Source organism: Lycorma delicatula, chromosome 5, assembly GCF_047948215.1.
Source record: "Lycorma delicatula isolate Av1 chromosome 5, ASM4794821v1, whole genome shotgun sequence".
NCBI classification, from domain to species: Eukaryota; Metazoa; Arthropoda; class Insecta; order Hemiptera; family Fulgoridae; genus Lycorma; species Lycorma delicatula.
This window is the reverse complement of record NC_134459.1, coordinates 170,126,900-170,271,078: the sequence shown is the minus strand read 5'-3', so window position 1 is coordinate 170,271,078 and position 144,179 is coordinate 170,126,900. Positions and strand designations below refer to the sequence as shown.

The following is a 144,179-nucleotide window of genomic DNA, read 5'->3' as shown; positions in this document are numbered from 1 at the left end:
TTTTGGGAAAATTTAGTACTTTTTAACCGGATCCGAATTTTCGGACGAAAATCGCAAATATTTCGAAAACGGTCGGTCCTAGCGCTCTGAAAAATTTTGTCGACCCCCCCCCCCCTCATAATAACACTATTCGCTCCCAGTGGGGCCATCGGATGATAATATTTTCAAGTGCCTCCGGGGCGCCGTTCGGAAATTCGGGAGGGGGTACGATGGGGTGCCACCGTAATATCTCGGCAACCGCTCTCCGATTTTCACGATTCAAACGGCGTATGTATCAGAAGGTGGTCAAGCGCTAATTGTTTAACGCATCGGGTATACTCTTGATCGACCGGATCTTGGTTATCCAGAAATTAAATCGTTTAGTCCTATGTTTTGATTGCACTCATCCACCGTAAAACGTACAGATACGATCTTTCGCTGAATAAGCTCAAACCTGTGCGCTAGCGCAGCTGTAAAGTATAACTTATGAAGACTAAAAAGTGGAAAATAAAAAATATATAAAAGAAAGTTTTTAAAACAGCACTCAAATTAAACGCACTAAAATGTAAAAAATAGTTTTAGGACTGTATTTCAGAATGGATTTGACAAGCTTTGATGGTAATATGCAAGATTATGTGAAAATGGGTAGCACCCAACTCTTTAGGCCATTAATCACGCATATGAAAAAATTGGCAAAAACTTCAAATTTTTAATTTGAAGCTGTGACTTTCACATATTCTTACATATCACCATCAAAGCTTATTGTCAAATCCATTCTGAGATACCGTCCTAAAATTAGTTTTTACCTTTTTTAGTGCGTTTAATTTAAGAGTGGTGTTTTAAAAATGTCTTACATATTTTTTATTTATGTGATTGTTTTTCTATATATAAAATAATGAACTATAAACATAAAATCACTAGCGGAAAATCCTGATTCGTTAGTATCAATTTCTAGACTTAAATTTCTAATTTAACTTTTGTTATATCAATTTTCATCATTCAAAAAAAAAGATATTTTTATACAAGAGGTAATCAATTTTAGCAAATACCAAATAATCCAATTCCTAGACGTCGCCCGCCAGCTTTGAGGATAAGCTGTAAGATTACCATCTAGCGGAAGCGTGCCGTAGGCACGCCCTGCAGCTAGTAGAAACTTAAATAGAAATTGAAGAACTTCCAAGTTTTCTTCAAACGTAATGTAACTCATTATCACTTGTAAGATTGAGACAATAGTTCAGTTCAATAGATTACTAACGAAAATAAAAATTTTAACCGCTTCCTTGTACGAAGTAAAGGAAGAACTGTAATCGCGAATAATTTCGGTTTTCATATTTCAACGGAAATATCCATTTTGACCAACCCTAAATCCATTTTGACTAATTTCGGCATGACGTTTGTACGTATGTCGCATAGCTCAAAAACGATTAGCCGTAGGATGTTGATGTCGATGATGTAGGATGTTGACTATAATTACTCAAAAATTAAGTTTAAAGAAATATATACAAATCATTAGTGAATTACAAGAACCTTAAATAATTTCATAGAAAAATGAAATTGAGCCTACCTCGATCGCAATGATCTGTTTTCGGTGTAAACCCCGCACTTATAAACCACCGTGGAATAACATTTCAAATATTTTAAGGATCATTATACATCATTTTAAAAGGCATTAAAAAACATTTTCGACGTAAAAATCATCAGATTACGACAGCTCTAGTCAAAATGGCTGTCATTTAATGTTTTTTTACAGGTAATTTCAAAAGTGGTACACATTACCTCTTAAATATTGATCGATAGTAAAACACTAAAAAAATGAAATTTAGCGTATGCTTCTAGTTTAAACGATCTATTTTTTGATATAAAATCACTACTAAAGTGTACTGCAGGCAAATTTTGAGAATATCAATGAAAAAGTTTAAATAGTTACCATTTTCGTTAGGATTAACGTTGAAGTTTTTCAGTCATTTTTTTTTTTTTGTTTTTCTAGTTCTCTAAAATTATGTTCACAATCCTATATTTTCTATTAAATTGTTCCCAAGGGAACACCGGATGATTAGGATGTGATCGTCTCGAATAAAAAAAATCTTTTCGAGGTAGGAGCCTTTAACAAATTTCATTTTTTAAATTTATTTAAGGGTTTCAATTACTTTGTTAACACTGTGTATTTATTTATATGATGACATTCAAACTTTTTTTTTTATTTATATGAAAAACGTATTTTTTAATAAGTATGAATTAAAAAAGTGAACTTTCACTGTCTACAAGTCAATATTATTTTCAAATGCCACAGAAGAAGATTAAGTAGTAAAACTGGTTAAATACCGTTAGTACATTAAATAAACATAAAATATTGAAAGTAGTCGACAGAATGTGTAATAACAAAGTAAAACGTGATTTCCTATAGTAAGGTGAATAAACACAGTTGTCTAGTTACGTAGGTGTCCTGATAATGATGAGCTAACAACGGCCAAGGGCAACGGTGAACATCTTCATGATGTAATAATTTCTCTTTCATGCATCAAGTTCATTGTCGGAATTACATGTTTTGAATCACTTTGCAGTCGAACGATTAATATGAAAACACTGTATAATATTAAACCCTGTTAATTAAGAGATAAACATCTTTGCACGCATTGTTTAATAGGATGTACGCATATTTTTAAAATTTTCTAGTTAAATACAAAACTTATTTTTTAACAAAAAAAAAACCGGTGATTTTTACTTTTCCGGCTGTAACAACTAAGAGAAAGTATATAGATCGGTCCAAAATTTAGACATCGGATTTTTTGTGAATGTCGACGTTTCACGATTTCCTGGATTCACATAAAAAGCCATAGAAATTTCCGTAAGATAAATGTGTTACGTACGTGACGCTGGCGATAAGACATACGTCTGTATTTTGATTAATATCTTCGAATTGGCTGAATATAAATTTATCGAAAATAACTCAAAAAATCCTAAACATGGGGCATTGATGGAATTAAATTTTGGAAAAAAATGGCTAGTTTCACCATTTTTATTTTTGTCTTTTTGTATATGATCGTAAAAAATTGTGCTTAGTTTAATGAAAGTACTATTAAGTTATTTAAAACAAAAAAAATTTCATTCGATCGTATTTAGGGGTGGGATATATTCGACATATATTTCGAAAACTTGTTGACCAAAATAGTTGAAATTTGACTCAAATATTTTTTATCCCAGCTTTGGCTTGATTTTCGATTCAAACAGAAAAGGGGGCATCACGGTACCCGTATTTCTTTTCCTTCCCAGGAAATAATTATACAGAGAGTCCCAAATTAAATAGATGTTTTCTAAACTTAAGGGTGAAAGGCCAAACTGATTCAAGACATCAAAATAAACAAAAAGGTTCACGTGGACAATTGCCCTGCCTTGCTTCTTTTACTGTCTGTCCACAATTTTCTCTTTTTCCAATAAAAATTAAAATATTAAAAACGTATAGAAATATTTTAATGAAATTTGGTGTATATACCCAACAAAATCTTTTACAAAATAAATAAGTATGATAATTTTACCTCCGGAAATTAATAATTTCTTAAAACTCTGGTGTATAAATTTAAAAATACAAAACTAAAGAATAAGTATTACCACATCATTATATCAATTTTAAAATTGAATAATACGATTTTACAAATAAATTTAAACAGTTTTCTTTTATTTTTTTGTGCTTTTGATGAGCGGAAACCGCTTTGGCGTTATCATCGGCCGGAATAAAATGTTTTAAAAGAAAACAAATAGTTAAAAAAAAATACTGCCTTAAAAACTAACGACTAATATCACAGCTGAAAAATTTATTTTTAAAAACACTTAAAACTAAAATTAAAAACGTAAAATATAAAATTAAAAAAAAGCTTAAAAATAAAAATGTAAAATTTAACAAAATAAAGAGTTTTAAAAAATCCAAGAAGGGTGTAAAATCCGGATAAGGGAAAGACTACAAAATTCAGATAAAAAAATTATCCTAGTTAAAAACTAAAATATTAAAAAGCTAAAACTTAATAACATAAAATATCACTAAAAAACTTAAAACTAATATCACTAAAAAATAAATTACTACTATCACAGATAAAAAACTAATAACTACATAAAATCAACTATGTATATGTATAAAAAAAAAATTGAAATAAATATAACGAACTCCGAGAGGAGTGTAAAACGCTCCTTCTCGGATAATAAAATAAAATAAAATTTAAAATCAAACACAACAGTAAATAAAAAAAAAAACGTAACACTATTAAAAAGCGTGTAACATATTAATAGTTCTAAGAAATAGAAACACCCAGTCTAAGATTACTTTATCGTTGCTCAGGATTTTACTAATGTTTCTGGGCAATTTAAATTTACGACGCAATGCTGCATAACAAATGCAATCCACAAGGATGTGGCGCACAGTCAAGCGGCAGTTGCATCGTACGCATGTTGGTGTATCCACTTTTGACATTAGACATCCGTGTGTGACCCTAGTATGGCCTAACCGCAATCGACAAAGAACTACTTCCTCTCGACGGAGTTTTCTAAAAGACGACTTCCACGGCAACACAGTGGTTTCTATGTATCTAAGTTTATTATCCACTGTGGCTATCCAGTCACCTTGCCGCTTCATTTGAAGAGCGTGTTTTACACAACCGCTAAAATCGGATGTAGTAACACGATTGGTAAAGGAAGGTTGACTACATGCGTCCCTTAGCAGCAGAAACTCACTTGTGTGTTCCGACGGTTTAATTCGGCGATTGCTTATAGATTTCGACGACCAACGGATGTCTAGAGTAAAAATCTTCTAAAGCTTGGAGTGCACTACATGAATCGCTACAAATAAGGATATGATGATATTTTTTTTGTTAACGATATTTAAAGCCTTATTGATGGCGTACAGTTTTGCAGTAAATATACTTGTAACCTTAGGTAGACCAAAAATATAGATTCTGCTATTAACAATAAATGCACATCCAACGGTATCATTCTGTTTCGATTCATCTGTGTATACTATTTCGTCTGGGTTTATTCTGGAAAGGATATCGTGAAAATTTTGCTGAAAGACGGTAAGTGGTGTTGATTGTTTCTTGTATATGGTGAGATCAAAAATAAAATTTATAACGCTAATTCTTTACGGTGGATACAGATAGGGATACGTTGGAAAAATAGCAAGAATGTCTACGTTTAAAAACTGTAGTAACCGCCGAATACGTACACCCATAGGTACAGTGGATCGTGGATGGTCCTCATATTTTTGTAAATTAGGATTCGCAAGAACTGCGGTAAAAGCCGGGTGATTCGGTTGCCCTTTAAGGCGGGCAAAGTAAGATGCTGATAGTTGGTCACGTCTATCCCAAAGTGACGGTTCACCGCCTCAACAAGTATGTAGTGACAGGGCTTGACCTAAAAGCCCCGGTAACAAGACGGAGAGAAGCGTGATGTACAGCATCTAACATTTTCAGCGCAGTATTACGCGCTCAAGAGTAGGCGATACAACCGTAATCTAAGCGGGAACGAACTAAAGAGTAATAAAATTCCAACATACATGACCTATCTGCTCCCCGTTTGGTGTTGCTAAGAACTCGCCGCAACCACTCCACAAATTGCAAATATTCAATTTAAACGGGACTGAGATTTTTACAGCAACAGCAGGAATGTGGCTGGCTAGAGGTAGCCTTGTAGCCGACACCTCATTCCGCATGAGAATTACAACACCACCACTCTCTCTACTATCTACAAGACAAACGTATCTCTCACAAGTATAACCTCTGAAAGTTACAGCATCTTGCTGTAATAGATGGGTTTCTTGGAAGCACATTATTAATATTTCATGTGAACGCATCAACACTGTAACATCTTCAATGCGGAACCGAAGACCTCTTACGTTCCACTGAATAATGTTCGTAAGAATAAATTTATAAATTCAGAAAAAGTATATAAAAATTAGTTGTATGTGATTCGGTTTTTCTTTTTTGAATTTTTGATTTTAAAGAACTCCGATGGCCTGGGGTCCGGTGGTTCTTCAACCATATCCTCCGTTATACGGGCTGATGGAGGAGGAGATTTAGCAGAATGGGATACCGCAGATGACATCCCAGAGGGGGCGATTACGTGGGTTCCCTTAATAGGGAATTTATTAGATTGCTTACCGCCAGCTGTGACTACTCCTGCCCGTACTGGCAAAACTTTGGGAACAGGAACTTTCATAGGGATCCCGCTGTTGGATTCACTAACTGCAACGAAAGACTTTTTGTTCATCTTTGTCAGTTGTGAAATAGTGGCTGTTAGTGATGCAACTTGATCAGATAACATCTGAACAAGTTTTTTTAGTACATTGCAGAAACCGCACGGCTGATTATTTAAATTTGTAGGAACTTGTTTCGATTAGCGGTAGCAAGAGATACGTCGGGTTTAATCAGGTTCCTTGAGTTTCCTGCGTGCCGCCGGAAAATTTTGAGAATTGCCTTTTCTTCCTTAAAAGTTGGGCAATCTCGAGAGCGAGCAGTGTGCGAACCGCTGCAATTAGCACATTTTTCATCTTCTTCGTAGTTAGCATCATTGTGACCTTCCTTAGCACATCTACCACAGACCTTTGTTTTTGAGCAAGATGTTATATGTTATAATGTGACCATACCCTTGGCATTTAAAACATCATCGAGGGTTGGGAATGAAAGGTCGTACTCGAACTGAAAGATAACCAATTTTTATTTTTTCCGGTGGAACTGGAAGGTAGTATAAGAGGAGTTGGTTCTTCCATTCCGCTCTGCCTTTTCACTATACGCTTCACTTCAACATCTTGGGCACAGAGGTCATCAGCTATTTCACTGACAGCAGAGCGCACGCGTACTGAAGCTAGTGCAAAATACAACTGTGTTCGCCCTGGTGCCCAGAGGACATCGTTCGAGACTCACTATGTAGAGCCATTCACCCATCGGCATGATAGTTCCCACCTTGGGTTACGGTTGCGTTTCAAGAGATGTCGTAACACCACTGAGTGTAAATGTAAGAAATCAGTGTAGGATGTTGTATAGTTATGTAAGGGTATACGTTGTAATCTGTCTAGTGTTCTTGGTGTAGTATATATGTATAGTGTAAAGTGTTCTGCAGCTCGGTGTGTAGTGGGAAGAAAAGCTGCAGAGGCTAGGCCCGTGGGGATGGCAACCCCCAAAGTCTTAAAGAATAAGACTTCCCGTCGGGGATACTTATATTTTAAAAAGTTCATAAAGAACTCTGAAGAGCCCAAAAAAATACTTGTTTATTTTACTTATTGATAAATGGCATACCAACGCTTAATGTAATATCTAAATGCAGTTTAATTATAATAAAGTATGTATATAATATGAAATATCATTTAAAGGATAACTATCATATGGAAAGCAAACTTATTCCTTGCGATTTATGTTTCAAGTAACTGAAAATGCTTCCAGTTATTAGCAAAGCAGAAAGGGCGAAAAATAACAGAAAGATACAACATATGGAAATTGATCATTCAAGTCCAGTGTTGGTGAAGAGCTGAGAATAGTAGAAATTCAAAACCTGCCACCATAAATTAATGACAACAGGTTCTGTATTGGATTTGCCATGTTCTAGTCGACCATCAACTACATGGTCTTAAGAAAATTTTACCCAATTACGCACTGTATTTAAAAGAAGTTGTACAAAATCCATCTATCAGGCACCCAGAGAAAGCAGGGTAACACACTATACCATTCATACTGTTTTTTTAAAACAGTAAATCTCTTTTTAAAAGATTTGTATTTTCATCTCTAAAATCCTCATTACGTCCAGCAACTCTTTCCTAAGGACTGCAACCCCTCTGGAAAGAGTATATGGAATCTTCAGAAATCATGTTAGGATGGAAGGAAGATTATCTTAATCTGTTTAACTGATGAGGCAATTTTCCATGTCAGTGGTTTTGATAATAGCCAGGAGTAATGCTATCCAGTTGCTATTTGGAGTAATGCTGATCCAGGTGCTACTATTAAAAAAATGCAGTCACATCCAAAAATATCAGTGTGGTGTAGAATGGCTTCCAGAGATTAGGTGGGTTACGGAACGCTGAATAGTAAACACTAATTGAAGATGCTTCTGAACTTTGTGTTGCTTATTATTACTCCACGTGATAACACTGCAGAGCACAAATCTTTGCATGTTGGTGCACCTCCACACTTTGTTCTTGTTGTTCGTGACATACAGTTTTCAGGAAGATGGATAGGCTGTCGTGGATCAACAGAATGGCTGGTTAGAAGCCCTGACCTGACACCTTGTGACTTTTTCTTGTGGGGTTGAGCCAAAGAAGAAGTTTACAAGATTCCTTGATAAAGACAAGAGCACTTGATAAACTTGAGGAAAGAATTCATGATGTTTTGAACGCAGCATCTCAGGATTTCTTAAGAAAAGTTGTGGATAATATATCAAAATGTTTACAGAAGTTTATTGACAACGCTGGTGCTTAATTTGAATTCTAAGGGGGAATATAATATTTGCAACTGTAATAAGTTTCCTAGAGCTTCCATGGTAAAATACATGTTAAATTTATATACATACCGCTTAATATGGAACTGAAAATAGGTAACAGACATCCTGTGAAGTACATATAATCTATCCAAAAAGTACAAAGGTATAATCTACCTCAAAAGTTCTTTTAGATTTTGGGTTTCTAGAATTTATTTATGGTATTCGTGCAATTTGAATTACTTAAAAATTTAACTTGTCTGACATTTACAATCTTACAATAATATATTTTTTAAATTATTGTTAATATTACTATAATTTTTTAAAATTAATTCTGTTTCGAGTGTTTATAAACAAATTTATGAACTGGTTAACAGAATTTTTAGATTACAATAGATAGTAAGCTCTCGTTCAAGATGTAGTGAGATAACCAGGATATAAGTCTCACGACTGGTTACGTTTTAATTTATATGCTCAACAGAAAAGCATTAAAAGATTTTAAAGAAATATTTCAGATTGAATTAAAAATCTAAAGTGAAAATATAAAAAAACAAATTAAGATTAGACAATGGTATTGTACTTTTAGCTGAAAATAATATAAGTTAGAATAAGTAATGAACAACGGTGTGATTTTATTAATAGAAGAGAAATATAATTTGAAAATAATTAACAATAAAACAAATTTAATGAAGTGTGACAAGTTAGGTAACAGCAAGTTAATATTAAGGCGAGAGAATATCATGCACTAAAGAATGTTTTTGATTAACCAACAAAATTTCAAAGAATAGACCTTAATAGGAAGATAATAAAAGTACTTAAGCAAAATTAGTTCCTTATCCAGGAAAAGAATTTTTTTAAATCAAACATAAACTTATTATTATTAAAAATGTTAATATCTATGGTGTACTAAAAATAGAAAAAAAATTTTTAATTTTGTACAAAGAACTAATGTAAAAGTTTTTAAAACTTTATCTGCATCTGTACTTGCTTTCATTCAGTGTTAAGCATTTTCAATGATTGACTTTGGTATCACTATTATGATTCACATCACTCAAATTAGATATGGCACATGTGTTTGAATAGGGTTTTTATTTGTTATTTATGATATCTTCAAGGCTGTGAATGATTTAAATTGACTTTTTTCATTAAATTTTTTTTTGTGTATTTTGGTTAGGTATGTAAATTTGTGTTCTTTATTGTATATATTTAGGATTTTCATATTACTGTTGTTTTTGCATGTTTCAATTACATGGTTTGCAAATATGAATTCAATGGTGAAAAGGAATTCTTTTATGTGTTTTTTGAATAACTGTAAAATATGCATCTTGTTTCTTCTACAGAACTTATTTTAATTGGGGCAGCCAAGTTTATACATTCCAAATAAATCAAATTTGATCGTTTTTGTGAATGATAGTCTGACATAACATAGTTTGTTTTATTTATGGTTTCAAATGCAATGTTGTACCTTATTTTTTTTTCCATTATGATTATTAATGTTAATGTTTTAATGCAATGAATTTTTTGTTATAGCTTGTTTTATTCCATTTTTTTTTTAATTTAGTTTTGTTGAATTAATATTTTAGATAATATACATTAATTAGATGAACTCAAAAGTAATCCCATCACAACCTAAAATATTTAAATGAACGAATGGTACAATTTATAACAGCTGGGCCTTATGATGAAAACACTGAATGTGTCACTTGTGTAGGGTTGGTAGGATTGTAGGGTGGAGTATTACAGTGGGATGACTAATACGAGTAAATATGTAACACTAAATGAAGAAGGCAATGGAAATCATTTCATTCCTCACTTCTCCTGGTATGAGTATGCTATTTTTAAGGGTGAGTAGCATTTCGTTTGGTTATGTCCACCGACATACAAATAGATAAACATATGACAATAACATTGTAAAACAATAACTTAAATATAGTACGTAATAACAAATATTAGTTTTAGTTCTATAAATAGTAGATCTGGCTTATTTTGTACCAAATTTAATCGATTAAGTTTTAAAACTAAATTAAATTAATAAAGTAAAAACTAAAATGAAGAAGAAATTATCTTTAGTTATTGTTTGTTTGTTAATTATTGTTTGAGGGATGGTTTAGCCGTTGCCAGAAATAATATTACTCTAGCCAAAATCCCATGATTTTTTATTTTTACTTGTTTTTTACGATGATTATTTAATAGAAGTCTCAGGAAAGCACGATACTGTAAAATCGAACGATTTAAAAGTAACAGTAAAGTGAAGTATCTAACGCGTAGTCAATTAAAGACAAATCCACCGGGTTGGTCTAGTGGTGAACGCGTCTTCCTAAATCAACTGATTTGGAAGTCGAGAGATGCAGCGTTCAAGTCCTACGAAAGTCAGTTATTTTTAAACGGATTTGAATACTAGATACCGGTGTTCTTGGGTGGTTGGGTTTAAATTAACCACACATCTCAGGAATGGTTGAACTGAGACTGTAGAAGACTACACTTCATTTACATTCATATACATCCTCATTCATCCTCTGAAGTATTATCTGAACGGTAATTACCGGAGGCTAAACAGGAAAATGAAAGTCAATTAAAGATAAACTAAAATTGATGAGGTGACGTCATGAGTTATGGAAAGATTACGTTTTGGAAGCTTGGTAAGGAAACATCCCCGCCACCAATCCAACCTAAAAAAAAATAAATAAAACAATATCATCATTTAGAAATGAATAATTTTATGATAAACCGTTATAAATACATCATTTCGCCTAATAGCAAAACAACCTCGCTACAAAGAAATTACATAAAAATAGTAAAATACATTTTTTAATCGTAACGGTGTCACAGCCAAAAGGTCGGGTTAAAATTGGACCTCATTTTTCTCGATCGAAGATTAAAACTTATTTTAAACACTTAGTGAATAATTTGGAAGGGTCAAACCCTAGGTAAAGTTTCATTAAGGACTTTCAAATTGTAATGACATAGTTGATTAAAGATCCATCCACCTGGAAGTATAAACAAAATAGAACAAATAACGAGTAAAATTTACACCAGTAAAATTACTATTCATTAAAATTACCTTAAAATTAAATGTTATATTACAAAATGTTAATTGTTAAATAAAGTAGTCGATTCAGCTGAATATTTAAATTTATCACCAAATAAAGAATTACGAATATTTTAAAAAGATCATAAGTGGATGATGTGTTATTAAACTTCGATTAATTTAAATTTACAAAATCTAAACAGAAATTTCGATCTGGTTTTGTTCTAAACTCGATTTTGTTCATCACGGGTGTTTCTCGGAATCGTATATACACGAATTAGGTCGACGATTAGTTTTTCGTCTCTTTTTAAATTATTTTTTCCCTTTAAAATAACATAATGGAACAACTAGAGCGCTAAGTGTAAGTAAATACTGCAATACACAAATATAAATACATTTAAATAAATAATATACACTATGATAAACGTATTGAAATATGGTTGCGTATTTAACTATTAATGGTATTTTACAGGGGGTAATCAAACACAACCGACTTTCCAATTATAGGTTAATCGAAGTTAAACAGTATTATCAATATGAAATAAAATCTATGTAAAATATTTCTTTGTAATTTGTAACATATATCAGTTACATGGTAAATATATTAACGAAATGAATCTGGAGATTGAATCTATAGTTAATATTATCTTTACGCAATCAGCTCCAGACAAATGTAGTGTTTATATGTGGCCATATTTCGTAATGTCTGTACCGTTCAAAAAATATATGCAATCTTCAGAAAATGTACAAACCATTACGTTACGTAATATTGTTGTTCATTACTTTTATTGAAATATGAATAATAGTAAATAACATTTTAAATAATACAAAACGAATATTAAATTATACTTAACTAATATTTTGATACCCTCAGTGTAATACCAATAACAATTCTACTTAAGATGTAATTTATTTGAAAATTGCAAGTAACAGATTATCTAAAAAATATAAACACCTATAAAGAACATTGTTTACTTTGCATCATTTTACAAACCTAATTATGAGTCTACAATTTATTTTTAAACTGTCTTCTAGTACAATAAATAACGGATTCTAGTATAATTATTTTACATGGTTTTATGTAACTTCAAGATTGTTCTTTTTTTTAACGAAAAATGTGGATTTCACTCCTCGCAAAATAATCACAGGGAAGTCTCAATGGCAGTAGATAATTTCTAAGTTATTTAACCCGTGTATTTGACAACCAAAACTCAGTTGGGATGAAATCTCACCGTCGATCAGTCCATGAAAGGGTCAAACCCTAATAATCCAACGACTTGATAAAGTTTCATTAAGGACTTTCAAATTGTAATGACATAGTTGATTAAATCCAGCTGAAAGTATAAACAAAATAGAACAAAAATAATCTTATTAATGAAATTTTTTTCAAAAGCAGTTGGAATTTTACAATATATGATTTTATTTTTATTTATAACCGGATATATCTCCATGAATTTAATGTGGTATAAAAACCTTTTTTGGATATTTTCCGTTAGTAGACAGTATCATTGTAACTTTAAGCGCTTCTTTTAGATAGAATTCTCTTAAAATTAGGCTTCATACAAAGTTTTTTTTTTTCAGTCATTTGACTGGTTTGATGCAGCTCTCCAAGATTCTAGATAAGGAATCTTATCTTAATATTGATAAGGAATCAATGTAAAAGTCAACTCGAGTTATTCACTCTTTTTTTCTTAATTTTTGTTAACAATATATTTTTAGAATTATTTTACACGTCTTACAATGGTTTTTACTGACTTTTCCAAGAAAAGTACTTTATTACTTTTGACTGCGCGGTGGGATTGAGGGGGGAGGTGAAATCGAATTTTTTCTTATTTACATTTACAATAATATGTAAGTACCTACAAATTTTGGTAAATGTAGAATTCACTGAGCTGGTGTGAATGTATATATATATATATATATTAAAATAAATGTAATTTATTTAAGTTTATTTTCCTCTTGATTGGATATAATTAAATATATTAACAAGACATATTTTACTTAAAAATATGATCTTTATTAATCTCCTGGATCCCCCCCCCCCTTCTGGAGTCGGATCTGCAACTAAACAAAAAACTCGGCTCTGAGGGGTACCATACCCTCTCGCTACCTCGTCGGGAACAAAGTTCCCTCCAGATAGGACTCGGTCTTTATGACTTGCCTCTAATGGGAAACCCTCGAAAGGATCCCAACCGGGACTAGGTCTTATTTACCCCCCCCCCCCATCCCACTAACGGTACTGTAAAGGAATCCCCACCCGATCATCGTAAGCGAGAGGCCGAGGCCTTCACCCCCTCCCGGACGTGGCTGTCCCTCAGAGATACCACGATGATCCTACGAAGCAGCCGTTCCAGATGCCGATGGAGCCATCTTACATACCCGATCCCCGGGCACATGACCAAGTGTCTCGCAGGATAAGCACATAGAGTCCTGTTGGCAGTCCTTGCGAAAATGGCCAGCCTTACTACATGCAAAATAGTGGCCGCTTCTGTCTGCGCCAGAACAGAACTTGGTCCTGTGGCCTAGATTCCAACATCTGAAACAAAGGTCGTCGGATGTACGCCGTACCACTCGACAGGCCACCACCCAATCCGAACTCGCCTATTAGAAATTAGGTTGTCCATAAGGATTGGCGGTACTGCCAGTGTAACCACCTGAGTGGAGCCGTAAGCCGGCCGTATTGACAGGATGTCAATAGTGACCGACTCACCTATCGTCTTGCGAAGCTCCCGAAGAAACCTGCCCTGTGACGTGAGGGCATCCACGTCCTTAACCAGGTCCTGAGCTCTTCTGCCGTCCCTAACAGCCAGGACCGTAATAGTACCCTCCAGCTTTTCGGCAATATCCTTGCTGAGTTGGTCCGCCTCGCCAATGTCGGCCCGAACCCGTAGGTGGAGGTCCTCCCATTGGCCCTGCTGGACGGAGAGGACTTCAGTTTCCCTCGGTGAAACTGCCCCTTTCAGCGAGCGGAGAAGATCTGCACTCTCTTGGGTTACCAGCTATAAAATGAACTATACAAACTTATAAATTAAATTCACTACCTTTCACTTAGAATATTCTAAGTTTCTTCAGATGACAATGCACATTCATACACACATCATTCAGATTTCTCTTACTTATTAAGAAATTAACGGATCTACCCATCTTAGATAACAATGTTTTGTCCCCACCCTTATTGCAATACATCCTCCTACTCACACATGTTTGGTCCGCCCGCACACACAATTGGTCACCACAATCACAACTGAAGCATGATTCACAAGTCCGTAATTTTGGATACGTGCGTATTGGAAGGAAGTACTTCAATTCTGATCTGAACCGCTGAAAGAAAATAGAGAGTCAGCAGTTCTCGATGTTTACTGGTGAAGCCCATGATATTTGATCTAGTATAATGTCCTTTACGTCATCAATAATCCCCAAACCAAAAAAAGAATCCAGACTCCATGCCTTTACTAAGCTGGTTGAGGGCTTTTTACAACATTTGAGCTGTGTAAATGACAATAATAATAACAATATATATATAAAAATATTTTATTATTATTATAATAGAGGAGGAAACATGTGTTATGCACCATCGGAGAACTGATAAAAAACGTAACCTCTGTTCGAAAAAATCCAACCCGGAACCGCTTTACTTCGAGCTGGTGTCCCTAGATTTGCCTTTTCGTGCACCTGCCGCTTACCTTTTTCTTCCTTTTAAGAACTGATTCTACGAAACTCAATCTTTTACCAATTATTCTCGCTGGCGAACATCTCCACCAGAGTTTCTGGCGTTATATCATCAATATCAGCTTGCAACCGATTTCTGACTTCAGGGTATTGAATTTTTTTTTATTTTTCTAATCCAGAATATTTTGGACTCAGATGATCACAAAATGACCAGAGATACATTTTTTTCTTATTCAGTACTTTCCTTCTACTATACGCGACAGTAATTGAGACAAGTAATATATGATAAAAGTAATAATTTTGCCCGTTCATGGCTTCATATGCATCTTAATAATGCCGACCCGAATCTCTGTCACCTTAATTTTATAATACATATTGTTCATAGATCGGATGATTTGCGCTTTTGATCAAGGAATTTTATATGCGTGTTATAACTTTTGATCCATTTTTTTCGCAATTCGTCTATTTTTAACAGGTTTCTAAAAATGTCTACCGATTATTAGAGGTAATGTTTTCTTCAGAACATACTTTTATTGATTTAAGAATTTAGGTACATTTCTCGTTGGTATTTAATTACAGTTTTAAAAATTAACGATTCGATTGTACGTAATGAGCATCCGTCCACGTTTGCATCTATATTTTTATTTGCGTGTAAAACATATATAATATAAATAATTTCGTTTGTTTATTTTTTCAATTGTCAACAAAATACGTAACTGTGATCAATTTGTAATCTTATTTCAATAATACATTACTCAACAAATAGAATAATGATCCGACCGAATATAGTCCACAAGTGTTTCGACCCAGACCTTCTATTCTCTTTTACAGTAGTTTTATCATTTGTATTGTGTTTTGAGAAAAGTGAAATTCTTTTAACTGAGTTATTTTTTCTTTCTCTTTTTTTCTATGCAAAAGAGTAATGGCAACAGGCGTATTAGTAACGGATTTACATATTATTGTTCGTGTTTGCGTTTGTCCTATACTAAAACATTTGCATCGGTGTCTATCTAACCGTAGCTACTATATATTGAACGAACATAATATTTTCGATAACAGTTTCAAATAATTCTCCTCTACATCACGACATGCTCTGCTCGGTAAGTAAAAATTACTATATCATTTATTTATGTCAAGTACAAAAATTACTAAACTTTAATTATTAATTAAAGGGGGAGATTCACAAACACACCCGTATGTAATTTTTTAACGTATGTTCAAGCCTTATTCTTCATAAAATAAATAGATTTGGAAGACAATTGTTTTTTTATTTTGGAGAGAAAGTTTCTCTAATGGTCCCATCTAAATTTTACTTTTCCGGTAATAGCAATATATGCTGCAACAGCAAAAACGGAGAAGTATATAGATCGGTAAAAAAAATCTAAAAAAATTAGTCTTAAAACTTTTGTGTCTTAAGGAGACGTTAAAAAAATTTTAATAAAAAGAATAGATTTAAATAAATTGTAAATCATCTGCTAAAAATTTTTTATTCCATGTTCGCAATTCCAAAATAATTATTTCTGTCGAATGTTTTTGTCTATGTATGTATGTTGGCCTGTATTTATAATCTTATAACTGTTGACCCCGTTGACAAATTTTATTCAAATTTCGTAGACACCTTCTGGGGGAAAGAATATATTAAATGTTTGCAAAGATTGGAAAAAGGGATGGGAGTGTTTTGGCCGAAATAAAATTTCAAATGTTTATTACTGGAGCACTTAAGCAAAAATATTCTGTTAAAAAACTTGAAGTTTTTTGCCAAGATCACAAATTACCAAAAGTTTTTATTTAATATCCACTCCCCTCTCGAAAAAATTACTGTATATTTCATTTTTTTAGCTGTATCTCCTTAGAAAAGAAATTAACGGGAGGTTTTTTTGCATCTATATTTTCTACATCAATAGGCATTCAAACCACTATAAAACTTTTCTGCCCACACTCCAATGGTCAGTGGTTAAAATTAAAAAAATAAATAAATAAATAAAATTAAATTCCATCTCGTAAGTTACATATTGTGTTAAAATGTAAAAATCGTAATTTTTGGTAGCCCTTATTCGACTATTTCTTTATGAAAAAAAAAGAAGAAATAAGCCATAAATTTTCGCCTCCTTCCTAGAAAATTATAACTTTATTTAGAATTACGGCTGTATTAGTATTTTTTAAACAATTTTATAAAGATCTTTTTACTTCCTTGTACGAAGTAAAGGAAGTATTGCGATCGTGAAAGATTTCTATTTCCAGATTTCAATGAAAATATTCATTTTGACTATCCCTGAATCCATTTTCACTAGTTTCGGCGTGACATCTGTACGTACGTACGTATCTCGCGTAACTCAAAAACGATTAGTCGTAGACAGTTGAAATTTTGGGTTTAGGACTGTTGTAACACCTAGTTGTGCAACTCCCCTTTTGATTGCAATTGACTGAACCAAATGTGTCCAACCAAATAATACCAAAATAATAAAAAAAATGGATTTTGAATTTTTTTCTTAAATGCAGTAATAAATACTGACCGAGTGATTTTCAACGATATATCATAAGTGGTACTTATTTTCATTGGTTCCAGAGTTATAGCCAAATAAACTATTAATTAATGAAATATTTGGATCTTCCAAGGGAAAGGCACGTCGGTTCAAACCCGATTTCATCTCCTTTTTTTTAACTTTCAATTTAAATATAAAATATATTGATTAATTAAATATAAATAAAAATATTTAATTTAAATATATTGATTTATTAATCATTTTTTAACCTCTAATTATAAAAAACGTTTTACAATAAATAATAACAATACAAAAATAATAAAATATCAGAAGTTTATGAAATAAAATTTAAAAAAAATGTGTACATGTAATTTAATATGCGTACAAGGAAGTAATGTGGTGTCCACATCAGATTTTTTAAAAATCTTTTTTCATCACTTAGGGATGAAAACTACTTAACTACAAATTAATTTTACCCGAATGCTTTTCGCGAGTTTGGGAGTCCCCAAAATGAAAAAAGATATTTTCGCAATTTCGAATTATTAATATTCAAAACGTATTTTGTTAAAGAATAAAGCCACTAAAATAACTTAATACTCCTTCCCTTGATAGGGGGAGCTCCCAAATTTTTAAATGAATTGCGCAATTCATTGCCGGCTTTTTTCTAGGTAACTTAAGCGAAAAGTTTTTTAAATTAAAAATTTGATATGTTCATATCTGTATATGTAGATTTTTTATGTTCGTTTAAGCCTTACTCTTTATCAAAATACAGATTTCGATGATACTTTATTTTGATTTTAAATACTTCTGGTGGTCCTACTGAAAATTTTTGTCACGTAATTAAGATGAAAACTTTTTAAAATAAAAAATTACATTTTCTATGCAAAAGATGTGAAGATATTTTTCATTTTTTGTTATTAAAATTTTGTTTATTACCTGATTTTCACAATAAAATCGGTAGGAAAACTTAAGAAAATAATAATTCATAGTCTTTCATTCCAGAGATCGTTCGTTCGCGCTTGTTAGCAGTATATGACGTTTTATTTCCATTCTTTTTGTTATTTGTATCAAAATACCGTAGAAAAATATTATACATTCCTACATTCCAGTGAGGCTTATTTCCCAATTGATAGCTGTAATTTTACATCGTTTCTCCTCATTTTTATGGAAATACAAATTTTTCACCTTTGCTTTTATCGAGAATGTATTATTTTATACGGAAACATTTTTTATAAGCCTATCCAAATTATAATGGAATGGATAGATATGCTATTTTACCCATAAAAAAAGAACTGCCACAGTATTTAATACCGGATGGATCAAGGAAAGTCGTGTTAAATCCTTGATCAGAGCGGCATCACAGAATACGAAATTAATTATAAAATAAGAAATATGTACGATTAAATTTCATATTTAAAATATAAACACAAGAAATAACGTTACGATATATACATGAAGTAAATAATAACAACTACGAAATAATTCCCAATTCAGATGGCATACAATGATTATTTCATCACTTATACTTATGTAAAACTGAACGAGTTGCAGAGAATACAGTTTATTTTTAAATTATCATTTAAAATTGACGGTTAGTGATATAGTTTTTCTGTAAAAGAAAACCTTCTAATTATTTTAAATAAGATGGAGAGAGGATTTATTAAAAGATTCGATAAAAAAATAACAGAAGCATAATAATATGCTTTTTCATAGGCCGTACTATTGTGTTGTATTATACAAAACAATTCTGTTGTCTGTTTCAATAGAGATGAATACTATTATTTTTTTTTTTTTTTAAATGAGCGACTTTTAAAAAAAATTGCAAATTATTAAATAAAAACAAGGTTAAGTAGATATTTTTAATTCCCTAAATATAGTCTACGTATTTCATATTTATGGACGTACAAAGATCTGACAAGTCAACTTTTATATCGTGAAAACTCGTTTTAAATTTGTGAGCGACCCTTAACAGATGATTTTATACTTCAGACGGGAATATTTGGATCTTAGGGGAAGGCACATCGGTTCGAATCAGACCATCTCTTTTTTTTATAATTTAAATATATTGATAAACCTCTCATTGTAAAAAACGTTTTACAGTGAATAATAGTTTAATAATAACAATATATATATATATATATATATATATATATATATATATATATATATATGAAAAGTAATGACAAGCCCAAAAAAACTTGATTCAACAAATAGAAGAAACCTGAGAAACCCAGCACAAAAGATAGGGGCTTCATATCTATTTTGAAAAAACTGAACTAATGGCCATAGATTCTCTGGTAATAGAGCGCATTACTGTAAACAATCAGAAAATTAAAATAGTAAAACAATTTAATATCATGGGGAAATAATAACTTATAATTTAAATGAAAAAGTGACATGGCAAAACAGAACAAATAAAATGATTAAATCCCAAAAATTAACTTGGTCAACATATAACAAAAAATGCCTTTCGACTAAAACAAAACTTAAACATTATAAAACTGTAGTTCAGCCAGAAGTCACCTACGGAAGCGGGACCCTTTTCAAAATCACTCAGAAAAACCGAATCGATAAAATTCTGAAAATAGAGAGGAGAATTGTCAGAACGTGTATCGATAAAAAACACCAAAAAGAAGGCCGATGGTGGATTGTGCCAAATGTGGTGTATCAAGAAATAGAGCCTGTTACTGATACTATGCGGAAAAAAAGAATCTCTTTCTTTGGTCATCTCATAAGGACACTGGAAACAAGACTGTCAAGAAATATCATTGAAAAGCTCTGGCTCCAAAAACTAGAAGTAGGATGGGTCAAAGAAATTAGAGAAGATATGGAAGAATTGGGAATTTCCCTGACTGACCTACAGAATAAAACTGGAAAAATTACAAAGCTAAAAGACAAAAACATTAGATTTAAACAAAAGACAGACAAATGACAAAGTAAACGAAGAGGGTGTTTACGGATGAAGAAAAGAAAGCAAGATCTGAACGGATGAAGAAATACTGGGCAGCTCGGAAGAGTAAAATAACACGCTTTTCTCAGAAAAGATCCAACTGAAATTGACTTAAGTGGTCCCATGTTGGCCGTAAAAGCATAATAATAATATATGAAAAAATATCATAAGTTTTTAATGCAATAAAATTTTATGTACTTTTCATTTTTTTTTAAAAATGTGTAAATTAATTTAATAGGCATACAAGGAAGTCACGTGTAGTCTACATCAGATTTTCTTTGCAGTTGTCTTTTCTGTCTCTATTGTAACTGAATGATTTGTTGCATCAAGTTTTGTGATGCAAGCTATTATCACATAAATGCATACTAAAACTGAATGATGAGCCTAGATAGAAGAATTTTGCTACGAAATTATAGTAATTAATTTTTCTTTTTTTACAGGTGGTACTGTTGACTATGTTAGCTGTAGTATCAGCTGCAGTGACAAAACAGGAAAATGAACAAGAAGAGCCTTTATTCACGCCATTGAAGCTGCAATATGTTGCTCCCAAAGCATTTTTAACGAGTGCAGGTTTAGCAAGACCACCACCGCAGATTTTACCGGTTGGAACACCACAGTTAATATCAGGAACACAAATACAACAACGTGCAACATCTGATTCCAGTATAGTTCCATTAACCGTATTTACTGTTCCGTCTGCAGAAGAAAGTTTTTCAGGACAAGAAAGATCTAATCGTTTACCACCACCGAATAATCTTCTACCAGAACTTCAGTTTGCCGATCCGAGAACTCATGGAATTATGCCGTTGTATCCAAACTCACAAATTTCACCTTTATTAAACGCAGCGTATCATCCGGGTTATATTTTAATGGCCATGCCTCCATCATCTTATACCGCATTAACGTATTACAGCGACCCAAAAAATAATCAGCAAGAAGCAAATCCTGAAAAACGATCAGATTCTACACAATCTGTTAATGAAGAAGAAGTTTCAAAATCTAAAATAGTACCAAGATCAAATTCAGACACCGTTCCGGAATCTGATTCTTCATCCGATTTTGCAGACACAAGAAGTAACAAGATATTTAAGATGTCGTATAAAGATAATCACGTAAACTATTCTTACTGAGAAAATAATACATTTGATCTGTTTTATCTCTAATTAAAATAATTGCATCATTAAACAGTATTTTTTTAATTTTTCTACACTTCCTTATAAATTATGTAAAATATAAAAATAATATTTTTATATTGAAGTTAATTAAAATTAACTTTATAAGTAAAATAATGCAATTAAAATATAATCCGCTTATTAAATTATTTTCAAACCAATTTCAGCTGCAGTTGTGTCATCTCTAAGTAGAAATATCTAGAATTTGCTTTAAAAAACATTTATAAGATCTATTATGAATTCATTACAAAATTTATATAACTCAATCAACCTAGAATAAAAATATAAATAAGTTAAGTACTGTAATTACTGCTGTAAAAATGCTAACTCAGATAACATGTCACACGAAATACATTAATGATTACCTTAAGTACTATCACTACAGTGATAGATGACATTTAATCATACGGTGGTATTTAAATGTGCACTTTTTAAAAAGTGTAACATGTACATACTTTTAAAAACTCTTTAATTATACATACTCAACAAAGTTCTTTATCTTAAGCGTAAATTATTTTTCCTCTTTATTGTTAATAATCATACTAATAAACAAAGCTATTAACAGATTCATAGCCAGTCACAAATTATTTCTTATTTCTAGACCTAATTTTCAAACTTAGTACCGACATTATTTTACAATCTCTCCTCAGTAGTAAATATTTAAAATGTTATGCAGTAATTGCAAATCAGCAGAAGCTAAGGTCCTGCAGAAATACATTTACCTTTTCCTATAAGATTGTATATCTCCACACACCAACTCTGAGTATATTGTTCTTTTACGATCTTAGTCCCTGTTTTCAGGTGGTTCTTACATTTTTGGAGGAAAAGTAATTCTTGTTACAGCATATATTTAAGTTGGTTAACCCAAAACCAAACTGCAGGTAATACGGATGCTCACTATCAAGAGGAAACTTGTTCTTTTCTTCGGGGTGGATTATTTGTCTTGTCCACCCATTACATCCAGTAATAGATTACCTTTTCTCACTGACCACCTGTTTTCTTTCATACATTATTGCTAATTTTCACTTCTGTGGCAGCAGGTGAGGTCCTGCTTAGTCCATTTAATTAAGCCCAGAGCATCTTTGTTTAGATTTGGCGAGGGAACTGGGATTAGAACCGGTTGAACTGAAATTGGAGGGCTTCTCCTTTCTAGGTTACTCCGCCTAGTCGGATTAGCTCAGACAGCTTTAAGATCACACTGTCTTAATAATATTTTATAAACTATGGGGCAGTGATTCCATGAATTGCGGCTCATAGGGCCTTGTTAAATAAACTTGAAAACTTTCCGCATAAGCGGTAGAACTCACCACGGATTAAACAATCCGGTTGTCCTTCATCAATTTTTACTTAAACACTAGAAATGTAATTTTCATTAAAGAAGAAGGATTTTGAAGACTCTTTTTCTGTCTGCGGACAAGAAATGTCTAAAGAGCCAAGCTACTAATGAGTAAAGCCATGCTTTTAAAACACGTACTATTTTGATTACTTATTATAGACGAGGGAAAAGAATTCTTCAAAGGATAAAAATATTTTTCAACAAGGCAGAATAAAAGAGCTCTGTTTAAAATTGTTTTGCTTGTTTTTAATTACAGTTTTTAAACTGCATTTAAAGGGACCCCCACAAACTTGCACATCAAACTAGAGGGATGTAAAAATCCATTATAATAAAAACAACAAACCAATAACTGAGATAAATTAATAATAATATAAAGTGCAATTGAGATAGACATAGAAAAGTTTACCCATAAGTACAATTGGAAATTCACTAAAATTCTGACAGATTTAAGTAATTTAAAATGTTCAGACATCATTTTCAATATTGCAAATAATGTGTCCTACTGTGAATTGCTTATACAATGCCGCATTTTGTATCAGTCAGAATAATTATAAAATGCTCCATTATCGGCAGTTTACGAGCAAAAAATTGTAGCTTAAATACATAATATGACATACCCATGTGTTAACCTGGCATAGCCAAAAAAAAACTTCTTGATGATTATCTCATATTGACGTTGACCACATTAATAGACTCGCTTAAATAGGGTGCAGTTTGTTCCCCATAACTGTCAGTCATGGGAGAAACCCATGCAAAGCCATGGGTTTCAATGAAGTGCTGATAGTCAATGTTTTTACATATTGCTGTTGTTGGAGAATAGTTCTCAAAAAAAATTCAAATACTGGATTGTTTATTCATCTTAAAAAAATGCAACAGGACATCAGCAACTCGTAAACAACTATAATGGGACAGACCAACTTATAATTATGAAAAAAAATTTATTTTACTTATGTACAAGACTACATCATATGATAATTATAAAATAAAAATGAATTCAGTTTTTTTAAATAATTACAGAAAATTATTACTGTCCAGGAAATATAATGAGCAGAAATTATAATTAATACATCATTTAGAATAAGATATGTTGCACTAAATATTTATGTGGATAAATAGAAACTGTGACGGAATGATTTATTTGTAATTAAATGCACAATGATGAAAAAAATTGGCATCATGAGTTGCGCATGGGTCCGCCTTATTTATTATTTACTTTTCCTTACTAACATTAGTCGAAGAATTAAGTCTTAACTCACTCAACACCATACAACTATTTCAACTACTATTAGTTGGTGATCCCATGCCTTTTTCTTTTTCTGTTTAACCTCTGGAACCACTTCAGAGGAGTGTAAATGCAGCCTTTTACAGTCTCACATCGACCATTCCTAAAAAGTATGGTTAATTGAAACCCAACCACCAAAGAACGCTGGTACCCATGATCCAGTATTCAAACTGCCATGTAAAAGCAACTGCCTTTACTAGGATTTGAACCTTAGAACTCTCGATTTCAAAATCATCTGATTTGCAATAACAAGTTAAACACTAGACCAGCCCGGTGGTTCCATGTTCAGATGGAATTAAAATATCCTATTAAAAAATAATTTAGTTTAAGAAATTAGGGATTGCTAATTCTATAATTTTAGAATTTGAAGAGAGATACAAATAAACAGAAAAAAAAGATGGAAACACAGATGTAATCAGTAGAGGTAATGAATTGTAATTCGTACTTATCTAGCAACTTTAAAACAAATCATTTTCACCCATATCTGAAGAATCACACCGAAATTCTTGGTAATCTTTTTTATAGAAATTGATTACTCCTAAAATGAGCTTATACCAAAACTATTTTTAGACTACAATTTAATATTCAACCCAATTAGTATATTTTAATACCAATTTCAAAACATGTATCTCAAATGTACCATTGGATTATGTTGATTTGTTAAAACACTTTTTTTTATTCCCAAAAATTTTAAGTAATTTTTGAAATACACCCTCAAATGGGGTTCTTGAAAAATATTGATAACAGCTTAAGATGGATTTTTTCCAACCCATAAGTGGATTTTTTTTTAAGTATTCAGATGGTTGAATTACAAATATTACTTTTGGCTTTTAGTCTTTGTTCCCTAAGCATGACATTAGATAGCTTTAGTTAATGATGTCACCAGTACTGTAAATGTATTATATTGAAATACATGCTTAAAGGTAGTATATTCCCTTTAGCTAATTATGATGTGCCATTAGCTTCCAATGATGTGTCACAAGCTACAATGTTGTAGCTTGTGACACATCATTTAAAAAAATTAAGTTTTCAACCCTTGAAAATTAAAAAAATTTAAGGGTGAAATTTTGTGTTGGTAATTTAAAACATAATTTTCAGTTTTAATCCACAGATTATGATTATTTCAAATGGTTTAACAATTAATATCACATAATTTTATAGCTGTTTTTGTTGAAATTTAAAATAATACTACCCCAAATGGTTTTTCACACCTACTGAGCGAACGGGCGGGCGGATTTTAATTTTCTTTTCACCAAAATTCATTATTTTTTTCAAGTTGTCAATTAATATAATTAAATGTTACCATTGCCGTTTAAGATTTTTGAGTTGGGATAGATGTAGCGGCTCCCTCTATGAATCATGAAACCTTGCCGTTGCTGAGGGAGCTTGAGTGCTAAGTTATGCAGAGTAGCTGGACCGAAGGTGCAACCACATCAGAGAGGTATCTGTTGAGAGCCAGACTAAGGAATGATTCTTGAAAGAGGGCAGCAGCTCTTTCAGTAGTTGTTAAGGGCGTAGGCCAGGACGACTTAAACGGCCATATCAACATCATTCAGTCCTCTGAGTACTGCGCAGCTGTAAATAATGGAAAACTACCGCTGCTTTTTTTCCAAGAAAATGTAGCTCTCTGCATTTTCATATAGCAATGATGGAGGCACCTTACTTGGTAAAATATTCCGGAGGTAAATTAGTTCCCCGATTGGATGTCCGGATGGGGATTACTAATGAAGGGGTCACGAGTAGGAGCGTGGAATGTCAGAAGTCTAAAAAGGGTTGGTAGGAAAATTTAAAGAGGGAAATGGATAGGATAAATGTAGATGTAGTAGGAATTAGCAAGGTTTGGTGTGAAGAGGAAAACGACTTTTGGTCAGGTGATTTTAGAATAATTAACTAAGTTTCAAATAATGGGCAGGCAGGAGTAAGTTTCATAATGAAAATAAAGATAGGGAGAGAGTGGAGTATTTCAAAATGCATAACGATAGAATCATTGTAATAAGGATAAAATCGAAACCTAAACCGAAAACAATTGTTAACATATGCCTACAAACGCCCATGATGATGATGAGGTAGAGTGTGTATACGAAGAAACTGAAGAAGCAATTAAACACATAAAAGGAGATGAAAATTTAATAATAGTTGGAGATTGGAATGCAAACATAGAAAATGGCAAGGAAGGAAATATAGTGAGTGAATACGGGTTGGGCAAAGGGAATGAAAGAGAGGACCGACTAGAGTTTTGCACAAAGTATAATTTAGTAATTGCCAACACCCAGTTTAAAAATCATAATAGAATATACACATGGGAAAAAGCCAGACAATACTGCAAGGTATCAGATAGATTATATCATGGTTAAGCAAAGATTTAGAAATCAACTCGTCGACTGCAAACTTACCCTGCAGCAGATATTGATAGCGACCGTAACTTAGTGAAAATGAAATGTAGATTGGGGTTTAAAAACCTGAAGAAAAGGTGTCAGATGAATCAAGAGGAATTTAGAGAAGCTTGATGAAGAGGAGATAAAGAAGGTTTTTTGAGGAGGACATCGCAACAGGTCTGAGTAAGTAAATTCTTAAATCAGCAGAAGCAAACTTAGGCGGAACAAAGAGAACTGGTAGAAAACCTTGGATTTCAGATGATATATTGCAGCTGATGGATGAACGTAGAAAATATGAAAATGCTAGTACTGAAGAAAGTAAAAGGAACTATAGACAGTTAAGAAATATTATAAACAGGTAGAACAAACTAGCGAAAGTAGAGTGGATTAAAGAAAAGTGTTCAGAAGCGTAAAGAGAAATGAACATTGGTAAAATAGACAGAGCATACAGGAAGGTTAAGGAAAATTTTGGGGTACATTAATTAAAATCGGATAATGTGTTAAACAAAGATGGTACACTGATTTATAATATGAAAGGCAAAGTTGATAATTGGGTGGAATATATTGAAGAGTTATATGGAGGAAATGAATTAGAAAATGGTGTTATAGAGGAAGTCGAAGAGGATGAAAGGGGAGAAACAATACTGAGATCAATACACTTTCTCCACTTTATCTCTTTCATGCCGATATTGAATGTTTCTAGTCTCTTTTTCTTAGTGTCCATGTTTCACAAATATACAGAAGTAGCTCCAAACAACTTCTTCAATTCTAACTCTATCTTGCTACATAATAATGGTTTCTTTAGCTTTGGATATTATTTTTTAATTTTGTCTTCACTTAGCACTGTTTTACTTAATCAATTCTTTCTTCTTCTGTGCTAACCATTATTGGCTTATTCTATCTTATTCATTATTTTTACCTTCCTACATTCAATTCATACCATATTATCTTCAAATTTGAAAATCATCATCATACATACAAAACAAGGTTGGTAGCATCCTTATCTTACTCCTCTTCTTAGATCAAACCAGTTGATTAAAGCATCCTTTGTTTTCATAGTAGTTTTCTGAATCAGGTACAATTCTAACTTTCTCATTTAATTTTTGGCTTCTTAATATTTTCATTAATTTATCTCATTTAACACAGTTGAATACTGTTTCCTATCAATAAAATATACACTTCACTTATTTCTTTACTTCTTTCTATATTCCACAGTATAGTTCCTACTGGTGACTATTTATTTCAAGCACCACAGTGAAAACACTCCTAACAAAACAAAATACACAATCGGGAAAAAATCACAGCAACAAATTTCATATCCCCAGGGTCTAAAAAACTTCAATACTTCAACTGTAAAAATTTCTACTAAGGACAAATAGCATTTCAATACAAATAATATATAAAAGCATTACCACTGAATTCACTTTGGAAAACCAACAACTGACATAATTTACACACGTGCAAACTTCAACAACAACATGAAAATCTTATACAACCAATAGAGCGGTAGACACTTGAGCAATTTAAACAAGTAGGCATAGCAAAACAAGATTCTAAATGAATAAATACAATTTAAATCATAACATCATCAAAAAAATCCTCCAAAACAGAATCTAAACATTATCACCATGAAAACATTCAGTGTTTAGTGTACTATACAACTAGAATTGTATTTGTTGTAAAAGTGTACAACTATACTTTTTATAACTTGGATTCAGATATAGGTTTAATAATTTTCACTTTCAATTAAAATGCACTGTAGTTAATGGAATGTTTTGTATTTTCTAAATATGTTACTTCACGGAAATAAGAAATAAAAAATAATATTAAAAAAGAAAAAAAGGAGTGGACCCTTCATCAACAGCTTATCAATATCTGGATCAAAGAAAACTACCAGAACACTGTACAGGCCTCACCCATCCACTATACAAAAAATCTGACATGAACACTACATGATTTCTTTGAACACCTATTGAATTACATATACACATTTTTTTTTTAAATGAACAGTATATAAAATTGTATTTCATTAATAACTTCTGATATTTTTTTATTTTTATTATTAAATTATCATTTATTGTAAAAACCTTTTTACAAACAGGGGTTAAGAATTATTAATAAATCAATACATTTAAATGAACAAAAAAAGATCAAGTCAGATTTGAACCTATGTGCCTTCCCCTTGTAAGATACAAATATTTCATTAGGCTATAACTCTGGAACCAATGAAAATAAGTACCATTTATGATAGATCGTTGAAAAGCTCTCAATGAGAGCTTATTTATTACTGCAGTTAAGAAAAAGTCCAAAATATAAATTTTTTGGATTTTGGGCTTTTATGGATGGACACTTTTGGTCCAGTCAATTGAAATCAAAAGGGGAAGTGCACAACTAGATGTTACCAGTACTAAATTCAAAATTTCAACATCCTACGGCTAATTGTTTTTGAGTTATGCAGGATACATAAGCATGTATGAACAGACATCACGCCGAAACTAGTCAAAATGGATTCAGGGATGGTCAAAATGGAAATTGAAATCTGTAAACTGAAATTTTTCTCGATCACAATACTTACTTTACTTTATACAAGGAAGTAAAAAGGGAAAAAAAGACCCTGACAATTACAGGGGAATCTCGCTCCTAGACACAACAAACAGAATTTTTTCAAGAATCATGGTCAACAGGATCGGTTCACAATTCGAGAAAGAACTAAGAGAATAACAGGGAGGTTTCAGACTCTGGAGGAGCTGTCCAGACTAGATCATGAGTCTCAAGCAAATAATGGATTACAAAAGGACAAGAAACAGAGACATGGTGATAACATTTGTAATTTCAAGAAAGTTTATGACTGCATTCACAGAGAATCCCTACTAATAATTCTATGACATCTTGGATTACATACCAAATTAATAAACATGATAAAACTGACCCTTATAAACACTTAAGTTGAAAGTAAAATCCAGAGGCAAGATCTCAGAACCATTAGAGATCAAAACAGGACTGCGCCAAGGCAATGGGATTATTCAACCGGTCTAGAAATGATAATGAGGAAATGGCTCAAAAAATAACCCCCAAAAGTAAAAATAGGCTGAAAAATCAAAATAAACTATCTTGTTTTTACCAACAACTTGGCACTGCTAGCAAACGACACTGACGAAGCTAAATCACAGATATTAAAACTTCAAAAGATTGTAAATAAAATTGGCCTCAAAATATTTGAAAAAGCAGAAATTATGCTCCAAAAACAAACACGATTAAAAGAAGTAAACATAAACAGAATAAAATCAAAATAGTAACCACCCAATTTAAATATCTCTGAGAAACAATAACAAACAACCTTAACAAAAAATCTTGATCCAAATAAGACGAAACTAACTAGCTAAAGCTAAAAATTAACCTGGTAGTACACTTACAGTAAAAAATGCCTATCAATAAACACAGATATAAGACTACAACACAGATATAAAACCAGAAGCCACTTATGCAACAGAAACAGTCTTCCATCTAAACAAACAATCAAAGACAGACAGGCTCCAGAAAATTGAAAGAATTGGAAAAACATGCATCAATACAAAGTACCAGAAAGACGGGCAGCGGTGAATTGTGCCCAACAAAGTCTTGTACAAAGAGTTAGAACCCATCCATCACTGATATCATGAATAGAGTCTAGGATTCTTTGAACATATCAAGAGGATGCAAGATTCAAGACTTCTGAAACAGCTAGTGCAGTACAATCTTGATTTGTAAAACAACAACACAGAATACAAATGGATCAGAGAAATAAGAGAGGATCTGAAGGAAATTAGCCTTACACCAGAAAACAGCATAGATAAGATAAAATTAAACGAGAAAATCAAGAGTAAAAACATACGCTTCACACAAGAAAAACTCACCACATGAACAAGTTCAACACTAAAAAGGGCTCAAATATTGAAAAGCACTGCGAGGACCACAACGCAAAAACAGTCCTATTGAAGAGACTTTGATAAAGGACTGAATAAAGTGATCCTATTCGGTCATAAAAGATAATAGTAATAATAATAATAATAATAATAAAACGTATTACAAAATCTCGGAAAATATTTAAAACTCAGAAAAAATAAATAACAGTAAATATATTTACATTGAAAAAGTATATAAATGCATAAAAGTGTAAAAGTACATCTTTTAACATCAATATTTGTTATAGCATAAAATGTTAAATATTGAACGTAATAAAATGACAAATAACTTCCAACTTAGTATTTACAATGTATAATTTGAATTAGATTAAAAATTAAAAGAAAGAAACATTTCACAAAGTATCGCACTTCAGAATTAAGTAACGCCATTACCAGGAAGAGCACACAGATTATTATTATTATTCATAATATAATAATGTAAATCAATATTACTTTTTGAAATATAAAAATTTTATTCAGAACTTACAGTATAATGAAATTATGCAATTGCAATTTTACTATTTTAAACTGTTACTGTAATGTTGCAGAATAACAAAAACAAAATAATTTGTGTATAAATATTAACTGACCAATAACAGAAAATAATTGAAATGATGACACTGTTTAAATAAACAACAAACCTTTTAGAAAAAAAAGAATGTGGATAATTCATAAAACCAGATCACGAATGAACCTGATTAAATTTTTACCAAAAAATAAATCTGTCGAGCCTTATTAGATAATAAATTATTTCATCTTACTATTCAAATAATCTTTTAATTGAGATATATACAATTAATTATAGAGCAGTATCATTTCTCAGCCATCTGTATCAAATAATTTCTGTTAAGAAATACAAATTAACAAAGAAATAGAAAAAATAAGAAACACAACATACCTCTACAGTAATTTATTCCAATAAAACTAATGAAATTACTTTTCATCTTCTCCAATGGCTATACAGATACATAATCACCTCCTTTTTCTTTTTCTTGTTTAGCCTCCAGGAATCACAGTCAGGTATTACTTCAGAGGATGATATGTATGAGTGTAAGTGAAGTGTAGTCTTGTACAGTCTCAGGTTGACCATTTCTGAGATGTGTGGTTAATTGAAACCCAACCACCAAAGAACACTGGTATCCACGAATTAGTATTCAAATCCATATAAAAGTAATGCCTTTACTTGGACTTGAACATTGGAACTCTCGACTTCCAAATCAGCTGATTTGAGAAGACAAATTCACCACTAGACCAACCCAGAGGGTTACATAACCACCTCCTGCACACACAACCATGATGTATAATTAAGATGTGTATATTAATGACAGTACAAGATTAATCAATTTTTTTTAATCCTTTCAGTTGCTAATATTATCTATGAAAATAATTTTAAATAATAATTTACTGAAAAACTTTTTATTTCAATAATTTTACAGTTAATTTATTCCTCATAGTAATTAATTTTAAATTGGAAATTTTGTTTTCATTATGTAATAGATAATGTTCAATAAACCCTTTTGAAATAAAATGCATTTGGATAGATAAATCTCACAAATTAAATAAAATGAACAAGCTTATTAACTAAAATGAACAGATTTGCCAAATTATTTTTTTTTAAATTAAATTTATGATAACATTTAAGGAATTTAGGAGGCATGATAATCTACATTTTGTTAAATCAAAACAATTACAAAATATGAAGAATTCCAATAATTTGAATTATTTATTAGACAACTAGTGGTAGTGTTTGGTACTATCTTATTTTAGTAATCCATTTAAAATGTATTCTGAGATGAATTTAATAAAGTAGATGGGTGGATTACAATGGAAAGAAAGAGAGCTAAAACTAAAATGTCAAAGTAAGCAAATGGTAAAATTTTGATAGACTTATTCATTATTTGTTTAAGGAAATTTATTTGGAATATGGTGGTAGTGTGGGTAGTTAACTGAGAAACATACTACAGGATAAGATAATAAATTTTTGTTTAAAATTTTATATTTAAAAAAAAAAGTTTTATTATGAAATTAATTTAATTAGTTTTGTGTAGATTGTGCTTTTAACATTAAATCTCGACAACAAAAATCTGTATATAGCTATAGTTTTCTTAATACATCAATTACTATTAATCTCTAGCGTTCTAAAAATAATCTATTATTTATCAAAATAATAACACTATCAGTACTTACACATTACTATATGAAATTACTAACTTAAAAAAGTAACTTTTATGGTCTTTAGAAAAGATAGACATTTTGAATAATAGAAAAAAAACCATGCCTGTGAAATCTGAGAATAATTTCAAACAATTGTTAAGATATAATGCTCCAGTTTGTTACCTACAAATTAATGGTAGCTAATGTATTCATGCTTCATGTCGGTTTGGTAAAGTTAACTTACATATCAGAGGGTCATCAATTTAATATATATTAAATGTGCCTTCAATATCAAAATATAAATATCAACTCGTAATTTTAAAATTATTAACAATACTGAGATACTAAAAACATGCCATTTTTTTTGGAAATAGTGAACATTTTATACTGATAATTTACTTGATTTCACGGCTTACAGAAAATGCAATTTCCTAACTCTTACTATTTAATTTTATTTTACAAGTTTTGTTTAAAAAGTTATAAAACCAATCAAAGTACAATTTTATAAAATACCCTGAACTAATATAAGACATACAATTTTAGAAAATACCCTTAACTAAAATAAAATTAACTCATATAAAATTCATGTAGTGTTTATAATGTACTGAGAATAGTGAAGCTGTCATTTGAAAAACTACCATAATCTCAGAATATGATTAGGTAATATATTAATAAACATAGTGATACAATTACAAAATTAAACTCTAGAATATTTGGTTTTGTAAAAACTTTGGTATAATTTTCCTAACAAACAGAAAAGAAATATATATATTATATAATCTGAAGTAAATATGCAGATTTATTCATGCGTATACATGATTATAAAGTATCATTTACGACAAAGTAGGTAATTAGAATAAGCAATTCCTTATTTAAAAATGAAATTAATTTCTCAAACAAATTGAAGACTATGTGAAACACAATGTGTAGTATATGTATGAAAAGAATTAATACAATAATTTAACAATAATTAATGTTAATTCTTAGTTAACTGTTTCAGTTATATTTAAAAATAGTGATAGACTACATCAATGTTTTTTTGTCAAGAATTCTAAAGTCTATAAAATTAAAATTAACTAATTTTAATTAAACAATATTTAATGAAGATATAAAAATAACAAACCCTCAAATTTAATAATAATTTATAATACTGTAACAATTTCATTATTTAAACTACAAAAGGTGGAAAATGTATATATATATATATTTATTTAAATGTACATAAATAAATGAATGGTATATATATATATATATATATATATATCCAATAAAAAAAAGTAATAAATTTTTAAATAAAAATGAATTATTCATTTGTACTTTAATTTAAAAACTAAATAATAAAGAATATATATAGAAAATATACAGAATACAAGATGACTAGAATCACTATAAAGAAGTTTCAAAAACAGCTTCTTTTGAACTTTCTGTGCTATGTCCACTAGTCGTCGATGATCGTTCTCGTTTAGATAAGAATTCATCATTCAAAGCACTTGCATCACGTTTTCGAGAACTAATACTATCGCTATCAGAAGAAGAACCGACACAATTACCATCCATACACTGTAAAAGAGATTCGTTTAAAGGCGATGGTAACAGGTCATCAGAAAATGATGAAGGATCAAAATCACCGGTACGACTTGAAAAACTTAGGTCGACTGGACTAGTAGTCAATATACTACGACTAAGAAGATAATCTCTAAATGGACTAGTCAGAGAATCTTCATCAAAACTTATCTGTGGTTTTAAAATATCATTTTTCTGTTCGCTACTTGGCCATGATGAATCTTTCACACCCCATGTCATATTTGCTAAGTGACAGATATTTGATCCAGATAATGCAACTACAGGTTTGCGACTACGTGGTGTCATCATAGTTTCCTGAAACATAATTATACAAATGCTTACATTAATATACTTATTTACGTATTGCCAAATCATCTTCCTATCTTTAATAAAATGAAAAGTAAGCTATTACTTTTACTTCAATGAAACTGCACTACCAGTGGTTTTGGTTATTTTAAAATTTATAAAAGGACAATAGTATACCAGGTGTGTAAATATGAAACTGGAATTTTTGTATAGAAAATACACGTTTATTGTATGAAAATTATAAAAAAATATTTTATTCAAAATATTGTCCATCGCTAGCTACACATCTTTCCCACCTCTGAAATTTATGAATGCCACACCAAAAAAACTGTTGCTCTTTTGAGGCAAACCAATCATCGAGCCATTTTCGTACATTTCCATAAGAAGCTCAGCAAGTGCGTGTCCTATCGATACAATAAATACTAGTTGGATGGAACCAAGTCTGGTGAATAAGCCACAGGCAAAAGTATTTCCTAACTGAACGCCTCAATCGTTTCCTTGACCGGTTTTGCTATGTGTGATGGAGCATTATCATGAAGCAATATCACTTTGTGTTGCCTTTTTTGATATTCTGGTTGTTTTTCACGCAATGCTTGATTCAAATTGACCATTTGTTGTCAGTAGAGTTCAGTACTAAGGGTTTCACCAGGCTTTAGCAGCTCATAATAGATCACACCCTTCTGATCCCACCAAACATAGAGCACTGTCTTCTTTCCATAGCAATTTGGCCTTGAAATCATGTCGATGGTTTGCCTGGAGTTACCCATGATCTTTCACGCTTACAATTCTCGAAATATATCCACTTTTCATCGCCTCTCCAACTTGATTGAGAAATAACTGTTTTGTACCTGGCGAGCAGCATTTCGCAAGTGGTTTTTTGGTTTTCTTGCTGTCTTTCATTCAGTTCATGTGAAACCCATTTTCCCATAGCTTTCAAACGTATGGAGACGGCTTCTTGTGTTACATTTAATTGAGCTGCGAGTTCTTGTAGCTTTTAAGACTCATCCTCATCCAACAATGCTTGCAAAATGCTGTCTTCAAAATTTTTTGGTGGTCTTCCATATTCTTCATTTCTCACATCAATATTGCTACTTTTGAATTTTTTAAACCACTCAAAGCACTGTGATTTACCAAGAGCAAGCTTAACATAAGCTTAGACAAGCATTCGATGCGATTCTGCAGCAGTTTTCTTTAAATGGTAACAGAAAAAAAGCAATGCTGTCTGCAAATTGTAGTTTGTAGATACAAAACTTGACATGTTCAACGCTAATTAAAACTATGCTGTTGTATGAACCTTGTACTGTTATGAGTTGAAAATCTTTGTCACCTGTCAAAGAAAGAAAATGGTGCCAATAATGTGGTTTGATGGTAACTATGTTGACAGCTAGGGCCATCTATGGGTAAATTCCAGTTTGATATTTACACACCTGGTAATTGGTAAATTTTGTTTTACTTACTAGTAATAAAACCCACTGTACAAAAAAAATACATTAGATTCTAGAAAACGATCTCTAGCAATTTCTATTATTAAAATGCAAAAAAGAGGATGATGCATATGTATTCTCCCAGAAAAAGGAACATGGATTTCCGCTCTTTATAACAGCGGTTTCAGGCTCTTTGCCCCCCTTTGAACACTGATGTGAGGTCACACCTTTCCATCACCACCACCACCACCACCACCACCACATGTGGTCAATTGTAATATGAAACTGAATCTAGTTATTAAATTAAACTTCAGCAAATTTTATACACAACATTTAATATTACTACACATAACTTTATTTTCAACATATTACTATTAATAAAAGATTTGATTAATTTTTGAAATCAAAAAAATATAGAACTAAATAAAAATTTGAGGTAATCTATAAACTACATGAAGTAGTTACGGATGTAATATCAGTCACTTGTGCAACATTAATAAGAGGGCTGGCACTGTTTGTCCTTGACAAGTTTTTGAATATTTGGTTGTAACTGCAAGAAAGCACACCTCAGGTCACTTTTGACGTCCAGCCTTGCTGGATATTTTTACTTTATGTATGCTATGTACAAAATCCAGATTCACAGAGATATGTGGATGAAAACTATACTAACAACTTCGCAGCTTCCAAAGCAACTTATGGGTAAACAGGAAAATAGCTTAAACAAAAATCTTCAACATTCATGTTTGTGAATTCCACGTTTGCTTGAGAATCACATTTTAGGTCGATTGCCTGTTCCTGAATATGATCAGGAAGTACATCCATGTCTATTTTAAAGGGATCTCTTGTCAATTTAAACTCCCAGTTCTGAACTAACATCTGGAAAATGGTCTCCAATTTAATTTTTCATTTAGATTAGGAAATCAATTAAAAAAGGTCAAATTAATATCTTCAATAGTTAACAAATCAGGTAGGTTCTCAGAGAAAAATGTCACTTAAGAATTTCAGCAAAAAATATACTATAAAAATAAGAATGTTTTAATAAAAATGTTAGCCTTTTGTAAAATAAGCCTTTTTTTTAATACATGTAATGGACCTTATTACTTTTCAAAGTTCTTCATAAATACAATAAAGATTTGCAAATAGGAAGAATGTTAATTCATGAATAAATTAAAATCATATTTCATATATAAAATTTATCATTCTTAAGAATTTATAATTCTTTATTCTAGAGGGAACTTAGCCACTAGATTATCAATATAGGGAGAACATACAAAATGTTACTACTAAAGGAGAAAAAGATTGGTCCAAAAAAGCTATAAAAGTTGGCCCCAATTGGAAATTCAATAATAATGAATTTGAAATTTATTCATTTTTAATACCTAATAGAAGATTTAAATAAAAAATCATTATATAAATTTACTTCATAATTGGAAACTATTATTTGATTAAAAAAATTCTGATTTTTTATGATTAAATTATGAATCCATATTGAATCCTTTACTTAAAAATTTGTAATATTTATAATTCTTATTTTAATAACTACCAAAGGATAATGAGCATAATTACTACTCCTTTTCCTTATTTTTTCCTTTTTTTCCTGGAGTGATCTGCAGGGACATTAAATTAATGAGTAACATTATTTGAATGCTTTTAGTTAAGGCAATTTGTTTATTTGAAGACTTTCCTACAAGATGATGGTACAAAAACATGCAACAATTTGGGAATGACGTGATTACATAAATGACACCACTAATGTTATTTCATTTTTCAATATAAAAAAAAAAACTGCTTTGTTAAATCTCCAAAAAATATTTTTAATTAATACAGGAATGTTAGATGATATATATCAGTCCAGAAAGAATTAAATGAGAAAATTCTGCTTTAACTTATTCAATGAAAAATCCAGTCAACATATACTTTAAATAATCAGCTGACACAGGTTATTTTGATAGTTTCTTATTCAGTACAATTAGTTTGTTTAATATGAAATGGGAAACAACAAGCTTTGCAAACTGAAATAAAATAATTACTATTATCCAATTTCTAAATAATGTAAGATAATATGTGTATATAAAATAAGAAAAAAAATACTACTCACAGAAAATTAAATAAATACATAAAATTAAAACATTACAATTTAAAATCTAATATGGAGATTAAATAATTTCAAAAAAACAAATTTTAAACAAACTAAAGAAAAATAAGCAATAAATTACCAAAAATTACAGTAAATAAATGTGCATAATATTTAAAAATTACATAGAAAACAAATAATAGTTACTATTCTTTAACTCTGTGAAATCAGATAAAATATTTCTTTATCTACTTTTTCATATCTATTTTTATGCTACACTAAAATATTTTTACTAATAAATAAACAGAAAAAAGAAGCAAATTAATAAAGCAATAAGTTGAAAATAGAAGTAAGTGAATGTACATCCAACTGCAAATAAAATAAATGATACACTCTAGTTAATGTCTAAAAATTATTACTAACTCATAATATTTCAAACAATCATCTAATGAGCAACCAGTATAAAATAACAGGAAGTAATAAATTCAAAACAATAAGAAAACACAACAAAACAATTGACTGAACAAATGTATATTAGAAAGTGTTTGAAAAGACATTTTAATATTTAATTCAATACTTACAAAATAAGAAGCTAACTAACTATAAAAAGCAGATAGCAGCTAATTATAAAAATAAAGATTTTGTGTAAGAAAACATCCAGATTGAAACACACATACTGACAATGATAAACTAAACTAAAGATTATTTACAGATTAAAAATAAATTATTATTTTTAAACATTTTATATACACATTAGGTAATACATCACTTACCTTTATTTTTCTTACACCATAAATATAAATACACTTCTAAATTAAGCTCAAATTTAACTAAAGCAAATTAACAACTTAAAAAAAAAAAAATTACAACTAATAAAAAGACAAATCTAATTAACTAAAGAAACTATTAACTAAATCATAAAAAGCTCAAGCTGCATTTTCTTCCAAATAAGAAAAAACGAAAAAAATTACATAAAACTAATGAAATGTTACAAAGTATTACATGAAATTGTAAAAATATAAAACGAAACAAGTTCTTTTTAAGGAAAAAAAACACTAACAATGATCAACCACCATACCATCTATAACTTCCCAGTGCATAATGAAGGTGATTGATGGAGGATCAACAAGAAAAAATCTCTCACCTGCATTGCTTTAGTCATTCTCTGCGTTGAACGAGTGATAGGTGACATGTCATCAGCGGAGGCAATCATAGGTGAGGAAGAAAGAAGGCAATTATTGCAAGCTGGAGTACTCGTTAGCAGCATGCTATTAGCCCACTGTTTAGTGTTAGGAGTAGAACAATTTGTTCTACTTATAGACCAATGACGATGTTTTAAACTGACAGGAGTAGGAGTAAAAAATGTTGGTTTGCTTTCTGGTGTTGAACCAACAACACAATCTACAAGTGTTGAAATAACTGTTGGAGATGATATCGCATTTATACATGCTGGGTGATCAGAACAAGAAGAATAAGGAGTACAAGGATTGGAAGAAATAGGTATCGGAGTATCAGTACCTCTGCTGGATTCACATGCTTTAGCAAATTTTTTGTTTGAATTATTAATCAGAATTTCTTTTTCTATTTCATCTGAATATTGTTTCAACTTATTGCCGGATGACTCACTAACATCGATTGAGCTGTCTGCATCTTCCGAACTTTTGTATAATTTCAATCTTACTTCAGGTGTTACACTCTTCTTATATTCAGGGCTCTAAATAGAATTAAGAAAACAAAAAACACATACATACATAACAAGCAAAACATGCTGTGAGTTTTAGCAAATTAAGATGAATAACATGAACATTCATGAAAGTTTTTATGATGAAATTACAAAAAAAAATATGAAATAAATATCAGCATGCGTCAGATAGAATATTTTTAATAAATAATATGCATCTATTAATTAAATTTAATAAAATACACAAACCATAGTTAATGGGCCACCATTCTACTTATTTTTTTTGATTTGATAATACTGAAAATTATATATGCAGATTAAAAAAAAGAAAACAAAAAACCAAATGTACTTTTTGAATTTATAGTAGTCGTGCTACATTTCTCCTGATGAGTTAACATTTAATAAATTCTTTCATTTAAGGGTGGTCATAAAGGTTATTTCATATTTCTTCATAAAGGATCTTTAAGGGTGGTTTTACTTTCTTCCCAATCACTAATCTATGCAATGTAATTTTAATACACGAATTTGTATTAAAATAAATATTTGCTGCACTAAAATAAAGTAGCTTATCATTACTGCTTAACCTAAACTGACTTTATGCCTGTGAAACGTGCAAAGATAACCTAAATATGTATGTTGTTTCACTAATAATAATCAACCTAATAATCAGTCTTTTCTAATTGTCCTACTCCAAATTCCAGTTATTGACCATTTTCACTGTTTTTTTTTTTGTCTTCAGTCATATGACTGGTTTGATGCAGCTTTCCAAGATTCCCTATCTAGTGCTAGTCATTTCATTTCGGTATACCTTTAATGCCTTAATATGTGGCCTATAAGTCTGCATTTTCTTTTAACTATATTTCTCCAAATGCTTCTTTCTTCATTGATTTGCCGCAAAACTTCTTCATTTGCCACTTTATCCACTCATCTGATTTTTAATATTACTATATCATCAGTAATTCGTAGCATCTATCTTTTCACCATGCACTGTTACTCCGGATCTAAATTGTTCTTCAAAATCATTAACTGCTAGTTCTATATAAAGATTAAAAAGTAACGGGGATAGGGAACATCCTTGTCAGACTCTCTTTCTTATTACAGCTTCTTTCTTATGTTCTTCAATTATTACTGTTGCTGTTTGATTCCTGTAAATGTTAGCAATCGTTATTCTATCTCTGTATTTGAACCCTAATTTTTTTTAAATGCTGAACATTTTATTCCAGTCCATGTTATCGAATACCCTTTTCAGGTCTATAAATGCCAAGTATGTTGGTTTGTTTTTCTTTAATCTTCCTTCTACTATTAATCTGAGGCCTAAAATTGCTTCCCTTGTCCCTATACTTTTCCTGAAACCAAATTAGTCTTCTCCTAACACTTCTTCCACTCTCCTCTTAATTCTTCTGTACAGAATTCTAGCTAAGATATTTAATGCATAGCTAGTTAAGCTAATTGTTCTGTATCCTTCACATTTATCTGCTCCTGCTTTCTTTGGTATCATGACTATAACACTCTTTTTGAAGGCTGACGGAACTTCCCCTTGTTCGTAAGTATTACACAACAGTTTGTATAATCTATCAGTCGCTTCCTCATCTGCACTGCGCAGTAATTCTACAGGTATTCTGTCTATTCCAGGAGCCTTTCTGCCATTCAAATTTTTTAATGCTCTCTTAAATTCAGATCTCAGTATTGTTTCTCCCCTTTTATCATCTTTGACTTCCTCTTCTTCCTCTATAACACTATTTTCTAATTCATTTCCTCTGTATAACTCTTCAATATATTCCACCCACCTATCGACTTTGCCTTTTGTATTATAAATCAGTGTACCATCTTTGTTTAACACATTATTAGATTTTAATTTAAGCACCCCAAATTTTTTTTTAACTTTCTTGTATGCTCTGTCTATTTTACTAATGTTCATTTCTCTTTCCACTTCTTAACACTTTTCTTTAATCCACTCTTCTTTTGCTACTTTGTACATCCTATTTATAGTATTTCTTAATTGTCGATAGTTCCTTTTACTTTCTTCATCACTAGCACTCTTATATTTTCTATGTTCATCCATCAGCTGCAATATACCATCTGAAATCCAAGGTTTTCTACCAGTTCTCTTTGTTCCGCCTAAGTTCGCTTCTGTTGATTTAAGAATTTCCTTTTTAACATTCTCCCATTCTTCTTCTACATTTTCTAACTTATCTTTTTTACTCAGACCTCTTGTGATGTCCTCCTCAAAAATCTTCTTTACCTCCTCTTCCTCAAGCTTTTCTAAATTCCACCGATTCATCTGACACCTTTTCTTCAGGTTTTTAATTCTCAATCTACGTTTCTTTATCACTAAATTATTTTCATTGTAATAGCTGTTTATCAGGAATGTATATAATATATATAGGTATGTTCATTTTGCTAAATTTAATAAGAAATCTTGCATAATAAATGAAATAAACTACTATGATGTAACAATTAATGTCAGCTGGTAAGGTTCTTTCAACCGACGAAGCATTTTGCTCATTGATTTTTTGCATGAGCAACACACAATCAATGCTGACTACTAGTACAAGCTATTGAACGAGGTAAGGGCTGTGGTATTGCTGCAAAAGACGAGACCAACCGATTCAAGAGGCCATCCTTCTCCATGACAACACCAGGCCCCATACTGCAGCTCTAACGATCTCAAAACTAGAAGAAATGCAATGGACTCAATTTGATCATCCTCCCTACAGCCTGGACCTATCACCCTATGATTTTAAGAGCTGCTTAAAGAAGCTCTAACAAATGAGTTAGGTGCAACGATTAGGAGATGATGAGGGCTTGGAGTAATTCATACGTAGTTGGCTTCTGACACAACCAGCTTCATTCTACAATGCTGCGATAAAAAAACCTTACTTCTCACTAGGAAAAATATTTCTAAAGCAGGAAACTATGTAAAAAGATAAATTATATTTGCCTTTTATTTTTCAATAAATAAATTTTTTTTAAAAATAAAATCCTGTTTATATTTGATTTACCCTTATAGAAAGAACAGACTAATTATTCTTGCCAAAAATTAGTGTTTGCTGACCTAAAATGGGCATAAAATTTAATGGACCTTAAACCTATGGGCATAATATTTAATATTTTCTTTACAGATATTTTATTAATAATGCAAGGTTTTTTTTTACTGCCTTAACAGCCAATGTTCTCTTACCAATATGAACAGTTATTATCTTTTTGAAAATTAAATTCCTAAATGAAATGGCTGCTACTCAAAAAGTGGTGGTTAACTAGATAACTGTTGTGCCTGAAAATTCTCAAACTACACAAGCGAAATAAGAAATAAATAGTTATTAGGCAACTCCCTAATAAAATAAATAAATAATGAGTAAATTTTAATAAATAAAATAAATAACTAGTAGGATAATAATTTAAGACATATTTTCAGATATTTCATAAGGCATCATGTGCAAGTTAAAAACAGTTTCTTCATTTATATTTCTTCTGTTTTTTATAGAAAACTTTCAGTAATGAAATAAAATAAAATTATTTAATGGGGAAAAAGAGTAGGTAATAAATAAAATGTAAAAGGCAAAAATATAATACACCTAGTACAGAAAAGGTCGTGAAGTTAGTATAGATAAAACTTTTATTTAAACAGTTTGATGAATAATTTGATAAATTTATATATACACTTGCCTTCTTTCCAAATAAACTGAATTAAAACAACTGCTGTTCAGTAAATTATTAACAAATTAAGTCATGAAGATTCATAGGCTAAACAAAAATTATTTGGATTTGGTTCTATCGCATCATAAAACAATTGATCTAAAGGTAAGGCATGGTGAGCAAATCATAGAGATGGAGTAGTTTGTGGTGCAGATGGAGGTGTAGTTAATGTTAGGGAGGTGGCAGAATATAATGAGAGGATATGATCGTTTTAGTTGTACTCGTTGAGGCACCAAAGAACGTTGGTAATATTTTGAACATGATAAGTAAAACTAGTGATGATAGTGACATAATGTGTCTGCAATGAAGTGGTGGTTAATAAAAACCTTAAGTAACCACAGATTTAATGTACATCCAATTAACATGTATTATATATTAAACATATTACAGATTTGCGTTATTTATTTTGTCATAAGTTATAATGATCGACCTGCTCACCATGTCCTTACACTAAGATGATCATTATGATGAATCACCTTATCCTCTTCCCCTAAACAATCTAAAAATTACACATTAATACTTCATGTCTGAAAATTAAAACGCCAAGAGTGAAAAAGCTACTGGAAGTTTACTTTAAATAATGTAAAATTATTCAGCTGAGCGGAGTTATACATTATTAATTTTAGTTACTACAATTCATTTTCATCTATTAAAATTAAACAGAAGAAATAAAAAACATTACAAACTATAAAGTTCTATTAAATTAAAATAAGATAAAGTATCATAATACAGGGCGTTTCATAATGTTCTTCGGAGTTTCGAAAATTCATTAACAAAAAACTATTTCACTCATAAGAATAAAACAAATACTATACAAAAGAGTACTTCAAATAGTTTTTTACACATATACTAGGTAGTTAGTAAACTATTAGCTCGCTAGGCATCGACAGTAGAGAAAATGGCTACCACAGGAAGCGAGAAGTCGTTTCGTGTGTTAGAATTTCACTTGTCAAAGTCAGTAATTTCTGTGCAAAGTGCGTTTCGGTTGAAATTTCATAAGGAGCCACCAAGTGACAATTCAATTCGTGCACGGTATAAACAATTCAGTGAAACTGGTTGCTTGTACAACTCGTCGTCCATCAACCTCAGAAGTCAATGTCGAACGTGTGCGTGCAAGTTTCCTTCGCAGCCCGTCAAAATCGACTGCGGCTGCAGGCAGAGAATTAGGAATTCCGAAAACAACAGTGTGGAGAGTTCTCCATAAACGTTTATTATCCAAACCGTACCATCTTCAATCAATTCAGCGTCTTTCTGATGGAGATAAAACACATAGGCTCGATTTTTGTTTACAGTTACAGGAAAAGATGTTAGATGAAGCTTTTGTAAACAAGATAATTTTCAGCAATGAAGCTAATTTCCATATTAGCAGCAAAGTAAACAGTCATAACATGCGAGTTTGGGGAACTGAAAACCCACACGCTTATGTGGAACACATTTGGGATTCTCCAAAAGTAAACGTTTTTTGTGCGATCTCTCGAGAGACAGTTTATGGGCCGTTCTTTTTTATGGAAACGACAGTAACTGGCATGATATACCTGGATATGTTACAATTATGGCTTATGCGTCAGTTACTCAACAACTTCATTTTCCAGCAAGATGGCTGTCCTACCCATTTGCATAACAAGGTTCGACAGTACCTTAACACAACATTACCTTGGCGCTGGATAGGACGTGCGTCTGAACAAGACCAACACATTATGCTGTGGCCACCAAGATCACCAGACCTCATGCCATGTGATTTCTTTCTCTGGGGTTACGTGAAAGATAAGGTGTTTATCCCACCAATGCCGCATGATATCGCTGAGCTAAATGATCGCATAATCTGTGCAATCAACTCTATCGAAAATGACATGTTAGAACGAGTTTGGCAAGAGCTACACTTTCGTGTTGATGTGTGCCGTGTCACCAGAGGAGCACATATTGAACATTTATAGATTTTACAAAAATTGTTTGAGTCTTCGCATCACCTCGTACAGCTTTCATTTAGGTAGTGAAATACTTTTTTTGTACTTAATTTTTGTAACTCATAAGAACATTATGAAACGCCCTGTATTTTTATCAGAAATAGAGAAATGTAACATCAACAGAAAAATATTTATAAGAGTGAAAAATAAAAATAGATGCGTCTTGGCTTCATAAACAGAATCTAACCTTAGCATTATGCTTTATTTCATCTAACATTTTAGCTTGCAGAATTTGAAAATAGAAGTATATTTGATATTTTTCATAAAAAAAGGAATAGCCTAAAAACAGGTAAATTCAAGCTGGCAGTAGACATTGTTTACATAAATGTATTACAAGGTTAAGTTGAGATGTATTTAGATGTATTACAAGGTTGAAAAAAGTTGTAAAGAATGGACTTTAAAACGAATAGAAGAAATTTTATTCTAGGTAAATGATAATTAAATTTTTTATAAAAATTCCATCACTAACTCAGTGTATATGCAACCTGTGTTATATATCGGCAACTTTTTATTATTTTAATTTTTAATTTCTTTCAAATGGTAACAAAGGAATTTAACATTTAATACAGCTAGACTACATTCCAAAATTCACATGCACTAACAATGTTTTCACATGAATTGCTTGTTAAAAGAATGTATAATTAAAATACATACAGTGGTTTAATAATAAAATATAATACTTTTTCTGTCCATAATTTATGGTTACAGAGAAATATATTATTTTCTCCATAATTACAAGGGACTCCACAGTAGTAATAATAGTTATAGAGCCCTTCCAATTTCAGTTAGCAGTAAAAAAATCTTCCAGTATACTTACATCAAGCAATTCTTCACTAGAAGATCTCCCACTTTTAATTAAGTTATTTTCTATTAAAGGTTTGGAACTTTTTGAACTTTTATTAAAGATACGTTTCTGTGGGAAAAAATTAGAAAGTAGAAATTAATGGCAAACATTATAATGAATTAATTACAATAATTTCAATAACATATGATGTAGTAATTAATTAATATTTTGTAGTATTATTTATTTTTGCAGATAAAATAATTATTATTTTTGTAGTATTAATTATTATTTGAATAACAGGTCATAATTATAAAATTTAATTTAGCTAACATAAGATTTAATTAAATTAACTAAACTCTTTATTTTTAATTTGAGAAAAATCTTACACAGCAAAACTTTATCTCTTTGAAACAACTTAATACGATAAGAGAAAAATTCTCAAAGTCTAGTTCTAGCCTGATTCCCACTATCTATGTACCTCTTTGAGACTCCACACTTTAACAAATCCATGCTCCATATTCAGAAGCCACCATTCCAAATTTGAAGATTTTTGGAGTGGTCAATCCCAAATTATTAACACATATAGATACCAATACACAAAAACAGAATTACCCGTCCTTTATTTTATTTTTAAAATTAACTAAATCTTTTATTTTTAATTTGAGAAAAATCTTACACGACAAAAATCTTTTTGAAAAAACTTAAAACTCAACGAGTAAAATTCTCAAAGTGTGAGCCTCCCTCCTGAGATCCCATACTTTAACAAATTTATGCCCACAAACAAAATTCACCACTACAATTTTGAAGATTTTTGGTTTGGCCAATCCCAAATTATTAACCCATACAAACACCAATATACACAAACAAAAATTACCCACCCTTTTTGTATTTCTTCATTTCATGATTCCTGAATCCAAAACAAGTGTTGTGATTTTTGGCACATTTCCATATTTTCCCCATGTTATAATACATATTGCACTATAACTGGCCAGAAAAGAAAAAATAAATCACCTTACTGCAAATATTATCACAAATAATGGAGTAATAGTAACTTTTATCGAAGTGTAAATAATTTTGGTGATTCTAAGTATTATAATTTGAGATGATGTTACAGATTCACGTATAGAACTCAAAATGTTTTGATAAATGATACTACCTAAGAACTAAAAGATAATAAAAACATTTACAATTCTTTTTAATTATCTGCTAACTAACAAATCTGGACAATGGCAATAAATGAAGGTATAATCTAAATTTTAAAGTATATCAGGAATGGTGTAGTGTATCAGGAAGTGTATTGGATGACAGGATTAGGATGTAATGATAATGCAGTTGGTTACACACACATTATATGTCTAAATCAGGTGTTCCGACCCTAAGTATACTTGTATTACGCAGAACAAATTATTATAAATTATTGTGATATTTTTAATACAAAACAACAATCTATACACAAAACTCAACTCAATTACGAAGTTGAAAGAAATTTTTCATGTCACTTAAAAAACTATATTAGCAAAGTTTTTTTTCTAAATAGGCAACTAAATTAGAATAAAATAATCAATATTTCAATATTATAAAATAATCACCTTAATTGAATCACCAAAACTACAAGTGCGGGAAGAAGTATGTCTTGGTGTACCATGTCCATTTTCTTTATTAAACTGCTTTACAAGACGACGCTTTTTGTTAGATTCAGGCAAAGATTGTATATAAGCATATAACTGAGCCAAGGCTGCTTCTGTTGGGTTTGTAGTATTTTCTTGAGCTGTACGTTCACGATCAACAAAAGTAAAAACAGTATTTGCTGCACTGCTCTCACACCCCTGTATTAAAAAATATACTAAATTTCAAACAATTTAAAAGCTACCTCCTACCATATTTCAAAGTTACAAACAAAATTATAACAGAAATTTTGTACAATCTCTGATAAATGAGAACATTATGTAAAATTACATTTTTTTATATTAAATTTTAACAAAAGCAAATACATTCAATACTGTTATATATAAATAATAATAATCATTATTTATGCTCATTAGTATAAAGGTAGTAAAAAAAATACAAATAAATTAAAAAATACTCACTTCTGCTTGGGAGGATAGTTTTTTTCTTTCCCAGTAAGCATAGATATCTGTTGCAAGAGTTGGTGGAACTTGAAATAAATCTAAACCAGATCGTATCATAAATGTAACAACATGTGAGAGCATCTGAGCATTAGTATGCAAAGCTTCTGGACTCAACTAAAACAAAAATGATGACGGCTTCACTATGAAATTAATTCAAATTAAAAAAAAAAACAGTAATAATAACAAAAATAAAAATAAACCTCAGTACTGGAATTATAAACATTAGCTATTTTATCAGTCATAAGAATATGATCTTACTGAAATTTTCAATAATTTATGATAATTATCGTGGCTTGGTTTTAGGAAGACCTTTTCCATATAATCAAGTACACACCTAAAATACATTGCCAGATGGCAGAAAGAATAGGAATGGATTCAGTTACGGAGCTTATGAGATATTCAATTTGTACTGCTATTGCAATACCAATTGCAATATTAAATATAAATTTATTGCATAAATTGCAACAATATTATTGTATAATAATTTCTATTATTGTAGAAAGAAAACAGTAAATCCATTACATGCAGTGTTCCTTAATTAAATACTGCATGTAACCACAGACCAGAAGAATTCTGTATTAGACAAACAATCATCAGTTAAACAATGTGCCTGCAGATAATGGACACTGCTATTCTGCTAATTTTCATGCATTCTTTTTCAGAATTTTCCTCCATTAATATTATGTTATGAATACATAGACAGGAGATTAACAATTACAATAAAAAGCTGTCATCGCCTAATTGTAAAAGATATAGATAAAAAATCTGTGGGCGTAAATGAAAATAATATGAAACAACAATTTTAATAAATTTTTTAGAAGTCTATTGTTAATTTTATAGTGCTTTCAAGAGTATGAATATCAAATATGCAAATTTAACTCAGCTTAAGCAGGAAATGTGTTAATAGTATGTGAAAAAATTTGGATAAAAAAAATTATACAATAAGATATTGTATCTTTGAAATGATATCAAAGCAAGAGGTTGTAAATGATTCTATCTTCAAAAAAAAAACGCATGACAGATACACGTTTGGTACTTAAAGGGATTTCTTAAGTGCAGTAACTAATCCTGCAATGATAGATTAATTTTAATTATGACAGCACAGCTGTAAAAATAAAAGTATTTTGTATAATATGATTCATAAGTATTTTAAAAAGTAACGTATAACAATTAAATCACACACTAATTATAAACATGTAGTAAAAGCAACTTTACCACTCTTCTTTAAAGCAAAACCTTAAGTATAAATTGTACCCACTCTTCTACTTTATCAAAATCTTAAGTATAAATTGTACATGCTATATTTCATCACAGTCATCTGTTAACAACAAATTATCCTAAAATAGTTTAAATCGAACAACTATATCTAACATAATAATGTAAACCTTAAATTTAAATTTTATAACGCTAAAAAATAAAAATTAAAAAACATCAAAGCTTAAAATATTAATTGGTAAGTAAATAATTGTATTATAACAAAATTATTTGCAAATTACAAAAAGAAAAGTTAAATAAAACATTTTAAATTCATGGTGCAATAAAATTAATTTAAATTTATTCTAAATTCAACTGAAATTGGGCTATAAACAGCCATTAAGTAACATTGACTATTTATCTTTTAGTGATTTTTATCAAACAACAAGACCAGGAACACAGTCAACAGCTGACTAAAAATAATCAGATTATTATAGTTTTATCAAGAGAAGCCAACTGCATATTTCAATTTGTATTTTATTAAGAACAACAGAATGATAAATTAGTGGAGAGCTCTTCGCAGCCTGAGACTAAAAGGAGTATTTGAGACATCTCAGTGAGCCAGTTTAAATCTATAACTGTATGAATTTTGGAATATGATAAATAATAAAATAATTCATTAAAGGGTAAGAAATTACATAAATTTTATTTAACAATTTGAGTCCTAGCCGACCAAGGTATGCCATTTCTTTTAATTTGTCTGAAAGTAAATACTGAATAGAACTGTGCATTAGGCACCAGCTTTTAAGCAATTAATGTTAGCTTACCTTTCGTGGGCACAAAAGATGTGGTGTAAATAAAGTAGCCAGATTTTCAGCCGTCATTTTATTTTGTCCTTCATAACTAGCTGTTAAATGAAGCATCATTATTACATCTTTTAATAATAACCAATTTTCTTCTGGCAATAATAAAAGTAATAATTGTAATGCTCTTAAAAGACGGCCATCAGATGATTTTTCAGAAACACATAATTCTAAAAAAAAAGAAAAGAAATAAAGATCCACTTGATCTATTGCAACTAAATATCATATATGAGGTGTGTTAAAAAAAATAACAAGAATTTTAATTATCAATAAGAATTTATCTTTTACATTGATATTGATCTCATTTAAAATAGTCCTCCAGAAATGGGACAGATGCCAACATTTCTACCTATCCTAAAACATTGTGGGAAGCATTTTTTAATATAGCTTTTAATTCATTTAGCTTTATTTCATCTATCATTGCAAACTGTCTTTTCAGTGTTCTCTTAATAAGTGGTAACAAGGAAAAATCATATCTAGTGAATAAAGAGGCTGCAGCATCAGCATAATAATTTTGCCAAAATAATGATGAATTAATAATGACAAGTAAGCTAGAATATTACTGTAGAGCAAAATTCAAGAAATTTGTTCAAATTATTTGTTGTTTACTGTGGATTGCCTCACATACACAGTGCAAAGTAATGTTTTGTTAACCATAGAAATTTGTTCAAATTATTTGTTGTTTACTGTGGATTGCCTCACATACACAGTGCAAAGTAATGTTTTGTTAACCATAAAACCTTGTGGTTAGAATGCATAATGACAATGCCACTATAATTGAAAAAACAGTAAGAACCTAACATTTAATTGAATTCATCATGCCTTTTTCAGTGTTGATTCTCCAGGAAGCTTTCATTGGAATGACTGGGACCTTTATTTCAGTGTCATGTCAATTTTGACTGACATTTTGGGTATGAATTGAGTAGAACCAACATTTTTTCCAAAACTGTTGAATGTTCAACAAAAACAACATTGAAAAAATATCACAGAACAATGTTAGCTGGCATTGCCAATGACTCAAACTTGTCTAACAGTTGATGAAACATGGGTATTACAATACTGAAATGAAGGTCCAGTTATATTGATAGAAGCTTTCTGAAGGACCAAGACTGAAAAAAAGTACACAAGAGTTTGATTGAATGTTAAGGCTCTCCTTATTGTTTTTTTTTTACTGCAATGGCATCATCTATTATGAATTCTTACCACAAGATTGTACGGTCAGCAAAATTTTATGTTAAAAGTTTTGTCATTTATATTGTTGCCGAATGGCTTCAATGATACGTGGCACTTAATAACCTTGTAGTAGCCCTGAGAAGGGCTGCTGTTGTCTATCGGTTTTGATGGCTCGTCGTAATTTATAACCTTATGGTAGCCCTGAAAATGACTGTTCTTTGCATTAGCTCTCAGAAGAGCTGTTGGGTCCGGAAGCTAGTCTCAGATGGAGTCGAAGAGTTGCGGCCCATCCATTGAAATCAGATCGGGCTTCCCCTCAGCGGTAGTTAGGTCCCCACTACAGTGTTGTAGTGGTGGCTCCCAGAGCCCCGCAGTGTCAAGTTGGCATCAGTTGTCTCTCGCTGGTGCAGCCGAGGTTGTTCTCCCTGAGTGATCCCATGTTGGGCCGGCTCCTGCTGCTGAGTCTGCCAGCCAGGGTGATTGAAGCCCAGCAAGCTGGAGCGGGAAGGTAGGAAGGTAGCGTCCGCATCCAGTGGCTCCCTTGGTAGGCCGACCAGGCCTGCTGCTCTGGCAGGAATGTTGGCATCCGCCAGGAGGTTCCATGTTGAAGCGGTCAGGGAACTTCTATCTTCTTCTTCTTGGTCTTCTCCAGGTTGTGGTTGACGATGAATTAAAAATTCACTCTTGTGCACACTCTTTTATTGGAGTCTGAGAGTGGTGGGGCCACAGCTCCGCTATGGTGGGAGAACTGCAGGAGCAGGAGTGACACTTGTACCAACGTGTATGTATACTGTGCTGCAGCTAACATCTGAGCTGCTGCCATTGTCTGCCGATATTAAATTAGGCATATATGTGGTAACAATATAAAGCAATCTGAAGAAAAGAATCAGAAATGTGTGCAAACAATTCTTAGATTTTGCACCATAACTTTCCAGCTCACTTATTTGTGATTATTTAGCCAAATTTGTACCATACTAATGCTGCAATTTTTCAGACATAACATACTTTTATTTTTTCCACAGATTAAGAGAACATGAAAGGGACAAAAATTTGTGGCAATAGATAAAATAAAGAAAAAATCTTAAAATGAACTTAAGGACTGTACTAAAACATGATTTCCACAAATGTTTTGTGGATTGGAATAAACACTGGCATAAGTGTGTCATATCTCTGGGAAATTACTTTGAAGGGGATGGGTTATCTATATATGAAAAAAAAGATTTTCGGTAAAAATAAAAATTATCTTTATTTTTTATCACACCTTGTACTTTCATATGAACAGTTTATTTAGAATTCCATTTTAAATTCTTTTATAATTATAGTTAATTTTTCTTAAAATCTATTTTATTAATACATAAATTATAAATTAAACATTTTTCAACAGATTTTCTAATTTATCAAAATTATAGAATATTTAACTACATACACATGTAAACAATGATCATATTTAGCAAAATAATAGTTCAGTGATAATAATTTTACAAAAAACGAACTATTTAAATAGTTTTATAATGGTAACAACAAAAAGTGGTTATAAATATTCCTTATAAAACAACATATTGCAGTCAATACAATTTATCAACCCTTTCAAAGAGCAGCAATAAAAGCATATTGACACAGGTGTTAACAAGTTACTGGTAAAGTTTCACATTCTTTATTTTCTGTACAAAGTTCAATGGCACCTTCAAAGGTGTTCTTTCTACTTAAGTTCTTTCCACAATTCTACTTGTTCAATATTGGGAATCTTAACTCCATTCTAGTCGGCAATCACTCATTCATTAAGAAAAGTGGAACATTTAATAAAACTGACACCCAAACATTTAAGGTTCAATATTTTATTTTACTCAGATTGTTTAATTTCTAAACTCAAAGAGAGTTTGGCAGCACTGAAAAAAAAAATGTCGTAAATGACAACAGGGTCCATGATGTTTGTAAGTTACAAGCATCCAGAACTGAAATATTCTTTTGCTTTGGGCGTAAATTCATAGATTTATTTATACAGTTATACACAAACTAGTGGAGAAAAATGCCTAATGAGCATTTTTTGTGTTAACAGTATTATCCATATAAACTATATTAACTGAATGAATTTTAATTTAAAATAACATCACTGATGATAACACTTTTAATTAATAATTCACATTAAGGCTTTCTGGAAATATAAACAAAATTTACCGGCAATTTGGCAGTAAGCAGGATAATATGCTTCAGTCAAAAGTGGCTCAGGCAAGTTGGCTAAAAAACTTTTAAATACAGATGCACAGTCATGTACTGAAAATTGTCCATTCTCTAATCTCAGCGGAATACCCTGATTCAGTAGCGACTTCAATTCTTGTTGTCGTGTTAATTTTCCACTTCTACGAAATATTCCTTCCTGTACAACATCTACAAAAAACACAAAATAAAAATTTTCAGGAAACTAATCTTATAACTGGGCAAGAACACAACAAATTTTCCATACAATGAAACATGAACACAAAAAAAAAACACCAAATTTGGAAACAAATATTACCTGTGGTACAAATATAAGCATTGTAATAAAAAAAATTTAACTAATTTTCTAATGAAAAATTCCTACCCCTTTTATATATGTAGCAACTTGCTAAAAATAATAGCAGTATTAAAATTCCAGTGGTATTGCAGTTAGAAATTTTTTATCACTGCACCTAGTTGAAAACCAAAAAAATCTTTAAAGGTGTACACAATGTCCACAACAATCCTCACTGTTGCCACATATTTACGGTATTTAATTACCTAAAAGATTATTTTTTTTTGTTTGGTTACAGATGCAATATAAACATATTAACATAATTATTATCAAATATGTTTATAAATAGAAATTGCAATGACTTACTGTCGTCTTTACTGAGAAATTCTACGAGTTGATATACTTGAGTAATGCCTTGTTTTGTAAGAGGCTGACCTTCTGATCCATTTTTCACTACAGTTCGCGTCTTCTTCATAAAAGCAGCTAATCCCCATTTCAATAATTGCCGTAATTTATCTTTTTCAACTGGACATTCACAACTAAAACACATTTTAAACAAAACCATTCTAAATACAGTAAAAAAAACTATTCAAATAATTTTATATTGGTAACAACAAAAACACTGTTATAAATATTCCTCGATAAAATAACATGTTGCAGTCAATACAATAATCAAATCTCTCATTATGTGTGCCACACATAGCACTTTCACTGTGACCTTTTAATTGTGTAACTACCATCTGTGTTTCTATCAGTATTAAGAATTTAAACAGTGATGTCAAAACAAGTAAATAAGCACAACAATAATATATATTAATTTTGTTTAGAAAAGTATAAACATTTTAATACATGTAGATTGCATTATAGTGATTCCAGACGTGAGTGCTTGGGTGGGACGTAAGCATGGTGAAGTTGGATACTGCCTCACTCAACTACTTTCGGGCCAAGGGAACTTTGATAGCTATCTGCATCGCTTCAAGAGGAGGAGAACGGCGGGTTGCAGGTACTGTGCGACAGCTGACACAGCCGAACACACCTGGTTCGACTGTGTCAGGTGGGAGAACGAGAGACGTAAGATTCCGGTGGCCTTAACACCAGATAACGTCGTCGGACACATGCTCCAGAGTGAGAATGGATGGAGGGAGGTAGAGAGAGTGGCTCGTCTCGTACTAACAGCAAAGAGGCAGGAGGAACCCCCTTGACGTGCACACAGTCCTCAATGTCAAAAGAGGCGTTGAAATGTGTTTTGTTTTTGTAGTTGTTAATGTACTTTGCTAGGTTAGGAATTTATGATTGTATTATGTGTCTTTGCTCATGTTGTTGGATTATGCTGCCGGATATACCGATGGACATGGAGTGGGGGGGATATTGTGTGCGGTGCTCTACTGCTGACGGCGAAGGAGGCATGGCGCAACAAGTAATGAGGGGTCATGGGAATGCGTGGGGAATCGAGGACAGGTATAAGTCCATCATGATATGCGTGTAGGGGCCATGGAGGCAGCCTCTATGCCTAGGGTGTTCGGGCCTACTCACGCGCAAGAGTGGGTGGGTCGGAGCTCCCCGATGATGGCATGGGGGACCCTCGAGGTGTGCATGGAGGGACGTGTAACTGTGAAGGGCAAACGAAATGTGTGTCTTGATCAGGTACAATAGGGACTGGAAGGGTGCTCTCCTGCAGAGAAAAATTCTGATCACCGGAAGAGGTGATTAGTATGTTTTCGAGGAGGCACGAGAAACCCCGAGTTCGGACGAGCTAGGGAGGGCAGACTGCGCTGCCATGAAACCCTGAGGCGACTGTGTTAAGCTTTTTAGCGTGGGCTGGTCGTCTTCGGGAGTTAAAAAAAAAAAAAAAGATTGCATTATAGTACGTATGATAGATATATTAAAAGTGCTGGTTGGAAGAATTCCATTAATTATATAAAGCTACACTCTGATATTCAATTATGTATATTGCTTTTAATAATGAATTTTTATTTCTTTTTCTTTGTAAAAAAATGTATTTTAATAAAACATCCTTAGTTGGCAATTCGATGCTAATAATAAATACATTATCAAACATTTATCTTTTTTAAACATCTATTCTAAATTGGTATCAATACAATTTACAAATTAGAAAAAAAATTATACAAAAATGACTAAGAACAAACTACTTTATAGTCTTGGTCAGTATTGAAATTCCATAGTAAGAGGATGAAAAGAGAAATCAGTGTGCTAGTTCAAAGAAATTAAAACAGAAACTACACATTTACAATTTTTTTTTTAAGTATTAACAATAATTGCTGATATCCTATTGGTAGATTTTAGAGCAAGGTTGGACTGTATGTTCATAGGTGATGAATGAAGACAATGCCTCCTCGTTGCTTGTTGAATAATGATTTAATGAACTGTCTTCTTGACAGTTAATGAAATGAATTGTAACATAACATTAACTTGACATATAAAAATAAAAAGTATAAAATTAAATAAAACATTAAAGCTAACGTTCATCTGAACAAAGAATGGAGTCCATCCGGACTAAGATTATGATGTGACGGCCTTGGATCAGATTCGAGCGCCAAATACTAATAAAAGCAGAACTCTCCGGTGAGCACTAGCACCCACTAGGTCGCAACACCGGATGGCTCGGAACACCTATTTAAAAATCAAAGAAGATGTATTGATGTATTGATGAGATCAGAAGATTCAATATATACTACTAGTGGTTAGGCTGATTTCAGAGCCAAATTATGAAGTGTTAAAAGATTGTACAAAAGAAGCAAACACTGATCAGACTACAGTTTAATAACAATGATGTGAAGTTTGAAATTTAAAAAATTTAATGAAAAGAAATAAGAAGAAAAAGATGGAATGCAGGCAGACTAAAAAAGAATGCACAAGGATAATTTAAAAGTGAGAAAAATGTGATGGAAGATGTATTAAATAAAGATCAGTTCGGTTTCAGAAACAGCATGAATATCAGTTATCTGCTTTAACAGGAAGGATTAATAAGAATAAAGCACCCACAAGACAAAGCATGTGGGTGCACATTAGAATGTAATAAAATAACCCACAACACACCATATCAGATTTTAATTAAAACATTATGTTTTATCCTTTCGCTTAGTATGTATTAAAGTTTAAATAAAATTGAATTTTTCCTTTTTTGAAGGCTATGAATGCAACTTTCGTCTTTGATAAAAAAAAATAGCACATTAATCAATGCGATTGAAAATTTCCATATTAACAATTACGCATTTGGATTTCAGAAAAACTAAACATTAATGATTACCTTAAGTCAACAAAAAATGTTATTTTAGTTAAGTTTGAAGTTTTTACAGAAGAAAACAAGAATTTGTACCAACTGAACTATCTGAAATAGAAAGGAATAGTAATCAAGTAAATTGTTTTTGAAACAATCCTTAAGATATATTTCTAAGAATAAAATTCATGGCTTTTTCATTACTTCCTAGAAAAATATTCAACTTATATCTGCAATTGTGGAAATTTTTTTTCCGGGTTCTACATTTAATTTTTCTTATTCTGTAAGAATAAAATATCATTTAATCAATCAATGTTCTAGTAAAAATAACAGGTTTTAAAATAATTAGTAGATTTGATTTTCTGAGTTTTTTTGTAGACAATGATTTTTTAAATATATTTAACTTTTACGGGAGAGAAAGATGTACACAAAAAAAATTCTTGCGCAATTATGTGTAAGAAGATATCTTATTTTGTTTCCTTTTGTCGTGCTCAAACACATATCCAGTCATCGTGACTCTCAAGATAGGTAATGCTACCTGAATATACCAAACAATATTGCTAACAATAGATACTGCAGATAAAGAAATGTCAATGATCCAACTTTCAGCATAATAACAAATCACATGTCTAACTTGCCCCACTCAAAATTTTTTGTCCTTAATTTGACTTTAACTCAAGAATGACACATCCAATCTTCATCAAATTTTCAATGCACAACTTCACACACACACTACTACAGCATATCTAAATTTTAATGAAATTGATCCAGAGGTTTTGGAAATTAGCAAGCCATAAAATTTTATACACTGGTGTATAAATAAATATATAAGAAAACCACAATAACTGAATGGTATTTCTTTGGTATTTCTCATAAACCGAAACATAGAGAAAATTCATTTTCACCCCCTCCAATCCTATAACTGAAAGTATTAATACCACACCAAATATATATATATATATATATATATATATTTAAAACATTTTAGGCCTAATTATTAAGTTTTATTACTCAATATATTTTTACTTTATTTATCAAACTATGTTTTATTAAATCTAAATAAATGATTACCAGTTGGTATTTATAAATATATTGTTTCTGTTTATGTTGCAATATCATATTTAATATATATATACGAACATACATACATACATATACATTATTTAAAATAAATCTAATACTGAATTAATTAAATTTATTAATAAAAAAAGGAAGGTCAAAGTAATTTAACTATTAGTGAATTATAAATAATTTCAAAATCCAGCTTTTTCACATTTTTCACTTTTTATCTTTTACACTAATAGCTCATGCTGGAAACAAGTAACTATACCAGTATCAACTCATTCCTGTCTAGTATGTCTTTCTGATAAATATTCTTGTTTCTGTACACTCTTGTGATTTATGAAACTCAAAGACTTTTCAAAGAAAATTTCCCTCAAATAAAGGAAAGAAATTAAGTGCTTTACTGATGGCTATGCTGCAATGTTCAAGAATTATTACCACTTTTCAAACTTCTGTGTACATGAGAAAGAGATTCTGCTGAATATTCAGTAGTTATTTTATGCTATTGTTAAGTCTTTAGAGCTAGTATGGACTGTATTGGTATCTGGATGAAATGATGAAACCATGTTTCTTCTAGGATTGTTGATTTTATTTTGTCACATTAGACACACTTAAAATACTATACAAAACAAGTCACATTAGACTAAGAGAATGCATGACCGCACCGGACGGGATTCTTCACTCGAATGGACGTATGAAACTGACTCGTAGGCCAGCACTAGTAGATACTAGAGCGCAGCACTAGCTGCCTCAGACTAGGAATGGAACAGCTATAATCCATGGTAAATCAGGTGTTGAGATAGCAGAAACAGTAAAATGATTACCTCAAAAGGATAGTTTCAAAAATTATCTGAGAAGCAGATCACAACAGTAACAAATGTTTTTTCACTTAAGTCAATTTTTGTTTAACTTTCAAGAATCTGGACAATTAACCATATCTAACTTTCAAAACTGTTTTGAATATATAAACTACCTCCTTGTACAAGATATTTTCATATCTTTAAATCAACAGACTCTTTAGTAACAGTAGAAGCTAGAAGAATCACTATTGATAGCAAATACTTTTAACATGCAATTTCAGAAAAAAATATACCCTACAATACTTGCAAGAGAATCTTGCTTGTAAAATATTATAGAATCTCATTTATAACAATTTGGAATGATGACTGAAGAAGACAAAGAAGAAAATGTTATTGCCAAGCTTCTTTACCCTAATGCACCATCATCATTTTCTTTTTCAAAGCAAATAGATTCTTGCCCTGCCCAGATACACACAAGTTCATCATAAGCAACATCTGGAAGAACATGTCACTTCACAACAGATTGCAGACAATCCAGAAAAGAGTTGTTTCAGGATAAGAAACAAAATTGCATACAAAATATTCAAATAATTTTCTTTTGTTTGTAAATTGATTTAGAGTTACTACATAAAGTTACTTTAAGTATTAAAGTCTTTAAATTTCATTTATGTTGACATTTTAAATATATTTATTTTCTTAACCTGTTATTCCGTTTTATGAATGTTTGAAATCTAATTCACTAAACTATATTAAAAATATATATTCATAGAATGTGTGAAATCATAAGACCATTCAAGTATTAATTGTTTTATAAGAGACAAAATTATACCATTGTTTTTATATTTAGGAAGTTTAAAAATCAAACAGAAGAATGAACACATGGAAAAAGCCTGGTATTACTGTAAGATATCAGATAGAGTATATCATGGTTAAACAAAGATTTAGAAATCAACTTGACTGCAAAGCACATCCTGGAGTAGACATTGATAGCAACCATAATTTAGTGATAATGAAATGTAGATCGAGGTTTAAAAACCTGAAGAAAAGGTGTCAGATGAATCTGTGGAATTTAGAGAAGCTTGAGGAAGAGGAGGTAAGAAGATTTTTGAGGAAGACATCACAAGAGGTCTGAGTAAAAACGATAAGGTAGACAATTTAGAAGAAGAATGGGAGAATGTTATAAAGGAAATTCTTAAATCAGCAGAAGTGAATGTAGGCGGAACAAAGAGAAGTGGTAAAAAAACCTCGGATATCAGAGGATATATTGGAGCTGATGGATGAATGTAGAAAGTATAAGAATGCTAACGATGAAGAAGATATAAGGAACTATTTACTACTAAAGATGGTACACCGATTTATAATACGAAAGAAAACGTCTACAGGTGGGTGAAATATATTGAATATATGTTGGAAATGAATTAGAAACTGGTGTTATAGAGGAAGAAGAGTAAGTTGAACAGGATGAAAAGGGAGATACAATACTGAGATCTGAATTTAATAGACCATTAAAAGATTTGAATGGCTCCTGGGATAGACGGGATACCAGTAGAATTATTGTGCAATGAAGAAGTAAAGATTAGAAGCTTTTGAAATGCGGTGTTACATGATAATGTTAAAAATTAGGTGGGTGGACAAAGTGACAAATGAAGAGGTGTTGCGGAAAATTTATAGGCCACATATTATCCTGGAATAGCCACTTTGATACTGGAAAGACAGGTATATGGGAAAAATTGTGAAGACAGGCAATGTTTGGAATATGTAAAACAAATTGTTAGTAATGCAGGATGTAGAGCGTATACCGAAATGAAACGACTGGCACTAGATAGGGAATCTTGAACATCTGCATCAAACCACTCAAATGATTGAAGACAAAAAAATATTTATAGAACAAGCCAATTTAATTTCTTTATTACTAAATAATAGTAATAATAATAATATTAATAAAACAGCATAATACAGATTAACTAAATTTTCTAAAATAAAATACAATCAAATAAAATATTAAAGTACACTGTAATTAAGATTCAAGTTTTATACAAATCCAAGTTGAAATCCCAAAAATAAATATAACAAATAATATTAATATATCTATTTGGTCAAATAGATTAGCCAGATGGGGGGGGTCCCCATAAGAAAAAAAGCTAAACTTAAAAAGGAGAAGCTACATAGACGATAACAATAATAGCCTTGACTGGACTGATAACAAGAGTATAAAATAAAAAAATAAACACATAATAAAATTGGCATAATAAAATTTACACACAAAAACAAAAGGAACATCTAACAACAAAATTTTAAGTTAATATTCTTGCAAATATTTAAACTGAACCCAAAAAAATCATCTTGGAGCACTTATACAAAGTTGGTTTAAATTATCAATTGAGAAAATCACCAAACCAATGTACTCCTAAATTAAATTTCGACACTTATCATTAGTATTTTTGGAAATCTTTTTAAGCAATCTATTATACAACAAAGCGACAATAAAAATGATACATCTTTGTGTCATTGTATTAACAGTGCAGTGAAAGCTTTGGGAACATTAGGGTTCAATTTATCACAGGTATTGAAACTAGTTACCTAAGGGCCAGATTTCTGCTAAGGCCTTGAGAATTAGAAAGAATCTTAAAAGTAAACAATTTACCAAAGGTTAAAATTCTAATTACTTAAATGACAATTGAAGAGAAATTATATGATTTGAAAGACATACTTATAATTTTATGTTTCTGATTTTTAAAGGTATGGCAAACAATAATAGTACAGGAATTATATGAAATCTATTTTTTTTCTAAGATGACTATAAAGGGTAGTATTAATTCATTTTATATGTTCTCTCTATTTCAAAATTGAATTCAAATTCAATCCTGGATATTTAAAAATAATCAAATTTAGATTATCACATATGAACACAAATCAGGCTCATGATAAAATACATATATATATATATATATATATATATATATATACTGGTTAGTAGGACTGGGATTAACATATTTAAAAGAAATAAAGTGTCCTCAGGTTATGTTCGGTAGTTTTCACACATCAATATTTATAAAAAAAAAGGCTATGTTATTAGTAAAGGCTTGAACATACAATTTTGCTTTATACCCAGTTATTAACATAAATAAAAGCACACATAAGGGTCCAGCTCAGAGCCAAAAAATACCCAACAGGAATTCAACACTTCAATGCAAGGATAAAACTAACATTACCAACTGAGCTCTATATTAAGATAATTCTTTGGCATTATAAATCTTATTTATTAGATTCAAGAATGTATGTTTTTGTTTAAACAACTCTGAAAGCCAAACTGACTCTTGTTACAAGGAAATTTTGCTTATACAAGGGCATTGCTTTAATTTTAGTAATGTTCTCAGGAATGTTTGATATCATTGGTAAAAAAATTGGTCTATTATAATTGCCCAATTTATTTCTTAAAGAACAGTACCATCAGAACATGTTTATGACAAGACAAAAATTTTTTAAGACATTCAAAAGTTAGAGACTGTGTAGTCAAGAATAATGCTGGGTGTTACACTTATATAATCAAGAAACAGTTAATGCCATCCAGACTATGGACTCCTTTACCTTCTAAATAATAAATAATACTGGCTGATCCTCACAAGTAACAGTTTTAATAAAAAAAGATTATCTGATTAATCTAAGAAACTAGAAAATTATGCTTATATAATTGTCTTGGGATTGAAAAATAGCATTATTGATTAATAAATTGCCTTTAAAATTATCATCAATTTTAATAAGAAACTTTAAGAAATTTTAATTAAGAAACAACTACTTTATTACCCCTCTAAAAAACAATTCAATTTATATCACTGACTGAGACAGAAAATGTACACCATTATATTGCTATTGCTTTTAATTCAAAATTGATATATTTGTGCATTCTGATGAAGCAGATCTCTATAAAGCTGTACAACATAGAGAAAAAAAAACAGTAATTGAATGAAATTATTTTTATAATTAATTATATTCTGCAAGTAGGATGCAATGTGGTAGGCTATTAATTAATAACTCATTAACAAGAGCATAAATAAATAAAAAAAAATAATCTCTTAGATAAGAGTTAATTATTATTAAAAACATTGCTTGCAGTCATTCAAACTGAGTTAAAAACTTATACCAACCCAATGATGATCTGTTAGTCCAGTATCTTAACAGGCATATTGAAATCTAAAATAAATTCCTAATAAGTTTAACATAAATATAATCAATACAAGTTCTAAAATTTTTATTGGAACATCAACTAATAGCTTTATATTAAATATTACCAAAAGTAATATATATTTATTTACAGTAACATTAGAACAAGATCAAATGTAACTATCCAGAGGATTTTTTCTACAATTGTAGACACACAGTTAACACAAAAAGTCATGATTTTTTCTTCTTTGACATGATAAAACATAATTTAATGGTTATTAAGAAAAAAAGACTACTTAATTATTCCTTTCAAATTTCTTTATAAAAACTCTTGTTTTCTGCTATAAATACTGCAAAATAAATTAAATACAAGAGATCTTGGGCTTATCATAATCCTTACAGTGTTTAAGTATTAATTACTATTTTTTTAAATCCTGATACTTTAATAACATTGCAAATGGAATTATTCACAAAATAATATATGATAAATTAACAGTTTACATCACACTCACTGTATTTGCAAACTAAACTTAAATTTTTTAATATTCACAATCACTGATTTATTGCTAATGTATCATACTATTTTTCTTTTATAAACAAACGTACTTACTCTTCAGTTGTAAGATCTAAAACAAACGATAAATGCATTCGAACTAATGTGTAGAACTGTTCTGGATCTTCACGTCTTAGTTTTTTTGCCAATTTCCAGTCACTGCCCTCCAAAATTGTACCTAGTTCCATTCTTTCAAGAACTAATTTTCTCTAGAATAGTAATGAATTTATTAGAAACTGCTCATGGCAGTTAGGGTAAAAACTACTGTAGTTTATTACGGCCATTTTTCAAAAACTTTCCACAATAATGGTGGAATTCAGCAACAATATATTTAGCGATAGCGAGCCGAACAAGTTATAACTAAACATAATGAATAGGATTTATCGGATAACTGTTTAAGGATCATACTTAAAGAAACTCGAAATTAACTACTCAAGCAATCATAACCCATGACAACTTCCTTTCATCAAAATTGTATTCAAAACTAAACCAACGGACTTTCAGGATGGTCAACATCAGATTAAAGTTGCCAAAATACTCACACATATAAATTTTGAAATAGAGTCAGCACTAAGAATTAAATTAACCTGTCAAAATTTTCTTTTATATATATATATTTTTTTCTATTCTATTCTATTTTCATAATGGGTGATTAATCTTTTTTCAAAAATGTTTGTTCTTATCTAATTTGTCTTACTAAAATTTTACTATCTCAATCAATTAAAAAAATAAATATAAAATAGTTTTATATTACGTCAACAAGATTGTTCTAATTTATTTCGATAAATATGTTTTCATAACGGTACTGTGCTGTTGCTACGTACATCACTGTCCAGTGGCACCCACAGAGTGTCAGATCCGTATTGGAAGTGAAGGAAGGTTTGTGTGATTGTTTAGTAGCAATGGGATTAATCAGTTCGTTTACAATTACTTCTAAGAAGTTAACGGTAAGTATATATTCCATTTTAATTGTTCATTACATGTTGAAGTTTCTTTTTATTAATTAAAATTGATTCAAGTGTCGTTCTTGTTCAAGGTCAAACATGTTGGTAACTAATTATAACAATAGTTACAATTATGATGTATTATAAGCTTTGTCTGAAGATAAAACCTTTCTGCCGAGTGCGTGACGTCAGTTATAAGTTTTATATTTCGTATTTAAGTTGTTAATTTATCGGAATGCCATAATTCTATAAATCTTTTCTGCCGAGAATAATGGAAGCAGATGTTAGGTTTTTGGGTATACAATTTATTTTATAATATTTGTTATAGGTTTATTTTTATTACTTTGGGGCTGCTGTTTTATTTGAAATTGATGCCTAATTGAAGTTATTTGTTAAAATAAAATTGTCATTCTCGTTATATCGTAACAGATTTAAGCACCCAATTAACTTAAATCCTCAGCTAGGTATGTTTGTTGACTAGTCATGTTACGGTACTGCAAGTCTGTTTTCGGTTTCGAAATAATGCAGAAAGCAGGTAAATATTTGATCATCTTTGTTTTATGAAATATTTATAACCAATTTTATAATTCTAAGTTAAAGAGATTTCTGACTTTTTTTTTGCAGGTGTGCAGTATGAGTAAAGCTTACTCTTAGGAAGGATTATTTAATGGTTACAGCAAGTTCATCGTCTAGTCTTCTTTTGCCTTTGATTTTGCTTCTTAACATCACTAATATCACAACATTAAAAACCGAAATTCAATCAAAAAAATGGATTCCACAGAATCCGAACGATCACTTTCTGGAATTTCATTGCCTCAGTGGATGAAATCTAAAATTGCAGACAGGTACAAAATTTCTTTGAATTCTTATTTTACCAATTTTAGATTATTTGTTATTACTTTAGATAGGAATTGCTTTCTGTTGTTTTGTTTAATTCATTTAATTATGTTGTTTGAATGTAAAGTATATTTACCTGGTTAATTTTATTTTAGGTACTATTTATGCATGTATTAATTTTTAATTATTTACTTTATATCATCGTGACAGATTTTCTATTAATTTTCTTTTTTTTAAGTATAAAACTGATAGCTACTTTGAAACAAGTACATTAGCTACATAGGTTGAAATTAATTTTTTTTGTCATTTGAGAATAATGCCAATTAAACAAATTTTATTGTTGTTTAAGAGTCAGTATAACCAGAAGTAATATCTTGTATTTAAATTTTATGTACAATGTTTATTGTTCATTCATTTTGCATATTCAATATAAGAGCTCTTCTACTGTAAACAAACTCATGGTTTTATGCTGTTTGTGAGTATTAGATGATAGATAAAGATGCAAGTTATAAATGCTTCTTAGATAAAGATTTTTCAATTATCATAAAAATTGTGGCTGGTTTTGTTGTATTATTATAGTTCATTTATGTTAAATTAACTTATCCTGAACATGGAATACTCTTACGAGATTAATAGTTTATGTATTTTATGATAAAGAAATTTATCACTTTCAATTCTATTGTTGAATGTAACATAAATGTTTTATCTTGTCACTCATTGCTTCCTGCTTGGGTTGATAAATTAGATCTGCATAAAATCCCCTCCTCCAAACGTTTGTGTAAAATTTAGTTCATTAATAGAATTAAAAAAAGTAAGAGCCAACAAAATTATTTTGCTAATTATTTAGAACATTTTAAAATTACTAACTGTTTGTTTATTACTGGGTATTTAAATAATAGGAAAAAATGGTGATAATCTCCAACTTGTCTATGATAACAGTGTAATTTTTCATTTACAAAAGTTTCTTTGGTACTTATGCATTAACCGGCACACTTTTTTTTTTACATATACTTACTTATAAAGCTATGTACACATATTACTAAAATTATTTATTTTATAACCATAACTTGTAGATAATTTATATATTTAACGTTAATTAAATGAGGTTAGCGAGTGAAGGTTGATTTGTTAATTATGTTGATCCCTTATAATGACGAAATCGTATATATATTAACATAACCTAACAAAATGTTGCTAGACTCGTCTAATAATATAATTATAGTGATGTATCATACCTATATATGTAAAATAATAGCTGTATGTGTGTATGTAGTAGCTGTACATGTACAAAACAATATGCGTTGCCGATTAACCTTTTGATCTCAACAAATGTTCTAGTATATTGTTGCCCAATTATCTGCATGGCGGTGCATGTGCCGGTTCATTAGATCTTATTTCCTATGCCTGTACGTGAATGTTTGGTTTGTTAATACTAGTAATGCACTCTGTTATGAATTTAAGGAACTTTTTTTATATACAAACGATAACACGTTCAGAAGAATGTGTGTTTTTTGTTGCTTTCTTGAATTTTATTCACCTTGCTTTCCAAGAGAAGCAGTTTGGTTGTGTTTGTTATTCCATGTGTAGTTAGTGCTTTGTAATGAAATGACTAAATTTTTTATTTGTGTTGATGTAATAATTCTATATCTCACTAATCCTGAATCAGACATTGTAGATTCGGGAGAAATTAGTGGTAATCATATACTGGGTGGCGTATAGCTGTGCACATTGCTTGCGAGAGAGATAGATCAATAGGATGGGGGAACAGTTGAATAGGTCATTCCTTTATGAAAACATCTCGTATAGCTCTGTATACTTACATAGTATGCAATACATTGTCAGAGTTGTTCAGGATAGTTAATGGCGTGGTAAGCCAACCATCAGTCTATGTGCACAGCAGTACACCTCCTGCCATAGTATCGTATTAGGTGCGAATGACAATGACAGTTCTGATATTATGAAAATGAAGTAGTTGTACAAGGATTACCACACCTTCTTGCGCTTTAGAAACTAGTCGTAAACAGATTTGTAAAAAGTGAATAGTTTAGTGTATAAATAGAATATTGTGTCTTTAGAATAAGGTAAATTGATTTTATTTTTATTGGAAATTATACTCTAGTTTTATACAGCTGCTGTTTTGTTTTTAGAATGTGGTATTTTGCTGCAGAGGGGGTTATTTTGGCTACATTTTCTAGTTAATGAGCTTAATAGGCCTATATAAAATTTCATTTTGTGCTCATAACATAAATAAAAAAAACTACCAGTAAGCATACCTGTACAAAAGTATTTTACTTATTGTAACATTTATGTATACTTAAGGATTCCACCCCCCAGGCTATTTATACGATCTTTTTTACAATTATTTAATAATATGCCGGCCCTGAGTTAAAGAGAGTAGAAATCAGTTGTTGTTAGTGTAAATAACATGTTTTAAAAAATAAAGTATTACTAGGGGGGAAAATAAAAAAACTCCGGCTGTGGGCACAGTTCACTCTGGAAATACCTAGGGATTTGTTTTGAGGTATTAAGTTTTGGATAATTTTCCATTAGCAAGGTATCGTGTAATAATTTACAAGGTGTCCGTAAAGTCTTTTCATGATTACAAAAATTTATTACAAAATAACTATTACAGTTACAGCTGTGCAGTTTGTGGCAAAAGAAAGAATTATCAATTTTTTTTTTTACCAATAAACTTCAACATGTGTGCCTTTTGTGTTGCTCATAGAATGTTCAACCAATAATCAATTTCTCGCCATGTGTTGGTCAACATTTATTTGGTAACACTAGCAACAGTTTCAGTTATTCTGCATCTCAATGTGTCTAAATCAGGTGTGGATGTTGTATAGACTCCATCCTTAACATACCCCAGAGGAAAACATCTAAGGGATTTATGTCTGATCATCATAGTGGCCAGGGAATGGGATCATGCCCAATTCATCTGAATGAAATTATTCATTCAGAAAATCTCTAACTAGTAATCCCCAATGTGGTGGTATACCATCCTGCTGGAAAACCACTGTAGGTTACAAGTCATTTAGTTGAGGTATAGCAAAGTGTTGCAGCATAACACTTAACATAATAGTTGAGTGTTGCAGTATAACAGTTAACATTTACCTGGGTAAATATTAACTGTTATTGATTGCTCAGTGAAAAAGAAGGAACCAGTGATTCTGTTGTCCATCAAACCGCACCACACATTCACTTTAGGGAAATCTCTCATTTTTTCCGTGCTAAGTATGGATTTTCTGAGCCCCATATTCTCACATTATGCCTGTGGAAAGTAGCCTTGATTGAAAAATACACACGCTGCAGGTACTCATTGCCATTATCAATTTGTTGCAAAGGCAGCATGACTATGGTCGTCATGTGGCTGTAGAAGTTGCAATATCTAAACTGTATATGCATGCAGCCTTACACAGTTTCTTGTGTAAAATTTTGTGCACTGTTGACTGGGGAATCCCTAGTTCACAAGATGCATGACTGGTAGATGTGGAAGGGTAGAAATGCTTGGTGCACTGCATTAATTTAATGATGGCTATTCATCATTAATCATTACTTTTTAGGCATAGACTGTACCACTAATACTATATGCAAGCAAGTCTAACACAACATAACAAGCTTCCCAACCTCAACATTCTGTGCACATATACCATAATTTTATTGCCAACTTTCATCACACTTCTTTAATGAAATTATTCAAAATTGTTTTGTAAATCAGTTGTATGTTATATTATGAGACCATTAAAAAATTTATAAATTTTACTTACATTTCTTTGCAAATAAATCTACAACTTCGTTTCTTGTTTTAATATACTTTACTACAACGGTACCGTCAATTACATTTTCTTTGATGAAACTATCTTATATCTATGTGTTTAATTCAGGATTGTACAACAAATTTTAATCGCTGACCAATTATCCTCATAAATGAAGACAGGATTTTCATGTATCTAAAAACACCAAAATGAAATAAAATATTTCTTAACCAACAAGCTTCAGTTGGTGTATGTAGCCTCACATATTCGACTTAAAACACTTGATAAAGAAACACATTGCTGCTTTTTACAACACAAAAATACTAAATTTTCAAAAATTTTAAACCAATAACAGTTGTTGATTTTTTTAATCACAATCGCCATCGAAATATACTACAATTGCTTGTTCTGACTTATAATAAAGAACAAATTTCAGTGTTTTTTACAATAATTAATTTGTGTCATTTTTGAAAGTGACTCAAAATATTAGCTCGACTCATAACTGGTTAAACCCATTGCTGTATACCTCACACTACCAATTATTTGGTGGCATTGCACTTCTATTTCCGGGCTTTCAGGTCTACCTTCTTTTAATAAATCAAATTAACAATTTTTATCAATCAGTTTTCAATCTTAATGTATTAAACTTTTGAAGAACCTTTCACAAGAATTGCCCTTTATCAATAATTGTGATGCCTTCCACTATATCTTGTTTGACATTTACACTTAAGAAATTAGAAATATTGCAAAGATCTTTCATTATGAAATTTTCATTTAACATATGTTTTAGTTAGCTACTTCATTTTAACTATGTCTTTTTCACTAGGACTAAAAATTAGAAGTCATCTGCTTATAATAATAAAATTACCTTTTTATTATTTGTAAATAATGAAAAGATCTTTCTCACACTTAATGTACAAATAATGATCAATTTTAGATCTAATAAGATTTTAATTTTTCATTACAGAATCAAATTTAATATGCAGATTTTAATACTTCTAATTTCAACTCCATCTGGTAATAGAATATACACTTTCTCTTGTATTTCACCATGTAAAAACGCACCTGTCACATCCATCTGGTAGCGTGGTTGACCCCCAACTAAAGTGCCACAGTCTTGAGTATACTAAACATTGATCATTTTGCAACAGGAGTTGATAATTATTCAACATTAAATTGTCCTGTTAGAAACTTCTGGCCATCTACCTAACTTTATATTATACCTTAATTTTCTAAACTACTTTCCTTTTAAATACCTCTTTAGTCTCTATTACTTCCTTATTTACTAATGATATTATTTCAGTCCATGTATTATTTTCATTTAAAACCTTTGATTTAGCCTTTATAGCTTCAGACAATTTATTTGCATCGTTGTATTTCATTGTTAGTGCATACATCTTTAGTCCTCTTCTGTATTGACACTTGCAAAGTTTGTCTCATCATCTTTCAACCAAACTAGCTTTGTTATTCTTCTTCCAATTTTTTTATTTTCTCCTCGTATTTCTTGTTTGTTTTCCTGTATTTTCCTATGTTGCTCCTCATTTTCAATATTTTGTCTTTTCTTGTTCTGATATCTCTTTATCTTTGTCTGTTTCATTCATTCTCTTCATACTGAATTTCATTGATCATTTCTGGTATTTCAATTATGTTTCAAAGTTCTTTTCTTTCATTTTTAGGTTTTATGTTAACAAATGCAACACCTCCTGCTATTTCTATGTTCATTGTTTTGTGTTTATAAATTCTGTATCCTTTTGTTTCCTCAAGTGAAAATTCCACCATTAATTTTAGCATTCCAATTTCAATCTCTTGTATAGTAGACGTGCTTTGTGGCAAATTGTTTATTAAACCATAATTCCAACGGTGCTCTTCCCTTCTACTGTTCTGATAATGGTTCTGTTTAAAATGTAATCGGCATTATTCACTGCTTCTGCCGAAAAAGTTTTTCCAGTGATTTTGCTGGTAGTATAGTTTTAGGTGTCTCATCTCGCTCTTGACTTAACAATTCTGTTCAAGATTATGTTGCACTCTTTTGTGGGACTATTCCTTCTTGCAATAATAGCAAACTTACATTTTCATTTACAAATTTCTTACTGTTTTCTAATCTTAAAACTTAATCTCATTACCTGCAGTTTTCTTTGATTTTATTAAATATAATTTTAATTTTTTTTATACTTCACTCTTTTCTTTAAGAAAATACAATACTTTGTAATCGTTAATCAGTAAAAAACATTATCATTCTTTGTAAAATTTCCACTTGATCCAAAATCATATTTTATCCTATACTCAAAGCATGAGTCAGTGAAAATAAATTTACTTTTAATCCGATACATATAGAACATTAGTTACTGATGTTGAAACCCATTCATGACTGTTGTAATACTCTTAAATTTATTTTTCCAATACCCATGACTTTGACCGATCTCCTATTATTATATATGTATCAGCATTTCAATTTCTGTACAATCTTCCATTAGTTCCCGTGTATGGCATTGGTGCTTGCCCGCACCACTATCCACAATCAAATATTCTCCAGACAAGTCTGCAGATATAATAAACTCATTACTCATATTTTTCTTTTTATCGCCATTCATTAATCAAATGTCCATTGATCTTTTTATACATTACCTTTTCAGTTCAACAATACTTTTTAAAATGTAAATTTTTCTTGCAATTAAAACGTTTTGTTTTACTTAGTGTATTAGTTACCAAAGTAACTGCTTGTTCTGCACTGACTATTATTTAAATGTTTTTCTTCAATTAACAGTCTCCACCACAAATCATCAAGCTTCTGATTTTCTGCTAGAACTGATTCCCATGCAGATATAAAATGTGTAAAATTATTGGGTAATAACATAAAACTTTTTATTATAATCAACTGATCTGATGCCGTTTCACAAAATTGCTTAAGTTGATTAACCTTTTCTTCATCTTTAGTAAAAAAAATATAACTACATTTCTATGTTTATATTTATAATTTACAAATCTATTTTCACAAAGCCATTTTTATATAATTGAATTGTAATTTAGCTAACAGTAATTTGTTTTATAATTGTTTGATTTCTTATCACTGTACTTTTAACGGGATTGAAATTTTAAAATCATTAGTATGTCTGGGTATTTAAATTGCCAGTTATATCTAAATGTTGATCTTTTATTTCCAACAATTTATTGTGACATGTAAATCATTTTTATGTACTGTTGCAGAAAACAATTATCTAATTTTGTTTTGGGTTAATGCCACACTTGCACTGCAATTTTGGCAGCTGTACAACAAATGAAATAAAACAATAAATACTGAAACAAACACGTGCATACACACACACCCATATATTTAAATATTAGGTTTATTTGTAGGAGAATGAATCTGTTCTAACCATAGTAAGGAGGTGTGTGTATATCAGAAATTGTTATTTACTAACATTTTATATTGTATATAGCTAATTGTAGTAGCAACTTTAAAATTGGCTTTGTTTAATTATAGATAAATAACTTTTATGTTAGCATATAACAATACAACATAGGTGAAGAATAACCATAGTGGAGCTCTTCTTTGTTATTGCATAACCTGTGGGTTATGCAGTTCAATAACGCACAAGTTATGTGATATTTTTGTACACTACCTACTTTCACTATTTCATTCCTCTATTAATTACAAATCCAAAATTAGTACATATATATTTCTTTTTTATTCCAAATTTTACTTCCTTCTTTTGATCTGCTTCTGTTTGATATGAGACAAAATCTGTTTAGAAATATTGTTGTATATCTTCTATCCCTAAATCACAGATTGATTAAACTTTTTAATTTTTAATAACTTGATAAGACTTAATCATACCAAACCTCAATTTTCTACAATCTTTATACAGAAAGTCAAAAGTAGAAAATTGCGAAAATTAACCTCCCTGTTTTTATTTTGTTAAAACTTTAATGCCATCAGTAATACACTATATAGAAAATTGAACTATTTCAAAGAATTTATGTAATTTTTATGTGTAAAATGTTTTTAAATCCTAAGCAGTTCTTCTACAAGATCAATTCAAAAAAATAAAGAATTACAACAGTATCTTAAACAATAAGTCCCTCTACTGTGACATATTTTGCGTTACATAATAGAGTAATACTTCATATACATAGTGTAGTGGACACATGCTTTCATTAAAACGTCCATTTCATTTCCAGACCTAATAATAAAATATAACTTGACCAGAATGTTAGGTGACTGAAGTTAGGTTGATTCTTGTTCATCATCTTATCAGTATTCTGATAGTCATTTTTAAAACAGCAGTGTATTCTCTAATTACAGCTGATTAGCTAATTATTCTGAGTTACTGTACCTGACCGGTTTATGTATTAAACTCCATACCACATTCTTATATTCCTGCAGTAATGATATTCCGTATTAGCCAGTAGACTAATGGCTAAAACTAATACCTAAATACTTGATGCAATATTGAAATTAAACAAAACTAGAATTTTTTAATCTAATAATTTTTTTCAAGACCTCTTAGTTCAATATTTTATCGAGTTTCAATCTCTTTATTCAGAGGTTTGACTGTTAGAGATTTACAACAATACCATTTCTGAATTTTAGTGGTGACCCGTTTATTGATTTCAGTTTGTTGTTTACTGAATGAGAATTATAGTGATTTATCATTATTTTATTTATGTTGCTTAAATGTGGAGTGTACAATATCAGTTTCTTACGGCTTCACATAAACAAATTTAACATCATACAAGAAATTAACAAAAGGTATAAAGTAAAGAAAAGCTATTAAAAATATGGAATATCTCAATCCATCATTTCTTAATCTCTGAAATAAAAAAAGAGGGTAGTATTGAAGAAGCTATTATCTCAAGCAAGCAGATTCCTGAAGGGAATTATAAATAATACTAATGAAAGACTAGTAAGGCTATTAATGAAAATAATTGATGCTGCCATGTTATTAAGAAAAACCTGTAAAATTCCTATAAATGGTTAAAACTTTAATGCCATCAGTAATAAACTATCTAGAAAATTTAACTATTTCAAAGAATTGATGTAGTTTTTATGTGTAAAATGTTTTTTTTTTTGTTTATTTTTTGTAAGGGGGTGATTCCTAGATAGTTAGAAGTTACATTTGTTGATTATTATATATGCTTGTTTCAATTGTTCTTGGGCTTTTGTAATATCAAGGAAAATTCTTGTTAACAAAAAAAAAATCTGTAATCAGAATTTTCTAATAAAAACAAATGTTAAAATTTGCAAACTTTTACCAAAAATTTTGGCCGATTGCTATTATACTACCTTTTATGTTTTTTTTATACTTATCTTTTTGCTACTATACTTACCTTTCCTGCTGCTGCAGGAACTATAGCCAGGAAAGCTTTTAAATTTATATTAAGCTAGTTATTAGCCAGAGAAGTCAGAATTAGAATTTTCTTTGTAATTATTAAATTTTGTGTAATCTCTTTAACTTAACCTAGTCTGATTATTAATAAAATGTGTGCTATTTTTGGTACATATTATCAAACTTACATGCACTTAAAAACATAGGACATCTGTTTACTTATGTATATCTTGTTATTGATTGTTATGTTTAGATTACTGTGTATTTCCCACCTTCAAGTCTGTCAAGTATTCTTAAATTATAAATTAATATATTTCATGAGTTTTTGTGAAATAAAAACATGATTAATTTATTGTATAATAGATTATGGCTCGGTACATCATTTGGAAATAGCAAGGATAATATTACAGGATTAGTGTGATTCCTTAGATAGTTAGAAGTTACATTTGTTGATTTTTATATATGCTTGTTTCAATTGTTCTTGGGCTTTTGTAATATCAAGGAAAATTCTTGTTAACTAAAAAAAAATCTGTATTGGATAATTCTCAGAATTTTCTAATAAAAACAATGTTTTGTTTTCTGAGAAAGAGATAATAACAATAACTGTGGTCATTATCATAGTTTTTTTTAATTATTTGTAATTATCTCGTTATTTTTTTGTTATAAGAGTCAGCGACTTGTGTTTTGAGTGTTCTCACAATAAGTAAAGAAAGATGCAGTTATATCTTTTTGTTAATTTAGTAATATTATAACTAAAAGCTGATAATGCATTTTAATTTAATCTTCAGGTTTACATGTTGTTTGTCTTTTTGCTTAAAAGCATTTTTTATAAATTTCAGGGAAATGTTCTATTAATTTTATATATTTATTTTTATATACTGGGTTATTCATAAAGAATGCAACAAACTTTCAGGACATAATCTATTGCAGAAAGTAAACAAAAATGTTCACATAAGCAAATGTTTAGAAACACTTGTTAACAAGTTTGAGCTGGTGAAAGTTGGTTTTATTAGTTGAATTTGTATTTGTTATTTTTCTAAAATATTTAATTCTTTTGTTTAATAATAGTGAACATTTTTTTAATTTAATACTACCTAATATTTGCTACATTTTGATATGTTTAGTTTTTAATAAACTTTGAAATTCTTATGTTTGTATTTAGTTTCTGTAGGCTTAATACATTTTACTCAAATTCAGATTCTCTACAACATTTATTTACACTTTTGTGTATTGATTACCTATTTAACAAAAGTTATTTTATGTCAAAAATGGAGTAGTTTTTTATCCTAATATTTTGTCTTTTACCCTACATTTCTCAAAAAAAAAATAGTAAAAATGTAGTTTAGGATTCTTTTTTTTTTTCAATTTTTCAGATCAAATTTCATATAAAACCACTAAATATATCCCTCAATTTTTGTTCCAAGAATTACAGTCTGGCTTAATTTTACCAACTTATCGATCACTGTGCTAATTAGACTCAAAGAATGATTCTACCACTAAAACACAGTAACAGAAAACCTAATACCAATAGTCAATTTGTGGGATCCTCATCAGTTTGTATACAATTCTGTAATTAGATCAACAAATAACAAAAAATAAGGATAAAACCTAAAAAAAACCATAAACACTGTAATGGCAGTGGAGTTATAAATTTTGTGGTTAGTGTTTGATTTTTAAGTTTTTATTTCTTTTTTGTTATTTTTAGATGTAATTATAGAATTGTGTACAGACTAATGATGCACGAACCCATGAAAATTGACTATTGGTATAAGTTTTCTGTTAGTTGTACTATTGCTTATTGCTACAAGTAACTTATTGTGTTATGGTGGTTGAGTTATTTTTTGAACACACACACACACATAAAACGTATTCATATACTTCTTTACTTTATAATTTGTGTATTAAACTTAAATGGTACAACAAATTTTTCTTTAATGTGTGAGTGATGCAGAATATGTTAAGTATTCTTGATACTTAACAATAAGTTATATTCTGGAAGTATTCTTACGTGTACACATACATGTTATCCTGAAATTGAACATAATGTTGTTATGTAGCAACTTTTTTGGAATTCATTGAAAAATTTACAGTGGTAATTATGATTCACTTCATTTTGCAACCGTTTTGCAAGTGAATCATTCATTTTTATGTGTTTTAATTTTTTTTTTGCAGTGTAAGTAAAACTGCTTATAGCATTTCATGACTTAAATTATAATACAAAAAGTTAATAAAATTTAATGTTTAAATGAGATTACTAATTGTGTGCTGTCCTGTAATTTTGTAATTTATCAGTATTTTAATTTTATTTTTTCCTTTATTTACCCATAAATTTTGTATATAATTATTTGTATAATGGTTTTCTTATGTTTTATTGGATTTTTTTCTGAATAATTGATGTCAAGACAAGATTATTGCTTATTTTCCCTAAAATTTTTAATTTATTTTAAAATATGTGTTATTATGTAATTTTTAAATTTTCTAGTATTTTTGTAATGATTACATGTTGGTATTTTAGTGTGGTTATCCACATGAAGATAATTAATTATTATTGCATTCTTAAAAGTTTTAAGTTGTTATAATCCAATCATCTTGTAACATTGTGTTTAAAGATAAATGTAGTAAAGTTTTATTATTTTATGTCTGACCTTACATGTGGCTATTGATAATGTTTTTTATAGACATGATTATTAAGTGTGAGCATAATTTTATGAGCTTGTATTAACTTGTTTGCAGATTTCAGATTTATTTATAATTTTTATACTTATATTCACTTGAGTTGGAATATATTCTACCGTTCCAAGTGTTTGTTAAATGTAATTTCATGATCCTTTCTCACTAATAGATAAGAATAAATGCAAAATAGAATTATTTGTATTTGTTATGAATCGTGTATTAATAAAATTAATGATGTTAATAATCTGCGTGTTCTTACTTTGTTTAGCTAATAGAGTGTATTTAATTATTAGGCATTTGATAAGAACTCATTTAATTAATGATTATGAGATTATTAGTTTTGGTTCATTACAATTTTTTTTCTTTGAAGAGGTTTAATCGATCTAGTAAATAAATATAATATTTTGCTTCTACGTGTGTTTATTTTCTTTTACATCAGTTAATGTTTATTTAGTCACTGTATATGTTTTTGGAACACCAGTATTTGAATTTTGAAAAGTAAAGATAGAGTAGTCATTTTAACCAATCTTGCATTTATTTTACATTATGCATTTCAAGTACTGACCTCCCATGGTCATCATTTGCTTGTGTATCATTTTATTATTAACAGCATAAAACTTTACTTTAGCAATCTTAAATTCATAAGAGTTTGTATATATATTCCTTTGTTAACCCACCTGGTTGGTCTAGTGGTGAACATGTCTTCCCAAATCAGCTGATTTGGAAGTGGAAAGTTCCAGCGTTCAAGTCTTAGTAAAGGCAGTTACTTTTATACGGATTTGAATACTGGATCGTGGATACTGGTGTTCTTTGGTGGTTGGGTTTCAATTAACCACACATCTCAGGAATGGTCGAACTGAGACTGTACAAGACTACACTTCATTTACACTCATACATATCATCTTCATTCATCCTCTGAATTAATACCTGAACGGTAATTCCCTGAGGCTAAACAGGAAAAAAAAGAGATATATTCTTGGAAACGGATATGTTCTATATTTTATTTTCAATGTAATCACAAGTAAAATGAGCTTTGGTTGTTTCTAAAGGCTGTATTTTATTTAAAAACCTTAGTCAAGTTGTTACTGTGTTAAACAAGGAATTAATCGATCTCTTGAATCATACAACAGTTGACACAGCAGTCGAATCATCCATTAATTTAGAGATAACTGATGTTTTTACTGTTATTCTGATATAGTAGTGTTGTGGTGAAATTTTTATTTTATTGCTTGATAATATTCTATATTCTTACATATATACATTTTATTGATTGGAATAATTGAATAACAGTTTATGTTTTGAGTAAATGGAATAAATTTAATCTGTTCTAACTGTGCTTTTTAATTGTTGTGAACTCATAGTAAAGAACTTGCCAATTTTGTATCCTTTTATTTTAAATGTCAATGTCAGACTGTAGTCAGCACACATTCTTGATATATTACCTGTTGTAAATGGTGATTCAAAAAATCATACAATCTCAAACGGTTTAAATAATAATTATGAGCTCTGTTATTGGCAGGGTTTTTACTCTGTAATTCACAACATACATTTAAAGGAACAAAAATATATTTCTCAAGTATTTGTTGGTTTAAAATTTTCATATATCTAATTAAATCATTTTGAAAATGGTTTTTAAGAATGAGTAATTTACACTGGTAATAGATATAGTAAATTGATGAAGGGTAGTAAATTGGTAGATAGACGACAATTGTTTTGTTGTCTGATTACCAGATACGACCTGGATCAGAGTACATTTTCACCTCCAACTGAAGATGACAGCTTCTTCTACATCCGCTATCCGAAGTCAAATAGTGTTGATCCTCAATCTATAAAATCATCTGCATCTACAGTGGATCCGCCCAACTATCGTTCCATCAATGAAGTTCTGCAGAATCACACTGTACCTTGCCAACAGTTTATACCCCAAGCTAAGACAAGTAAATTTTTTTTCTTTTGTTTATTAAAAAATCATTTTTATTTATTTTAAACTTAAATGATTTATTTATAAAACGTGTTTTTTTTTTTAATTAAAAGAAACCAAAAAATATACATCTACAAGTATGATAGTACTTTATAAGAAGGTGATTTCTTATATGAATTTTTGTATTATGTTTTAATAACAAAACATATTGCATGTATGTGTCTTTCATGACTAATTATAAAGAATATTGTAATGTAACTATATTAATTTACTCTCTCCCCAGTTTGTCAAGATTGATTACAAGAATTTTCATTCTTTGATGTGGGTTAATATCATAACTTAATACTGATAATGAATTTAAAAAGCATTTTTATTGAATAAGACTATACTTGCCAGTATATCTGTTTTGGTTTCATTTAATAAAATTTTTATATGTGGTGTGTAGGAATAAGAGATATTGCAATAAGAGGAAAAATCCAAAAGTAAGAAAAATTTTTATTTTTCTTCCATTTTAAATGTTTCACTACAGTGACTGTTTTGCTGTAAATCACACCCACTTATCATCTGTCCATTGGAAGTATAGTTTCATTATTTGCTGTTTCTAGTTTTCATTTAAAGTCGATTTAGTGATTGTTTTTCATATGATTGCACCAGGGAAGAAATGTGACTAGTGATGCAGTTTCTCAATTTAGAAGGGGAGTAAAACCAGCAGAGAAAACTCATAGAACATAGCAGCAATCTGGAGAGAGTCATTTAAGGAGTGGAAGCAAGACCTATGAATGGATTGGTGGTCTTAAAAAAGTAGGATCTCTAATAAACAACAAAAAGGTAGGCCTTTGACTTGAAAGAATAATGATAATATGAAAGCAGTTAGACAAATGATTCACAATAATTGACAAATTAAAGTTGTAAGTGAATTGAATATTAGCTTTGTCTCAATATTTTCAATTATAAGAAATTCATTAAATTTTTATAAAGTACATAATATATACTGATATATGATATCAGTATCATATAACAAAAAAAAGAATCATTTAAAATTTTTCCAGAAGAATTTCTAAGCATTCTAGAAACATGAAATTAAGAAGGATCATTTCTGAAGCAAGTAGTAAGTGTTGATGTGATGTGGATCCCATCAAGAACCTGAGTAAGCAATGAAGTTTAGTCTAGAAGTATCCTTCGTTTCATACAGAAAAAATATTCACTCGCATGTTTCAGAATTTTTATGATAAAATTGTAAAATATAAAAGAGACCCAGTTTTTATTCACTTCACGCATACAAGTCAAATGGTGAACATTGAAAACAACTGAGAACCACTGCAATCACTGAAGGAAAAATTCAAGGTCCAGACGTAGTAAACTTTTGAAAGGTGTAATTTATGATAGTATTTGACCTCATACCACCAACCTTTATTTTAAAAGTGTTGGTGTTGAGCTCCAGACCACCCGCTATACATTCTGACCTGCTGTAAGCAACTTAAGTAATTCTGGCTCACAGGAAGAAACGCTGCAAGGGAATCATTTCCATTCTGTTTGAAAATTCATAGAAATAGTGTAAAACTGGCTGCACATCAAACCCAAGAAGTTACTTCTGGAAAGGAATTTAAAAGCTTATAAAAAAAATTGAGCAAGTGTGTAGAAGTTGGAGGGACATTGAAATAGTAAATTTCATTTTTACTTTTTAACTTATACTCATATACTAATACACCTCTCTTAAATTGAATTTTTTGTGCTCATATGAGATGTGATTGGGAAATTTTTGCTGCCACTGCTCAATAGGAGGGGGAAGGTTTGCCTCCAGGAATGGAAGGGAAAGCTTGTATTGTCTTTTAAACGTCCTGAAAAGATCACTGCGATATCTTTGTTCAGTAAAGAGTAACATTCTGATAGGTGAAGATGTGTTTTCAGTTATCGACAAATTATTGATTTCACAAAATGGATGAACAAATGAAAGTATCAAATTTTGCTTATAAGTCAGTTAATCAGCTTCTGTGAACTCTTAAACAGCTTTCAGGTGTAAATGTCTGAGCTACTCAAATGTTTTTATCTGGTTCAATGGATTCAAAGATGGTCGCAAATCAGTTGAAGATGACTCCCAGTTAGGCTGGCCTCCACTTCAAAAACAAACAAAAACAGTGTGAAAGTATGCAATTCAGTAAACTCAGACCGGAGACTTAAAATTAGGGAGATGGCTGATGAACTTAATTTAAATTTCTACGCGTTGTCAAATTTCATTGGATTTGAATATGCATAAAGTGTTTGTGAAATTCATTCTGAAGTTGTTGTTAGACCTGAAGAAAAAACACTTAACTTCAAAGGTCCCAAGAACTGATCTAGCTGAAACTGACCCAGATTTGTTAAATAGAGAAATTACAGGTGATAAATCATGGATTTATGGGTATGACCCTGAATCAAAGACACAATCATCATAATGGAAGAGTCCAAGTTCGACATGACTGAAAAAAGTGTGACAGCGAAGTGGTTGAATGTGAATATAATGTTTAATGGTTTTCTTTTGCCCGTAGAGAGCAGACAGTCAATCAGGAATACTGTAAAAGTGCCCTTCACTGTGATATATATGTGATGAAAAATGTGATTTTTCAAAAAGCATTAAAAAGAAAATTGAAATTTTTCATTTTTGGTGCAAAGAAATCAAGAATTTTTAATATTATAAATATTAAAAGATTTTGTGATATTATAGAAAATTTTTGTCGAGTAAGAAAGAGAAAGAATGTAAAATCAGGAAGCAGTATTTATCATTGGTACAAGGCTCTGGCAATCAAAGAAGTATCTGTCGATAACCTTTTTACTTTTTTTTTTTTTTTTAATGATTCATTAGCTATTAATATTATGATAATGTATTTATTAAATTACTAAAACTTGTTCTGGTGTTGTTAAAATTAAAATTTTTTTTACAATTAATTATGTCTATCTCATATTAATAGCTGATATAGAAATTGTGTTAAAGTTGTTTATGACCCCTTAAATGAGTGTTGAGTTCATGATCATCCACTTCTATTTCCTTTTTAGTTTCATGATGCGCAATTTAAATCTAATTATTTTTATGCCATTTCCCAGATCTGTATTTTCAGAAGAAATTTATAAAATCTTTTTTTTTTGTACAACGTTATCTTAGTTAGAGAAATTTTTTAATATTATATATTTATTGAATGAGTTTTTCATTATTCTTGCCTTTTTAAAACATTCCCATTTCTATAACTTGATTAAAAAAAAAAAAAAAATAGTTTTTGCATGTTTCTAGTATGTTGTTTTTTTAAGCCTAGGTACAAACTGCAGTATTATTATGAACAAGTTGTGAGTACAAATTTTTAAAAATAATTTTTTTTTAATTAATGTGATTAATTTTAATTTCTTCAGGTTCTGTTACTTATTTTTATTTTGTGCAGTGCTGCTAATAATTTCCTTAATCATTTAATTTAAATATTCTTTAAATTTTTGACGATAAAACTATATGTAGGCTTTACTGTTTAATGAATAGCAATTTTATAAAAAATCTTATAAATTCAGGATAAGCAAGTTTAGTTTGAAGTACCTAATCAGAAAACTTATCTTCATGTAAACAGCTATGAAATATCAGAAGAAAAAGAGGTTGGTGGGAGATTATAAAAATTATGATATATTTATATTCTTAAGATGTACTTTGAAATTATATAATTTAGAAAGAATTGTTACAAAACTAGATTAAGAATAAATAATCTGGTAAAAATGTGAGTAAAAGTATGAATTTAGAAGTTTCGAAAACTTTGGAACTGGAATAATCAAGAAAATCTATTTATTTGATTCGGGAGACATTTGTATCATATAAACCATATATTGGTCAAAATTTAGACTTTCGTTGTACTACGTCGTTACTGTAATTAAGATAGAAATAGTATTATTCAAGTTGGAAAATAGTTATTTTTTAATTATTTGAAAAAATTAAATTTAACAAATTTTTAAAAACTTAATTAATTTGGGACTACCTAATTTCATATGGTCTTGTGAAATGGTTTTCATCCTAAAATGTGGGAGTGAAGAATAATTACGGGACATTATTTATTTTTTCAATTTGTAACTTTTTTGATTAGTCTGTTGTAGCCACCATTCCATTACCAAAGTTGTGAGATAAAGTTGTACTGCAATGAATGATTGCACAGGTTTGCAAAATTAACATCACTGTTAAATTTTAATTTCTTTATGTATCTTATGTTCTGAATAATAAGGAAGTTTCATACATAAATGTTTGGTAATACTGCAATCGGTTCATGCTGCGGGTATTTTTTTTATAAAGAAGTTGACTAGCTCTATTTAGCTTGTACTTTCATATCTAAAAGGTTTTATGCTGCAATCTTATTTATATTTACAGAATAGCTTATCAAAATAGCTACATATATTGCCATTATGAAAGATTCAAGCTTTATGGAAGAGATATCTGTGACAATGAGATTCTGTCTTTATATATGATCCTTTGACCAAAATGAATGTCATCTGAGTGATACACTGATTATAAAAAGTCTTAGAGTAGCAAAGTTTAGTGTTGACTGATTAAATATTGTAGTTAATGAATTTTTGCATAATTGGAAGTATTGTTGTTATTTTATTTTGTTAGACTTTTGACTCTAAAAATACAAAATATATACATATATTTATGATGTATATTCAAAATATACATCATAAAAAATGAATTATGTATTAACTGTTAAAACAAATGGAAGAAATGTTTATATAGAAGCTGTACCTAAGTTATGATCAGTTCAATTTCTAAATTGTAATTTTTTCATAGAAAAGATCAAAAACCAAATTCTAGAAAAATGATGGATACTTCACTTAGGAATGTCTAATTTACATCGTTGTATACATAAATTTTACCTAATTAATTGAATTTATTTGTTAATTATTAATTACAAAGTTTATGATGAGTAGTATTTTTAGTTATTGAGCAATTTTTATTATATAATAGTATTGTAGTATCCTTTTAAGTAGGGGAGGGGATGAAAGTATATTAATTAAAGATGAAAAAGATTGTGTCAGACTGAGACCAAGGCTAATGATTATTTATGTTAACAATATATTGTTCCTATTGTTTTAGGTGTATTAATATTATGGTCATAAAATTATTAATTGTACCTTCAGTGTATTATTTTATTTATATATGTAAGTATAACTACATATTTATATGTGCAAGTAAAATCGATTAAATTTTAATATCAGATTTAAATTATTACAATTTTTTTTCCTTGTACTTATTTCTATATTAAAACTAATGTATTTGTTTTTATTATGCAGCACAGTATTGGATGCTTAAAGATGCTTATTTTAGAATGTCACAAACGTGTAAGTTTTATTTTTACATAAAAATCGATGCATTTTTACTTTGTGGTGTAAAATGTTTATTACTTTGGGACATTATGGTTCTTTTGCTTTGTTTTTATCTCGTGCTTTATATTATTCGTTTCATTTTTTTATTATTGTTTAAAAATCAAACTTCAGAATATTAGTGGAATATTTTTACGCGTGATAAATTTAATTGTTTATATTGACATAACTAGGTTATCATTTCTAATCCATTTGAAAGATTGTCTTTTAATAATTTTAATTAATTTTTAAAAATATATTAGAAAATAATTTTTTTTCTGATAAGTTAGATCAGCTCCCTTTTTAATTTAATTATAAGATCAAAATAACACTAATCTGAGAATCATGCTGTTATTTATGAAAAATTAAAATATTTTGAGAATATAGGCCGACAAAATGATGTAATGTTACATGCAGAAAGTCACACATTAGTGGCTACACATTTAATGACCTCACTTTAGAAAGATTTTTTAACAGAATATAATTGACTCTTATTTTCTTATTTAGATATTAAACTAGCCAAATGGGAAAAAATTTCAAAATCCATGTTTGAAACAAATAAATTGTTATCATGTTATCTTCCTATTACTATTCTTGCCAGAAACTAACAAATACATATAGTTTAATAAAATAACAAATAAGTTTTATTTTAACATTAGTTTGAATTGTTTAAATAATTTGTACACTGGTTTTATTTTCCCTCCAAAAAATACAAGTTTTTAACAAAAAACAATATGATTATTTGCAAAGTAGTAGTTGCATAATCATTATGTTCACAAACAAAACAAGGTTTTATATTGTAATTGAATTGATAGGAAAAACAATAATTGGTGCCATTATTCAAAATGATTCATATAACAATGAGTTTCTTAATAATTTAAGGGAAATTTTTAACAAATAAAGATATTGAAAAAAAAATGTGTACAATAAATAAGTAATGTGTTATGTTTAAACATAATGTAATTATTATTATTATTAATACATCAGTAGAGGCATTTTTAACATTACTACACCGTTATTCTTAGAAAAATCAATTCTTACTGATGTTTCTAACACTTAGGCGATTTATATATGTGGCTACATGAAAGATTGGGTCAGAGGTGATTTATATATGTGGCTGCATGAAAGATTGGGTCAGATGTGTAAAAGAACAAATTGCAAATTGCATTGAACCCCTTTGCATTGTGAAAGATTGTCTTATATATATACATGCTAACTAATGAAGAAAGGGTAATAAGAAAATATAATAGTGTTTTTATTGAACTTTACACTGATACCAACTTAATTAAAGAAGTAAACTTAAATTATGTTAATAACTAAGAAGTACAGTTTACAATGCCACATCTTTTTAATAAATCCTCAGTATCTCTACTTTGTTAGTAAGCTTACTGCTTAATTGGTACAGTATTTGTTGCACAGAGATTTTGCTACAATAATAATCGCAAAGAGTAAAAAATATTATATTTTATATTTCAATCAAGGTTGCACAATTACAGCTATGTGTTTTTTACATGTGAATGGCAAAACTAAGTCTTGTTTTTAATTATAAAAATTAAATTTTTTGTTTTCATACAGAATTACATCAAATTTTTCAGAATTAAATTCTCTATAAGTTTTGATAATAACATTTATGCATTTATTATTCGTTTTACAAATTGTTGTACTTAAAACCTAAAAAAAAAATTTTTATCATCAAATTTTTCTGTTTTATATCTGATATGAAAACTATGGAAGATACTGTTTTCAGACCTGTTTTATCTGATTTTTCAGGTCAAAACATGAGAAATCATAAAGTTTACTCATTATACAATGCCTTAAAAATTTCTGTATGACCTTATTTCATTGGAGAGGCTGAAATTGGGCAAAATATTTTACTAACCATTACTCTATAACAAAGCGTTTTCAGATATATGTGTGTATGAACTTTCAAGCTCAAAAGTCAGTTTGCAAATTATTTCCCTTTCCTTCTGAATCGTTATATGAGGATAAATCAACTATAAACAGGATTTTTGTTCCTAAGCGTCTGCGGTTGGTAGGACTGGGCCCACGCTTCTAGGATGCATGAGTGGGGTCATTAGAAGTGGGGAGAGCCAGCCATTCCACATTACCAACCAATTTATCAGTAACGCTCAAGATGTCGGAGCAACAAGTGCACCCCTCCACTGTGCAACGCATAATTATAACATTTCTTGCTTGTGAAGGAGTTCAAGCAACGGAAATTTTCCAAAGATTGACTGCACAGTTTGGGGACCAAACATTGTCAAGGACTTGTGTGTTTGCATTGCATAAAGAGTTCAAGGAAGGATGGGAACAAGTGAAAATCAGGAACACGATCGCTGTCCTCGGACCAGCATTACAGACAAAAACATATGTCCAGTACGAGACATTCTTAAAGACGATCAATGGATAAGAGTATCTGAAATTGCAGAACAGGTCGGAATAAGTTATTGGAGCTGTCAAGCGATCATCACAAATGACCTACAGTTCTGCAAGTGTGTGCCAGATGGCTCCCTTGCCTTTTGACTGCAGATCAGAAGTTCAGACGTTTGGAGGTCTGTCAAGCTTACAGCAAGATTTGTGAAAGAAGGTGATGCATTGTTGACTCGGATCATCACCTGCGAAACAAGCCACCTCTTCATTCGATCGTCACTTCCCCAGTCGAAACAAGCCAGTGTGGAGTGGCAGAGGAAAGGGAAGGTAACCCCAGTGAAAACCAAGACTTCACTGTCAGCTGGCAAGGTTCTTCCAACTGTTTTTTTTTTACTGTCGAGGCATTTTGTTCATTGATTTTTTGCATGAGCACACACAATCTATACTACTTACTACTGTGAGCAGCTGAACGAGGTTTTACAGCATATAGCCGTAAAAGATGAGACCAATCGATTCGAGAGGCCATCCTACATGACAACGCCAGGCCCCATACTGCAACTCTAAATGTCTCAAAACCAGAAGAAATACGCTGGGCTCAACTTGATCATCCTCCCTACAGCTCGGACCTGTTCCCTTGTGATTTTCATTTGTTTGGGCTGCTTAAAGAAGCTCTAGGAGGGCAACGATTTGACAATGACAAGGACATGGAGGGATTCGTGCACAATTGGCTCTTGATACAACCAGCTTCATTCTACGATGGCAGCGATAAATAACCTTCCCTCACTAGGAAAATGTATTTCTAAAGCAGGAAACTATGTAGAAAAATAAATTATATTTACCTTTTATTTTTCAATAAATAAAGTTTTTTAAGAATAAAATCCTGTTAATATTTGATTTACCCACCTATATAAAATGATTCATTATACTGATATATATGAATATATATATGTAAAAAGCATGGTTTGTCCTGACTGACTGATTCATAAACTTCTGGTTAAAACTACTGATGAAAATTTGTATGCTTGTTCTTCTTAACAGTGGAAGTTCTCACTAAGAAAGGATATTTGAAATGTCGAGTTTAAAGATTAAAATGGAGTAACAATGAAATTTACTATTTTTTTAATTTCTCTAACAAACGAAGATATCAAACTTGTGTGTTAATCTTCATGTGATTATCTAAAAACTAATTTCTAGTTTCTTGAAGTTCGGAGTTTAAAGGGTTAAAATGGATTTTGAATTTTTTTAAAACCTGGATTTTTTAATCTCTCTATTATAAATGAAGATATCAATTTGATTTTTGGTTTGTGTAATTTTCATGTAATTATCATTTTTGGTTTGTGTAATTTTCATGTAATTATCTAAAAACCAATTTCTAGATTTTTCAAAATTTGATCTTAAAAGGGCTAAAGAAAGGTATTTCCGATTATAATAAATGAGATATTCACTAAATTGGGGCTTGCAAGTACTCTTCAAATAAATAACTAAAAACCATTTTCAGCTCAACAAACACAGCCACTGTTACTGTATGTGCAACATGATTGACTGCAACTGCCTTGACAAAAAACATAAAATAAAAGCAATTAAATTTTTTTTTTTTAAATTGAGAAATGAAATATGTTCATCTTCTATATTGGCTTTTGTTGTGTAACGTTAAGAACTGAAAAAATACATTTTTACCTGTACAAAGTTATGGGTAACTAAGATGTAGGCTGACTGTTTTGAAATCCACATTCTTTGATCGCTCAAAGTTTCAGGTCAAGTACTGACCAAGTTACTCTGAAGAAATTACAATACACCAAAATTTTTTATAAATTGAACAAGCTTTAATTTTTATTTTTCATTATTATTCTTACAAGCATGAGTTTAATGAACAACATCAGGGTCCAGGAGGGAGAGCCCTCTGGCTAGACAGGACAGCAAGCAAAGCGAGCCATGACTGGTTAAAATATCCCCTTACTGTGACTGGAAATGCAAGTAACCATATAGCATGGACAAAGCATGTACTGAAGTACAAACAATAAAATATTAATTTTACTTCCACTAGTCAAAAAAGATTATCTGAATACATTTTTATAATCTTTGTTATTTTAATATTTAATATTAATCTTCTATACCTAGTCAATTTAGTATCTTAATTGTTATAGAGAAATGCATTATTAAATAAGCTTATTTTACTGGCACTTATATTCTATGCAGTTAGTTTAGAATGTTAAATTCTTTATCTGTGTAAATATCTGAATTCTTTATCACATTACAAGCTATATGTTAATAATTTTTCAGCATTTCTGTAGTTTACAGCAGTAACTTTTTAGTAGAAGATTAGTTGTTAATGACTTGCTTCGGTATGCTTTAAATTATTTATTAGTAAAATCTTAGTCAAAAATTTAGGAGTTTAAGTACCCCATCACGCAAATATTTTGAAAGAATTTTAAAAAACTGGAGAAATTTTTTTGGCTGTGTTCATATCGTTATAATTTATTACTGGAAATAAAATTATACATCCTACATCCGTAACAGTCTATTTTACGTATTCAAAACATTACTTACCTGCATTTTATATCGCTCCTGCTTCAACAATCTTTAGTAATTCTACTTCTCAAATAACAAAATTCTTTTACATCCTTAATCTTTTCTGTTCCTATTTTTATATTCAGTGGTCCATCTACATTATTTCTACTAAATTTCATTACTTTCGTTTTGTTCTTGTTTATTATCATGTGGTAGTTCTTGCGTAGAACTTCATTCATGCCATTCATTGTTTCTTCTAAGTCCTTTTTACTCTCGGCAAGAATTACTATATAATCAGCAACCATAACATCTTTATATTTTCACCTTGCACTGTTATATTGCCAGTTCTATATAAAGATTAAAAAGTAACAGGGATAGGGAACATCCTTGTCAGACTTGCTTTTTTTATTACTGCTTTTATGTTATTCAATTTTTACTGTTGCAGTTTGGTTCCTGTAAGTCTATCTGTAGACATGAACCCTAAATTTTTTAAAATGCTAAACATTTTATTCCAGTCTCAGTTATCGAAAGCCTTTTCTAGGTCTATAAATGCCAAGTATGTTGGTTTGTTTTTCTTTAGCTGCACTTCCCGTTTATAGTATTTAATTGTCAATAGTTCCTTTTCCCTTCTTCATCTCTAGCATTCTTACACTTTCTTCGTTCATCCATCAGCTGCAATATATCCTCTCATATCCAAGGTTTTCTACCAGTTCTCTTTGTTCCACATAAGTTTGCTTTTGCTGATTTAAGAATTTTGTTTGTAACATTCTCCCATTCTTTGCCCTCTTATATTCCTTTTGACCAGCCTGTAGTCGCCTGCAATATTTCCTTCCTTGCCATTACCAATGCTTGCATTCCAATTTCCAACTATTATTAAATTTTCATCCCTTTTTTATGTGTTTAATTGCTTCATCAGTTTCTTCATATACACGCTTTCCTCATCATCATCATTATCATGGGCACTTGTAGACATGTAGACGTTAACAATCATTGTTGGCTTTGATTTTGATTTTATCCTTATTACAATGATTCTAATGCTTTGCATTTTAAAATACTCTATTCTCTTCTTGTTCATTGTGAAACCTACTCCTGCCTGCCCTTCATTTTAAATGAGTTAATTATTCTAAAATCACCTGACCAAAAGTCGTTTTCTTTTTCCCACTGAACTTTGGTAATTCCTATTACATTTAAATTTAACCTATCCATTTCCCTCTAAGTATTCTAACCTACCAACCTTTTTTAGACTTCTAACATTCCACACTCCGACTTGTAAAATATTATTTTTTTAACTTTCTGGTAACCCCTTTCTTAGTGGTTCCCACCAGAGATCCGAACAGAGGACTACTTTACCTTCGGAATATTTTACCAAGGAAGGTGCCTCCATCGTTGTTACATGAAAATGCAGAGAGCTACATTTTCTTGGAAAAAAAACAGCTGCAGTTTTCCATTGCTTTCAGCTGCACAGTAATCAGAAGATTGAGTGATGTTGATTTGGCCATATAAGTCCTCCTGACCTACGTCCTTAACAATTATTGAAAGAGCTGCTGCCTTTTTTCAGGAATCATTCCTTTGTCTGGCTCTCAACAGATAACTCTACGATATGGTTGCACCTTTGGTCCAGCTATTCTGTGTCACAGCACTCAAGCCCCCTTACCATCAGCAAGGTCTCATGATTCATAGAGGGAGATTTTTATGTATTAATTTAATAAAGTATTCATTTATCCATTCATAGTGTTCTGTTCTCCACCCTGCTGCTCCAATTCACAGCTGCTGGTCTCCACCCTGATCTATCTCTTGTTAACCTCTTTGCTTCAACATATTTTCTTTTTTCCATAATCCCATTCATCATTTGAAATATCTTCCTTTCCTTCCATTCGCCAAGCCATCTATCACATTCATTATTAAACACCTCATACAATTTCCTAGTTAGTTCCATTTCTTCTTACATTTTCATATGTATCATTTTCCTCTTCTCTCTGATTCTCCTACTATTTGTTACATGGTATTTCCATGTGACATATATCATTCTGCGCTACACCCACATCTCAAATGCTTTAACTTTCTATCTACTTTTCTCATCATCCACATTTCAGCTCCATAGAGCATCACACTTCAAATAAAACATTTCTTTAATTTCTTACTTAATGCTAAATTTAACTTTCCTCTCAGCAGTCTTTTCTTCTTATTAAATGCCTGTTTACTTGTTGATATTTTTGTTTTAATCTCTACTGTGCAAGTCAGGTCATCAGTTATAAAGCTAAGTAATGAAATTTCTTCACCTGCTCTAAAACTACATTTCCCGTCTTAATCTCAATCCTCTCTTCCTTTCCATCTCTCTTTTATTGTTTAGCCTGCAGAACCACTGTAAGGTAATACTTCAGAGGATGATGTGTATGAATGTAAGTGAACTGTAGTCTTGTACAGTGTCAGTTCAACTGGATGTGTGGTTAATTGAAACCTAACCACCAAAGAACACTAGTATCCAGAATCTAATATTCAAATCTGTATAACAGTAACTGCCTCTACTGGGATTTGAACCTTAGAACTCTTGACTTTGAAATCAGCTGATTTGCGATGACAAGTTCACCACTAGACCAACCTGGTGGGTCTCTTTTCCTCCTAATACCATACATTTTCTCTTTTGTTGATCCTCATACCCTGACTTGCAAGCTTCATTCAAGTCATTAAGCATTTCATTTAGAATACTTGGGCTCTCTGCCAGTACCACCATGTCATCAACAAAACATATACATTCTATTTCCCCCCCCCCCAATCTTTATTACTCTTTTCCTTTCATACGGCGTTTAATTATTTTTTCCAGATATATACTAAATAGCATTGGTGACATCCAGCATTCCTGTCTCACTCACCTTCCAATCTCTATTCTTACTGTTATTCGTCTCCTACCCTCATTTTTATTCTCTGGTTATAGTACAGCTGTTTTATACACTGGGAAGATAGGCTTTTACAACCTGTCTTCCCAGTCAACTCCCATCTTTTCCAAAATTAGCAATAATTTATCCAATCTAATTCTCTCAAATGCCTTTTCTAGATCAACAAATGCAACATGCACTCTCTGCCACTTTTTCATGTATCTCTTACCTACTACTCTTAGCAGCCCTATTACGTCACGTGTTCAACACCTAAAACCACACTTTTCTTCCTCAATACTGCCATTATTGTATATCCTCTTTATTTAGAACCCTTAATAGCCCATAGTTGCTTGTGATTAGCTAACCCTTAGCAGCACGTGATAATAGGCTAATAGTTCTATGTTCTTCACACATTTTTGTATTTCTTTTCTTTTCTATTGGTACCATTATTTTATCCTGGAAATCCTCCGGTCACTTTCCTTCTTCAAGTTTTCCATTGCATAGACCTAGTAATATCAATTTTCCTGTCTAGTAGGAGACACACTATTTGAACAGTTCAATTAGTATTTCCTCACATTCCTCAGCCTTTCCTTTTTAAATCATTTTAATTGCCTCATTAATTCAACTTTTTAATACACTGTACCCTTTTTGATCTTCATAAACTTTGTACTCTTCTTCCACTCCTGTATCTATTTCTATTGGCTTTTCTCCTAATGCACATAAATCTGCTATGTATTCTACCCATCTGTTTTTATTTCCTCCTTCTCAGTGTTTCCCATTTTTTTGCCTCTATCCGATACATTTTCTATCCCCATTTCTCTTTAAAAATTATTTCTGATTCTTCTTTATACATTAGCTCATATCTCTTCTTTTTCAAAATTTTCTATCTGTACATTTTTCCTCAAGACACTTTTCATGATCTTTCTCAGTTTCCCTTTTTAGTTCATTATTTAACATTTCTATATTTCCTTCTACCTTCTGTTTGTACATTTTTCCACTTTCTCCTTTCGTTCATCTTTTCTAAAATTTTACTTGTAACCTTCACTTTTCATATTGTTCCTGTTTTTAAACCCTATTGTCTCTGCTTTTTCTTAATTTTCATCCACTTATCTGCATTACTTGGTTTATCTCCCATTCTCATTTTTTCCAGCATTACTTTCTCCATGTCCTGTTACCTTAGCTTCACCAAATCATAGTAATCTCTTTTCCTGCCACTCCTAATTTTCTTGAGCGTATGTTCACTTTAGCCACAACTAGATTACTAGATTGTGATCTGAATTTATTTCTACACCTGGAGAAGCCTTAGCATTCTTTAGTAAATCTTTGTTGTATCATATGTAATCAATTTGCTATTTTTCTCTGTTCATTCATGATACCCTCGTATATTCTTCTTTTATGATTTTCAAACAGGGTGTTTTCCAACACTAATTCCTTCTCTATGCAGAATCTAATCAACCTCTCGTCTTTCATTTCTAATTCATAAATCATATTTTCTCACAGTCTTGTTTTCCCCTCCCTCGTCAACCATTCCAATCGCCTAGTATCCACTATTCATGCCCCCTTCTTTTCTTTCCTTATTCACTCTTCTATCCTTTCATGACACTGTTTTACTTTCTCATCTGTGTGCTTAGTGTTTAGCATGTACACTTGAATTATTACAATATCTTTATCTTCTCCCTTTATCCTCATCATCACCCTTTCATCAACATAACTCAACCTTGAATACTTTTCCTACCAGTTTCTTATTTATCAGTATGCACTCACTCCATTACTACTATACCTTTCTGCTTCTTAAAATTAAAACTGAAAAACCTCATTTGATATCTCCATTTCCTTTCCATCTCATTTCACTCTACCAAGTGTCTAAATTATTTTTGACCATCTCATTTTTGCATTCTCAAGTTTCCCACTTTGTAACTGTGTTAAGAAATTCCATGTTCTGATTCTTAATGGTTTTTTTTCATCTTCTTGGTGTGTTTTTTTTTGCCCTTTTTTAATTTTATCGCTTTGTAATAACATAATTCAAAGAAACTTCAACGTGGAAAAAACAAAATACCTCTAATGACAGCAGTCTTTTAAAAAACATTTAAAAGAATTTATGTACACTGTTTACAAATTTTATTTTTTTTTTAATTATTCAGAACTTATAGTAATTCAAAAAAAAAAGTCTGCCCTTTCTTCCCTAGAACTTCCTTATGTGGATAAAGCCCTATTATACCCCCCTCCTGGAGATCTGATTGAGGGGGGTTTAACATCGGATATTAAGTATATTCTTATAACCTTGAAACTATGTGATGACACCACATGTGCATCATCACCAAACATCACTCCTACAGCTTTGCAACCCACCAGTTACATTGCTAATTGCATATACTTTTCCATTTGTTTTTTAATATTATTCAGTGGTTTTAAAAATGTATGGTTTAATATTCTGTCAGAACAATGGAGGCAGTCTTTTTAAGTTATAATTTACTGAAATTATAATTCATTTCCCAAACAACAAAAAAAGTTTATATATATATATTAATAAAATTTAATTAAATTAATTTTTTTGATTTTAATAATTCTCAAATGAAGAAAAAACTAAACTGAATTATGCATAATTCAATATGAAATGAAAATTGAAATAAATATAAAAAAAATAACGCTTACTGTATTTTACTTTATAACATTTTCTGCAAGATAAAATGAAAAGTAAATTATCAAAAATAAATTTCACAAAACACTGTGATTGAATAATTTTATAAGTAACACTAGGCTTTCTTATACTTTACTATGATACAATTCCGATACTAAAAAGTAAATTTTTTAGTTTTGTTTATTTTCAAGAACTTTAAAAAAGAAAAAAAATATTTTCTAAATATTTAAGTTATTTATTAAGTTTTATTTATTTACCTTTTTTTTTTAATTAATAAAAATATAATGAATTATATTAAATTCTTATTGAATTTAATATTTTGATCATCTGATGTAAGCATTCATAATCCTGCCAATCTGTAATTTCACTTCTTTTTGCTAGTCTTACAATGAATTAAGCATATGTGCAGTTGGGCTTTGAGACTTGTTTTGATGCCTGTGTAATGTTAATTAAACCATCTTTTTTTTGCCTTATTTTTCAGTATAAAACTGGTCATATAGAGCAAATTACGTCGATTCCAGTGGAATACTAAGCCTTTTTGTGAATTGCCTCATTATAAAGTTAAGCTATTTTCCAAAATTTATAAGTTTTCCATTATTGCTATAAAATAACACCTGATATTTACTAAATAAATTTAATTTATAGAATTATTTGTATTTAGGTCTGTAAACAAGACCAGTTCTGTAATATTATGTTATACATATGTGCCTGGACTGGTTTTTCCCTGAATTACTATAAGATCTGAATAATTAAAAAAAATAATAATAAAATTTGTAAATAGTGTACATAAGTTCTTTTAAATGTTTTTAAAAGACTGCTGTCATTAGAGAGGCATTTTGTTTTTCCATGTTGAAGTTTCTTTGAATTATGTTATTACAAAGCGATAAAATTAAAAAAAATTAAGTGATAAAAAAATGATTTGTTTATCAATGTTTGTTGTAAACCATGAAAACCTGCATTATTCAAATGATTTCACTGTTGCTAGTTCAAATAGCTTTTTTCCATATTTCATCCTTCTAAACAATGCAGTGTGTTGTAATTATTAGCATCAATTTGTGTCTCGTTCACTGAAATGCTGGGAGACCCAAATTTGTCTCATGTTATTTTTTATTATAATTATACAGAATTTAAGATAGAATGGAATTTTATAGAAAGTCCATAGATTGAAAAGAAAAATTTTTTTTTTTTAATTTTGTAGCAGTATAGTCAGTGTTGTTTTTTTTTTAATGTATCAATCAACCTGTTGTTATATGTTAGTTGTTATATGATAATCTGTGAGATTAGTGGTAGTACAGAAGAAAAATCAGAAGATGTAGCTTTTGTTTTAATGCTTACAAAACATTTTTTTTTTTGTATTTTATCATTGTAGATGTGTCTAAATAAATTACATTCTATTGCAAATAAAACAATTTGCCCTTAGATCCTTAAGTTTTTAGTGGGAGCTGGCTAAACAGAAAGGCATTTCAACACATTCCAGGAATGAGTGGGGATTTTTTAAATGAAGGAGAATCTTTTTACAGAACATTTGGCATACTAGTAGTCTTAGACTACTATAGTGTATGCAAAATCGGAGGGGTCCTCTCTACATGGTTCCTCTATCCCAGTCCTACAACAAGGCATGTGGAACACATGCTCTACCTAGCATGCAGTTGCTATAAAAATAACCTCCAAATGATTCAGACTTGTATTTATTACTATTTTTATATTTTTTATTGTTTATACTTACATATTAATTTATTTTTGCTATAAATAGATAAAATAAATAAATAGCAAAAATAAATGAATATATTAGTTTGTGTGTGTGTGTGTGTGTGTATATATATATATACACATACATTACTTGTACTCATGTTTCTTTAACACCTTATTTATGTATTTTTTTGTAAAATTTAATATTTTTATTTTGCAGTTTTGTAGGTCTATAAAGCTCAAAAGAATATTAGTTATTGGTGTGTTTGTGTGCTATTTAGATAATAATTTTCACAAATAATTATGCCACGTCAAAGAAAATCATAATATTGTAGTCTCTAATAAATAAACAACTTATTTCATACACTTAGTATTGCATCACTGTTAACGGTGTATTAATAGCAAAACCTTATTTTAACATATTTGAAAAAACATACTTTCAAGAAATAAAATACTTTCAATAAATATTATACATAAATAATTTTATTTGTAATAACAAATTAACCAGAACATATTTCATTAGTATAATAATGACATCATAATTATATATGGTGGAAGTCATTGCAAATTAATTGATGTGACTTTTGGAATACATTACTTTTGGAAGAGAAGTCACTGATATTCAGAGCAATGGAGAGGATGCTGCCATAGTAGTTCATAGACATTCAAACAATCAGAATCATACTACTTATTGTAATTAATATTCAACATATTGTTTGCTAATTATATAATTCATAACTCTCACTTCAATGACCACAGTTATACAGAAAACTGTGGGTGACAACTGAAAGATTTTCTTGTTAAATAGTGCATTTTTATAGATAGAGATAATTTTTCCGTTTCGTCTTTGTTCTGAGATAAATGAGGTTGTGTCAAATCAACGTATTGCAGTAGGTGTTGTTTGAAATAAATAATTAAAAGTTAAATTCCCAACACACATTTGTTGTACTAAAGTTTTATTCTAAATAAATGATCTAAACATTAAAGAATTTATTTTTATTAATTATGCATTAATAAGAAATGAAATTGTCTTTACTCTTTCATTTTGTTATAATGCATAATTCATCGTGATTGTGATTTTTCAAAATGTTATTACATTAGTTATATTGTGACTACTGGTTCATTCTTGTTTCCGTGCACAATTGCAAATGCAAGTTTGCTTAGCTTTGCCTTGCATATGCATATTTCAAGTTTTTATTTATTTCATTTTTGCTTTAATAGTGCCTTAAATTTTTTTTCTCAACATTTCTACTTACCGTAAAGTAATATCTCAGATCTGCATTTTATTTATTTTTCTATCATTTGCTGAATTTTTTAACTTTTCATATTGTTACTGCTAATGTTGTGCATTATATTTTAGAATTATGCCTATGTTGTCTAAACGTTTGCCTGTGTATTTCTTTAGGACTGACAATAACAATTAAAAAAAATATATATTTTTTTTTTTTTAGTTTATTTTTACAATTTTAGATATGTATTTTTTCATAGTTGATGAAAGCTCTTTAAAAATTCTAATGAAAAATTTTCTTGTTAAATAGTGCATTTTTATAGATAGAGATCATTTTTCCGTTTCGTCTTTGTTCTGAGATAAATGAGGTTGTGTCAAATCAACGTATTGCAGTAGGTGTTGTTTGAAATAAATAATTAAAAGTTAAGTTCCCAACAAACATTTGTTGTACTAAAGTTTTATTCTAAATAAATTATCTAAACATTAAAGAATTTAATGTCAAAAAAGACCAGTAAAACAGACCTGAGTGATGGATTCCTGCCAATTAAGAAGAAAATATGGGAAAAATCCAGAAAGGGGCTAAAAGAAACCCTTCTAGTAAAGCTAACAGATCCATTTAACAATTTTCCTTTGTAATACTGTTTGGCTGACACACCTAAACAGATGTTCTATGAGAAGAGTTACCAGACCCAGGGTAGAAGTGCATGAGAAACTGACAGGGCTCGACCAATTATTCTCATGCTCAACTGGGGTCTGGCCCTGCAGGTCAAGAGAATAGTAGTATAAATATTCCAGCGAAGACGAGTTGAAATCAGTTCTGCGAGTGAGTTCTAAGCAAGAAGTTATTATGCAGGTTTGAAGCGAGAAGATTTTGCGAGGAGCTCAGTGAAGGAGCAAATTTCTGGTGTGTACAGGTTCAAAATGATTAAGGTACCTGTAAATAAATCATAATGATTACTTTAAATTCTGTTTTATATGTAATCACTGTTTATTATTATTATTATTATAGTTGTTGTAGTGGTGATTACTATGATTATTATTTGTTTATTATTGACAGTTATTACTATTGTCTTTATTATTAATTTGTCTTGTTTTACTTATGTTCTTAAACTAATTAATTGTATAATTATATACAGATTTTCAATTGTCAGTCTGTTAATATCCCAATTGAGCAGTGAACACAGGACATCACCTAATAAGAAAAGTAGTCCCATTTCTAATTTTTGCCTGTAACAAAATTATTTGTCATGAACCATGTTTCATCATCCAAAGTCAAAATGTATTTTTTAATTAAAAATTTATCCAAAAAATATTAATAGGTTTATAAAAATTCTATCTATGAAAAATAAAAATATTACTTGAAGCAAAAGGTGAAGAACCTGCATAATAATAAAAAATATTAAGATGAATGTAGAAAAAAGGAATAAAGATTATTTATGAGCAGAAATGAAGCTGTCTGGAATGCGGTATTGTGTAAATTCAATGTTAGCTGAACAAAAAAGAATATAATTCAACTTTGATTGCAATCATCTTATTTTAAACTTCACAGTGCCCTCATTGAATCATAAACATTTATAAAATGAGGCTGTCTAGCAACACTTAGGGCCTGAATTTAATGTGCAAGAACAAAAGAACTAATAATAAAAGTACTATTCGCTTATAAACTACACATCAGTTGACTTGAACCGGAGACATTCTTGAAAAACTTTTGAGTTGGCATACTTGTTGATGTATCTTGTGTAATATAAAGCAAAAGCTTTTATGTGCGTGGTGTTAAACAAGTATTAAATACATTCATATTGTCTATGCAGACTGTTGAATTTTAAATTTCAAGATTATTTTTAGTTTTTGCTTAATCTGGAAGAAAGTCTGTCTGAAAGACAGATGGACTTCCTCTAAAGGAATTTTTAAAAAAACTCAAAATCGGTACATTTGGAATGAGGATTGAACTTGTATTAAAAAAGTGTTGAGTTGAATTGAGAATCTCATTTTTACCGTAAGTTCAAATTAACATACTATATTTGAATCAAAGAGTTGTATTTAATATTAATTACTTAGGTATGAAAAATATCGTAAAAAGAGATTGTTTTCTGGACTTACATAATTGGGACAGTTATGAGAATAGGAAAATACGTAGCAAAAAATTTAGGAATCTAAAATCATATTTATTAGTATTAATTGTGTGATTTATTTTTCTTTTTGTATAAATTAGTACAGTTAAGCTCTTGTTTGGAATCAAGATCAGTAACAGATCAACAATAATAACAATTTATTTTCAAGAGTACTTCATATTTAAACTTCCTAATATTGTTTACTGCAATTTTTTTTAACATATTGACATAGCCAATAATCTGATAATAATAATTTGATTGATTAAAATAATAAATAAGTAATATTTTGAGTTACTTTAAATAAAGTAAATATTATGACCACTGTCTTTGTCATTTTATTTAAACTGGATCACTTTTAATTCATGCCACTGTATCTCATGTGATTTTAGATAGGTAATTACTTTTTTCTTAAGCTTGTCAATGCGTTGTTTTTTTTGTTTTAAATGTTTTGTTTTTATAATTCTTTCAAAACATTTTTTTATATTTTAAAAGTTTTTTTAGTCAATCATTTTTTTAGAAATGCTATTTGAAAATGCTATTTGTTGAACTTCTTTTTTCATAATATTTAGATTTTTTTTAACTGCACAGTTAAATTTATTATGTATATGTCATAATCACTTCAAATTTAAATTTGTATAACTTCTTTAATTCTATATAAAAAATTTTTACAGCTGTAGTTCAAAAAATCATGTCTTAATCCATGACAATTAATTTATTACCCTCCTAATTGACTCTCCATAGGTTGCCAATAGTACAGCATGTTCTAACATAAAATGTATGTCAGGTATCATTTAGGATTACAATTAAATTTATTTTAGTGGATGTGTTAACATTTTATGTTGAGCTTGTCCAAAAAAGAAACATCATTAACTTCTTTTATTGTTAAATTATTTTTGGATAACCAAATTCTTCCCCTTTTTTGGCACACATTTTTGTAAAAGAATATACTACAAAACCAGTTATACACACCATCAAAATTTCTCAAAGTAATTAACAGATAATAGAGTAATGTAGAATCTCATGAAAATAAAATTCTGCATTTTCTAGGAGAGTCTTATTAAAGTAATTTGTTTTCAATGGAATAAAAAATATCCAATGCACAATTTTGTAAGTTTAAACTTATTGAATCATATTACTTTTTGATAAGTTAAAAAACAAGATGTAGAATTCTCTTATTTTCCAAACACCTTATGACCTGGTAATATATAACTACCAGGTAATCATAATTACCCTTCTACTATATAAAACACATTTCATGATCGTAAGATAAACTCTCCTGAGGTAAAATCATTTAATGATCTACTCCTTCATACACTTGCATAAATGCTCTACAGATATATTTTTTAAATCCAGGTTGTTATATTTTAAACTCTCAGACCTCTAAATTTTAATTTGAAAAATCTGGATGGGTACACCTTTTGGCCAATTTAGAAAAAATATTTTACAGAAAATAAAACTACAATACATATGAAAGTAATTTATTATAATTTATAGCTTAATTTAAAATGGAATAAAAAATAATTATTTATCAGTGTTAGGTTAGAAATTTTTTTTTTTTAAGTCATATTCTCAAGAAGGTTTCTTGCTGATGTGTAAAATGAAAGTTAGATTCAGCAAGCAGTAAAGTTAATGTTTGAAACATAAATTTTCAGTAGTTTGTGAAAAAAGATTGTTATAATTTATGGCACCCTCAACGTGGTTTGTAAATTGATCATATAACCAAACTTTTAATGCATTTAAAAATACATATATTATATTATTATCTATCATGAATTAATGTGAATACACAAATCTAATTTTAATATCTTGATATATTGTTTGTGGTTAAATTAAGTATAGTAAAAAAAGGAAATATTAAAATTTTCACTAATAAGTATTGTGAATAAATATTTGAACAAGGTTTTAGGCATAATGTTGCAGGTTTTTATTCGTTACTTTAAGGTAGAATGTATTCTTTTATTGTGATCAAAGTTTTAAGATGCAGTACAGTAAAAAATGTATTCTAGGTATTTAATCTTTGTAGTTGTTAATTTTTTTTTTTTTTTTGCAGCGCCTCATGAATTGGGTTTACGTAAAATAACTGATCCACCACTGGGTCGTATAAAATCAACTGGTACAGATGATGGATTCAAAGGAGAAGGTGCTGCTTGCGGTCATTCAGTGGTGGCTGTTGCACATCAGATGATCAGTGGAAAATTAAATTCTTATAGAGCATACTCTGATGATGAAAACACAGCAGTAGACACAGTTTTTAATCGCAGTATCATGTTGCGTCAACGTCGTAACAGCAAATCTTTACCTGCTTCTCCTAGAAGTTCACCGAAACCGCTGCGCAGGAATCCATACTTCACAAACATATTGTTTGGTATGATATTATCCTGAATGGCTTATTGAAGTTTTATAATAAAGGCTTGGTAAACTCGTTGACTAGATTGTGGTTGATATTTTTTGTTCAGTAAGGATGTATACAATAGGGGTATGATGTAGTGAGGCACCCAGTGAAAAATAAATATACTTTAGTAAATATATATTAAGAAAAGCAATCATCTAGTGATTTTAAAAAAAAATCAAAATATCTGACCTCAGTCTCAATTTTAACTTTCTGTGAATGTAGTTAGTTGGTTTCTAATGTTCAAAAGAGATTCAAATCAGTTAAATTCACATAACTTCATAAATTGAAAGAATATCTATTTGTAATTATTATAGTTATAACTTTATTCTATATATGTTTTCTGGAATTCATGCTTATTATCAGTTCAGGTCTTGATTTGTACAGCTGCTAGACAGTTTTACAAATAAAATTTTCTCTATTAAATAACACAATTAAAAAAAGTGCATTTTAATTAGCACGGATCCGTTGGGGCATCTTGCATGAGGGAAAGAGATGGGTAGTGAGAAAGGAGTTTACCATGAAAGAACATTTAAACAAATTTACTTACCACCTGAAGAAATGCATGAAGGCCCCTGCAGTTAGTGGGTTATTATCCCCCTACAATTCCTTAGAATATAGGAGTATCTTAACCAGCATGAAGGCATTATTTTACTGAACAACAGATTATGCTGCAGTAAATAAATTTTTCTTCTAGTATTAAGAGTCGCCCAAGAATTGACTCCGGCTTCTTGTAGTAAAACCCCTACTCATTCATAGGTTTATGAGAAGTATCACATTGAACTATATATACACTCTCATTCATTGAGAGGCCTACTAGAGGAATTTTTATATTATGAAAATCGTACAGTGGAATGCTGATTATCTGGATTGATCTTTGGAAGGGTGAATCTGGATAATCAGAAATTGTAATAATTGGAAAATTAAAAAAGTTTATCATACTTACTAGACATATTCCAATGTTTAATGGTATCACACATAAAAAGACAAAAATATAAAATAAATAAATGTATTTAAGTCAAATTAAAATGATACTCAAAACATAAGTACAATGTAATAAAAAAGCAGGTAGTAGTATGTCAAAAAAATCTCTCCATCTAGTAGAAATCTGCGAATACAAGAGTCTAATTTACAAAAATTAACTGAAAGAAATTAAAATTTACTACCTTACTTGCTTTTATAAAAAAATCTTATTGTTATAAAAATTTTAATATCGAAGAAAAATTTAGTTAATTATATTTTTTATTTGATTTTTTTTTTTCATGAATATTTAAATGCGAATCTGCCACAGAACAGGACCAACATTCCATCTGTGCCAGCATTTGAACTCATGGAGTAAATTCTCTAACAAATTACCAATAAAAATAATCAAATATTTCTGTAAACAAAGCAGTTTTATCAGTGGTTTTTCTCTGAGCTCTAGTTTCAGGATTGTCAAATCATAGAACATAAGTAAAACTAAAAATTGCTTGTTTGACATTATCGGTCAAAAGAATATCTCTGCCTGTTCAGTCAATAGAAAAAAATTGAGTCTGTACTTCTGTAGTGATATTTGAATATTGCCGTAAGAAGCAGTATTCCTAAAAGTGCTTTCAATTCAACAGTATCAACATCATTCAGTTCAGTAGTATTTGGACTTTTGTATCTTATTCTCAAAGAAAGTAATTTTTTGATTGTCCATTCTAAAATAATGTGTTAAACATAGTCAGAAAGTTGTGTATTCTGTACTCCAGTTTCATTTTTCATTTTGAATATTATGCCTATTGCCAATTCATAATATATATTGTGTCCTGAAATTCAAACATTTTTAGTTTGTTCTATTTTATACCACCTAAAATTGTTTTTACTCAGAAAAAATTTTTCATATACTTCCCATGGATTCCAATCCCTTCATTATCATCGTCAAACTTCTCAGAATCTGTATAATTTTTCCCGACAGTATAGTCATTCTGATCAACAGCCTGTACCAGATTTTCTGAAGCCTCCTCTTGATTTTCATCTGCAGCCCGTTCTTGATTACTTTTGCACCCTGTTCCCTATTTTGACCTGCAACTGGTTCATCAGAATCTGAAACCAAACTTTCCCATCCATCCAATTCATGAAGAATTGCTGTTTTGAAATTCACATTCACTTTCACATTGAAAAATTAATATGATTTGCTAGTAAAGTTGAACCAACTGGATACAAAGAAATTTATGTACAAGAAAAAGTACACATTTATATTTATTGCTAATTTTACCAAAAGAAATTGTAATTACATAAACAATGAGAAATGTCAGTTTGATGTCAGATGCATGATTATGAAAATAATAAAGAACCTCACTGCACTGAAATTAATTATAACTGAAAATATAGCAGCTACTGCGAAGCAAGTTTCATTTGTTATCAAGGGACGGGGAGTAATGATAATTAATATAAAGATGACTCGCACAATCATTTTGACATCATCTCACCAGTTACGGGTTAACAGAATAAAACTTAGTGAGTCAATAATCAAAACATATCTTTAAAAATACTATTTCTTCTTTAAAAGATCTGTCATCTGTATTTGCTTTACTGGTCTTTGTTTATTAGCTGAAAGATCATGTAATGAATATAAACAAAGAATCTGTAGAATTACATTCTTTTTGTAGTTCCAACCAATCCATAGCAACAGGCAATATTCATGAGTTTGTTTGTGTGACTGCTCCAAATCAAAGTCATTACATTATAGTTTATGCTTGACTAATTAGTGTTTCCATCAATCTTTTCAGAAGTTAATTTTATTATTAGTTTAACACAGCCTATTATTAGTTTTACGGGCATTAATTTACAGATTTTTATGCTATAATAATTGTAAAAAGATAATTAAAAAACCCAGTAAAAAATAGGATTGATTAAAATTAATTTCTTATTGAAGCAGAGCTTCATTTGAAGAGTATTTCAGGTTTTTTTTTTAGCAGTCTAGATAGTTGAACTTTGGGAAAATCAGCATTTGGATAATTGGCAACCCTTTGTAGTTGTAATTAGTAAATGTTTTCAATTGCCATAATTACTTTCCACCTCACTGTGTGACTGTGTTTAGGTTCCATTTTGTAATCATATATCCATATTTCATCATGTGTTGTTGACATTTCTCATAAAGCTTTCATCATTTGACTGATCCAAAAGCTCCTGATTGACAACCGTTTTTTTTAAGGAGGGAGATCAACTGTTGAAGTACAACTTTGCAGTGCCTGTCCAAATTTTCTACCAAAAATCAAGTGATGCAAACTTCTAAAAATTCCTACTTCTGATGCTTCTTGTAGTTTTCTGATGAGTTTAAATAGCTTGACTTTTCCATTCTGTTTGTATTTTTCTAATAGTTCTGTTTTTCAACATCTTCATCATTAGTTGACTTTGACAGCCATCCAATCTTTTTTGGTCATCCATCAGTTTTTGACTAGTACCATCTTGCATATAATGATGATTTGGTTCCTAAAGAACCTAGAGTTATATGCACTAAGATTCATGTGCTTGTTTTAGTTTGTATGTGGTCTTGTATTTATTTATCAGCAAAGGTTTTTTTTTTTTTCTAAAGATGAATTATTTTTTTTACAAATAATTGTTCAGTATCATACATCATGCCATGTAAAATATTTTCTCAGACACCATCAGATATATGGAAGCTCAGGTTTTTGTAGAATTTTTCAGACAATTTAAATTGATGACCTTCAAGTGATATTAAAAATAGATTTCATAAACAAATTTTCCACTTTGGTTAATAAAGTGGAAATATTATTGTAAATCTAAGGTTTACAATAATATTACAGATACACTACAGTTCTGAATACAACAGAGCAGTACATTTCCTGTACTAATTTTAGATACAGTTTTTGTGTCTAAATAGAGAGATTATTTTTGTTTAAATTTAATGTTGTAAAGTCCTTGTAGTCTTACATCAAGAATTGATTGAGTGCTGAACTTGTTAAGGATGTCATGAATAGTCTACTTAGTATGACATGGTCGTAACTTTGTTTGTAAATAATGGTTGAATTAAGAAAAATACGTAGCAGATAAGTAAATTAGTATCATTACTAAATAATTCAAGAATTTTTTATTTTACAGGATCAACTGATGCACTGGAAAATGGAAATGATTCATCAGGTAGGAGCAGTTGGTTAAGTAATATTTTGGGTGTGAGAGATTCGCAAGAGGATTTGTATGCTAATGTTGATGAACATCATCGTTTTTCTGATCAAGAAGAACCAGAATCACCACCATTACAGCCTAAGGTGGGTCAGACATTCAAAGCAAAGCCATCTGAATTGAGAGAAATGAACTTCTGGTCTCCAACATCTATGTAGTTAATTATTTGTCGCTTTATATTATTAAAATTAAACACAGTAATATAAAAGTGTATTTCTACTTTGCTCTTACTATTGTTTTATTATGTGCACATTTATTTTGTAATTTATTTTAGCTACTTTAGTTTAAAAAGAATCTTTATAACTAAAAAAATTCTTCCTATTATTAGTTGTTACATATGTTTTATAAACTCATATTTTTATTGTGTGACCTTTCCCCGATGGTTTCTTAGTTTGATTTTTAGTTCTTCAGTTGAGTTGACTAGGAACTGTTTGTCTGTGGTATATCTGTTGAAAATATTTTATTTTATTACATTTTTACATTAATTTTATTCAGTTTTTCATATAATAATCATGATAAATAATAGTATTATTTAATTTGTGTAAATGTATTTTATTTGCTTTAATGAAATGTTAAGATTTTTTTTATATACTCTGTAATGTTAATGTTTTTAAGACGCAATAATTACACTAATAAAGTGATTGTAAATTGAGAAGCATTATGTATTTTAATATAATTTTTTGAAGCAATTTCTAAGCAGTAAGGTTTTTTAATTACATTTATTTGTTAATTTTTTATGATTAATCTAAAAAAAATTGTATTAACCAAATTCTTGACCAAATTTTAACAGTTCTCAGAACTTGTGATATGCACTTTTGATATTAATTTGCTCTTAGTAAATGAAGTGTAATTATTAAGCAATTAGGTTTTTTTATATATAATAATTTTTTTTTATCTATTTAGCAGCATTGCATATCATCTATCTGCTATTAGAAATAAATGAATGTTAGTACAAAATTAAGTATTTTATTATACTGTAATTGTTGTAATATATAATAGAAATAATAAATAGTCCATTAATTTTTAAAAGTGTTTTATTTCTGTTCTCATTTAAAATAATTTTTAGATACATTGCAGTTATTTCCATTATGTCATCTTTACTGATATTTTTTTAAAGGTCTTTTTGCTTGGATTCTGAGTTTCTTTTAAATTGTATGACTACTAACAAATTTCTTAATTAAATTTTTGTTTGGTTATAGAGTTAAGAATGCAGTTAATGATTATTCATCTGCTAGGATTTTTCATTCTAAAATAAATATATGTCCTTCTCTCCATGAACAGAAGTCCTGTTTATATTCTAAAATTCTGATTTTTAAGAAGTCCCAGAAAAATTAAAAATAATCTCTTTGCAAATTATATGATAAACAAGGTAGGTAAAATTCATTTCTGATTTCATTAGTGTCGTTTACAACTTGAGCTGTATGTAATTTTATTATTTAAATGATCTTGTTGCTCCTTTATTACATCTTGAATAAAAAAATTTACCGATGACCTTGCACTGCCACTAATCATAGTGATGCCTCCATGCATTTTTTCTTTTTGTAACACTTATAATTCTACAAAAATGATTTTTTTCCAGAAGTGAAAATGGATGAATCTAATAGCATTTTTCGTGCTGAATTCAAATATGTTTTCAGAATTAGTATTATCACATAAGGATTTTTACAGACAACTATTTTAATTTTACAACATTTGCATTCTTAATACAGGGTAATTCACGGGAACCGGATGTTTTTAAAATAATCATAAAAAATTGAATATTTACTTTAAAACAGTTTTATTGGTTAAATCAAAGCATTTGACCAATAACACTTGTTAAATCAAAGCATTTGTTACTTGCTCATGAACGAAAAATTATGTCTGGCAAGTAATGTCCATTTTGGGTAATACATTTTTGTAGCCTTTCACGGTAACTGGTCTCAATTCTTTGCAGCATGTCTACATCAGTCTGGGTGACGTGATGACGAATTGCAATCTTTAGGTCCTCCAATGTACGCGGTTTATTGCCGTACACACGCGATTTCAGAAACCACCACAGAAAAAATCACAACTACTCAAGTCGGGGGACCGAGGGGGCCAAGGAATGTCGCAGAATCTGGAAACAATCCGTCCCGGAAACAAGTTACAGAGAACAGCCATCGTTGCCCTTGCTGTATGCGCTGTAGCTTCATCCTGCTGGAATAACACATTTTGAAAAATCGATTCCCCGGTTTCGTAACTCAGGGATGAAAAACGTATTCAACATCGCAATGTAACGATCAGCTGTTACAGTTACGGCAGCGTCATTTTCTTCAAAAAATATGGTCCAATAACACCGACCTTTCCTATTGCACACCAGACAGTCACCTTTGTGCTATGAAGTGGTCTCTCATGAAGCTGATGTGGGTTTCTTTCTGCCCAATACCGGCAATTCTGTTTATTGACGAAGCCATTCAGATGAAAATGGGCTTCGTCACTCATTAACAATAACAAATTTTCATTTTCTTCAAAAATGGTAAGCATTTGTCAACAAAATTGTAATCGTTGCGTGAAATCTTGCTCCTTTAACTGCTGCATGACGGCTATCTTGTAAGGATGGAAATTCAGGTCTGTATGCAGAATTCGTCTTACCATGCTTGTGCTCATTTGAAGCGCTGCTGAATGCCTCTGAATAGAGCGGCGTGGGCTTCTGACAATGGCTTCCCTTACTCGTTTGATGTTCTCCGGAGTACTAGCAGTTTGTCGGGGACTCAGTGGTTTTTCTTCAATATTGAACCACTTGTTCGAAGGTTGTTTACCTATCGCAATATTGTGTTATTAGAAGGGACACTTGCATTATGATGGATATTAAACTGACGGCAGAAATCTCGATGAACAGCAGTTACGGATTCGTCATTTCACACAAAACTGTCATACGCACACAGGCGTTGGTCTAGCGTCCACGGCATCTCAATGACTAAAATGTAAATGCTATGAACAAACGAAACATCAGACACCAGCCACGTGCCCCTCCCACCACGAACGCCCGAGTACAACCCACTTCAAAAACATCCGGTTCCCGTGAATGATCCTGTATAATATAATCTTACCTAAAAAAATTGTAATTTTTTATTTTCTTTGATGTTTTGCATCACTAACATCTCTCTTTAGGATCCAACAATAGTCAACTAGCATGCTTAGACCCCCACTTGCCCTGGTACCATTTTTCCATATCTGAAATATCCTGATAGAATTGTTATTTTCATCGCTGACTTCTCCTAGATTTGGTAGGAAGTGCCGAGTCCAAGAAGTGAATTTTCTGTGACATATTGCATCTCATGATTTTGTAAGATTTTACATCATCCACTGTTTCTTTGTAATTTTCAGATTTATGGTTTCCTTAGAAGTTCTGGCAAATAATCTTACAAGACTTTCATGCAGCTTTCTCTACCTCATTTAACATGCCATCAAAGGTTCATCTTTAAATAAATCTCTTAGTTGAGGTCCTGCAAAGATTCCTTGTTTGCTTCACTGATCTTTAGAAACTTATTTTTTAAGTAAGCGAATTCAGGCCCACTTTGATTCATTCATTGCTTTTACAAAGTTTTTCATCAGCCCCAGTCTTATATAAATTGGAGGTAAATAAACTTTTTTTGAATTTACAAATGATGCATTAACAACATTATTTTTCCCTGGAATTAATGTTGTTCGGTTTGGCTACTCATTCTGTACGTAATGATTTTTTTCGTCTGCTGTCCCACTTTCAAAGAAAACAACAGTGTTTGGCAAAACCAAGTTAGACTGAGCAACATTTTCAATTCACCACAGATATTCTACTGAAATTCTTCATCCTTTATTTTATCTAGCAGAAGTTTAATGATAATGTAAGTTTTTCAAATCCTAGCGAAGTTAATGGCACTGATGGAAACTCATTTCCAATGTAGAGAAGCACAGCTTTCAGACTAGCTTAAGAAGAATCAAATGCCACTCTGTTTTGTACTCGTGACCAAATTCCATTACCGATAAAACATTATTGCAAAAACAAAACATGCATATTTCTAAAAACGCATACTTTTTACTTGTTTTGTGGTGGAGGAGGTTTCAACCTTTTAATTGTAAGCCTAAAGGTTATGCCTCCTTGTGTTAGCAAATCTGGTTCAGCAGATGAACATGAAGCTTCATAGTTTGGATGAACTGTTACATCATCATTATCCTCTGCCAAATCTTTGTGTTGCTGATCATTGCTAAGTATGATATTTTCTGATGGTTTAGGCACAGGCAGTTCACTGTGAGCCACAGACCTTATGGCTGATTGTAAATTGGGTATGAAATAGTTAGCTTTGATTTTGAACTAATGCTCACAGTCAGATAAAAGTAACAATCTATGGCAAGATCATATTGTGTGATTTTTCAAACTCATACAATATACAAACAGTACAAAAAATATTCACTATACATCTTCAAATGAAAAAATGTAAAGTAAATTTAGAATATCTTGTACTGGGAAACATTTTTATTGAAATGTGTTATATCAACACACACACAAAAAATGTACATAGTCAACTGAGTGAAAACTGAACACAGACTGGCTATGGCTTGAATCAGTAACTGACATTATAATCAAAACATTTACATGTGATTTCATTTTAGATTTGCATCATCCTGCAGTTATGACTCATTTCTAAATGTTAAATCAATTCAATTTTTTTATTTATTTTTTCATTATAAATTTGTAATGTAGTATAATAACACAATTTCCATTACTTATATAACACTGAACAGGGTATAACTTGGATGAGATCGTGAAGTGCTTTTATTTGTTTATTATTTTTAAACAGTAAACAAATGTTTAAACAAACATTTGTACACATATAATGTAAACATATATAAATGTTAAAAGGTGTGGGACCAGCTTGGTCACAACAATAAGGGTATAATAAGAACTCATTTATTTACAGTCCATTAAAAATTTGTGTTTAAAACAGTGCAAAAATTGTTTCATGTGAAGCAACATCAACCAAAATTGGTCTGACTGAGCCGGATAGTAAATCAACAATCTAATGTGTTGGTAATTTAATTATTTGAATCACATGCGACACTTATTTCTTAATCAGTAACGTTGGCTACTGCATACAGCCTACGCTAACATCATCAACCAACGCCCCATGACCAGAACAATTCAGATGAGTCATAGTTTAATTATTTGTAAATTAACATCTTTTCACTATTATTACTTTAAACTTGGAGGATTCAGAACAGTTTAGACTGTTAATTAAAAAACGAGTTGTAGTTAAAGGACAAATGATATTAAATAGTTACTTAGGTAAATCAGACGATGCTTTTCCTTACCAGCTGTTAAGCTGCCCACATTTTCAGGAGATTATAATGAATGGTCATCATTCCATGACAGTTTTAAATCATTAATTCATGACAATCCAAATCTGTCTGATTGTCAGAAATTTCACTATCTCAAATTGTCTTTAAAGGACAGTGCCGCCAATGTCTTACAATCTCTAGAAGGGTCATCCAAAAATTATAAAATTGCTTGGGACCTCTTAGTGGAGAGGTTTCAAAACAAAAGGTATTTAATAAGCAAGCACGTCTCAGCAATTTTCAATCTAAATAATTTAGACAGAGTGTAGTTCTAATTTGAGAAAATTAATTAACAATGTACAAAAACATATGCGTGCCCTTCATACATTAGGTCAACCCATTGAACACTGGGACACTAATAATTCACTTGATTATCAGCTAGTTAGATAAAAGTACTCTCTGTCAGCGGGAATCAGAAATAGATTCTAACAATGTGCCCGCTTTATCTGATTTAATAAAATTTCTACAGAAAAGATGTTGAATCTAAACCAGCACCCTTGTTAAATCAATCTTAAACCAGAAATTTCCAATTGAAACTCAAAAAAATAATATATCCACATTTAATTACTTATCTTCTATAAAGAAATGTTCATTATGTGACAATTCCCATCCATTGTATTTTTGTGATAAGTTTAAATCATTATCATTAAAGATAGAGAAAAGGAGGTGTAGAAGTTAGGACTGTGCTTTAATTTTCTGTCTTCTGGTAATCGTAAAATAAAAAATTGTGCTATAGGCTCATGCAAACTTTGTGATAAATGTCACAATACGTTATTGCATTATTCAGAAAGGACAAATAAATCTTCACATCCTGAATCAAATACATCAATTTGCAAAGCTGAATCCAGTATTCAAAATCAATCAATTGTGTCCACATCACGATGTCATGCCAAGGTGTTCCTTCTTCAGTGTTGTTGTCTACTGCCCTAATGTCTGTTCTCGATCATCATGGGGCTCCTCATCTTTGTCGTGTACTATAAGATTCAGGGCCACAGTCAAATTTTGTGACTGAAAGGGTGGTCAGAAAACTAGGCTTACCATTTGCAAATCTGTCTGTAGAAGTGAATGGAATTGGAACATCCACTACCAAAACTTCTAAGGTTGTACAATGTGTCATTAACTCAAAATTTAATACATTTTCCTTCGCTACTGATTGTGTAGTTCTAACATCTATCATCCCAACACCTTAGGGGAAGACACCCGCCTTGTGATGCTTTCAGTCGCCACACCACCTCTCCCATTCCTAGCCCTGATGGGCTAGAACGGCAGCCTATCATTTATCACCAAACATTTACCCACTGTGCCAATTGAGAAATCGAACATGAAAATTCCACTTAATATTCAATTAGCAGATCCTGATTTCAATCAATCAAATGACACTGACTTGCTCATTGGAGCAGAGTTATTTTTCAACTTGCTACGTGACAGAAGACTAAAACTTCATGATTCATTTCCAACCCTTCAGAATACAGTGCTTGGTTGGATCATTTCTGGCAAAGAAATGACCAATACTATGTTGCACATAACTACAGTTTGCCCTCTATCTATGCTGGATGACAAACAAAACCATTCAAAAGTTTTGGGACATAGAAGATAGTTGCTCTGAAAGGCAGTACACCGGAAACAACAAACTGTGCGAAGGCTTATATATGAATACAACCTTCAGAGATCTTGGAAGGTGCTGTGTGCAAATCCCCTTGAAAGATAATATTTGTGAACTCGGTGAATCAAAGGATTGTGCATTCAGAAGATTTTTATCATTAGACAGGCACTTATTTGTTAACCCAGAGATGCGTCCACAATACATCCAATTCATGAAAGAATATGAAGAGCTAGGACATATGAAGGAAATTACAACAGCTGAAGCTAATTCATTGAAGGCTTATTACATTCTGCATCACGCAGTGTTAAGGGAAGATTCCACAAACACCAAATTACAGATAGTTTTCAATGCATCCTCAAAAACAGCTCCGGTGTTTCATTGAATGACATCTCAATCATTGGTCCAACAATATAATCAAATCTTATCAGTATTGTATCAAGATTCAAAACACATTCATATGTTATAACTGCAGATATTGAAAAAATGTATCAGATTAACATCCAATCAGCTCAACAAAATCTAAAATTAATCTTTTGGAGAGACCAGCCAGAAGTCCTATTAAAACATTTAAATTGTTGACAATCAATTATGGCACTGCTAGTGCTCCTTACCTAGCTATGAGAACTCTAAAGCAGCTAGCATTGGATGAAGAATATCCTCCTTTCCAGTCGCATCCAAGGTAGCCATAGAGGATTTTTATGTGGATGATGTTATGACTGGAGCCAAGACAATAAAAGAAGCAAAACAACTACAGCATAATTTAAGTGATCTGCTTCATTGAGGTGGTTTTCATTTTAGAAAGTGGAGCACTAACAATCCAGACATTCTATCTGACGTTCCATTAGAAGATATGGCTAAGGGCTGCGCTGAGATTGATCAAGACACTATGATTAAGACACTGGGTCTTATGTGGAATCCAAGACAAGATGTATTTCAATTTTCTTTTTGTGATGAAAACACAGCTGCAAAAACAACTAAACGCACTATTTTGTCGGCAATCGGAAGGATTTTCGATCCCCTTGGAATCACAGGTCCAGTAATTTTAACCGCGAAATTAATCATGCAAAAATTGTGGTCCTATTCACTAGGATGGGATAAAAGGGTACCTGATGAATTACTTAAAGATTGGACTCAGTTTCAAGAGTCATTTCATATGCTATCAAACATTCAAGTCCAAAGGGCCATAGTCCCTAAACAGAAAGGTGTTCTGAAGTTAGAGATACATGGATTCGCAGATGCTTCAGAATCTGCTTATGGTGCCTGTATATATCTCAAGTGTATTGACCTTGATTGAATCATCACTGTTAATTTATTCACATCAAAATCTCGTGTCGCACCATTAAAGAAAATTTTGTTACCCAGATTAGAATTGTGTGGCACTTTATGCAACTATGCAAATCAACTGAATCCATCATACCTTCACATTTATTCAATTTCATATTGCAGTGATTCGACTACAACATTAGCATGGATTATCTTCACATTGGACAACATTTGTTGCTAACAGGATATCTAAGATAAAAACCAACACCGACATCAGTTTGTGGAAGCATTTGAAGAATCAAAACAATCCTGCTGACTATCTGTCGAGAGGCTTAATGCCACATAAGATTACAAAGGCGGACTTTACAAAGGGGTCTTCATTTTTGTGTAGGTCACAGGAATCTCCAGAAGAGCCAGTTACTCTACCAACTGGCGATCAAATTCCAGAGAGTTGCCACACAGTGTTATCATGTGTTGCAGTTGAAAACCAAATGATCAATTAATATAATTTTTCTAGTTTTAGAAGGGCTGAACGTGTAATGTGTCACTGTTTATGGTTTATTAATAACTCTCAAGCACAAAATTCACACCTTCGTGGTCCATTATCAGCTTCTGAACTTCGATTAGCAGAGCCTGCTTTGGTAAAGATTGTGCAAAGGGAATTGTTTCCAAGTGAGTTTAACAATTTGCAGCTAGGAAAACCACTAACCAAAACCAGCACTCATTTCTCTAAGTCCATTCTTAGATAAAAACAATGTAATAAGAGTTGATGGAAGATTATAGTACTCTGATTTAACTCTAGATCAAATTCACCCCATCATCTTACCAAAGAGTCATATATTTATTGACTTCATTGCCTGACATTTTCACATCAAAATGATTCATGCAGGGCCACAGTTATTGTTAAACATATTGGCCGATCAATGGCAGGAGTTTAGCTAGTAAAATCTTTCATCTATGCATCACATGCTTCAAGGTAAATCCAAAACTTCAGACACAAGTCATGGGTGATTTACCAAGATCAAGAGTTCAAACACCACCTCGTCCTTTCTATACCACGGGTGTAGACTATTGTGGTCCATTTCATGTTAAATTAACTAAACGAAGAGGAGCTACACCATTAAAATGTTATATTGCACTTTTCATTTGCTTTAGTACAAAGACTTTACATTTAAAACTAAAAGATCTTACCACAGTCTTTCTTGGCAGCACTTCGAAGATTTATCTCAAGATGGGGAAAACCCACAGATATTTACTTGGATAACGATACTAATTTTGTTAGTGCTCAGTGGAAACTGCTAGAACTAGAGATGAGTTACAGAATGAGGAATTCAAGAGTTTTATCTTAATCTCTTTATCCAAGAAGGGATAACATGGCATTTCATAACACCCAAGGCTCCACATTTTGGAGGTTTATGGGAGTTGTCAGTCAAACTTGTCAAAACAACACCTAAAATGTATCATGAAGACATTAGTTTTAACTTAACATTTAGTTTGTAACATAATTAATTAACACACGTAGAGATATGCATAAATTCACACTCAGTATTTCCTTTGTCAGATAACCCAACTGATCTTTCTCTTTTAACTCCTCACTTCTTAATTGGTGATATACTAACAACTAATCCTGAACCTTTCATATCTTATCTTCCAGTAAATAAGCTATCTCATTGGCAACAAATCCAACAGTTGTTGCAACACTTCTGGTCGCGAGACTATTTGAATGGATTACAGCAGAGAAAGAAGTGGACCACTTCTTCACCTAATTTAAGCATTGGTGACATGGTCATCATCAAGGAAGATTCTCTTCCCCCTTTAAAATGGAGAGTGGCCTGTATTGTGGAGCTTATCCAGCAGGAGATGGCAGGGTTTGAGTTGTCACTGTTGGGACTTCAAATGGTCTATTGAAGAGACCAATCAACAAATTACGTCTATTGCCAGTTTCCCTCTAAGAAAACATTAGACATTAACTTGTTAATGTCATCATTATTATTTACATATATTTATTATTATTTGTGTGGTGTTTTGAAGCAGCCTCTTCAAGGTGGGGAGTATGGATAAGATTGTGAAGTGGTCTTATTTGTTTATTACTTACATTCTGTTTGTTGGATGAGATTGTGAAGTGGTCTTATTTGTTTATTACTTACATTCTGTTTGTTTACATTCTATGTGTTAAAATATGTTTGGGACCAGCTTGGTCACAACAATAAGGGTATAATAAGAACTCATTTATTTACAGTCCACTAAAAATTAGTGTTAAAAAACAGTGAAAAAAATTGTTTCATGTGAAGCAACATCAACCACTTGTAAACTGAGGGCAATAGGATGATTCTGTTAACATTTTTAATTCAATGAGAAAATTACATATGGAAACCACTTCTTGCTCTGGGACAAAATTTTGTATGCTAGTGGTATTATTGTAAAGTAGTTACGTGTTAAACCAAAATTTCCTTGTAACAGTAGATGTGGAAATGATACTAAAGACTTGTATCTATTTGTAAGCGATCTGCATTTGTTTTTTTTTTGTATATGTCCAGTGTCAGGTGAAATGCCAGTCGCTTGTGAAAGTGTCATAGAATAACAAGCATTTCGTATCAACTTATGAGAAGTGAGGTGATTTTCCTTTTGTCTTCTTTACCAAAATGTTCAGTTGATCAAAATATAAATGATTTAAGTACAACTAACCTATTGATCATTGTATTAAATGTAATAAAAAAGATTATTCCCAAAAAAGCAGACATGGACTATTGCTGATTGTACCTCAATTATTTTACAGGTTTCACAACTGTAATGAAATAGAATATTTGATTTTTAATTAAAAAAAACTATACATTATTTTTACTATCTTCTCCTGGTAGGGAAAAATTTGCATTTACATAAAATATCTCATTCAGTTCAGCTGGATCATGGATGCTTTAGCCACTGACCATTTTCATATTTTGGAAACATTTGTATGTTACTTAATAATTGTTTTTATTATACAGTGATTTACTAACTTGTTTTACTGTATTATAAACTTTACCACTTTTTTGGTAACTATGAGGTCTATAAATAAAGTAATGAGACTGGTTCACAAAAACTTTTTATTTACAATCCAATTATACATGGACTCTATACCTTCAAAATAGTTCTCTTTTTCTTCAAAATAGTTCTTGGGAAGCTATGCAATGCTTCAAATGGTTTTCCCACTCTTCATAGCAGTGTTGGAACTCAGAAACTGTAATATCCTTCAGATGGTCAGTTACATTGTTTTTTATGTTTTCTATTGTTTCAAAATAAATTTATTTATCTATTGTCCTTTGAGGTGTTTTTTTTTTAAGTTGAGAACAGGAAAAAGTTGCAGGGACTCAAGTCAGGTGAGTAAAGTGGTTGAGGAATTGCAGGAATGTTTTTCTTTGCCAAAAACTCATTAAGATTGTAGTGTGACAAGGGGCTTTATCATGATGCAGCATTCAGTTGTCTTTGATGGCTGGTCTCACGTAGGCAACTCTTTTCCACAGTAGTTCAAGAATTTCTGTATAAACATATTGATTTATAGTCTGTCCTGTAGGCAAATACTGCTTATAGACAATGCCATTACTATCAAAGAAACAAATTAGCATGGTTTTGATTTGCCTTTTTGGGATGTGGTGAGTTTGAAGTCTGCTACTCCTTGCTGTGGGGTTTTGTTTCTGGGTTGAACTCAGATATTCAAGATTCATCACCAGTAATAACATTTTTTAGAAAATCAGAATCAGTTTCAATTCAGCATAGAAGATCGCAGCACACTTGCACCCTGTCGTCTTTCTGTTCAACAGTGAGGGTCTTTGGAACTAATTTTGCACAAACCTTTTTCATGTCCAATTTGTTTGTCAAAATTTGATAGACTGTGGAACAGTTCAAATTTAATTGTTCTGCAATCATTCTGACAGTTATTTGCGGTTCTACCACATCAAGTCTCTGATTCGCTCAACATTGTCAAACCATTGTTAATGGTCTTCCAGAGCGTGGATCATCCGCAACTGATTCCTGGCTATTTGAAAATGCTTTAAACTACCTAAAAATTTGGGCATGTGACAGAACGTCATCTCCATATGCCCTTTTCAATTTTGAAAAAGTTTCAGTAGCATTCTCACAGAGTTTAACACAAAACTTGATTACACAATGTTGGTCATAATTAGTATCACTCATTTTTGTAATGCACTACAAAAACTCTTTGCACAAAAAGTTTGTTTACGTCTCACGTGGCAACACACTAGACTAAAATATTAATACTTAATACAAATCAGATGTTCATGTAACTATACGTTTACTAGTAACTTTACATTATTGTTACTTTGGCTGCCAAAAATAACTAGTCTCATTACTTTATTTACAGACTTCGTATAACAGATATATGCTTTAAGTACTTTGTCAAATTAAATTTGACATGAAGTTAAAATATTGTTACTCATGCCTCATTGGCTGCCAGCCAAACATGATTTGTCATTAATGTGCTTTGATGGTTTGAGAATAGAATAAACTATTTCTATTTTACTTTATGTACAGTGACAAAATTAATATATTTGTGTGGTTTTGCAGTCATTCATTAAACTCTTAACAACATAGTGTATGCTTTTTTTTGTTTTTAGAAAAATAGGATGGAAAGTTCTAATGTGGACACTTGTGATGATAATTTTGAAAATGATAAGTGATAGAAAAATACAGAAGGAAGCATGATTGTCGAACTTTTCAGAATCAAATGTTATTTGCAATTCTGGGAAAAACTTGATGTATTTAAATTATCATTTACACTGATAAATACATTGTACACAAGTCTTATGTGTTGGTAGTACTGTTTTTTATTGATCAGCTTATAGAATTGGTAGTAAAAGTTAACAAAAACATTCTACTAAGTCACCATGAATAGATATTTTACTTTCTGAAATGAAAGCTATTTTTTGGGATTGTCAGTATAAAAATAACCTTAATCTAGGTTTATTTTAGTGAAACCAATTGGAAAGGCACTTTGGGATCAATTAGACATATGCTCTAGCAGTAGGTTTATACAGATTTTTTGGAACATGCACCTTTTTTACCTAAACAGATCAAATAGTAACTCTTTAAATAAATTAAAAATATAGGGGACTGTTTTTAAATCGAGCAAAACTTTTTTTATAGGTAGGTGAAGGAGCAATTCTGATGTTAGAAGGATTAAATTCATACTGGAGCAGGGTAACAATTACCACACCATTTCAATATAAAATTCACAAATAGTTCTATCAGTGAAGGATAAGGTAGTTTTAGAAGAGGCAAAAGCTTACAGGTGTCCTGTAAAAGCCCCCACCAATGGAAATACAAATACCGATCAATGACTGAAAATTACATGCACTACAAAAATACTGTAGCCAACATGTTAATGATAATAGTAGATTTTCTGTTGTCATAAAGCAACATTTTGGGTGTTTCATTAGATGATAAAATTCTCTTTGAATGATCAAATTTATTTTGTTTATATCCTGACCCCCCTAGGAGGAGACATCTGTCTTGTGACGACCCTGGTTGCCACACCATCCCCTCTGTTCATAGCCCTGATGGGCTTTACTGGAGGTTGTCTTTTAGACCTCTAAACTTGTTAACACAACACAGTGATCAGTTTGTCCTCTTTCAGGATGCCACCATGCAAATGCCTCAGCAGATATTTCCATCAGTGTATTTACACAATCTACTGTCACCTTCATATGACCTCTTCCAACTACGACCACTACCATAACTTATAACCCTCAATTATCAAATTAATTGATTTATGGGTGGAAGCATAATCCCCATGTCTATCTCTAACACCAAAGGTTTCACACAAAAACTCTTCCTATACCTAACTTCAATTAGACTATGCACTCAGAGAGTTTTGTTTACAACAAAATCAAACCAAACTGATTTCTTTTGAAGCAAAGAATAAGTTATTAACTACTTTTGAAGTAGTTAGAAGAAATGCTGAAGCACAGTTTACTGAATATGAAAATGAATATCTATGTTTAAAAATAAATTGACTTTGACTACTCTGTTATAATTATACGTTTTGTAATAATAAAATTCTCACATATTAATAGGTTTTTACTTTTTGTTAACAGTTCTTAAGCATTTCTTTGCTTTTTTATTTTAATGACTGTTTTTGTAGCTCTTTTATTTATTTGAACAGAATAAACACATATTTACACTGATCTAAATGATACATTTTTATATACCCATATTGTCTATTTAGATAAACAATATTTATCAACAAAAATTGAAAAGCAAGCAATTGCATAGCCATTAACAGAGTATGTAACATGTACAGTAAATTTTATGTGCAGTTGTTAATAATTGACCAAGTGAATAGCACCATTATATAACATTTCCTGTTTATCTACAAAATAGAATGAAGAGATATTACGTCATTTATTAAAATAGTTGGAAAGATATTTATAAATGAGTCATCTGTGTGAAAAAAATTACTCTTCTCAAATTGCATTTGAAGTATTAGCAAAAATACAATAATTAAAAAAATGAATTTACCTATACTTTAATCCCCATTTAGCACCTACTGGCACAGCAACCAATTGTCAACTAAACAGCATTCCACTTATACCTAGGAAAGTGATTATTACAAATCTGATATTTTGTATTTAGATCTGATGAAAAGTAGATGTATACAAAGGGAGCCAGTCAGTCTATTGTATGTGTTTGGGAGGGATATCAAAATATTTGAATTTTTCATCTCTCTATTTTTGCTTGTTTCCTTTTACAATCACAATTGAATATGTTTTAACATCTAAAACTAAAAATTAAATTAATTACAAATATTTATTATTTTAAAAAAAATTTATTTGACAAATTCAGTAATGATTTACAATAAATTTTAAAAATATTTTTACTTGAATAAATTCTTACCAACAATAACAACTACTCATTAATACAAGATGTCAACTAAAAATATTACTTAATAGCAACATTTTACTTATGTAATTTTGTTCAATATTCTTCCAAGTGGTGCATTTTTAACAGCTAAATACAACAACATTAAACATTCTAAATTTTTACCAAAATTAGTTAAGCAGGAAAAATAAAAAACCTATTTATACATTTTTGGAAGTAATTAATGTAATTTCTGAATAACAATTTTTTTAGTTTAAATTGACAAAGAAATTCAAGTAAAAAATATAATTAAAATGTAATACATGACGAACAGTTATTTACATGCAATATATATACAATAGCAGACCTAGTAATAATTTACATTTTGTAAATTAAAGAAAAAAATGTTAACAGCTATAAATTAAAAACACAGCTTTAAAACTTTGAAAATATGTTTAAAATGGTTTAAAACAAAGTTTATTTTTAAAATAATTTTTTAGATAGATATTAGATAAATATTTTTTTGGATAGATATTGGTACAGACGACAGACATAAAGTTACCATAGTATTAAAACATAAAACTAACCAGTTGATAGAATTTTGTACACTGATTCAAAACAGTTCAATTTACCAGCTTTTAAAGAATTTAACTCATTAACTGCTAGATATAAAGGTATACAATTTTTTTCTAAATAAACTTTTTACTTCATCTATTATTAAGTATATAAAGCTAGAAATATTTTCATATCAACAAAAAAATGAATTATCACTCAGGAATAAAATGGTTGGTTTACGCAACGTTTGCAAAAAGCATATAAAAAATTGCCATTTTCTGAAGATAATGATTAATTATATTACAATTTATTAAACTGAAAGTAATAAAATAACAAAAAAACTATTTTAATTTTGTTTTTTTTGGTGCGAATGAAATTCTTGAAAAGATGTTGAATGTAGGTGCACTTTATATTTTATACACAAAAAAAAATTGTATTGCATTTGCGTAGCTTACATCTTCGTTTAGCTTTTTTCACGTGCTCTGAAATAACGTATGCCCTGTTTGATCATAACAAACAGCTTCTCGCAAATTGTTTTTTGATGATCGACTTTTGGTTGCCATTGGTGGTAAAGGAAAATTATCTTTTCTTTTTTCTTAATTTTCAGCAATGCTTCGTAGTATTTTTATTTCTTCACTCCTTACCAGTGATAATACAAGAGAAGACCTAAAATCAATTTGACTGAGTTTACTGTTATTTGCAAGTCTGTACATTTTCCATGAATTTACTATAATAGAATCTATAGCATTTATAAACAATAGTATTCACCATTTTTTTCCACGCACTCAAATTCCATAACTTCCAATATCATTGTCATAGGAATCAACATCACCCATACTTTTAGTATATTTGGTTACCATTAATGATATTTCGTATTTGATAATGGATATATGCCATTGTGGTTACTGACAACTGTCACCACTGTATTATCTTTGCATCTAGCAACTGCAAAATCTGTTTTTTCAAAGGGCAATTAGGAAACCTATTTTCTCTGAGTGCCAGTAGCAAAATATCCTTTTTTGTTCAGTAAATTACAACAGATCATATGAAAGAAATTGTCAAAAATTCTATGCTATTAAGATTGGTACAACATTTAACAAATTTAGTACTACTTGTGTTCAAAGGTCAAATTCAGATTTTTCTTTGTTTGCACCTTTGTATATAATAAATTGGTACAAGTACCATCTGAACTATACAAACACCAAAGCTTAAATCCAAATCTGATTGGTTTTCCCTTGATAAACATTTTTGCTGAATGCCTACCAAAATGGCACCATTTCTTCATAGATAGATAAATTATAGAAAAACATCAAACTGTAAATTCTGTTTGTTGACAAATGTAAATGTAAAAACTGAAACATTTTACAAAATAATGTCTATAAAAATAGTAAAATGTTAGAAAAAACAAAAATTTAATAATTGAAAACATAAAAATAGTACAATGCGGGATTGTGAAATTATTATTTGTAACATAAGAATAACATTGCACTTCTTGCGTGCGATTCATCATTCCATAAGTCAAAGGTGCGTAATTGCACAATTATTCTTTAACAACCAGTATTCATTATCAGTTTTCAAAATAAATAATTTTCATGAACTGATGAATAAAAGCAACACTTAAATAAGCAAATAAAACAGAAATATTATTTTTAACAAGCATATTTCGATCTACCTTATACGGAAGAGGTTACATGATGTCATAAAATACAATAAGTTGATATGCAAACAAACTTGCTAATTAAAAATCAATAATGATATAATTTTTTTTTTATTACAACACCTAAGAAAATAAAGGAAAATTGTAAAAACTGAAAAATGTAATAGAAATTAAAAAGAAAAATTGTTTACGAAAAGGTTCGTTTATGCACCATTGGCAGTTAGTTGGTTAACTAATAAGAAGAGATTTAAGATAATGAAAGAAGGATTGTTAAGAGAAGGTGACCAATCTCAAATTCATTTGCATGGGTGACCTATGGGTATATCATGATATTACGGAATTTGTCTAGTTAAAAATATGCCATGCCTTTTCTGACATCTGAGTTCAAGTTTCCTTACCTCTAGAAAATCATATTTGCTTTAATTAGTAAATAAATATGCTGCTTTGAATTGTTTTCTTCTACCCAATAAAGTATCCAAAAGTTCAAAAATATGTTTAGATTTACCGCTGCCCACTCCCAAAGCAGTAGTATTATTAAACATTGACAAAACATTAACAATAGAGAATTCAGCTAGATTTATCCTATTTAATACTATAATTTGAAATTACTAGTAAGCTGGTTGATCAAAGAATAACTTTAGCAGGATATGAAAGTAAAATGAAAATAAATTATAAAAATAAAACCACTTTATTACAAAATAAAAAAGCTATCTACTGATCTAATACAGTTCACAAATAAATACAAGCTAACACTTTATGATAATTTTTATGTCTGCTAGTATTTATTTTTATAACTAAACCTTAGCTGAATGATAAAGAAAAAAGACTCATCAATTATTATTACCTCAAAACCTTACCATTAATTACAGGAATCCTATAGATTTACTTAAACTGGAGATTGTATGAGACTATTGACTATACCAGATTTATTAGACAATACTCAAATGCTAGTTGGTATCATATACTGATGAAATTTGTAGGTTAATTTTTTAAACAAAAATAATATTTTTTACTATTATTTTTTTTCTCTTTTCTTTTGATAAAACGATTATATCTTTTACAAGGCATTTAATAGATCTTTGAATCCAACTAAATAAATAAATAAATATATATATATATATATATATATCACTTTTGTACTTGCTCTAATTATGATGCATAATTGACAAAATTCTGACAGCAGATGGGTATATAAAAGAATTAAAAAAAACTTGTTACATTATGTTCAGGATGACTAGGTGGAAAGTTATCTAAAATATGAATAAGTAAAATAAAGAGTGTGACTGGAAACCTTTTACATTTACAAGACCATAAAGGAGGTACTAATTTATGTACAACCTTATAATGACAAATCTACATCTACAAATAGTTGTGATAATATAATATTTTTTGTTATTTTCTCTTTCTTTGAATAAATGAATATCTTTTATTAGCCATATAACAGATTTTTGGACCCGTTGAGTAGAAAATTATACAATTGATTAAATATACAAATATTTATGAAAGAAAAATTATTACTGGCAACAAAATTAGCTTTACATTAATATACCAAAAATTTATTACTGTTGAGAAAAAATATTAATTCACAGTTGTAAATCAAAATTCTATTAAAACTACATAATGACATAAAATTTATGTTTTATTCATTAATATGAATATTAACCTTATATAATTTTTGTTTTAAAAATAAATACTTTAAAGATGTACTTTAATGTAACCTATAGTGTAAAAACAGATTACCACATATTTTTAGCAGAAGGATTAACAAATGTAAACCAAAAATTGGACAATTAACAAAATAAATAAAAAAAAAAACCATTACTTAATAATATAAAACGCATAATTTTTAAGTATAAGATAAATGATATGATAATGTATTACTTTTTGATTCAGAAACTTACAACAGCATATAATTAAATTATATTTTTATAGTGCAATAATTTTATGCAATGTTCGTAACAATTTTGAAAGTATATTACTCACAAATTTTAGTAATATAAAAAATTATAACCTTAAATTGTGGGTAAATAAAATTAAAACAAATTGTTCAGATCTACAAGAAATTCTAAATCGGTTTATATAAAATTATAGTAGAAATACATATATTTTATGTAAAATTTATAACAAAGTATATTAATGTAATAGTCTAACTAAAGTTACAATATTATACAAGATTAAACTCTTAAATATCAGGTATCGCAAAAAAATGCATACACTCTTTTACAGCTAACTACCAAACCCTTTTTTTTGGTGTGATTGATTAATATAATAGCTGAATTATGTTAATAACTAAGCTTTGATGGAAGGAAATTTATCCTTCTTACTGAAGTTCTACTGAAAACAGAAAACAAAGTGTCTTGAAGTCAATTTCAACAAGATGTAACTATAAGACTTATCACTGCTCATATTTGGGATAAGTTTAAAGCAGGATTCACAATGTTCACCAGAAGCATTCCAGAAGATCATAAACATCCACACATTCACCAGCTCCACAAAAACTACACAAACAGAGGTCATAGAAGTGTACAAGCGATTGCCTAAAAAATCTGTTCAGTAAGCATACTGTGAGACAGGACTTTCAAAAACTTTTGAATTATGCAAGCAGAAAAGTTTATTTTCACATAAGTCCATGCTTTCAATAAAGATGATGACCAGAGAATTCAATTCTGTGAGTGGTGGCATGCAAAATTTGGATGACAATCAATTTCCAGATAAGATTGTTTGGAGTGATGAGCTCACATTTAAATTATACGTCATAATTGCAGTTATCCTCATTTGATAGTATAATATCATGTAAACTTTCCAGGTGTTAAGATTACAGGTAGTTACAGGGATGTTTGCAAGAATCTGTGACCAAGAAGTTTATCCGAACTTACTATAAGAGCCCATTTGCCATGATTGAAGAAATGTTTAGGAATAAAGAATGGTACTTCCAGCAGGATTTAACAACTTTACACTGCCACTGTGAAGGTAAGTTATATCTTGAAGGAATTCTGGCGAACAGATGGTTACGGAGAAGAGGTAACATCGAGTTCCCCTGATGCTCACCCTGATGATTTTTTTTTATGGGGACAATACCATCAGCAGTGCCTGGACAATAAGCCCAGAATTTGAATACCTTCAATAACTGACAAGCTTTTCCAATAATACTACTTAATTTGAGGGTATGAAATTTTGCTGTATCTTAATAACTGTTGTGAAATAGTTATTCTAAGTACGTATACATTTTATTGGAACACCTTTATACAATAAAAAATTAAATTAAAATAAATCATCATGGCTTAGATCTGCATTAAATTGTAACCCTCTTTCCTTTAATGCTTTTGCTAATAGTTTCTCTTGTTCTTGCTTATTTTCCTGTTCTCTTCTTTGTGCATCAAGAATTTCATCAACCGTAACTTCTTCTAGAGGTAGATTATATTCTTTTGCTGCATCCTGAAACAAAAAATAAATTACAATAAGAAAATAGTTAAACTAACTATCAATCAGTATAAAAATCACTTACAACTTTCCTCCAGGAGTGCTTATGCACTATTTCAGTTCATCTTCAATAGGTTGTAAAAAAAAAAAAAACAAGCTAAGAAGTCAAAGTCAGCAATGTAGGGAGCACGTACTATTAATATAAAATGTTTCTTTGATAACTACAGTAGGCTGATCAATATATTTGTTTTGTATGATTTACTCAAGTCTAGTAGATAGTGCTGCTTTATATTAATTTTGGCTCCAACAGGTGGCTTCAAATTACTTCACATGAAATACAAGGTCTGTTCAGAAAATAATCGAACATTTTTAATTATGCGTCAACAAATATATTTAGTGACGTGTGGTTGGTAGCATGTGTTCTGCATAACCTCCTCTGTAACCACATGTTCTTGGACTGTTGATATCTCATTTAGTTTTCGTGTTATTGTTATTTGGGTGTAACCCAAATAAAATGTATTTCATGTTGAAATGTTAGTAGCGATTTATGTATTTTTGCGATTTTGTGATGATGAACTTTTGTCTTAATGTCATAGCTGTAAACCCAGCTTTCATCGCCCATTATGATATCATTACGATTAACATTGTAAATTTGGACTTCTAGGGGATCACTGAATTTTGAATCCCTACCAATTCATTGCCCTTCAACCTTCAAAATGTTCATTTAAAATTCTCTTACCGACTGAGCATAATCAATTTTTCAGTATTTTATTTAAATGTTATATTAATTGGATTTTTGTGTGTTTTATGAGAGTGACAATTGTTTATTAATATCTATTTATGTTTTATTAAGATTATCAATTGTTATTTCTTCATACTCATTATAAATGAAGTTATTTGTTTTATGTAATTTGATTCTATTATTAAATTTTCTGCATTATTTGGATTGTATTCATGTGCTCTATGTATCACTGATCGAAAACTGTTGCTTTCATGTGTTCAAGAATAGTCTAAATTATTTTGTTTTGCTATCCTTAATAATGTTTTTCAAAAACAGTGGTGTTCATGATTTATTTTTTAGTCACATGTTTCTGAAAGTTTAATATTCAATAATTCCTTTCTAATAAAATTATACAAAGAAACCTAATGAAACAAATCATATACTAAATTAATATAACAAAATCAGAGTATTTGGCTCAGTGGAGAAAATAACAGACACCACTTTATTCTCACTTTCTACCTACTGTGTTTGTTATTATTAAGAACGGGTGTGCCATTTTCAGGACTTATTTGTTTTATGTCAGTTTATCCAATGGACAAAATTGTGTTGTAATGAGATCAAAAAAGGTATATATGCATATATTGCATTACATTCATTTATCAAAGTTTATTTGCATTATCCTTTTAACATTTTTATGGACTGTTACATTAAGCAGTATTGGCTAGGTATAAAATAATGGGATTATAATTATATTATTTAATAGTATATACTGGTTGTGAACATATCTGATACGAGTTTTTAAAAAACATTTTACTAGCTAATTGAGAAGTCATCAGGTGAGTATTACAATCTGATGTTTGTAGCCCCCTTTCATTTTCATACTTATGAATGAATGTAATTACTGTATTCTGTGATACAAAATAATTATATCAATCATTTTCATCATTGACAGACATATATGAAAAAAATATCAAATATTAAGATTATCAAATTACATTTAATAAAGGTGATTCAGTACTGGTACTTACAATTTCTCCCAGAAGAACAACATTTTCACCCCTAACAATAAAGACACCACGAGGTATATCTCCATATTCTTTGCCTACATGGATTCTTTCAATAGTACGGTGTAAAACAAGATTAGCAAACTGATCAACACTTCGGAGGTAACCGATAAGTGTTCTACCATCACGTAGTAGTACCATCAGTTTTTCTATTAATAGAAACATAGAACTGTATTATAAGTATTAATAACAAAGCATAATATATGTAATAATATATAATAATTATAAATATAAGTTAAAAAACAAATAATTTTATGTTAAAATTAATTATTAACATTTAAAGCTATCTTTTGTAACTCTCATTTAGTACTTATGTAGAGATCTGCGTTTCCGCAGAATGGATTTTTTTTTAAACCGAGGCAGTTACTGTCAACAGTTTTCAATTATTTTTATATAAAAAACTATTCTGAAGAACCAGGTCTCTACAAAATTTCTAAACTGGGATATTGAAAAAGCAGTTAATTTCAATAATTAATTTATATATAGTAAAGATTTTCTGCTGTCATGATGAAATTTGCTAAGCCATTCATTCACTTGTTTATACATTTACAAGCCAACTGGGAGGAGATTTGTTGGGAGGCAGAAGAAAAAATGAATGCCAGAACAGTAAGAAATGCTTAATCCACGAGGCAAAGAAGAATTTATTAATGTACATTTTAATAATTCTCAGATAAAAGTATTAGCATTTGAACACATATCAAAAACAAACACAGCAACCCTATTTAAAATCTGTTAAAGATGAATATTAAGAAAGAAAAAACTATGTGGGCCACAGATGCAACATTATTCTACAGCCATTATTGCTTCACCCATGTATTATTTCACACATCTTAAGACTTTGAATACTGCTTGTAGAGATTCTGTTTTAGATGTTTGTAATAAACCTCTAATAATTTGCACTGAGGATAGACAACATAGTAGTTATCTAACACAAATATGTTACATATCTATGATTTCTTCAGACAATTTAAACTCCGTCTCTGCTTAGGACAAAGAAAAACATAAGCAGTATTCAGCAGGGTTCTGTACAATTTGATGATTAGTAATTTTGGTTTCTTCCAATAACATATTCCTATGTTATTCTTTATTAATACTTTCTTCAAGATGTTCAGCATCAATTTTGTGATGAACTGTGGGATTTTATTTAAAATTGTTAATTAATAGGTGCAATATTTGAACAGATTAGCAGTGAAGTATTAATGACAAATTTATAATATAATAACCTTAGAAGTAACCAGAAATTGATGTCATGATTTAAAAATAGTCCGTACCTAGTGCCGAGCTGAAAGCAATGATGTTTGGACTGATCTTTTGGTGTTACTCACTGTACTGTTTATCAAGATGTAGATAATGTTCAAATCTGGGTAATTAACCGAAGCATAATATTTTATATGAAAAAATTTAAGTAAGTGCCGTATTGCTAATTGATGTTCTGAATACACTGTGTTGTACCCCAAGTGGGGATCTTCTGTTTTTGAATGAAGCTGGTTCAGATTTTGAATCAGCATCTTTCCTCTAATATCTGATTTGAAAAACAATGTTTCATCAAGGCTAAAATGAAAGTAAATCATGATGACATTATGTCTGATTGAGTTTTCCTTACTGGAATTAAAGATCAAAATTATAGCTCACCATTTTTTTATGCAAATGAAATACAAACACCTGTCTCTTTTGACATGATTTTTTTGGGGGGAAAGATTATGAGACTAGTTTACTCAGTACGGACTTCAGCCATTAATATTATTATGTAGCCTCAGGAGAGCTAAAATCGATCCCTAAGTCAATCCACAGCAGTCCTGCTACTATACACACCAGTTCTTCAGTTCTGGCAATCAGTATGGAAAACCTAACAGGATCAGAGCTAAACCCACAAAGCTGATAACTAAGAACGGAACAAAGGATAAGGAAAAGAGGTCGGTTATAAAAAGAATTATCTAACCATCAGAGTAAATTGGGTAGTTCATAATCTTTCTCTAGTTCCAAGCATTTTAGGTTAGTACATTTTCACTGAGGGAAGTTGGTACCTTCAGTTTCAACATCTTCAGTGAGATGTGTAGCTACTGAACAGGTTAAAGGAGTCTCTTAATCAGTCCACCAGCAACTCTCCTAACAAATGCGAAGGATGCACCGGCTCTTCAGCTCCTGACATAGTCATCATGATAAAGATAAATTTTTATAAATAAGTGGGAGTGAAGTAAGACAAATGCCTAGAACCTAAACCACATTTAATAAACTGATTCTAGTTAATACTGAATGTAATTGTCCTACAGATAATTTATTGACTGTCTCCATTGACAATTATCATCTAGTGACAACAGCAGTCAATATTTTTCATCTACAATCAAAATAAAACACCTCAGATATTTCACGTGGATAAAAAATTAAAATGTAAAAAGTTGAAAATAAAATAGATATTAATTATTTGAGTAAGTAACAAAAAGTAAAGTATAGATAGACTGGTTGGAGGATCCCTGACACACTGAATAAATCAGAACAAATTTAAGCCATTCTAATCTACATAATCAAGTGGAAACTAATTTGCAATGAAATGTGTATCTACACATCCAATTTAAAGTTTAATGATATAAACAACAAAAAAAAAATGGCTACTACAACTACTGTATAATCCATTACAGAACTATATAGTCCAATTATTTTTATTGAAGGTGAAACAGACTTATCAGTTCTAATAAGATGAATGTGTATACATATACGTAAAACATAATACAACTAAGATAAGTAAATACAGTTTAAAAGTAATTACAAAGAAAAGAAAAAAATGAGATACATAAAATCAATCAACAAATACAGAAATAATTTCATTTCATAAGTGTCTAGCATTTATTATAATGTAGATACAAGCCATTTGACTAACTTATAACTCTATCTTTCTCTCTGTTTTAGAGTAATTATATCTCCCCCTAATAAGTAAAACATGTAAAAAGCATTAATAATGCAATGGCCTAAATAATAAAACAACCATTTCTCATAATATAACACAAAACATTATGTACTAATCTAAGATTTTATGGAAATTCTTTTTAAATCTATTAAAAAAATATAAATTTTGAAACAACAAACTTAACCAAACTTTATAATGAAATGCTTTTTAGGAAATGGAAAAGCTCTTCCATGATTGGTGCTATTGTTCTCACACTGGTGTTCACTGACAAAATTTCTTTTAATTTAGCAGACATACGCGTATATCTAAAACATGGTCAAAAATAATTTTGAATGTTTTGAGTTGTGTCTCTTTATTAGTACATTATTGCTGTGTATGTATATGTTTCATAATGTTCAAGTTTAATAAGATATGTTCTTTTTTTGAGTGTATGTAAATATCAAGGTTGCCATTAATGCTAGTGAATTTCTGTTTATGAGGTAGCTGGTAAATATTGCTATGGAGGCCTTTAAAGAATTCACTGTACCTTTCAAACTAAGTACTATTTGACCGGCACACAGAGTATTCCAGGATGTATTCGCCAAACTTCCACAACTGATTTTGGACACCAAAATGAGCAAAACAGTTCATATCGACATAAGTCCTACTTTGCTTTGTGTTCCTTCTGAACACCATCTTGTGATTTTCAACAAAAAAGTTATTTCTCAGTAACAGGTACACCTACTTTAATTAAATTTGGTAGATCTAAGACTAGTGTATTGTTCTACAAAATAAGAAAAATTGAAAACATCACCTTCAAAAATTTCAAAATGGTGGCCATCTTATTTTTTTAATCTTCAATATCTTTATAATTATTTGTTTGATCAAATTTTTACTTTTAGAAAATTTATTAAGCATTTCATTTTGAACAAAGTGACACTTCATTTGTGAAAATTTGTTGGCAAACAATCACAGACAATTAACCCTACTATACTCTTTCGCACTGTAATACAAGCTGATCATTTTTTGCCTGTTTTTATTTCCTCCAATAAATGTAATAAAAATTATAACCTTGCATTACGGTGGAAAAGAGTACTGCTGGGTTAATTGCCTGTGATAACTAAATTGTTAAAAAAAAAAACACATGTAACATAGCTGACGTGGGGTGAGACAGCAGCATCAGTCACTGAAGATAGAAACTGAAAATGTTTTGAATTAGGTTATTAAAACATACTAAAGCAGCTTTTGTCTGTTTCAAAATTTTACATTTTAAATTTTTTCTCAAATTTTATCTTTAGATAGACATAATTTTATTTTTTTAAGTGCAACATCCATATTTTCTGCATTCCTTTTATTTTTTTTTTTTTTACAGAATCCTTGAAATGTTTTAATATAATACTGAACTAGTCTGACACGTATTGCAGAATATACAAGACATCAGGGAGTATAAACATATCTTAAACATCTGAAATAAATGAGATGATCCACCAATATCCCTACATTTTTCCATGTTAAGTGTATATTCACATGGACATCCAAAAATGTAGAAAATTACCAGTGCATTTTTTAATGTTTTTTTTTTAATTGGGTTTTTCCTGGGCAAAAAATGCTTCAGTGTTATCATTGCCCGAACACGAACTATGTGTTTCAAAAATCTAAACTTAAAAAATTAAATGAAAACATCCAGAAAACCAAACATGAAATATAAATACAAAACCTAACAAAATAATACGAATTAAAACAAAATAAAAACATAAAGTAGAGATTTAAGAACAAAATCAAAACAATCTAAAATATTAAAAAGAAAGATAAAATAAAAATCTTAAACTAAAATGTTAAAACACACAACTTCTGAAAAAAAATTAAAAACACTATTAAAAAGTATGTAAAATATTAGCAATCCAGAGAAACAAAAACAACTGGTCTGAAACTTCTTTATTATTGCAATTTATATTTATGATGCAAGGCTATATAACATATACATTCCACAAGAATGTGGTACACAGTCAAGTGGCAATAAGCGCATTTTACATTTTTTTAATGTAAAATAATAAAAAGAATAAGATAAATATTAAATACTAAACAGCTCCTGGATGATTTTTAGAAGTACACTTTTAAAGAAGTGAATAATCAGGTTCATAGAATATTTGAAAATGATAAGTTTGTTTTTTATTGGGATAATGATAAAAAATTGTAATAATTTAATATTTCTGTTTTTGATTTACCTACTTTGTCCATACAACTGAATAGGCCACTGACAGCATTCCCGCCAAATCCAGCCAATTAACTGCAATTGTTGCTGCTGTACTGTATTGACTGCCTTACTCATGCTTTGTATGAAGTTACCTTCAATATACAACTATGTTGTTCCTTGTTCTTGATTTATTGTGTAACAATCTAAATGTGGTTATACTATAAGTAATTTATTAAAAATAGTGTACAAATTATTGAAATATTATAATTAGTGATTTCATTTTATAACTGTGTATAATTCAAAGGGTAATTACAAGAATCATGTGAACTATACATGAGACACAGAGACATAACCTGCATTAATTGTATATTAAATATAAATCGTATACTTCATATTAGTACCCATGTGATATCTCATAGTCAAAAGTATGGAAACCCCTCAACAACTTTAAAACCATTTCAGATAGAATGCCTAACTTTCAGGTTATGATAGATGTCAACTACTTTACCTTTTGATGAGAAATAGAATTTCAACCCCTTCTTGGAGGGTAGCCCAGCAGTTGTAACTCAAATATTTAACATTTTTAATCTTTGTGTTATACGAGGTGTGTGCGAAAAGTAAAGAGACTGACTTTTTACTTACCAGTTTTTATTTTTTTCAAACAATATTAGCCCCTTCAAAGTAGTTCCCTTGGGCAGCTATACACCGGCAGAGTTGTTGTTCCCACTCATGGTAGCAGCGCTTGAAGGCTTCAACTGGTCGGTCACAATCTTTTGAATGTTCTCCAGAGTTCCAAAATGATGTCCTTTTAAGAAATGTTTCAATTTCAGTTAAAGAAAAAGTCACAAGGACTCAAATCAGGTGAATAGGTTGAGGAACCATAGGAATACGTTTTGAGGTCAAAAATTCCCTGATGGAAATGGATGGCCGTATGACACAGGGCATTGTCATGATGAAGCATTCACTTGTCTGCAATGTTCGGTTCCTGACCGAACATTTGCCGGTGATTCGGCAAATCACTTTTCCTGAGCCTTTCAAGGACACCTTTGTAAAACACCTTGTCCTGGAGGAACAAATTCTTTATGCATGTTTCCCCTACTGTTAAAAACGCAAATCAGCATGGTTTTGATCTTTGATTTGCTCATTTGACATTTTTTTGAGGTCAAGGAGATGACGGCACCAATTTTACACAAACCTTTCGCATGTCCAAATCGTCTGTCAAAATTTGATGCAGGGTGAAATTGTTTAAATTTAACTGTTCACTCATCATCCTTATTGTTAAACGACGGATCTCACAAGAACTCTCACACACTCAACGATTTCGTCAGATTTTGAAGTTGAGGGTCTCCCTGAGCGAGGTAGATCTTCGCGTTCTTGGCCTTCCAAAAATGATTTGTGCCAACGGAAAACTTGTGCTCTTGATAAGTAGTGTTCCCCATAGGCCTGTTACAACTTTTCAAATTCATACTCGTGGATTCCCTAAGTTTAACGCAAAACTTGATTGCACAACGTTGCTCTAAATTCTGATGCTCCACTTTCATAATACACAACAAAAAGACAACTTCACTGATGATGCTGTCAAAAATAATGTGTTGGCTGAACGGAGTTGAAACTCGTACTGAGCATGTGGAAGGGATGAACAAACTGGTCTAGCACAGACCGGTAGACACAGCGTTGTCAGATCGCTCGCAGTGTTACCAATCTCGTTACTTTTCTCACACACCTCGTACATCATTTTAAAGGTCTCTTTAAGGCAAGGAAAATGGTAAAATAAAAAGCTGGTATGATGTCAATACCCAAAATGAAGGTGGGATAAGGTTTGGATTTTGAAAATTACTAAATTTCATAAGTTCAAATAATAAAATTAAATAAACAGAAATTAAACTCAATTAAATTAGAATAAATTCTAATTTATTTAAAATTTATTTTAAAAGTTAAATTTAAATTTTAAAAAACCAAACAATTTTTATTTTTTGACATAAAAAATTGTTTATGTTCCAATTTAATGAGTGAACAAATAAATATTGTCACCTCATCATGTTGATCATTTATGGTCTCTACCATTATTACAAAAATCCATTTAATGTTTCATTACTACACTGTTAATTTCATATAAAAATTTATTATGATTACTTGACAATTAACTCTGTCTACCTTTACCACATTTGTTATTTACATTTTCTTTACTTTTTTTTAATTATTTTTTTTATTGAATGATGAGGGGCTTAGGTAATAGAGTTAGGTCGTATTATGAAGTTTGTGAATTGTTCAATGCAACATTTAATAATCATAACTCTATTTCAAAAGGTACAGTGTCAAAAACCACCCAACAATTTAAAGAATCAAGGAGCATTAATATTAAGGGAAAACAAGGGAAGCCTAAGTCTGCAAAAAATAATAAGAAATAGTTACAGATTATGCTAGATTTATTGAGAATCCTCATTTCTCAACTCGAACAGCAGCATGAGAACATAACATTAGCCAAAGTTCAGTGATTTAAATATTAAAAAGTGGAAAATACAAACTTCTCAAAATTTGTCAAGTGCAAATACTTAATGAAGATGACTAAAATTGAAGAGTTGAGTTCTGCAAAACTATGATGAACACAATTTGTGTGATCCTAATTTATTAAACAACATAGTATTTAGTGATGAGGCCACATTTTTTTAAATGGCATTATAAATCGCCATAATTGTCAATACTGGACTGACATTAATTCACACTGGTATCGTGAGGCACATACACAATATCCAGTCAAAGTAAATGTACAGGCAGGTATTATTGGTGGACGACTGATAGCGCCTACATTTGTTAATGGAGATTTAAATGCAATAAAATATGAGGCTTTGCTTCTCAACCATAACATTCCAAACATTCAAAATGTTTTTGGCTCCAATTTCCATTATTATGGAAACCTTATTACATTAGGTTTCAAAGATGGTGTCCTACCTCATTTTGATCTTAAGGTACATGAAATTTTACAAGCATTTTTTTCCTGGATGATGGATTGATCGAAGGGGTCAAATAGAATGGCCAGCGAATACATCCAACTTGTAACCATTGGATTACTTTCTATGGGGTTACTTAAAAAATATTGTTATCATAACAAGTTTCAATATACCAATGATTTACAAAATAAAATTCAAGAATCAGAACAAAATATCATAAAGCAATCATTGAATAATGCAGTACCATCCTTTTACAACTGCCTGGCACACAGTCTAACAACAGAAAGAGGACATTTCAAATATTTATTAAAATCAAATGTTAGTAAAAAAGCAAATGTTATGTTTAATAAATAATTTTTTTTTTAAATAAATTTATTGGATAATATCAATTTAATCAAATTTCTATAAATTTATTTATTTGTGATAACAGTTCCTTATGTAATCAATTAATTTTTTCAAAATTCAAACTTTATCCCGCTGCCATATTGGGTACAGACATCGTACCAACCTCTTATTTATATCACTTTCTTGTCGCAAAGAGACCTTTAAAATGATGTATCACACAAACGGTGTTACCATTTGAAATATTTCAGTTACAACCCCTGTACCATCTCCCAAGAAGGAGTTTAAATTCTATTTCTCATCTAAAGGTAAAGTAGTTGACATCTACCTTATTCTGAAAGTTACAATAACCTATCTGGAGTAGTTATAAAGTTGTTGAGTGGTTTCCATACTTTTGGCTCATTCTGTAGGTTCAGTAAAACATAAATGTTCCAGCCTGAAGAGGTACCAAATATATTTTAATCAGATCCCGGATGAGTCTTTGGGTTGTCGCAGTGACTGAATATCAGATACCAAGGCTGGACTTTTTTTTCTAGCTATGTCCCCATCCTAATAAAAAATCCTCTATTCTCAAGATATTAATCAGCTATCCTGAGGAGGTAAATGTGTCATGTGGGTTACAGATTACTTTGAATTTAAAAGATGCATTAATATTTTGAATTTAACATCAAATAAAATACATAATTTACACTCACTATCAAGTTCTTCTAATAATGTTGCAGTACCTGGAGGAAAATTATCCAACACAGAAGAAGTCTGAAAACAAAAATTTTAAATAATCATTTGTTTGTTTCAGATGAACAATTGGTGAAAAAAAACCACAATCTATGATTTGCTTAATTTATGCAGACATTATCAATACTTGTGTAAAAATTAACACTAAAAAATTGCTAAAATGGATAACAAAATATATTTGAATATGTAAACACCTAATAACAAATTTCATAAACAAAATGAATTTGGTGAATTTCATTAAGCATGAATGTAAATTTTTGATAAAAAATGACTGAATCAGGTTGGGTAAGGCTAATAGAGAACAACTTATGTTATAAAAAAATAATTAATTTCAGTATTAATCAAAACAAATACTAAAATCATCTAGAAGAGAGGTGTAAAACAAAACTTGTAATGTTATCAGGTAATAAAATGTGTACATAGCCCCATGTTAAATTTTTACCCGTTTACCTGTGGTTCCCTAGCTATTAAAACCTAACATCTCCCTGATTACATATCTGTTCAATCTTTTAAACAGTAAGGTTTAAGGCTTTAACAATTTTGAAATTATTTGGAGGTTATGTTTACATTTATATTCGTAATTAAAGACTGAAAAACTAGGTTAATTAACCTGAGATTTAAATTTTTGTGGGCTAGTATAATTTGAAGGGATTTCAAGTAAAATTCATTTTGAGTCTACAACCAATGTGAATAAAGAAATTATACAGTTTAGTAACAATACTCCTAATTGAGTACAACAGAAGTTAATTTCTGTACTTTTATACAAAGTAACATGAGTTACTTTATGAGTTAATTCAGTTTCATATAAACTGAATTTTCAATTCTCAAGATGCCTATCAATATAGAAAAGCTGAAAATTTAGCTCAACCACAATGCTGACAAAACCGAATAAAATGAAAAACTTCATATTTTCGTTGTTTACAATTAATAAAAATCATTTCTTTACAAGGAAAATTACTGTGTTTTATAATCAGAGATAATGAGAATAAAATGGCAGTTTACAAATAAATTTATTTTTTCAAATTAGAGGTGTATAGTTGATAAACAAAAGATACACGGTTACAGAAATATAAATCAGCAAAAAATAAATAAATAATATTTTTTTGTGAAATATTTTACATGCAAATTTATTCATCCAAATCATCTATAATTATACACGACATATAATGTAACGATAATTCTAATCAACATTACCATTTTTTCTGAATATAGCGATGAATATAACCTCACTAGCAGCAGTAAGTTGTGCTACAGCTGGTTTTGGCAAAGAGGTGAATTTTACCTATCAACATAGAAGAATTATGTGTATTGAAATATTCATATATATAGATTTAATTAATTATTTTGTTTTAATTTTATTTACTTCTTTTTTATAGGAGATACAAAGCATTACATAAGTTACTAAATATCATTAATTTCATTGGTCAAGACACGTGATTTTTATTCTATTTCCTTATTCATATATAAACGATATTGGTATAAAAATTGGAAGCAGATGTACAGATTCTAATAATTAAACGGCATTCCATCTGCAACATTACCTGAAAGACAGACTGAAAGGAAACTATTAATTTCTGTCCGATAGAATCTGTAAAAGACGAGAATATTTTGACGATCTTATACAAGCAGATTCTTCTTCAGATATACAACTAGCTCCCCATCGCAGCTTCACCTGCGCTATATAGTTATTTGCGTTTCCCCGTAGAGGTCCATTCTTTTATTTTACATTCTGTGGTCAAGTAACCGGAGATAGGTGCAGCCAGCCACATATACAGTTACGGTGGCAGTGGCTGTGGTGGTCTGTTGATTAAGCCAGCGCTCCCGACTGAAGAGTATTTGCAAGTCCGAATATTCTGTATATCTAGTTTACTAGTCGGGATTGGAAACATTTGAAATCATTGTTAAACACTTTTTTTACTTTTCTTCATTCCCTTTCAAGGTCGAATTAAAAAAACCTAGAATTTGGTTTACTAACACGAAGATACACTCACCAAAAACGAAGTTAAGTTTTGCATTTGTTACCGAGAAATTAAAAAAAATAACAAGATTTAATAAAATAATAATAAATCTATTTAACACTTTTAATCTGTGAATTTCAATAAATGTACAAATAATTTTTTTTAGATATTCATATAAAGATTACGCACACCAACAATTAAGTTGATATCTACGTCTGTTACCGAGAAATAAAAACAAAAAATTTCTTTGTTACTTCATTTTAACCCATTAAACTCGGAATTTCAAAGTGGATTTTCTAAGTATGTACTTGCACAGTAAGGAGAAATGTATATACATTTTCATCAATTTATCTTCAGAAGTTTTGCTGGGCGTTTGTCACTCATGACATGTTATTTTATATATATGATAATATATATATATATATATATATATATATATTATCCCCAGTCTCGGCTTCGCCCAAGATTATAATGCAGCCAACCCATTTTCTAACTAACTATTAAATTGCTAGAATTCCGGGTATATGAAAGTGTTTACGCCGTTTTGACTTTCTGATAGCAGAATGTATTGATATTGATTACAGATTGATATTCCTTGCTTTTCCCTTCAACTTTTACAAAATGATATTATTAATTTCAAATGCAAAAATATTTTGAGGATTTTAGATAAATCTTTCCAGAGGCACTCATACGGTTTTTGTAAAAGCTTACTTATTTCTTGATAAATATTGGAAATGAGATCATCCATTGTATGGTATAGTGGTACCAATGTTTTCATTGGCAGAAATGTAACCATCATTGTGAGGAAGAGTCCCATTTCCATTGTTAATTAGTTGTAAGTGAAAGTTAGCATCACCACTCCCAAGATGAACTCTCATATCAGTTCTTAAGTTAATAGTAAGGAGAAATTTTCATTTGATGAACTTTTATCATTCTTGATGAAGACTGTGTTTTTCAGTGCATGATTGTCATTGCATCTCTCAGGACCATACTGGAATATCTAGCTTGCATCACAATGATGATTTTTTGAAAAAAGGTAAGAGTGAGGATGGCATCAAGATGCTGCAGCATGTCAATGCAAATCTTCTTGTGGAGTTTTTTTGCTTTGATATGAGAATCCTAGGAATAATCTTGGTGATTCATGTTGAGGTGCTATAATAAAATTTTCCACATAGTGTCAAGGTTTCAGCTGTCGTTTGGATACTGAGTTGGTGGTCTTTACTAATTATCTAGTTAATTTTTTCTGCTTTCTTCTGTTATTAAAATGAATTTTCTACATTCTGATGATATTCAATTAATCTTTTTATACCATTCAAACGCACATACAGCCATCTCTATAAACCTCAGTAAGCACTTTAAAAATCCCATTGCTGTTCAATTTAGTTTTACTAAAGATTTCATTTTTTCATATTGGATATGATTAAAAATTACCCTTATTCTAGCTCACAACTACACTAAACAATAACTCACAATCAGCTGAATGACTGAGAGCATTGATGTTCATCATGCATATTTAGACACATCTCAGGTTCTCAGCCAAGAGGTTGAAATCTATTCTCACTGCTTTCTCTAAATAGAAACAGTGTCATTATTTAACAGACGGACCTCATATTTTTATTGCAAGTTTTCTTAATTTTAAAGATTACTTCTCATACATATCTGTATAAAATGTGAAACTACCTCGCTTGTAATAATGTAGTTCTGTGCATGTTTATATGTACACATTTTATTGATATTATTATTCTCAAATTCAGACTGCATAGTTCTCTTTATGACTACATAGTTCGTTTAGTATAAACCATTTTTATGTCTTCATTTTTTCCTTACTCCTGAAAAAGTTTACATTTACATTGTACCTAGGTTCCACTTAATTGTTTGTATTTTTTGGGAATTTACGAGGAATATCTCTAAAGAAAAACCGCTGGAAAATCTCCTAAAGGTTGGCGAACCTGTGTCGTTCATGGCCACGCTGCATTGTTGTCTATAGGTTATCGCGTTCTAGTATCTTTGATTACGTGTGAATTATTACGTTATAAAATGAATAGGAAAGTCGATGTTGCGGCCGACTATGAAATTAGTGGAATTGTGCGTTTTTTAAACCAGCTGAAGTTCATAGCCAGTCGATTACTGTGTACGGAGATGTGTAATGATGAAAGAAACGTCCGAAAATGATGTGAAAGGTTAGAAATAACAGAATTAATGTGCACAATGAAGAATTTTTCGCGGAGGCCCTCGATAATCACCGAGGACCTTTTGAAATGCATCGTTGATGAAATCGGAAAAAATCGTTGCTCAACGATTTCCGATCTTTGAACTTCGTTTTCTTGATGTTTCAAGAGCTGTTATTAGTCCATTTTAAGCTCGGAAAGGTTTGTGCCAGTCGGAGTCGGGTGCCGCACGTCTGAACGGAACGTCACAAAAAATTACGAATGGGATCTGCTTAGGAATTTTTGATGTGATACACCGAAAAAAGTAATGAGTTCCTTAATTCAGTTGTTACCGGCAATGAAACATGGATTTCGTATTACACGCCAGGGAGAAAACGGCAATCAAGTGGAATGGCGTCATCCTGAATCGCCAACCAGATCAATAGCCACAGCCATTTGGATGCAAACTGATGGCCATATAATGCACGTCCACATGTTGCTGGTCCGACACCTGATTTACTGAGATCATTTGGGTGGGAAATTTACGATCACTCACCATACAGTTCGGACTTAGCTAGTTCTGATTACCATTTGTTTGGGAAATTGAAAGAATTTTTGGGCGGTAAGCAATTCGCGGGTGACGGTGAACTTAAAGATAATGTTAATCATTGCCTAAATGGATTGGCGGCAGAAGAATACGACTAGGTTATATTGAAGCTGGTGTATATCGCTATGATAAATGTCGTAATTCATGTAGCGATTATATAGAGAAGTAGTATAAGGTATGTGTTTAAGAGAAATGAAAAATATTTATAGTTTTCAGAATAATTTTTTTTTACAGTGAAATGGTCTTTACTTTAGAGATAACTTCTTGTACAATTTTTTACTTGAATGAAAACTAATGTTAAGTTGCTGATTGTTATAAATACCTAATAAGCAGCTAATGACAAAATAATATAATTCTGAAGATAGTGATATGGTTAAAATATACTGCATACATTAATATAAAGCAGTAGTGGCTCTATCAATGTAAAATCTACTAGCTCTAATGCTGGTGATTGATGTACACTTTGGAATTTACATTAGGACCTTTTGAGCTTGCTATAGTTAACCCCAAAATAATCAGTACATATATGTTAACACATATGTGTGAGTATTGTTTATTAGTGCAAATTGTAACAATTTAAACTCAACATATATAAAAAAAATCTTTTAGTTTCCAAAAATTCTAAGAAAGTGAAATTCAATTTTTAAAATAGGATTTATGATACGTTTTCATTATTTATCTTTTTTTTACGCAATATTTAATGGCTCATTACAAAATAAAAGTATAGTTTTGTTTTCCACAATTGGTCTTATTTGTACAGTCTGAGACCATGTCCTGTGACAATATCAGTTTATTCGTACTTAGGCAAAGATTAGAAGACTGGGTTTTACGTAACAGGCATTTCAGCTATTAGGCTTATTTCACATCTATTAAAAAGAAAACAAAGGCCTTGAGAAATCTGTTGGAAGTCTCTTCCCACTAAATTAAACTAATAATATATTACTGGCATAACATCCTTAGTGTGGATCTACCAAGGTTTGGCATACATCCACAGAATGAAAAAAAATAGAGAAGGAATCAAGGTTAGGGTAATGGGATGGATGGTCAGTTAATCCATAAAAAGCATGGCCTTATCATTGGATAGCTCAAGGTCCCTTCCAGGGAGCACACTTCCATTCCCTATCCATAATCCCTAAGAGGATTGAAATT

The 144,179-nt window shown here is 30.4% G+C and overlaps 5 protein-coding genes and 1 long non-coding RNA gene across 8 annotated transcripts in view; 4 read left to right on the top strand and 2 right to left on the bottom strand.

Annotated features, from left to right (window-relative positions):
- Positions 1-16,156: 16,156 nt before the first annotated feature.
- Positions 16,157-25,341, top strand: LOC142325795 (uncharacterized). The gene is made up of 3 exons (XM_075367825.1): positions 16,157-16,221; positions 20,995-21,628; positions 25,268-25,341. The coding sequence occupies exons 1-3, from the start codon at positions 16,210-16,212 to the stop codon at positions 25,339-25,341; spliced, it is 720 nt and encodes a 239-aa protein (XP_075223940.1). The 5' UTR covers positions 16,157-16,209.
- Positions 25,342-34,011: 8,670 nt separating this feature from the next.
- On the bottom strand, positions 34,012-64,424 carry RhoGAP54D (Rho GTPase activating protein at 54D). 2 transcript variants are annotated; one of them, XM_075365434.1, is made up of 9 exons: positions 64,025-64,424; positions 54,520-54,692; positions 53,841-54,050; positions 50,457-50,662; positions 48,394-48,549; positions 47,896-48,132; positions 46,340-46,435; positions 39,326-39,895; positions 34,012-34,692 (listed from the first exon to the last, which is right to left on the bottom strand). In XM_075365434.1, exons 1-9 carry the CDS (start codon positions 64,153-64,155, stop codon positions 34,201-34,203), a joined length of 2,271 nt encoding a protein of 756 aa, XP_075221549.1. In that variant the 5' UTR covers positions 64,156-64,424; the 3' UTR covers positions 34,012-34,200. The 2 variants fall into 2 exon arrangements, with proteins under 2 accessions (XP_075221549.1, XP_075221550.1); XM_075365435.1 differs by lacking the exon at positions 39,326-39,895 and having other exon boundaries at positions 34,020-34,692.
- A 332-nt stretch (positions 64,425-64,756) lies between these two features.
- On the top strand, positions 64,757-107,781 carry LOC142325584 (uncharacterized). 2 transcript variants are annotated; one of them, XM_075367506.1, is made up of 6 exons: positions 64,757-64,914; positions 65,536-65,756; positions 79,235-79,440; positions 84,711-84,758; positions 102,247-102,561; positions 106,672-107,781. In XM_075367506.1, exons 2-6 carry the CDS (start codon positions 65,680-65,682, stop codon positions 106,908-106,910), a joined length of 885 nt encoding a protein of 294 aa, XP_075223621.1. In that variant the 5' UTR covers positions 64,757-64,914; positions 65,536-65,679; the 3' UTR covers positions 106,911-107,781. The 2 variants fall into 2 exon arrangements, with proteins under 2 accessions (XP_075223621.1, XP_075223622.1); XM_075367507.1 differs by lacking the exon at positions 84,711-84,758.
- A 6,755-nt stretch (positions 107,782-114,536) lies between these two features.
- LOC142325794 (uncharacterized) lies at positions 114,537-114,980 on the top strand. Its single transcript, XM_075367824.1, has one exon. The coding sequence runs from the start codon at positions 114,537-114,539 to the stop codon at positions 114,978-114,980; it is 444 nt and encodes a 147-aa protein (XP_075223939.1).
- A 6,769-nt stretch (positions 114,981-121,749) lies between these two features.
- Positions 121,750-139,600, bottom strand: LSm1 (U6 snRNA-associated Sm-like protein LSm1). The gene is made up of 4 exons (XM_075367505.1): positions 139,513-139,600; positions 138,279-138,339; positions 129,183-129,367; positions 121,750-127,448 (listed from the first exon to the last, which is right to left on the bottom strand). The coding sequence occupies exons 1-4, from the start codon at positions 139,513-139,515 to the stop codon at positions 127,275-127,277; spliced, it is 423 nt and encodes a 140-aa protein (XP_075223620.1). The 5' UTR covers positions 139,516-139,600; the 3' UTR covers positions 121,750-127,274.
- Positions 139,601-142,911: 3,311 nt separating this feature from the next.
- The window catches only part of LOC142324587 (uncharacterized), an 11,177-nt gene continuing 9,909 nt past the window's right edge, over positions 142,912-144,179 (top strand). The window contains exon 1 of the long non-coding RNA XR_012756334.1: positions 142,912-143,205. This is a non-coding gene — a long non-coding RNA (uncharacterized LOC142324587). The remainder of the gene's footprint in view (positions 143,206-144,179) is intronic.

Coding starts and splice junctions, on each gene's coding strand:
- LOC142325795 (XM_075367825.1), top strand. Junction 21,629..25,267: donor CGATTTTGCAGACACAAGAA/GTAACAAGATAT, acceptor ACATGCTTAAAG/GTAGTATATTCCCTTTAGCT.
- RhoGAP54D (XM_075365434.1), bottom strand. CDS start 64,155: ATGGAACTAGGTACAATTTTGGAGGGCAGTGACTGGAAATTGGCAAAA. Junction 48,133..48,393: donor AACTATCCTCCCAAGCAGAA/GTGAGTATTTTT, acceptor TTTTTAATACAG/GGGTGTGAGAGCAGTGCAGC. Junction 34,693..39,325: donor GAATGACTAAAGCAATGCAG/GTGAGAGATTTT, acceptor ATTATGTTTCAG/GAAACTATGATGACACCACG.
- LOC142325584 (XM_075367506.1), top strand. CDS start 65,680: ATGGATTCCACAGAATCCGAACGATCACTTTCTGGAATTTCATTGCCT. Junction 65,757..79,234: donor AAATCTAAAATTGCAGACAG/GTACAAAATTTC, acceptor TCTGATTACCAG/ATACGACCTGGATCAGAGTA. Junction 79,441..84,710: donor TATACCCCAAGCTAAGACAA/GTAAATTTTTTT, acceptor TTTATTATGCAG/CACAGTATTGGATGCTTAAA.
- LOC142325794 (XM_075367824.1), top strand. CDS start 114,537: ATGGCTAAGGGCTGCGCTGAGATTGATCAAGACACTATGATTAAGACA.
- LSm1 (XM_075367505.1), bottom strand. Junction 129,368..138,278: donor ATTATTAGAAGAACTTGATA/GTGAGTGTAAAT, acceptor TTCTATTAATAG/AAAAACTGATGGTACTACTA. Junction 127,449..129,182: donor TTGTTCTTCTGGGAGAAATT/GTAAGTACCAGT, acceptor TTTTTGTTTCAG/GATGCAGCAAAAGAATATAA.